The following is a 143,353-nucleotide window of genomic DNA, read 5'->3' on the forward strand; positions in this document are numbered from 1 at the left end:
TACTGCCCTGCCCACTTCACTGTTGCGCCAAGCAGAAGAAACTGCAGTTCTGAAATACATCAAAAAGCGTGTAGACTTCTGCCTGTAGCCCATACACGCCGCAGCATACATGTGGTCCTTCTGTAGCTCAGTTGGTAGAGCATGGCGCTTGTAACGCTAGGGTAGTGGGTTCAATCCCCGGGACCACCCATACGTAGAATGTATGCACACATGACTGTAAGTCGCTTTGGATAAAAGCGTCTGCTAAATGGCATATATTATTATTATTATTATATATATATTATTATATTATTATTATTATATTATTATAATGTGGGACCCCATGTATGCTGACAAGAGCATCCTGTCTGATGCAGATATTAACAAGGCCTATGGTGTCATCACTACTGTCTCGTCACCTTCACATGTATGAGGGCAAGGATCTTGGCAGTCTGGCCAACTACACTTCCAAGCAAGGGCTTTGGGATGGAGATGCAATATGGCAGTCGTGCCAACATATCTCATCAGCCACCTGGTGGAAGGGACTTTGTGGATCTGAGGCTCTTTCCCCTGTTGCCTCCATCATCCTCCAAATCCAACCAACATCTGCCGTCTCAGAGAGCAACTGGTCCTTCTTTGGGAACACACACACACACACCAAAGCACGCAACAGGCTGACCAAAACATGGGTTGAAAAATTGGTGGCAATCTTGGCAAATTTTGGGCTTTTTGAGCCGGACAACGAGCCATCCTCAACAAGGTTGGAAAGTGACAGTGAAGATGAGGCGTCAGAGTCTGATGTTCAAGAGGTGGACATTGAGGAAGTCCAGGGAGAAGACATGGAAGCCTGAGAGGAAGACAACCAAAGCTTTAGTTTCTAGACTGTCATTTTACAAATGTGTTGAAAACATTTTTTTGGGAGATGTGATGGATCATTCCAATATTACCTTTATATTGTTGTTAAGTGAAAACATCCCATGTGAAGAGTCAACTCATTTAATTAAAGTTCAATTCGTAACAAATTATTATTATTATTATTATTAATATTTATTGCAATAAATATATATATATATATATAGGAAGGATTTAATCATTTGCAATCATGTCTACTTATGATAAAAGGTTTATGTTTATCTCCATATGATATAGTAAATATATCCAATGCAAAAAACATTACATTTAAACAGTATTAATATTAATTTGCATATATTTCCATTAATTCCCACGTAAAGTTTCCATCTCTGAATATTCCCCAAACTGTGCAGTCCTAGTGAAGACGTTGACAAGGTTATGAATAATGATTTTTAAATGAAATAATAAGTGTGTCCTTCAAACTTTGCTTTCATCAAAGAATCCTCCATTTGCAGCAATTACAGCCTTGCAGACCTTTGGCATTCTAGTTGTCAATTTGTTGAGGTAATCTGAAGAGATTTCACTCCATGCTTCCTGAAGCACCTCCCACAAGATGGATTGGCTTGATGGGCTCTTCTTACGTACCATACGGTCAAGCTGCTCCCACAACAGCTCCATAGGATTGAAATCTGATGAATGTTCTGGCCAATCCATTATAGACAGAATACCAGCTGACTGATTCTTCCCTAAATAGTTATTGCATAGTTTGGAGCTATGCTTTGGGTCATTGTCTTGTTGTAGGAGGAAATTAGCTCCAATTAAGCTCTGTCCACAGGGTATGGCATGGTGTTGCAAAATGGATTGATAGCCTTCCTTCTTCAAGATCCCTTTTACCCTGTACAAATCTCCCACTTTACCACCACCAAAGCACCCCCAGACCATCACATTGCCTCCACCATGCTTGACAGATGGCGTCAAGCACTCCTCCGGTATCTTTTCGTTTTTTCTGCGTCTCACGAATGTTCTTTGTGATCCGAACACCTCAAACTTAGATTTGTCTGTCCATAACACTTTTTTCCAATCTTCCTCTGTCCAGTGTCTGTGATCTTTTGCCCATCTTAATCTTTTCTTTTTATTGGCCAGTCTGAGACATGTCTTTTTCTTTACAACTCTGCCTAGAAGGCCAGCATCCCGGAGTCGCCTCTTCACTGTTGATGTTGAGACGGGTGTTTTAAGGGTACTATTTAATGAAGCTGCCAGTTGAGGACCTGTGAGCCGTCTGTTTCTCAAACTAGACACTCTAATGTACTTGTCCTCTTGCTCAGTTGTGCATCGGGGCCTCCCACTCCTGTTTCTATTCTGGTTAGAGCCAGTTTGTGCTGTTCTGTGAACGGAGTAGTACACAGCGTTGTACGAGATCTTCAGTTTCTTGGCAATTTCTCGCATGGAATAGCCTTCATTTCTCAGAACAAGAATAGACTGACGAGTTTCAGAAGAAAGTTCTTTGTTTCTGGCCATTTTGGGCCTGTAATCAAACCCACAAATGCTGATGCTCCAGATACTCAACTAATCTAAAGAAGGCCAGTTTTATTGCTTCTTTAAAATCACCACAACAGTTTTTAGCAGTGCTAACATAATTGCAAAAGGGTATTTTAATGATAAATTAGCCTTTTAAAATTATAAACTTGGATTAACTAGCACAACGTGCCATTGGAACACAGGAGTGATGGTTGCTGATAATGGGCCTCTGTACGCCCATTTAGATATTCCATTAAAAATCTGCCGTGTCCAGCTACAATAGTCATTCACAACATTAACAATGTCTACACTGATCAATTTTATGTTATTTTAATGGACAAAAAAAAAGTGCTTTTCTTAAAAAAACATTTCTAAGTGACCCCAAACGTTTGAACGGTAGTGTAGGTAGGTGGGTGAAAACTCTGGGGGAGGAGAAAGTAGAAACTCGTTTTTTGTTTTGCTATCAATACTGTGAGAACAGAGATAATGTTATCAAACAAGTTTGTCCTAAGATAGGCCTAATAAATGTGTCACAAGTTACATAACAGCTAAATGCCTACTCCTAACTGGAGAAAAGTGCTGTCATAGATTCATAAATGAAGTGTGATTTGTTTGACATTACAATAGTATCTGTTAAAAATAATGACTACACACTTTTGCAATCCGTCTGAGTCAGTTGAACAATAGCTTTTCTTAGTAAAGGGTATCTAGGATAGCCATGAGCTAATCGACGTTATGTTCATCACATCTCATTAGGCAGGAGGGGTCCAAGAACCAGGCAGTAAAAGAGCAGATATTCATCCACAAAATATCATCAGACTGCCACATGCCTCCTCAATCTCTGGCTAGCTTGCTCAAAGTGGGACACAAACAAGAGTTAGCCCTAGTTTCTGGGTAGTTCCTTCATAATGTAGCTAATTAACGTTAGGTAAATCAAATTATTTACAGCTAGCCTTAACGTTAGATAGCTAACTAGATTGAACTAACGTAGAAAGCTACCTATAACTCAAGTTATCCATAAAACTAGATAACTGTTGTTTATTAGCACGTAACTTGCCATCTAATGAGGAGTGCTCTAACTTACATAAATTGAAATGACTATTTTTGCCGACAGGTATCCGAGTCTGAAGCTGCTGTAAATATCTGTTAGTTAGCATCGTTCATTAGCATCGTTCGTTAGCATCGTTCGTTAGCATCGTTCGTTAGCATCGTTCGTTAGCATCGTTCGTTAGCATCGTTCGTTAGCAACGTTCGTTAGCATCGTTAGTTAGCATCGTTAGTTAGCATGATTAGTTAGCATCGTTAGTTAGCACAGACATCAGGTGAGGAAGATAAACACCCCCCCCCAGACAACGAATTGGAGAACCGTGTCAACAAAATGTGCCTTTTTAATTCCACCACGAGTTTATACATTAACGTAGTCCCCTTGAAACGGAAAATAATACATTCTCACTTGTTTAGCTGGCTGTAGCAAACATCCGTTTTGCACCTTCGTCAAAAAGACACCGTCCCAACACCAACGATGTGTATAAACCCTGGAAAACAGACAGCAAGACGTTGGATCCACTGACAAGATAAATGACTCTCCGCCCCTAACAACGGCTGTCTAGCTCCCGCCTTTCCTTTCTTCTGATTGGTGGATACGTCTCACCCATTTTTTTAAATAATTGTTGACGTCACCCGCCTGTATTCAATATATTTCTAGCCTCATGTCTCATGAATATGCATATAGCCATCTTGAGACAACGCCCATGTGCTTTTTCTCAAAAATTGCCGGATGTGTCACGTATCATACTTGATCAGTTCACTTGTAGTAATGTACGCGTTACTAAATTTATAATCGAGCAAATAAATCTCACGTAGGAAATAAGCCATTATTTTGTTTACCAAATAGGTGAGACTGAAGAAAAAAAATAGCCACCTGCTAGAGGGAGACAGATTTCCTCCGAGTTGAATCCTCTCTCTTCTCTGCTGACAGGGAACGCTTAATTAAAGACACCGCGTAGCCATCTTTTTATTTATTTAACTAGGCAAGTCAGTTAAGAACAAACTCTTATTCACAATGACCCCGGCCATACCCGGAGGACGCTGGGCCAATTGTGCACCGCCCTATAGGACTCCCAATCACGGCCGGTTGTGATACAGCCTGGAATCGAACCACAAATGCAGTGCCTTAGACCGCTGCGCCGCTAGGGAGCCCCAAAATATGTTTGGTACTCCATTGTAAAACATTTTGTAAGCTATAGAAATGCATTTATATCTACATTGGTTTATTTAACATTTATTTAACTAGTCTTTTTTTTATCATTCAAATATTTTTGTTGTTGAGAATGCTAAATGTTAATGTCCCCACTACCAAAAAATGTTAAAATACATGTAATTTTGTCCTTGAAACATTTAATTGAAATACAGTAGAATTCCATTAATGCCTATGGAGGACTTCTTCCACTGGAGAGTGCCAAAATGGCCGACCTGTGTCGTCAACGCCTCTCAACTGCCAATACATAGCTTCAACAATCCAGTGTTTAATGCCGAATTCAAGTGCCGGTCGGAACTAGGAAATGTACGACTTGCTATCTGGTTGTAGTTCTACACATCCACCCAGTTACCAAGGTAGATATTTCCTAGTTCTGACTAGCACATGAACACTGCATTATATACATCATTGTCCAAAACTGTCATCTGTCATTGCATACAGGCCTTGGTTGTGAGTGAAGCATATGGTAATGACGTGGATAGTCAATCAAATCAGTTCATAAAAAGGGCTTTAAAAAGGTATCATTTTGATAAAAAACCATATGTACATAGATAAGTCAAATAAGAGGAATAAGTCTCACAACTGCAGAAGATGATTACAAAAAGGAATTCAAAAAAAAAAAAACACAAACTCAGAGTATATCTAGTCATGCAAAATAATCTCAAATCCTATCCACCATGCGATTCATTCAATGGAGGTCCCTCTGGCTATGGCAGCCCATGCCTCCTCCTTCAGTCACCGCGAACCTTGCGACTGTCATGTGGTGTGCTGTTGATTGAACCGGCCATGCGGAACCCTCTCACTCAATAGAGGCCGGGGCACATTAAGCAGTGTACAATGTTTTTGCAACGTTGAGATAGAAACAAAATATAGAACAATCACCTCAGTCAGCTCTGTGACATGTAGACTCAGCACTGTGGCATGTAGAAGGAAATCACCTCAGCTCTGTGGCATGTAGAAGGAAATCACCTCAGCTCTGTGACATGTAGAAGGAAATCACCTCAGCTCTGTGACATGTAGAAGGAAATCACCTCAGCTCTGTGACATGTAGAAGGAAATCACCTCAGCTCTGTGACATGTAGAAGGAAATCACCTCAGCTCTGACATGTAGAAGGAAATCACCTCAGCTCTGTGACATGTAGAAGGAAATCACCTCAGCTCTGTGACATGTAGAAGGAAATCACCTCAGCTCCGTGACATGTAGACTCAGCACTGTGGCATGTAGAAGGAAATCACCTCAGCTCTGTGACATGTCATTTCTATCTGCAGCCGTTCCACAACATTGTATGTTTGCTAAACTCTATGTGACTGGAAACAACTGTCATTTTGGTTGGGACATTCTATAGGACATTTCTACCTGGCAACATGACACATATGTTTATTCTTACTTGACAAACAACATATGGAAACAGACAGAAGGCAGTGTAACACTGCAGATTACTCAATCACTTACTCCTCAATTGAGAAGAGAAACGACATTAATTTAAAAACAATTTAAAACACTGAAATGGCCCTCAAATTCCCCAGTCAATCACGGACTACAAGATGAAATCCAGCCCAGTCACGGACCAGGATGTCTTGCTCCCAGGCAGACTAAATAACTTTTTTGCCCGCTTTGAGGACAATACAGTGCCACTGACACGGCCTGCAACGGAAACATGCAGTCTCTCCTTCACTGCAGCCGAGGTGATTAAGACATTTAAACGTGTTAACCCTCGCAAGGCTGCAGGCCCAGACGGCATCCCCAGCCGCGCCCTCCGAGCATGCGCAGACCAGCTGGCCGGTGTGTTTACGGACATATTCAATCAATCCCTATACCAGTCTGCTGTTCCCACATGCTTCAAGAGGGCCACCATTGTTCCTGTTCCCAAGAAAGCTAAGGTAACTGAGCTAAACGACTACCGCCCCGTAGCACTCACTTCCGTCATCATGAAGTGCTTTGAGAGACTAGTCAAGGACCATATCACCTCCACCCTACCTGACACCCTAGACCCACTCCAATTTGCTTACCGCCCAAATAGGTCCACAGACGATGCAATCTCAACCACACTGCACACTGCCCTAACCCACCTGGACAAGAGGAATACCTATGTGAGAATGCTGTTCATCGACTACAGCTCGGCATTCAACACCATAGTACCCTCCAAGCTCGTCATCAAGCTCGAGACCCTGGGTCTCGACCCCGCCCTGTGCAACTGGGTACTGGACTTCCTGACGGGCCGCCCCAGGTGGTGAGGGTAGGCAACAACATCTCCTCCCCGCTGATCCTCAACACGGGGCCCCACAAGGGTGCGTTCTGAGCCCTCTCCTGTACTCCCTGTTCACCCACGACTGCGTGGCCACGCACGCCTCCAACTCAATCATCAAGTTTGCGGACGACACAACAGTGGTAGGCTTGATTACCAACAACGACGAGACGGCCTACAGGGAGGAGGTGAGGGCCCTTGGAGTGTGGTGTCAGGAAAATAACCTCACACTCAACGTCAACAAAACTAAGGAGATGATTGTGGACTTCAGGAAACAGCAGAGGGAACACCCCCTATCCACATCGATGGAACAGTAGTGGAGAGGGTAGCTAGTTTTAAGTTCCTCGGCATACACATCACAGACAAACTGAATTGGTCCACTCACACTGACAGCGTCGTGAAGAAGGCGCAGCAGCGCCTATTCAACCTCAGGAGGCTGAAGAAATTCGGCTTGTCACCAAAAGCACTCACAAACTTCTACAGATGCACAATCGAGCATCCTGGCGGGCTGTATCACCGCCTGGTACGGCAACTGCTCCGCCCTCAACCGTAAGGCTCTCCAGAGGGTAGTGAGGACTGCACAACGCATCACCGGGGGCAAACTACCTGCCCTCCAGGACACCTACACCACCCGTTGTTACAGGAAGGCCATAAAGATCATCAAGGACATCAACCACCCGAACCACTGCCTGTTCACCCCGCTATCATCCAGAAGGCGAGGTCAGTACAGGTGCATCAAAGCTGGGACCGAGAGACTGAAAAACAGCTTCTATCTCAAGGCCATCAGACTGTTAAATAGCCACCACTAACATTGAGTGGCTGCTGCCAACACACTGTCATTGACACTGACCCAACTCCAGCCATTTTAATAATGGGAATTGATGGGAAATGATGTAAATATATCACTAGCCACTTTAAACAATGCTACCTTATATAATGTTACTTACCCTACATTATTCATCTCATATACATATGTATATACTGTACTCTACAACATCGACTGCATCCTTATGTAACACATGTATCACTAGCCACTTTAACTATGCCACTTTGTTTACTTTGTCTACACACTCATCTCATATGTATATACTGTACTCGATACCATCTACTGTATGCTGCTCTGTACCATCACTCATTCATATATCCTTATGTACATGTTCCTTATCCCCTTACACTGTGTATAAGACTGTAGTTTTGGAATTGTTAGTTAGATTACTTGTTGGTTATCACTGCATTGTCGGAACTAGAAGCACAAGCATTTCGCTACACTCGCATTAACATCTGCTAACCATGTGTATGTGACAAATAAAATTTGATTTGATTTATTTGATTTGATTTATATAGTGCACTACTTTTGACCAGTGACCTTCGGGCCCTGGAAAAAAAGCTATGCTGCACTTAAGTGCGGTTTAGCAAAGCATAAGACATGAAAATGGGAAGCTATTCTTAGGTACAGGATGAGCCACGTGTCCAGTTTATTTGTTGTTTTAAAAAAAACAAAGAAAAAAAAGAGATGTCAATAGATGCACAAAATAAATATTTTTTTTGTTGATTAACAAACAAACATTTGTAAGTAAATGGCAGTTATTGTCAAGGACTGGGGATGTCTTTAGCCTACAGAAAATAATATGAAAGGCCAAATAACATAGCAAGAGGATATTGCCTCAACAGTAGACAGGTTCTAGAAGGGTACTCGTGGTTCCAAAGGTTTGTTCCGAGGATTCCAAGGGTTGCCAGTGGCACTGGATAAGGGCATCATACAGTTCCTCACTGTGTTCCATAAACTTCCTGTTGGCTTCCACCACATCCAGCTCTGGGTTAGGATCTACAATAGAGGGAAAGGTTGCCACAGTGATTATTTGATCCCTGCTGTTGTCACAGGTGGGATCTGAACCCCAGTTTCTCTAACGGAGAAACCAATGCCTTTAACCATTAGATCTAGGAGGAAATTCCCCCTTGGGCCGAGGGAGACAAATGATTCTGAAGTTGCAGGCAGGTCTACCTCATCACAAAAACACGAGTCCACTAAATGACATATACTGTTAAATCCTCTGAACGTGCAGGATATCAATCCATCGTCATTATGAACCACCTAAACTTCCTCAAGAAGGTTTTAGCTCATCGTTCACACTAGTCTGGTGAAAAACAACAACAAAAAACACCAACCTTCCAGACCATCATCTTCAAAAGCTTCATATTCCTGAAATGTTAAATGAGTTTAATAAAATGACAGTGTATATTGAAAAGTCATAACTACATGAAGGATACAACAAGGCATGAAGGTGTTAATGTTGCATGTCTAACAACAAAGTGACGTTGAGCTACGTAAACACATCACCAGTAAAGGGGATGCCAGGCAGCAAATCTTACCTGTGCAGGATTCTGTGTGTAATCATACTGGTTGTAGTTGTAGCCGCCATAGTTGCCCCCATTCTGGTCGTAGCCCCAAGAGCCCCATCCACTACCGTACGGCTGTTGATTGTGCTGATTGTATTGGTTGTGGTTGTGTCTGTAGCCTCCTCCGTGGGACCCCCATCCCCTGTTGTCTGATTGATTATGTCGAGTTCTAAAAAGGAGAGGGAGAGAGTGACACAGCAGCACGATGTGTGACCTGTTGCCACAAGAAAAGGGCAACCAGTGAAGAACAAACGCCACTGTAAATACAACCCATATTTATGGTTATTTATTTTCCCTTTTGTACTTTAACTATTTGCGCATAATGACATGTGTAATGTCTTTATACTTTTGTGAATGTAATGTTTACTGTTCATTTTTATTGTTTATTATCTACTTCACTTGCTTTGGCAATGTTAACATATGTTTCCCATGACAATAAAGCCCTTAAATTGAATTGAGAGAGAGAGCACATTATGGGTAACCTGAGGAATTGGACAATGATTAAACCTACATCTTTGAGTTGAAAAAATAAGATATTCTACTCAGGTCTTCTTGAGAGCTTTGCAAAAGACTGACGAGGGGAATAGACAAACAATACGTTGGATATAGAGACACAGCCTAGCGACAGGGTAGCCTAGTGGTTAGAGTGTAGAGGCGGCAGGGTAGCCTAGTGGTTAGAGTGTAGAGGCGGCAGGGTAGCCTAGTGGTTAGAGCGTTGGACTAGTAACCGGAAGGTTGCAAGTTCAAACCCCCGAGCTGATAAGGTACAAATCTGTCGTTCTGCCCCTGAACAGGCAGTTAACCCACTGTTCCTAGGCCATCATTGAAAATAAGAATTTGTTCTTAACTGACTTGCCTGGTTAAATAAAGGTAAAATAAAAAATACACTATACACACAAGTATGTGGACACCCCTTCAAATTAGTGGATTCTTCTATTTCAGCCACACCCGTTGTTGACAGGTGTATAAAATCTCCATAGACAAACATTGGTAGTAAAAATGGCCTTACTGAAGAGCTCAGTGACTTTCAACGTGGCACCGTCATAGGATGCCACCTTTCCAACAAGTCAGTTTGTCAGATTTCTGCCCTGATAGAGCTGCACCGGTCAAATGTAAGGGCTGTTATTGTGAAGTGGAAGCATCTTGGAGCAACAAAGCCCCGGTCAAATGTAAGGGCTGTTATTGTGAAGTGGAAACATCTTGGAGCAACAAAGCCCCAGTCAAATGTAAGGGCTGTTATTGTGAAGTGGAAACATCTTGGAGCAACAAAAGCTCAGCATCGAAGTGTTGCAAAACTCACTCCCAAGTTCCAAACTGCCTCTGGATCAACTTCAGCACAATAACTGTTCGTTGGGAACTTGGTGAAAATGGGTTTCCATGGCAGAGCAGCCGTACACAAACCTAAGATCACCATGTGCAAATGCCAAGCATCTGCTGGAGCGGTGTAAAGCTCGCCACCATTGGACTCTGGAGCAGTGGAAACGTGTTCTCTGGAGTGATGAATCACGCTTCACCATCTGGCAGTCCGACAGATGACTCTGGGTTTGGCGGATGCCAGGAGAACACTACCTGCCCCAATACATAGTGCCAACAGTAAAGTTCTGTAGAGGAGGAATAATGGTCTGGGGCTGTTTTTCATGGTCCGGGCCCCTTAGTTCCAGTGAATGGAATATTGATGCTAGAGCAAACAATGACATTCTAGAGGATTCTGTGCTTCCAACTTTGTGGCAACAGTTTGGGGAAGACCCTTTCCTGTTCCAGCATGACAATGACCCAGTGCACAAAGCGAGGTCCATACATAAATGGTTTGTCAAGATCAGTGTGGAAGAACTTGATTGGTCTGCACAGAGCCCTGACCTCAACCCCATCGAGCACCTTTGAGAAGTAATTGGAACGCCGACTGCGAGCCAGGCTTAATCGCCCAACATCAGTGCCTGACCTTACTAATGCTCTTGTGGCTGAATGGAAGCAAGTCCCTGCAGCAATGTTCCAACATCAAGTGGAAAGCCTTTCCCAGAAGAGTGGAGGCTGTTATAGCATCAAAGGGACCAACTCCATATTAATACTAATGATTTTGGAATGAGATGTTTTGACGAGAAGGTGTCTTATGGTCATGTAAAGGTGGTTTGTAAAACTAATGGGTTATGCTACAACCCTGGTTTTACAAATGCAGAAGGCAAGTTCTTGCTACGCAACGGAATATAAACCATGTCTGGAGACAACTTATAGGATTTTAACACAGTAAAAACTGAAGTATAACTCACTTGTTAGCAGCTAGGCTCAGTCGTAGGGGCTTGCTCCCGAGCCCCACCGCTCCCTGACACTCCTCCAGTGCCAGCTTCTGAAGCCTCTGGTCTGGGAACTGGACAAACCCACAACCCCTGGAAACAAGAGAAAACATTCAAACAAAGTATGTAAATAACTAGAAAGCTTCAGCTGTGAAGACTTTTTTTTGGTACATGTAGTGGAAGAAGTTTAGACATTTAAAAAAAAAAAATTATCACATAAATCCAGATGTATGGAAACCCAGCATAGTGATTATAACATCCTGCTGGACTCACTTGGAGTTCCCCGTGCCATCCAGCACCACCTTCCCCCCACGACAGGAAGGGTAGCGGTTGTAAAAGAACTCGTAGAGCATCCCGTCATCCACTTCAGGTGTGAGATCCCCAACAAATAGGGAATAGAGTGGACTGTAGCAGAGAGAAATGGGGGAAGGGGAGTTCTGCCGTTAATTTACAATGCTTCTGTAAGGCATCTCATGACATACAGTTTGACTTACAATCGAGCTTGTTGATATACCCGCTTTCTCCTTGCTTCCCAAAAGTGGCCCGGTTTAACTTGAATCTTCGAGGCTGTTAAGTACAAAAAAGGCTTCCTTTAAAAAAATATATAATTTACAATATGCATTAACCTATACAAACGCCACAATGTGGCTAATGGCATAGAGATCTTCTGTTTGGCTCAAGTCACCAAAAGGGAGCATGTATAAACTGCTACAATTTAGGTCTGCATCCCATTGGTTTCTGGTCAAAAGTAGTGAACTATATAGGGGATAGGGTGCCATAGGGCTCTGGTCAAAAGTAGTGAACTATATAGGGGATAGGGTGCCATAGGGCTCTGGTCAAAAGTAGTGAACTATATAGGGGATAGGGTGCTATAGGGCTCTGGTCAAAAGTAGTGAACTATATAGGGGATAGGGTGCCATAGGGCTCTGGTCAAAAATAGTGAACTATATAGGGGATAGGGTGCCATTCGGCATGCTTCCTAGAATCCATAACATCCAAGTAGCCTTGTTAACTGGTATATTTACCGGTGTGGCTCCTGGCAGTGCTTTTCCATTGACTTTACGAAGACACCTCTCAGCTGTGGCTTCATCCGTCAGCTCCACGAAGCAGTAGCCTGCTGCACCCCTACTGAAGAGCAACACAGAGAAGGCATAACGGTCCAATGTTGCATTCAAAAGGATGGCTTCTTTTAGCTGTGTATTGTGTGTAGCTATAGCCTGGGTACCAGTCAGGTTTGTGCCATCATACCACTCCTTGTAGGGAGGTCAAAGTTCCTGCTGCAGAGACCCGGTGGACGCTCTAGTCTAGAGTGCCTGGTTAAATTATGGTTAGGAGCATTTTTTTTAAACTCTTAAAGTACGAAGAATTAGATGTGTGAGTGTGTTAATTTAAATTACGTTATAGTACGCTAATTTCCCTACGGTGGACAGAACATGCAACTACATCACACAGACTAAAGTTTTCACTCCACAAAAATTACAGGATATACAAATCCTTTTTACCTCAGATCAGTGATGTTAGCATAAAAGTTCATAGTGATCACAATCTCACAAAATCGATTGGGACTAAAGCAAAGATATTGATCTGTTTATTTTGATCAGTGTTTTTTTTTCTTCCCATACACAATCCAGTCCGTAGTGGAACTTAAGCCTTGTTCATATTACCCATAAAACACTCAGTTACACGCAAATGTCATTACCATCACAAAGTAAAACAGGAATGGTACTCACTTAAAAGGAATGAGTCACTGTTTACAAATTACTAGCAATCCCATAAACCCATTGTCAAAAACCACATCTTCTGTAGTTTGGTAACTTCCTGTTCTTTGACAGACAGACCGGTCTGAAGAAGTATGCCACGCTAGTCTCGCAACAGGGGGCCTTCAATCGCAACAGGGGGCCTTCAATTGCAACAGGGGGCCTTCAATCGCAACGGGAGCACTTACGGTAAGTGTAAGTGATGCGTTAGACATTTTATAGGGGGGAGGGGCTGCTCCTATAAAAAAAAGGTCTCTGGTCTCACATGACTTAATGGATTTGAGAGTTAAACTATCATTTAAAAGAAACCCAACCCCTGCCTCTATTTAGAAACCGATGTGAGGTGGTTATTCGTTTAAATTATCCAGTCAAAACAAATGTTTGCGTTTCCTTCTCCGTGTTGGCCATCTACCAAAAATAATCTTCCCGGATATAGAACTTGATAAATGGCTATTACAGGTCGTCATCTATAAACAGATAGATGTACTATACCCAAGTTCATTACATTTAGGTCATTTAGCAGAAGCTCTTATCTAGAGAGTCTTACAGCCGACATATAATCAGGGTTAAGTGCCTTGCTCAAGGGCACAGAAAGATTTTTAACCTAGTCGGCTCTGGGATTTGAACCAGTTTAGAAGGTACTAGTTTAGCAAAATACAAGTAACCTGAACAAAAGTGTGACGTCTGTAGGGAGGAATTTATGTATTGGTCTTCAAAATATCACAATTTATTTCAGCATACTGATTGTGAATTTGTTCAGCTAAACCGGTGTTTTGACACTCCGACCATATATCAAAAAGCCATGACAGCAGGAAGCAACTAAATTATAATTTTCAATGTATATTTAGCAATATAAACTGTACATTTTTCAACAGGAATCTACTTTATCAGGGGGAAAAAAATTACTGAATGAGCCCAAAACCTGCTATCGACTATATCAGTGAAAATGTTTAAAAAGGTTTGTCCTGGCTAATTACGCATTGTCATAGCTGCAATAAATAGCCACACAAATGTTGACAACGTTACCAGATCTACACTTTCAGGTCACACGCACCAACGTTACCGGATCTACACTTTCAGGTCACACGCACCAACGTTACCGGATCTACACTTTCAGGTCACACGCACCAACGTTACCGGATCTACACTTTCAGGTCACACGCACCAACGTTACCGGATCTACACTTTCAGGTCACACGCACCAACGTTACCGGATCTACACTTTCAGGTCACACGCACCAACGTTACCGGATCTACACTTTCAGGTCACACGCACTAACGTTACCGGATCTACACTTTCAGGTCACACGCACTAACGTTAGGCGGACAAAGTTCCAGTGAAACTTTCTGCTTTTCATCGGCAGGTTTTCTTGTCATGGTCCTTAATTTATAAACACAATTTTTCTCCACACAGATATTATATATGGAATAATCGGGATATATTGTATAAAAATACCTCTCTGTTTTTAGAATATTAGTTCAGAAATAATATCCTATTGGTGAGCCAACTGGTAAATGCAGAGGGTCTTTTACTCAGTTATAAAGAATTCTTATCACTTTACAAGGTCCCTGTAACACCTAAAGATTTTGCAATTGTTTTAGATGCCATTCCCTCAGGTGTTGCTATGTTATTCAGGAACATGTCAAGACCTGACCCTCAGAGCCTACCTTCTATTGACCCTGTTGACTCATCAGTAGGAAAGATTTGTTTCTCTTTTGGTCCATTCAACAACAGAGCGATACGATCCTTGTTTCAGCAGGATGTTGTATCTATACCTTATGTCATGCCTTATTGGAATGGATTTATTGATAATATCTGTTGGAAAAAATGTTGCCACAAACATACCTACTTGTTAACAAAATTAAGGAAGTTTCCTTTAAAATTATTCATAAATATTATCCTGCCAACCACTATATGAAGAAGTTTAAGGAAAACATCAACTCAAATTGCTCCTTTTGTAATGACCACCCAGAAACAGTTGTGCATCTTTTTTGGCATTGTATGCATGTAAGAAAACTGTGGCAAGACATCAGTAGGTTTATAATTGAACACATTTATGAAGATTTTACACTATTGTGGAGAGATGTACTGTTTGGATTCTTTACATACAATAGAAATAAGCGGAATCATTTTTATGTAATTAATTTCATTATTCTTTTGGCCAAATTTCATATACACAAATGTAAATTTACAAACAGAAAACCACATTTTCGTATCCTACAAAAAGAAATTGAACTGTATTTTAAGACGGTTAAATGCTCTACTAACAAAAAAGCTGTTAGAATTGTAAGTATATGCATGTCCCTTAAGGTCCTTGTGTAATTGTGATGTGATATTTTACCCCCTAGCTCGATTGTCCATTGTTTGTAATCTATGTATGCTTGTGTTCCCTCATGTGCTTTATGTATTGATTTGTTGTTAATAAAAAAATAAAAAATAAAAAAAAACATTATTTTTTTTAACTAACGTTAGGCGGAAAAACCACTCACCCAGTCATCTTGTTGCGTATAATCCGTACACTCACCACCAACTCCCCCATGGTGCCGAAGGCTCGGGTAATGAACTTCTCGTCCATGTAGGGCTCCAACTACCAAAACAAACACAGTAAAACGTTATCATAACATGTTAACGTAGATATAAATTAACTACCACACGTCACCTGCAACTATTATAAAGACTGCGTTTCGCTACTTAACTAGGTGTCAAAATGCAGTACCATCTGCATCAAGTTAGCACTAATAAACCAAGTCAGTTAGCTAACGTTCTGTATGTAGCCGCCTAACGTTCTGTACGTAGCCGCCTAACGTTCTGTACGTAGCCGCCTAACGTTCTGTAATGTAGCCGCCTAACGTTCTGTACGTAGCCGCCTAACGTTCTGTACGTAGCCGCCTAACGTTCTGTAATGTAGCCGCCTAACGTTCTGTACGTAGCCGCCTAACGTTCTGTACGTAGCCGCCTAACGTTCTGTACGTAGCCGCCTAACGTTCTGTACGTAGCCGCCTAACGTTCTGTACGTAGCCGCTTAACGTTCTGTACGTAGCCGCTTAACGTTCTGTAAGTAGCCGCCTAACGTTCTGTATGTAGCCGCTTAACGTTCTGTACGTAGCCGCTTAACGTTCTGTAAGTAGCCGCCTAACGTTCTGTACGTAGCCGCTTAACGTTCTGTACGTAGCCGCCTAACGTTCTGTACGTAGCCGCCTAACGTTCTGTACGTAGCCGCCTAACGTTCTGTACGTAGCCGCCTAACGTTCTGTACGTAGCCGCCTAACGTTCTGTACGTAGCCGCCTAACGTTCTGTACGTAGCCGCTTAACGTTCTGTACGTAGCCGCTTAACGTTCTGTAAGTAGCCGCCTAACGTTCTGTATGTAGCCGCTTAACGTTCTGTACGTAGCCGCTTAACGTTCTGTAAGTAGCCGCCTAACGTTCTGTACGTAGCCGCTTAACGTTCTGTACGTAGCCGCCTAACGTTCTGTACGTAGCTGCCTAACGTTCTGTACGTAGCCGCCTAACGTTCTGTATGTAGCTGCTTAACGTTCTGTATGTAACTGCCTAACGTTCTGTATGTAACTGCCTAACGTTCTGTACGTAGCTGCCTAACGTTCTGTATGTAGCTGCTTAACGTTCTGTATGTAACTGCCCAACGTTCTGTATGTAACTGCCCAACGTTCTGTATGTAGCCGCCTAACGTTCTGTAATGTAGCCGCTTAACGTTCTGTACGTAGCCGCTTAACGTTCTGTATGTAACTGCCTAACGTTCTGTATGTAGCTGCTTAACGTTCTGTATGTAACTGCCTAACGTTCTGTATGTAACTGCCTAACGTTCTGTACGTAGCTGCCTAACGTTCTGTATGTAGCCGCCTAACGTTCTGTATGTAGCCGCCTAACGTTCTGTAATGTAGCCGCTTAACGTTCTGTACGTAGCCGCTTAACGTTCTGTATGTAGCTGCTTAACGTTCTGTATGTAGCTGCTTAACGTTCTGTATGTAACTGCCTAACGTTCTGTATGTAACTGCCTAACGTTCTGTACGTAGCTGCCTAACGTTCTGTATGTAGCCGCTTAACGTTCTGTATGTAACTGCCTAACGTTCTGTACGTAGCTGCCTAACGTTCTGTATGTAACTGCCTAACGTTCTGTACGTAGCTGCCTAACGTTCTGTATGTAACTGCTTAACGTTAACTAGCTAACCAAATAACGTCAGTATGCTGGCAAATAAGCAGAAAGTATTAAAAAAAATATATCGACTGAAATGGTTCGATACTCACGTTTCCCATCCATAGTGTGCTCATGTTTTGGGACCTGAATTCGTAAAATAAATTTAAAAAAAGCTTTTCTTTACATACAAGTGAGCTGTGAACCCTTTAAATGACAACAAACCTCTTTGTACGCGTCGGAAGCGACTAGAGAAATTACGCATGCGCAAAACTCATCTCTCATCCATAAACCTCTTACGTGGAATCAAATAAATAGGGAATAATGTGTCAGTTAACAGTTTAATTTACAGCAAGGTCATTACCTAGTTCTAGGCCATTGGGGGAAATGTTGCTCTTAAATCGTGACTCAGTTCAATTACACAAGGTTTATTGGGCAAAGGAGTTATCTGTGTGTGTGTGTGTGTGTGTGTGTGTGTGTGTGTGTGTGTGTGTGTGTGTGTGTGTGTGTGTGTGTGTGTGTGGGTGTGTGGGGGGGGGGGGGGTTGTTAACAACCGCGATGCCCGGTCTGAACATTAACATGGATCGCATGCAATATGATTTTGGAAGCGTAAGGACCTTATCTTTCATATCAGCGAGAAATAATTGTCAAAAAACTAAAGGTTGAATTGATACCTTTACACGATTAGGGTTCTTACTGGCCATGTTACAGATGGAAGACAGAGTGGACTACCTGTGCTAATTAGCTATCTGCGTCTCCGAACACCTGTGTGTAAATGGAAGACAGACGCCACAAGCTCATAACTGAAACTGTTGGCTGCAACCGGTTAAAAACAGTCTACAGTACATGTGTATTTTGCATTTGTTGAAATTATTTTGAAGAGATTTGTTTCTAGAACCGTACCGCAATTGTGAATCGAGTCAGGTTTAGAGGGAGTATTTGGCTGTTTGGCACCATAGCAAATTCGCCCTTTAAACAGAACATGTAAGGTGCTTGAACTAAGCCTAAGGAGTAATGTTAAGCTCATGTAGTCCAGCATTGGGCTAGGGATAGGTAGGATGACCTATTCGAGTATATTCAAGATTCATGATGAAATAGCACAGTTAGATCTCACATCGTTCACTATAGTGTTGTTTGCTTTATTCCATCTGATTGGATATAAGTATAATCATGTAAAATTTTACCATCAAATTACTGTAGCAAGCTACTGATCCTGTCATACCCCTGATCCACTCAGTAACATGTCCTTGCCAGTGGCAGTACTTGGATATTTTTATTCAATAGTCATGTCTATGATCTTTTAGCGCACCTACTGGGAACATGGCCTTTCTGGTAAACCAATCAAGATCGAGTTTCATAGTAAACAGCCCACCACTTACAAAATTGTTTTTTTTTTGTTTTGTTTAAAGTCTACAACTAACCTCAGTCAGTTGATATACTGGCCAGGTTCTTCGTGGCTATCCTGGGTTCCAGTCTCTTTGTGCTATCATGCCAACTCCATGTCACTCATTGATTTGTCATGACAAGGAATGGCATGATGACACAAACACATCTGGGACCAGGCTACATCACAGCCCAGTTACATGTATTATGGTCATCTGGGACCAGGCTACATCACAGCCCAGTTACATGTATTATGGTCATCTGGGACCAGGCTACATCACAGCCCAGTTACATGTATTATGGTCATCTGGGACCAGGCTACATCACAGCCCAGTTACATGTCTACATCACAGCCCAGTTACATGTATTATGGTCATATGGGACCAGGCTACATCACAGCCCAATTACATGTATTATGGTCATCTGGGACCAGGCTACATCACAGCCCAGTTACATGTATTATGGTCATCTGGGAACAGGCTACATCACAGCCCTGTTACATGTATTATGGTCATCTGGGACCAGGCTACATCACAGCCCAGTTACATGTATTATGGTCATATGGGACCAGGCTACATCACAGCCCAGTTACATGTATTATGGTCATATGGGACCAGGCTACATCACAGCCCAGTTACATGTATTATGGTCCAGTTACATGTATTATGGTCATATGGGACCAGGCTACATCACAGCCCAGTTACATGTATTATGGTCCAGTTACATGTATTATGGTCATATGGGACCAGGCTACATCACAGCCCAGTTACATGTATTGTGGTCCAGTTACATGTATTATGGTCATATGGGACCAGGCTACATCACAGCCCAGTTACATGTATTATGGTCCAGTTACATGTATTATGGTCATATGGGACCAGGCTACATCACAGCCCAGTTACATGTATTGTGGTCCAGTTACATGTATTATGGTCATCTGGGACCGTTCAGGGTTTTGAATACTAACAAAGGAATGGTGACGGAGGGAAAGAAAATCATCCACTATTAATGCATTCATAAAACAACCATGTTCCAAAATGCATTCATATTCTGAGAACAGTGGAGGCTGGCTCATCATAATGGGTGGAACGGCATCAAGTACCATTACCCTCATTACAACAAGCCCGTCCTCCCGAATTAATAAAGGTGCTACCAACCTCCAGTGTCTGAGATAAATATTCAAAACATAAGCCCAAGATTCTTTCCAATCCCCATATAAGCAAAAATATTCACCATGCAAATCATACACATTTAAAATGTGGTTGTTGACTCACAAAAGATAATTAAATTCTCATCCAGATAAAAAAATTAATAAATACATCACTGTGTGATCTTTAGATTTAGTATAGACTCTGCAAATAAGTGCTCAGCATATAATCTCATTGTAAAATATACAGTATATATAATTACAAGGATATGTTCATGGACACACAACAGTAGACAAGCTTGAGTTGGTCCTCCCTCCTTAGTAGTTACCACTGCCTAGCTAGAAGAAGTATTAGTTAAAGTATATTAACTAATACATTCTAAGTTTGATTTACTGCAACATTTTAAAGCTCTGGCAGATTGGATTATTTTATTCTAAAAGGAACAAGGGAATTGTACTGATGTTGTAAAATATTTTACGCCCTGTGACCTCTACTTCTGTATTTAGAATAAGTGCTCAACACTGTATATGCAAGATGGAAATAATCCAAACAGGAAAGTAGACAAAGGCATTGCAACAAACTGTCCACAAAACAAATCTATTGAAGAGAGGAAAATCCCAAAACCCATTAAGAGGAGAAATCATATTCACGATAACCATTCCTTGTTATGTCCACCCCCTCAAATCATGGAGGGGGCCAAGCTTGTAAGGCAGGTCTAAAGTGTAGTTTTAAATTCAATTCTTTATCTGGAGCATAACAATCCCTAAATACTGTGAGAAGTAAACTAGAAAACAATGACTAGTCAAGGTTATGGCAGAACTATGTTATAGTGACTACCCTAATTACCAACAATGAATAAACAACATCTCCCTCCGCTCAGATCACATACCATGTGCAACTTATTTCATGTTTACCCAGAATGCAACAGAAAAATATGGTAAGCTAAGCAAGAACCCTTTTACTTAAAAATAGAATTCATAAATATTTTGCATGATTCATGTACATAGTAGGAATACACCCCCCCCCCCCACCCCACATCATTCGTCTCTAGGATAACTAGCTCGTTTAGATATATACACACACGTGTGTTCTTTAAACTAGTATAGCAAAGGCATATTACATTCAAGAGAACAACCAAAACATGTTCTTTCCAAACAAAGTACCCCAGTCATTATAGTGCATGTTATAGTGCCAACAGTTTCTCTGTAGTTTAAAAATACATTGCATTTGAATTACAGTAAACAGAAAAGTTAAACCAAAGAAACCATTCATTAATGTTTAACAAGAATATTGAATATTGTCTTGTTATTAAAAGTTGCTTTCATGAAAAATGAAGAATTACACTGCAATTCACTAAAGTGCCATCAAAACGTTTGAGAGACCTCTGTAATAGCCATTACTGTGTGGTGCCTTCAAAGTGGTTAAACCATCCCCCAGGTTGACCGACTGTACACCAGCCCTTGTCCAACAGAGAAATTAAACATCATAACAAAACAAAAAAAGAAGGTCAGTACACACCATGATCTAAGGAATGTGGGATAGGAAGGAAGTGAAGGAGGAGACTGATGGGAGACTGTAGAGTTCAGAGCGGCTTCAGTAGGTATGCTGCCTGATAAACAGGAGTTCTGGGTCAGAGTAGAAACCCCTATAGAAACCATAGGGCGATGTGCCAAATGGAACCCTATTCCAGTGCACTTTATAGGGAATAGGGTGCCATTTGGGGCGCATCCTAGGAGGATAGTGTAGAGAGCAGGTCAGTACAGTGTCCGAGCCTCAAGCAGCCAGGAGGAAGAAGAGTTGGATGAAGATGAAGAGGTATTAGGAGTCCGCTGGGCCGAGCTGTTTTCCCACACACACACACACGCGTTCAGTCCATCTTCTCTTTCTGCACCAGTTTGGGGGCGTCCACAAAGTCCCGGCCGTTGAAGACGATGACAGCAGCGGTGACAGTGGCAGCAGTGCCCCAGAACAACACATAGGCCAGGGTCTCAGTCCACGTGTCACCTGGGAATGAGAGAGGGACACCACTCGTCAGAGAAGGGACAAATATCAAGGATACAAAGATGGAGAGTGAGAGAGGGGGAAACTTGTCAGAGACTATAAATATATACATTTGTGTGACCGGAGATCACAGCAAATTGTTAAGGACACAAACTAAACTAGCATGCCCCCTGTGTCCTGAGGTTAACAGAGCTAAAAGTTAAGTCTAGAATGTTCCTTTAGACAAGTGGTTGTCAGGTGGGTGTTTTCTTACCAGCCATGAGGAGGCAGATGATACACATGGAGAATGCTACCACCATGATGATGGGAAGCTGCAAGACAAAAGACAACAAAAATACATTACTCATAGTTTGGGGTGGAAAGCAGAACTCAATATTTAAATAAAATAAAAATAAATGGAGGAGAGAAGACCAGAGACAACGTCATGTACCGTGAATCACAAAACATGACGCTCAGTCTGGACATTCTGACTGGTGCCAGGACATCCCAAAAAGGCCTCTCTCCTCACTTCTGACCATGATACATCCCCATTACTACTGTGAGTTGGAGAGAGGCAACTGACCGTGAGGAACTTCCAGTCCTTTTGAATGCGGAGTGGAGTTGGTCTGTCCGTTTCATCAACAGCGTAGTTTCCAAGGAACAAATCAATGGAATCCTGGAGACAACACAGTCCTTTTTAAGCAATAAAGGGGTGACAACAAAAACACAGCGAAATAACGTCACGTCTCGCTAAAACACATGGATGAACAATGATGATGTTTTTCTAAAATTATGATTTTGGAGGAAAACAATATTGCTCTTAAGCAGGAAATTGGTCAAACTACACAGCAAATATCTGACAGTAATACATTTTGACCTACATAAGGTAGGAATAATGTATCCTTTTTCTAGGCCTTTTAAAATTGAAAAAAAATCAGACATACTTGTCTGAAGCCGTCCGAGAAGTTATTCTTGTAGTAACGGATGGCAGAGTTCACACCGTCCATCACCAGACCCATCTGGGTCCTCTTCCCTGTCCTGACGAAGGACAGGAAATAACACACTGTCAACTCTCCCAACACGGACAGGAAATAACACAGTCAACTCTCCCAACGCGGACAAGAAATAACACACTGTCAACTCTCCCAACAAGGACAAGAAATAACACACTGTCAACTCTCCCAACAAGGACAAGAAATAACACACTGTCAACTCTCCCAACAAGGACAGGAAATAACACACTGTCAACTCTCCCAACAAGGACAGGAAATAACACACTGTCAACTCTCCCAACAAGGACAAGAAATAACACACTGTCAACTCTCCCAACAAGGACAGGAAATAACAACCATCAATAACACACACTGTCAACTCTCCCAACAAGGACAGGAAATAACAACCATCAATAACACACACTGTCAACTCTCCCAACGAGGACAGGAAATAACACTGTCAACTCTCCCAACGAGGACAGGAAATAACACACTGTCAACTCTCCCAACAAGGACAGGAAATAACAACCATCAATAACACACACTGTCAACTCTCCCAACAAGGACAGGAAATAACACACTGTCAACTCTCCCAACAAGGACAGGAAATAACACACTGTCAACTCTCCCAACAAGGACAAGAAATAACACACTGTCAACTCTCCCAACAAGGACAGGAAATAACACACTGTCAACTCTCCCAACAAGGACAGGAAATAACACACTGTCAACTCTCCCAACAAGGACAAGAAATAACACACTGTCAACTCTCCCAACAAGGACAGGAAATAACAACCATCAATAACACACACTGTCAACTCTCCCAACAAGGACAGGAAATAACAACCATCAATAACACACACTGTCAACTCTCCCAACGAGGACAGGAAATAACACTGTCAACTCTCCCAACGAGGACAGGAAATAACACACTGTCAACTCTCCCAACAAGGACAGGAAATAACAACCATCAATAACACACACTGTCAACTCTCCCAACAAGGACAGGAAATAACACCCATCAATAACAGACACTGTCAAGTCACCAACAAGCAAGTAGTCAGGCTGTCTACCATAATGTCCACGTAGCAAAACTAATGACAGGGGAAGGAGAAATAACCATCCACATCTCATGGCCATACAGACATGATCTACCAACCAGATAGTACCTAGACAGTTTGCATAGAAATGAAAGAAAAGGTGACCTCAAATTGAAGCCACACAACCAACAGTTGACCTCCAAACTACACAAGCATAGTCTCTGTAGACATCCAGGCCTGATATATATATATATATATTTCAGATGTCAGCAGCACATCTACATCCAGGCCTGTATATATATATATATATATTTCAGATGTCAGCGCGCACCGCTAACTAAGCTAGCCGTTTCACATCTGTTACACCAGCACCACCGCTAACTAAGCTAGCCGTTTCACATCTGTTACACCAGCACCACCGCTAACTAAGCTAGCCGTTTCACATCTGTTACACCAGCACCACCGCTAACTAAGCTAGCCGTTTCACATCTGTTACACCAGCACCACCGCTAACTAAGCTAGCCGTTTCACATCTGTTACACCAGCACCACCGCTAACTAAGCTAGCCGTTTCACATCTGTTACACCAGCACCACCGCTAACTAAGCTAGCCGTTTCACATCTGTTACACCAGCACCACCGCTAACTAAGCTAGCCGTTTCACATACAGTGCCTTCAGAAAGTATTCATACCCCTTGACTTATTACACATTTTGTTGTGTTACAGCCTGAATTCTGAAAGGATTAAATATGTCTTTATCTCACCCATCGGCACACAACAGCCCATTCAATACTCACCCGATTCAATACTTTGTAGAATCATCTGTGAGTGTTTCTGGGTAAGTTTCTAAGAGTTTCCCACACCTAGATTGTGTAACATTTTCCCATTATTCTTTTCAAAATTCTTCAAGCTCTGTCAAAATTGGTTGTTGATCGTTGCTAGACAGCCATTTTCAGGTCTTGCCATAGATTTTCAAGTAGATTTAAGTCAAAACTGTAACTCGGACACTCAGGAACATTCACTGTCTTGGTAAGCAACTCCAGTGTAGATTTGGCTTTGTGTTTTAGGTTACTGACGTGCTGAAAGGTGAAGTCATCTCCCAGTGTCTGGTGGAAAGCAGACAACCAGATTTTGCCTGTGGTTAGCTCCATTCCGTTAATTTTTTCTATCCTGAAAACGATTACAAGCATACCCATAACATGATGCAGCCACCAATATGAATTAAAATATGGAGAGTGGTACTCTGTGTTTTATTAAATTTGCCCCAAACATAATACTTTGTATTCAGGTCATAGTTAATTTCTTTGCCATTATTTTTGCAGTATTACTTTAGTGCCTAGTTGCAAACAGGATGCATGTTTTGGAATATATTTTTTCTGTACAGGCTTCCTTTTCACTGTCAATTAGGTTATTATTGTGGAATAACTACAATGTTGATCCCTCCTCAGTTCTCTCACATCACAACCATTAAACTTTGTAAGTGTTTTAAATACACCATTGGCCATTGAAATCCCTGAGCAGTTTCCTTCCTCTCCAGCAACTGAGTTAGGAAGGACTCCTGTATCTTTGTGACTGGGTGTATTGATATTTCATCCAAAATGTCATTAATAACTTCACCGCTCAAAAGGGATTTTCAGTGTCTGCTTTTTTATTGTTTTTACACATCTACCAATAGGTGCCCTTCTTTGTGAGGCATTGGAAAACATCCCTGGTCTTTGGTTGAATCTGTGTTTGAAATTCATTGCTCGACTGAGGGACCTTATAGATAATTGTATGTGTGGGGTAAAGAGATGAGGTAGTCATTAAAATAATCATGTTAAAAACACTTATTTCACACAGAATGAATCCATGCAAAATATTATGTGACTTGTTAAGCACATTTTTACTCCTGAACTTATTTAGGCTTGCCATAACAAATACTTGACATTTCAATTTTTTATTTTTTTTTATTTGTAAAAATGTCAAAAAACATAATTCCACCTAGACATTATGGGTTATTGTGTGTAGGCTAGTAACACAACATCTCAATTTAAACCATTTGAAATTCAGGCTGTAACACAACAAAGAGTTGAAAAAGTCTAAGGGGTTATAGAAAATATCTCAAGGCACTGTATAGTTCAAAGGTCAGCAGCACACCCACACGCATTTCTATACCTGGTGAAGTCAGTCTTCAAGGCTCCCGTACCAGCGTACTGTTTGGCGCATGCATTGGCGTTGTCAGCCCAAGCTATCACAGAAAACAGACAAGACATTGTTAGTGAGCAGAGCAGTGTGACAGACTAGACAGATCAACCTCATATGACACTTAAAAGCTGAGCTTAACCCAGGGTTAGCAGTAGCCCTGGGCTGAGCTTAACCCAGGGTTAGCAGTAGCCCTGGGCTGAGCTTAACCCAGGGTTAGCAGTAGCCCTGGGCTGAGTTTAACCCAGGGTTAGCGGTAGCCCTGGGCTGAGTTTAACCCAGGATTAGCGGTAGCCCTGGGATAAAATGCTGCAGCGTGATGGGTTGTAGAGGGGCGGGACCCACTTACCATTCTTGTAGATCTTCTCAAAATCGGCCTGTTCCTCAATCCGCTGGGCCACATGCAGGACACCCATCCTCTGTGGACAACCACCAAACAAGCATACATAAGTCAATTTAGAAGGGGATAGGGTAGGGAACAAGGGTCAGGGCACAGTCATTCATATTTTTCTCTAAAATAATACGGTCAATAGTAAGTTATTCAACTGTGGGAAACAGTAGCTAGTTGTCTTTGTTCAACCTTTTGTTCAACTCTGCCTCTCACCTCTAACTTTCTTAAGTTGCTTCTCTTCTTTAACTGTCAGAATGATAACTCCCACAGTGTGTGAAACAAAGGGGTTTGAGGTACTCTGCCTGGTCGCGGAGTATCTGTCAAGTGATAATGAGTTGTGAAAACTACTGCAGAGCGGTGGGCAGGTTTTTATTTTTTCAAGTGATGATGAGTGCAACCCTCCTAGCTCCTACCTGTAGCTGGGAATGTACAAGTTACAGTCGGCAGTAAAGGATCCCTCTGAGTTTAAGTGTAACACCCACACACCAGTAGCTGGGACTGTATGGAGTGGCGGACCAGCTCTGGGGGACTTCCTACCTGTAGCTGGGACTGTATGGAGTGGCGGGTCAGCTCTGGGAGACTTCCTACCTGTAGCTGGGACTGTATGGAACGACGGGCCAGCTCGGGAGGACTTCCTACCTGTAGCTGGGACTGTATGGAACGGCGGGCCAGCTCGGGAGGACTTCCTACCTGTAGCTGGGACTGTATGGAGTGGCGGGTCAGCTCTGGGGGACTTCCTACCTGTAGCTGGGACTGTATGGAACGGCGGGCCAGCTCGGGGGGACTTCCTACCTGTAGCTGGGACTGTATGGAACGGCGGGCCAGCTCGGGGGGACTTCCTACCTGTAGCTGGGACTGTATGGAACGGCGGGCCAGCTCGGGAGGACTTCCTACCTGTAGCTGGGACTGTATGGAACGGCGGGCCAGCTCGGGAGGACTTCCTACCTGTAGCTGGGACTGTATGGAACGGTGGGCCAGCTCGGGAGGACTTCCTACCTGTAGCTGGGACTGTATGGAGTGGCGGGTCAGCTCTGGGGGACTTCCTACCTGTAGCTGGGACTGTATGGAGTGGCGGGTCAGCTCTGGGGGACTTCCTACCTGTAGCTGGGACTGTATGGAACGGCGGGCCAGCTCGGGAGGACTTCCTACCTGTAGCTGGGACTGTATGGAACGGCGGGCCAGCTCGGGAGGACTTCCTACCTGTAGCTGGGACTGTATGGAACAGCGGGCCAGCTCGGGAGGACTTCCTACCTGTAGCTGGGACTGTATGGAACAGCGGGCCAGCTCGGGAGGACTTCCTACCTGTAGCTGGGACTGTATGTAGTGGCGGGCCAGCTCGGGAGGACTTCCTACCTGTAGCTGGGACTGTATGGAACGGCGGGCCAGCATGCTCTGGATGACGTTGGTGCGGTCCAGACAGTCCATGCAGTTACTGCGGAATGTCCCCCTCTGCTGGGACAACACCTTCCCCTCCGTGTCGACCAGGAAGTAGCTGCACAGACAGACAACAGAGGAGTCAGGAGAACACATATCCACAGAGCCAGTAACAGCACTGTAATGTTGGGACACCAACTACCCCTCCGCTGCAGGGAGACAGAGGGTTAATAATCACAAGACAAGGTTAGGGGTGAATCACAAAATGTACTAGACCGGCTCCGACGCTCGTCGAAAGGGGCAGAGCTTGCAAACTATTACAGACTACAAAAAGGGAAGCACAGCCACAAGCTAAATTATTTCTATGCTCACTTCGAGGCAAGTAACACTGAAACATGCAGGAGAGCATCAGCTGTTCCGGATGACTGTGTGATCACACTCTCCGTAGCCGATGTGAGTAAGTCCTTTAAACAGGTCAACATTCACAGGGCCGCGGGGCCAGATGGATTACCAGGATGTGTACCCCGAGCATGCGCTTCCCAACTGGCAAGTGTCTTCACTAACATTTTCAACCTCTCCCGGTCTGAGTCTAATACCAACATGTTTCAAGCAGACCACCATAGTCCCTGTGCCCAAGAACACTAAGGTAACCTGCCTAAATGACTACCGACCCATTGCACTCACTTCTGTAGCCATGACATGCTTTGAAAGGTTGGTCATGGCTCACAACACCTAAACCCACTCCAATTTGCATTCCGCCCCAACAGATCCACAGACGATGCGATCTCTATTGCACTCGACACTGCCCTTTCCCACCAGGACAAAAGGAACTCCTGCGTGAGAATTCTATGCATTGACTACAGCTCAGCGTTCCAACACCCTAGTGACCTCAAAGCTCATCACTAAGCTAAGGACCCTGGGAGTAAACAACTCCCTCTGCAACTGGATCCTGGACTTCCTGACGGGCCGCCCCCTAGTGGTAAGGGTAGGTAACAACATGTCTGCCACGCTGATCCTCAACACAGAGGCCCCTCAGGGGTGCATGCTCAGTCCCCTCCTGTACTCCCTGTTCACTCATGACTGCACTGTCAGGCACGACTCCAACACCATCATTAAGTTTGATGATGACACAGTGGAGACCTGGCCGTGAGGTGCAAGGACAACAACCTCTTCCTCAACGTGATCTAGAAAAAGGAGGTTATTGTGGACTACAGGAAGACTGAGCACACCCCCCATTCTCATCGACGGGGCTGTAGTGGAGCAGGTTGAGAGCTTCAAGTTCATTGGTGTCCACATCAACAACAAACTAACATGGTCCAAGCACACCAAGACAGTCATGAAGAGGGCACAACAAAACCTATTGCCCTCAGGAGACATGGGTCCTCAGATCCTCAAAAGGTTCAACATCTGCACCATCGAGAGCATCCTGACTGGTTGCATCACTGCCTGGTATGGCAACTGCTCGGCCTCCAACCACAAGGCACTACAGAGGGTAGCGTGTACGGCCTAGTACATCACTTGTGCCAAGCTTCCAGCCATCCAGAACCTCAGTACCAGGCGGTGTCAGAGGAAGGCCCTAAAAATGGTCAAAGACTCCAGCCACCCTAGTCATAGACTGTTCTCTCTGCTACTGCATGGAATGCGGTACCAATGCGCCAAGTCTAGGTCCAAGAGGCTTCTAAACAGCTTCTACCCCCAAGCCATAAGACTCCTGAACATCTAATCAAATGGTTACCCAGACTATTTGCATTGCACCCCCCCCCCCCTTTTACACTGCTGCTACTCTGTTATTATTGTCACTTTAATAACTCTACATGTACATATTACCTCAATACCGGTGACCCCGCACATGACTCTGTACCGGTATCCCCCTGTATATAGCCGTGCTATTGTTATTTTACTACTGCTCTTTAATTATTTGTTACATTTATTTATTTTGGGGGGTGGGGGAATTTTTCTTAAAACTGCATTGTTGGTTAGGTAAGTAAGCATTTCACTGTAAGGTGAACCTGTTGTATTCGGCGCAGGTGACAAATGCAATTTGATTTGTAATGTCACCCTATTCCCTATATAGTGGACTGTCGACTTGGGCCCCTGGTCAAAAGTAGTGCACCATGTAGGGAATAGTGTGCCATTTGGGATGCAAACCTGAACACATTTGCCCAGAGGTTAATCCAGAAGTCATTGACCGACTGCTGTAATGTACTCACTGGTATTTTACCCTGAAGACAGACCGATAAACGGATAGAAAGGAAGCTAACTAGCCTCTCGTGTATGTTCGTATGCTCATCCTCTCGCTAAGCGTTAGATTCTGCGTTAAATGTAGAACATTTGTTGTACTCAGAAGTATAGTATGTAGGGTGAAAGATACTTTTTTTTTTTTACATCTGAAGGTAATGGTTATCTGTAGGAGCCAGATGGCTTTGGAATGTGCTGGGTCGGTGGGAGGAAGTCACAGGGTTGATATAAGGGGAAACGGATGGACATCTGTGGATTAGGCGAATGAGGGGATTGAGGTCAGGTCAGATCCCCTGAAGGGAGAAATTATGGTTTATTACCCTCTTCCTGTCGAACCATAATAGATGTAAGGAGGACCCTTTGGGAATAATTAAACTTGGTTAAGCTTATCAGGGCGGCAGGGTAGCCTAGTGGTTAGAGCGTTGGACTAGTGACCGAAAGGTTGCAAGTTCAAACCCCCGAGCTGACAAGGTACAAATCTGTCGTTCTGTCCCTGAACAGGCAGTTAACCCACTGTTCCTAGGCCGTCATTGAAAATAAGAATTTGTTCTTAACCGACTTGCCTAGTTAAATAAAAAGGTTTAAATAAATATCTAGTGTCCATTGAGTTATTTAGTCTGAGAATTAGAACCTAACATAAGGAACTGAACTTGAGTCTTGTATGTTTGTGGATGTAGACTAGCAGCTATTCATAGTGGTCCTTCTGTAGCTCAGTTGGTAGAGCATGGCGCTTGTAACGCCAGGGTAGTGGGTTCAATCCCCGGGACCACCCATACGTAGAATGTATGCACACATGACTGTAAGTCGCTTTGGATAAAAGCGTCTGCTAAATGGCATATATTATTATATATAAGGAGTCTATACGGAGAGTAATACCTGTATTCATCTTGTGTCTCAGCCACATTGTCCACCAGGATATTCAGACGATCCCATCTCATCCTGCTGCACTCCTTGTGGAAGTCAAATGCTACGTACCTGCAGCCAACAGAAGAAACATGGCTGTGTGAGTGGATGTGCTAGATCTAAAAACAGGCCTGGGAAATTAGTCCTCGGTGGACCTTTTTTTCACCTTTATTTAACCAGGTAGGCCAGTTGAGAACAAGTTGATTTACAACTGCGACACAAACACAGTTACACATGGAATAAACAAACATAGTCAATAACACAATAGAGGGGCCTCCCGGGTGATGCAGTGGTTAAGGTCGCAGCACCAGCTGCGCCACCAGAGACTCTGGGTTCGCGACCGGGAGGTCCGTGGGGCGACGCACAATTGGCCTAGCGTGTCGTCCGGGTTAAGGAGGGTTTGGCCGGTAGAGAAAGCCTTGTCTCATCGCGCACCAGTGTGGCGGGCCGGGCGCAGTGCGCGCTAACCAAGGTTGCCAGGTGCACGGGTTGGATGCGCGCTGTGTTAAGAAGCAGTGCGGCTTGGTTGGGTTGTGTATCGGAGGACTTTCAACCTTAGTCTCTCCCGAGCTCGTACAGGGGTTGTAGCGATAGTAGATAGTAAAAACTAAATAGTAGATACTAAAAACAATTGGATACCACGAAATTGGGGAGAAAAAAGGGGTAAAATTCACAACAAAACATAATAAAAAAATATATATATAACACAATAGAAAAATGTATATACAGTGTGTGCAAATGGAGTAAGATTGGGAAGGTAAGGTAATAAATAGGCCATAGTGGCAAAATAATTACAATTTAGCAAATAAACACTGGAGCGATAGATGTGCAAGTAGAGACACTGAGGTACAAAAAATAATATGGGGTGTCACAATTTCCCATCATCCCGAGCAAAACACAGCCGATTAATCACATTACATTCTAAACTGAAGATCATGACTGGGTGATTATTGGAGTCAGGTGTGTTAGCTGGGGCTGGGATAAAACTGTGACACCAATCAGGACCTTGAGGACCGGAGTTGCTCAGGCCTGATCTAAAAAAAGAAGGTATAAATCACTGAAATAAGCCAGATGGGTGTTCAGGAGAGGTGTGTTTAGTTCTCACTTGATCATGCCGTTCTCCATGCCAGACACCATCTTGGCAAAGGCTTGTTCCAGTGGCTTCTCTGAACCCTTCTGGTTGACCTAGAAGAAGAACACCATCTTATTATATCCATCTCTCTAATTTTTCACTCTCACACAATGCTGTGACATTTTAGCCATCGTGAGGCTTAAATAATGGAGGGTCCTACCAGGTTCAGAATGGTTTGCTTTCCATAGATGAGGACCTGGGAGTCAAAATGCCTCTGAATACCATCCATCTAGGAAGACAATTGAGAGAAATGTTTTTTATTTTTTATTTGATTTAACTAGGCAATTGGTGATTTGGTAGACAAAAGATCCACAGAGTGGGTTTACCTGACCTTTGACCTGTTGTACTGACAATGGAATAGAAAGATAAACGGACAGAAGATTTAAAAGCCCCTTACGTGATTGGTGTTCTTACTGATCAGTGGCTTGGGCTTGTACTTCAGGTTGGGCCTCTGAGACCAGAAGAAGGGCATGGAGCCTCGTGTCTGTGGAGGGAAACAGACATTATCAGAAAATATATATATATTTTTTTAAAGGCATGCGCCTAATCAATAACTACTTCTACCCTGTCCACCGTCTCCTACTTTTCTAACTCACCTGTACGAATGAAGCCCTCCCTCCATTGTACAGGACTATTTGCTCCGTCTCCACAAAGTTAGCAGCGTGGCCCTCAGAATCAATACCTGAGGAAAAACAAATGAATGATAATGAGAGAATGACTACGCATGTCCACCGGGCCATTAATGATTCAACATGCCAGTAATGCTGCGCAGTACAGTACTAGGTCCGCATCCCAAATGGCACCCTATTCCCGATAGAGTGCACTACACAGGGAATAGGGTGCCTGTATAGTTCCCTACACAGGGAACAGGGTCCACTACACAGGGAACAGGGTCCCGTTTGGGACGCAGCCCGTGTCTTACCTCTGACGTAGTACCTGACCCCAGCCCTGAAGCAGCTCCTCCTGGAGATGAGGATCCATTCGAAGATCTTCCCGTTGACACGGCACGGCTTCATCACGATGACTGGATCAGGGTCAAGGACCTCACACTGCTACAGCACCGGGCCAAGTTGTACCTAACACCGTGTCCCAAATGGCACCCTAGTCCCAATTTAGAGCACTACTTTAGACTAGGACACATAGGGCTCTGGTCAAAAGTAGCGCACTATATGAAGGACAGGGTGCCATTTGAGATGTACTCCAAGTAGAGGATGTTATTGTACTCCAAGTAGAGGATGTTATTGTACTTGTACTCCAAGTAGAGGATGTTATTGTACTTGTACTCCAAGTAGAGGATGTTATTGTACTTGTACTCCAAGTAGAGGATGTTATTGTACTTGTACTCCAAGTAGAGGATGTTATTGTACTTGTACTCCAAGTAGAGGATGTTATTGTACTTGTACTCCAAGTAGAGGATGTTATTGTACTTGTACTCCAAGTAGAGGATGTTATTGTACTTGTACTCCAAGTAGAGGATGTTATTGTACTTGTACTCCAAGTAGAGGATGTTATTATACTTGTACTCCAAGTAGAGGATGTTATTGTACTTGTACTCTAAGTAGAGGATGTTGTGATTTCTCTCCTGGTAATGACTTTCTAAAGTGTCCCCGAGGGAATGATTTCAGTTGCATAGAGTTGAAATTGATTCTTCAGAACACTCAGACACACCATTCAAACTCTATGTAGTGATGTGGGCCCACTGATTATTGCTACACTCGGATCAGTGGGAGCAAAGCAAGGCCGTGAAAAGGATACAACCATGGACGACAGGGATCGCAAACTTGTGGAGCTGAAAAGGAATACAATTATTACATTTAAAACTGGATACAGTAGAACAACAAAGAAAGAAATAACAAATTTGGTGGTCATCTATAGCTACTGTTCAAACACAGTTCATTTGAGGGGTAAGGTTCATGGTATATTGTCCATATTCTAAATACGCTTACCTCTGGTATATTACAATAAGAAAAAAAAAAGAAAAAAAAGACTGGACAAGTGTAATGTGTTATAAGGCAAGGGGGGGGGGGGGGGGGGGTTGTGATGTCATCTTCATATCACTCACCTCTGGCTGTGCAAGGAACTCTCTCAGGAGGCTTCCATTCCACACAAACCTCTGATCTGCCTAGAAACAGGAGAACCAACCAATAAGATCAAACCCTCAATCTACAGTGCCTTCGGAAGGTATTCACAACCCTTCTGTTGTGTTACAAAGTGGGATTCAAATTTCATTTTGTCAACGATCTACAAAACAAACGAAGTAAAACTTTTGTTAAAATTTAAAACATTGTGTAATTAATGGGGGAAAATAAAATATCTTAATCAGATAAGTATTCAACTGCATGAGTCAATACATGTTAGAATCACCTTTTGCAGTGATTACAGCTGTGAGTCATTCTGGGTAAGCCTCTAAGAGCTTTACACACCTGGATTGTGCAATATTTGCCCATTATTCTTTAAAAAAAATCATATTCAAGCTCTGTCAAGTTGATTGTTGATCATTGCTAGACAGCCATTTCCAAGTTTTGCCATAGATTTTCAAATTGATTTATGTCAAAACTAACTAGGAACATTCAATGTCGTCTTGGTAAGTCATTTGTATAGAGCTGGCCTTGAGTTTTCGGTTATTGTCCTGCTGGAAGGTGAAATTGTCTCCCAGTGTCTGATGGAAAGCAGACAACCAGGGTATCCTCTAGGATTTTGCCTGTGCTTAGTTCTATTCCGTTCCTTTTATCCTAAAAAAAATAAAAAATCTTAGTCCTTGCCGATGACAAGCATACCCATAACATGATGCAGCCATAAAATATGAAGACTTTTATTCAGGAAATACAATTCATTTATTTGCCACATATTCTGCTGTATTACTTTAGTGCCTTATTGCAAACAGGATGCATGTTTTGGAATAGTTCTTATATTGTGCAGGCTTCTTTTTTATATTGTAAATAAGAATGAGTTCTTAACTGACTTGCCCAAATAAATAAAAAAAAAATGTAAATCAGCCTGCAGTAAAGAATCTCCATCAGTTTGTGCAGTGGCACCTTGTTCCCTATACAAAACAATACTTTGGACCAGGGCCAATGAAATTACAGTATGGACAGACAGTAATGCCTGTTCCATTTCAAAACTGTCACACTTTCTTCTCACCATTAAAACCAGTCAGAAAAGGTTTCAGTTATAGGAGACAGTGAAGATATACTGTACACCATGGTACTACACACATTCAGCACTACAGAGTACTGCCCCAGCTGAAACAGTAGGTGAAAAGGTCAATCTGTTTGTGTATGTTTACATGAGTAAATGCATCTGTGACGTGCATGTGTGTTTACGAGGGCAAGGTGACTAGTGTGGTTTACATGAATGGCAGGAGCCCAAACACCACACTGACACTCCTCCAATATAGATGAAGGATATCATCATCATCATCATCTAAATGGGATGATACTCTCTGAGCCGAGTCTTTATGGTTGACTAGCTCGGTGCGCAATAGGAGAAAATTATGGCCCTGTCCAAAAACAACCGTTATGCTCCTAAAATACTCACTTCAAGAATCGGTGAGTTATAAGCAATATGGTGGTAGCTCCACCCTGCTCTCTGATAGTTAGTTTGCCATACGGCTCAGATCTAATCTTTCCAGTCTACACAAGAGCCTAGAGGGTTAGGTAGAGTCTAGGATTGGTCTTTATTACAAAGAACAATAGTAATTTCTCACCCTCTCTCCCCTCCCCTATTACCACACCCCCTTTCTCCTACCCTCTTCCCCCCCCCCCCTCACCCTCTCCAGCAGGCTCATCTCCTGGAAGTCGTGGCTGACGTTGGCCAATCTCTGGAGGGTGTGGGTCAGGTCATAGTCAGTGCAGAAGTAGAATCCATCTGTAGTCAGCACGTTGTTAATCATGGACAGGAATGTTTTGTTGTCTTGCGTCTGGAGAGAGGAAGGGGAGAACATTGATTTTAGCTGGATGGGCATCAATCATGACAGTGCAGTTTTGTAGTAGGAGCTGTGTGTGAAATGTGAGGAGAGGCTGTTAAACCAGGGACTTTTCATATGAAATTCAACAGAAAATCTTACTAGGTGACCAATAAACCCCTTTTAAAAAATGTATTTAACCAGTTAAGTCGGTTAAGAACAAACTCTTATTTACAATGACGGCCAAACCCAAACCCGGACGACGCTGGGCCAATTGCGCACCACCCTATGGGACTCCCAATCACGGCCGGTTGCGATACAGCCTGGAATCGAACCAGGGTCTATAGTGACGCCACCAGCATTGAGATGCAGTGCCTTAGACCACTAACGCCACTCAGAAGCCCAACATGAAATACATCTGAATCAGATTGACAGCAACAGATGTTCTGAAGTAGTTTTTCAGCCTCGACTCCAGTGGTTTAAAAAAAAAAAAAAATGGATGAAATCATCTCTTACATATCACAATAGCCCTCTGAGTCAATGCGTTTCATTCTAAACCTTGTCCACTGCACCTCGCTCCCAGAGTTCACTGCACAGAGGTCGGGGTGCACAACTGCCAATGATCCCTTCATCCCAAATGGCAGCATCCCCTTATGATGCATTTTGAGAGAGAGACATGCAGGGCAGGGCAGAATTAGGCCAATATCCACTAATAAATAAAACCTTTTTTTTTTTATACAATTAAGTTTGGGAAAAATCTAAAATAAAGTGACCTCCTCCCATATCATTACCAAGCCCTGCAATGCCAAGAGCGGAGCAAAGAAATGAGTCCCCTCATCCAGCTGGTCCTGGGGCTGAGTTCACAAACCTGTTCTACTAACACACTGAAGCCTCAGGACCAGAACATCCAGTCAATCAGAATAAACTAAATTACAACACAGTCAAAACTACATTGCTTATTGGGAAACACAAGCACAAACACAAAGCAAAATGCAGTGCTATCTGGCCCTAAATCAACAGTACACCGTGGCTAAATATTTGACCATGGTTACTGATCAAAACCTTCGAAAAACCTTGACAAAATACAGGCTCAGTCTTGCCATTGAGAAGGGTAGACACAGGAAAACCTGGCTCCCTGTAGAGAAAAGGCTGTGCAACCACTGCACCAGAGCAGAACCTGAGACGGAGCTGCATTTTCTGACAAAATGTCAAATACATAAAACAAGAGTTTCATTTCCCCAAATTTGAAACCCTTATTCAATGTTTCAAAGACCTCTGATGAGAGTAGGCTACCCGTCCTGTTGGGGGAGGATGCAGAGAGCTGTGGGTTGGCAGCGCACTACATTGAAGACCTCTCTGATGAGAATAGGCTACCCGCCCTGTTGGGGGAGGACGCAGAGAGCTGTGGGTTGGCAGCGCACTACATTGAAGACCTCTGATGAGAGTAGGCTACCTGTCCTGTTGGGGGAGGATGCAGAGAGCTGTGGGTTGGCAGACCACTACATTGAAGACCTCTCTGATGAGAATAGGCTACCCGTCCTGTTGGGGGAGGACGCAGAGAGCTGTGGGTTGGCAGACCACTACATTGCTGCCTGCCATAGGATGAGGGACAGTGTGACAGACCAATCAACCTGCACATGTCCTCTACTGTATGCTTATTGTTAAATGTCTGGTTATTTTGAACCTTATTTATTGTTGTTACGGATGTCCCGTTGACAATTTTGATTCTTATTATTTTCATATTGTAAATATCCAACGTAAGCTTTGGCAATATGTACATTGATGCGTCATGCCAATAAAGCAAATTGATTGAGCGCGAGAGAGCGAGAAAATCTGCATTTCAAACACTTAAAGACACCCTCGTCCACTTGCCCTTGGGGGAATCCCCGTCACCATCTTGGACGTATTTCCAAACAAGGGAACTTTGAAACGCCCCTCAAGCCCTCGTTTTTGATCGAGTTCGCTAGTGTACAATTATGTTCACTCCGAGGCCTGAAACTACCCATAATTCAATTCGCAATGATTATACATCCACTAAATCAGCCGAAACGTAAAATCTCAACATGGAGAAGTCAACATACAAGTGTAAATAAAAGGAATGCAAATAAGTTAGAAATGTTACTATGTAAAAAAAAAAGTAAATATATGTTATTGTTTGATTATCTTTTGGAAATTGTACAAATAAAACATTGTCCTTCAGAAGTTCTAGCTAGGCAGGATAACATTAGCTAGCCATCACACAGTAGGCATACACAGTCGTAATAATTATATATAGTTAACATAAGTAGACATAATTGACTGTAGCGCATTTAAAGCCACCACAAGCTACCGGTGTCTGAAAACACTATCATCACGGGATGAACGAGTGACGAATTTCCTGCCAAGGGCGGTCCACGTAAAAAAAAAAAAAATCATCCCTTCCTCCCTGGCTCTGCAAGTGTATACTCAGACGTCATCAGAAGTGTCCACTTAATTTGAGGGCTGAGGGGATAGGGTGTGTGTTTGGAATACAGCCAGAGACAAGACAAACATGAATGACTCTATGGCTATTTCCACAATCTCTCTTTACTCCTGAAGTGCGCAATTCTCCATGCGTCTTTCTGCTCGTCTCTTTCTCAACAGTATTGGAGGTTAAGGTTCAAAGTCCCTCCGCTCCCATTTCAGCACTGTCTCGATGCACATTCACACGGCCCAACACACAAACTCCACTTTCTCACTCACACATAATATGCAGATACCATTTATACTGACCATCTTATATCCTGTTGCCGAGAAAACTTACCCTTATAGATACAGTGCATTCGGGAAAGTATTCAAACCTTGTCCACATTTTGTTACGTTACAGACCTATTCAAAAATGGATTCAAATAATTGATTTCCTCAATCTACCCACCCTATAAAGCGGAGAATGGTCTCAATTGTCACAAAATGTATTCAAACTTAAAAACAGAAATACCTTATATTAGTATTCAAGTGCATCCTGTTTCCATTGATCATCCTTGAGATGTACCTACAACTTGATTGGAATCCACCTGTGGTAAATTAAATTGATTGGAAATTATTTGGAAAAGGCACACAACCTGTCAAAAAGGTCACAGCCATGAGGTCAAAGAAATTGTCTGTAAGAGCTTTGAGACAGGATTATGTCAAGGCACAGATCTGGGTAAGGGTACCAACACATTTAGGTTGCATTTTTAGGTGCCCAAGAACAGAATGGCCTCCATCATTCATAAATGGAAGAAGTTTGGAACCACCAAGACACTTCCTAGTCGAGGTCGACAGATTATGATTTTTCAACACCGATACAGACTATTGGAGGACCAAAACAGCCGATACCGATTAAATCAACCGATTTTTATTTTATTTATATGTAATAATGACAATTACAACAGTACTGAATGAACACTTATTTTAACTTAATATAATACATAAAGATACATTTAGTCTCAAATAAGGAACATGTTCAATTTGGTTTAAATAATGCAAAAACAAAGTGTTTTGAGAAGTAAAAGTGCAATATGTGCCATGTAAAAAAGCTAATGTTGGAGTTCCTTGCTCAGAACATATGAAAGTTGGTGGTTCCTTTTAACATGAGACTTCAATATTCCAAGGTAAGAGGTTTTAGGTTGTAGTTAATATAGTATTTATAGGACTATTTCTCTCTAGACCATGTGTATTTCATTAACCTTTGACTATTGGATGTTCTTATAGGAACTAGAGTATTGCCAGTGTAACAGTATAGCTTCCATCCCTCTCCTCGCCCCTACCTGGGCTCAAACAGGAACACATCGACAGCAGCCGCCCTCGAAGCAGCGTTACCCATGCAGAGCAAGGGGAACTACTAGAAGTCTCAGAGCGAGTGACGTTTGAAACGCTATTAGCGCACACCCCGCTAACTAGCCAGCCATTTCACATCGGTTACACCAGCCATTGGGCTGATAGGCTTGAAGTCAGAAACGGCGCTGTGCTTGCGAAGAGCTGCTAGCAAAATGCACAAAAGTGCTGTTTGAATGAATGCTTACGAGCCTGTTGCTGCCTACCATCGCTCAGACTGCTCTATCAAATCATAGACTTAATTATAACATAACACACAGAAATACGAGTCTTAGGTCATTTATATGGTCGAATCCGGAAACTATAATTTCAAAACAAAACGTTTATTATTTCAGTGAAATACGGAACCGTTTGTTATTTTATCTAACGGGTGGCATCCATAAGTCTAAATATTCTTGTTACATTGCACAACCTTCAATATGATGTCATAATTATGTAAAATTCTGGCAAATTAGTTCGCACTGAGCCAGGCTACCCAAACTGTTGCATATACCCTGACTCTGCGTGCAATGAACGCAAGAGAAGTGACACAATTTCACCTGGTTAATATTGCCTGCTAACCTGGATTTCTTTTAGCTAAATATGCAGGTTTAAAAATATATACTTCTGGGTATTGATTTTAAGAAAGGCATGGGTTTTTATAGTTAGGTACAGTCGTCCAACGATTGTGCTTTTTTCGCAAATGCAAACTTGAAATCGGCCCTAATTAAATCTGCCATTCCGATTAATCGGTCGACATCTACTTCCTAGAGCTGGCCGCCCAGCTAAACTGAGCAATCGGGGGAGAAGGGCCTTGGTCAGAAAGGTGACCAAGAACCTGATGGCCAATCAGGTGGGATGGGAGAACCTTCCAGAAGGACAACCATCTCTGTAGCATTCCATCAATCAGGCCTTTATGGTAGAGTGGCCAGACGAAAGCCCCTCAGTAAAAGGCACAAGACAGCCCACTTGGAGTTTGTCAAAAGACACCTAAAGGACTCAGACAATGAGAAACAAGATTCTCTGGTCTGATGAAACCAAGATTGAACTATTTGGCCTGAATGCCTTCCCTACGGTGAAGCATGGTGGTAGAAGCATCATGCTGTGGGGATGTTTCTCAGCAGCAGGGACTGGGAGACTAGCCAGGATCGAGAGAAAGATTAACAGAACAATGTACAGACAGATCCTTGATGAAAACCTGCTCCAGAGTGCTCAGGACCTCAGACTGGGGCGAAGGTTCACCTTCCAACAGGACAACGACCCTAAGCACACAGCCAAGACAATGCAGTGTCTGAATGTCCTTGAGTGACACAGCCAGAGGTCGGACTTGAACCCAATTGATCATCTCTGGAGAGACCAGAAAATAGCTGTGCAGTCACACTCCCCATCCAACTTGACAGAGCTTGAGCGGATCTACAGAGAAGAATGGGAGAAACTCCCTAGAAACAGGTGTGCCAAGCTTGTAGTGTCATACCCAAGAAGACTCAATGCTGTAATCGCTGTCAAAGGAGTCTCAACAAAGTACTGAGTAAAGGGTCTGAAAGTAAATGTCATTTAAAACAATTATAAATAAAGAAGTTGCTTTGTCATTATGGGCTATTGTGTGTACATTGAGGAGGAAAAAAAGTGAAATCATTTTTTAGAATAAGGCTGTAACGTAAAATGTAGAATAAGGGTTCTGAATACTTTCCCGAAAGCACTGCATCTACCTCCATCACTCCAGTATCCCTGTCCCCTTCTCCCTATACATATCTACCTCCATCACTCCAGTATCCCGTCTCCTTCCCCCTATACATATCTACCTCCATCACTCCAGTATCCCTGTCTCCTTCCCCCTATACATATCTACCTCCATCACTCCAGTATCCCTGTCTCATTCCCCCTATACACATCTACCTCCATCACTCCAGTATCCCTGTCTCCTTCCCCCTATACATATCTACCTCCATTACCATCACTCCAGTATCCCCGTCCAGTATCCCCTGTCCCCTTCCCCCTATACATATCTACCTCCATCACTCCAGTATCCCTGTCTCCTTCCCCCTATACATATCTACCTCCATCACTCCAGTATCCCCGTCTCCTTCCCCCTATACATATCTACCTCCATCACTCCAGTATCCCTGTCTCCTTCCCCCTATACATATCTACCTCCATCACTCCAGTATCCCTGCATATGTAAATATGATATTGGAACTGACTTTTTAAATATGTCATATATATATATTATTATGCTTTCTTACTTTGTAGAGTTCATATTTCTTATTCCTCATGTAATTTAATTTTTTCTAGTAATACATTGTTATTAATTATTGCATTATTGTGTTTTGAGTTTGCGATTAAGGCCTTTCACTGTACTCGCGACATTACACCTTGAAACTCACGTCTTCCCCAATGTGTTCTGAAGACAAGGAGAGAGAGGATGCAAGGAATTAAAAGGAGGGGGGGAAACAAACCAGATTGACCCTTGACCTCCTCGCCCCCCCCTCCCTACGAGGCTACAGCTGCTTCCCTGCATTTTGTCAGCACTTTATTTCCCTGTTTTTGCCAATGAATGTCGTCTCTCTGGGTGACTGACGGCCAAATACATTCCATTCAAGCCTCGTGTCCCAAACAGTTCCCTACTCCCTTTATAGTGCACTACCTTTGGGCTGGTCACTGTGTAGGAACTAGGGAGCCATTTGAAATGATACATGGTTTCTAACACCAAGTGAATTTCCGCTGAACCACGAACAGTATTAAACACTTGAAGCATTTAGACCAACAAAATTGTCACTGCTAATTCTAATAAAGAAAATGTCTTTCTTTTTTACGTATCAAATAAAGAGTGTCAACTTCTGTTTTCCACAATAAAAGGCAATTCACTGTGACCTTTAGTCAGCCGGGCTGTAAGCCAGCGTTGTTCTGACTGTGGTGAATCTCTAAACTCCCTGGGGTCAGTTACAATGAGTTTGTCTGAGTCCCAAATGGCACCCTAATCCCCTTTATAGTGCACTACTTTTGCGCATTTCCCAGTTACAGTAAAGCACTTAGTATCAAACATTTGACTAGAGGATTTGTTTTTAAATAATTTTAACAATTGGTATATTTCAAGTTTTGGGGATAATATCGAATTGGGAATTGATTTCACCTAACATTGGATTTGACACTACTGTAGCTAGGTCCCCTCTAGTTCAACACTACTGTCTGTTACCATAGTTACTGTAGCTAGGTCCCCTCTAGTTCAACACTACTGTCTGTTAGCTGTACCATAGTTACTGTAGCTAGGTCCTCTAGTTCAACACTACTGTCTGTTAGCTGCACCATAGTTACTGTAACTAGGAAGAGGTTGAACCAGAACCAGCAGACTGGGTTGAGTATTAGAATAGGGAGTGTAAAACTTCTAAGAATACCCCACCCAATAGCTAACCTGTTGTCGAGTGGCAACGCTCCCTGCTGGTCACATTCCCCGCCAGAGACTGGGTTTAATCCCCACATCCACTCTTCCTACTGTTCTCTCATCACATTCCCCACCAGAGACTGGGTTTAAACCCCACATCCACTCTTCCTACTGTTCTCTCATCACATTCCCCACCAGAGACTGGGTTTAAACCCCACATCCACTCTTCCTACTGTTCTCTCATCACATTCCCCACCAGAGACTGGGTTTAAACCCCACATCCACTCTTCCTACTGTTCTCTCATCACATTCCCCACCAGAGACTGGGTTTAAACCCCACATCCACTCTTCCTACTGTTCTCTCATCACATTCCCCACCAGAGACTGGGTTTAAACCCCACATCCACTCTTCCTACTGTTCTCTCATCACATTCCCCACCAGAGACTGGGTTTAAACCCCACATCCACTCTTCCTACTGTTCTCTCATCACATTCCCCACCAGAGACTGGGTTTAAACCCCACATCCACTCTTCCTACTGTTCTCTCATCACATTCCCCACCAGAGACTGGGTTTAAACCCCACATCCACTCTTCCTACTGTTCTCTCATCACATTCCCCACCAGAGACTGGGTTTAAACCCCACATCCACTCTTCCTACTGTTCTCTCATCACATTCCCCACCAGAGACTGGGTTTAAACCCCACATCCACTCTTCCTACTGTTCTCTCATCACATTCCCCACCAGAGACTGGGTTTAAACCCCACATCCACTCTTCCTACTGTTCTCTCATCACATTCCCCACCAGAGACTGGGTTTAAACCCCACATCCACTCTTCCTACTGTTCTCTCATCACATTCCCCACCAGAGACTGGGTTTAAACCCCACATCCACTCTTCCTACTGTTCTCTCATCACATTCCCCACCAGAGACTGGGTTTAAACCCCACATCCACTCTTCCTACTGTTCTCTCATCACATTCCCCACCAGAGACTGGGTTTAAACCCCACATCCACTCTTCCTACTGTTCTCTCATCACATTCCCCACCAGAGACTGGGTTTAAACCCCACATCCACTCTTCCTACTGTTCTCTCATCACATTCCCCACCAGAGACTGGGTTTAAACCCCACATCCACTCTTCCTACTGTTCTCTCATCACATTCCCCACCAGAGACTGGGTTTAAACCCCACATCCACTTTTCGTAATGTTCTCACATTTGCCTGTCTCCACCTCTGTTTCCAACTGTAGTCTGTAGTGTAAAACACATACTTTTTTTAAATATACCAAAAGTGTATGAGTGTTTGTTACCTGGTCCTCAGTGAGGTGAATCACAGTCTTTTTGTAGGAAATTACATCAAAATCCACTGCCTTCCACACAGCGTGACCCAGCAGGCTGCCCACATTCCTCTTCTTGGTAATGACAATCAGGTACATCCCTGTGAAAAGGGGAAACCACAGTCAGTCAGCCAGCACAACATATAAAACAGTAACGCGTGTTAGTTACAGGGGTACATCCTGAAGGACAAGATAGGCGTTATCCTTTCTCCCCAAGTGTGACCTTGTTCAATTCCCTTCACGGATCTGAAAGTCACTCGGGCTCTAGTACTGTTGGTCTTTGATGCTCCCTGACTGTCTAGCTTTCATGTGTTGTGATTATTAGCGAGATAGATAATGAAGTCAATAAACTGTATGAATGTAGGTTTGTTATCATTTATACACAGCTAATTTTTTACTCAAACCTCCCACAGACTATGTTTGACACCCCTTCTCTAGCCCGTGCATAAACCAATCCCAAGGCTTTTAGATTTGCGGGAATCAGTGAACGCTTCCACACTTCAGGAGAAAGGAGATATTGTTGGGATGCACCGAGTGGTAGGCCTACATCCTGTGACAAGGACCAGTCCAGTGTTGGGTCAGGCTGTGGACCTACCTGCCACCAAGCGGACGGTCCCCATGATGCCACAGATGGGTCTGGTGTTGGCTGACGGAGGAACATCTTTCTTCCCTAAAGAAACAAGGTGGAGGACAAACACTCTATAAATCACAATGGTTAACACACAGCCAGCTCCTGCACCGACCCACACACAGCCAGCTCCTGCACCGACCCACACACAGCCAGCTCCTGCACCGACCCACACACAGCCAGCTCCTGCACCGACCCACACAGCCAGCTCCTGCACCGACCCACACAGCCAGCTCCTGCACCGACCCACACAGCCAGCTCATGCACCGACCCACACAGCCAGCTCATGCACCGACCCACACAGCCAGCTCATGCACCGACCCACACAGCCAGCTCATGCACCGACCCACACAGTCAGTTGACCTAGATATTTTTTTCTGCACTCCAGAGTGGTGGGCAGAAACTTTGCCAGCATTTTATGCAGATGTAAGTTTTAAAACCACATTAATTATTCACAACATACTTCAGTTACTCCATCAGGAAGCTATAAAGCCTCTCTGGGAACCTACACGAATTCATCCAATAACAAATGCTTGTTTTTGTTTCCCCAGTTACAAAACTTTTCGCAACGGTGTGCACGGAGTCTTACCAGTCAGGGTCATCTCATTGGACACCCTGTCAATGGCCAGGACTGCGTCGGCCCCATCATCACAGGCCTCAATGTAGAACTTCTCTGGGCTGGTGTGCCTGTTGAGGGAGAAACATAATGGAGAGGTTCAGGTATGTTGTGGAGTAGGGTGAGGTTTCCCTAAGATGGCTGATCTTGTGTCACCCCGGAGCCATGTCACAGAGAACGTCCAGTGACATGAAAAGCAAGTCAGGGAAAAGGCTCTGCCACCTGAGATGCAGCACATCACAGCGATGAGACAATAATCCTGAGGTTTATTGCAGGCAGACAATAAAATGTAAATAAATGACAACTGTGCCATTGTGGACTTGAGCAATGCACTTAACCACCCACAACGTAAGATCAACTGCACTGATAGGCTACGGTATAAAAACATGTGTTCCGTCAGCACCTGGAGAGCTACTGGGCCTGCAGGCTTTTGATCCACAGTCAGTTTATCAAGGTCCTGTTGAGCAGCTGATTTTTTAACAATGTGGTGTGTTAGAGCAGGGCTGGAGTAAAAGCCTGCACCCCCCTCCCCAGTACCTCTCGTGGACTCTCCAGGAGGAGGGTTGGCCACCCTTCAACATTACAATTACCACCAAATACTTTCAATGTCTTTATAAGATAAATTCACCCTACTCTATGAACCAGGGATTAAATGTGCAAAAGTGGGCGAGTTAGATAACTTAGATGGTGATCTATTTGTAAGGTTAAAATAGTCCGTGCTCAAGTCAGGGATATATTGACAGCATATTAGTTAGGCTACTTGTCTAATTAGGCTATTTTGTTGTCAGAATTTCATGGCCAGTATAGAATAGAGGAGAGTCCTAGCCAATTAGGAGCGCTTGAGAGACGGTTTTTCCCCTGGAGTATTCATCATCAGTATCTTCAACTGCACACCTGTATCAACTGTGTGTCAGCCAATCAAATCACATTCTATTGGTTGCATACACGTTTTTTTTATTTTTAAATCAGACGTTATTGAGGTCGTAGCGAAATGCGATTACAGCCTACACAAGAGGGAGCGGAAAGTTATTTTAGGACATGAGATTAATACATGCTAATAACTGAATACTGTAGTTAACTAGCGAGTTAGCCAATTCAATACATATTGTGTAGGTTGGATGGTTATCTAGTTAGTCATGTAGACTATATCAGTACTTTACCTGTTGAGCAAAATGTCTCTTCTCTATCTTTCACGCTCTCCCCTCTCAATTCAATTGACATACCAAGTTAAAATGACTTACATTGTCAAAGTATACATATAATGAAAATGGTGGGACCAATAGCAAGTAATTACACACCCAATGGGCTGTGAGATCTGTCAAAGCAGGCCAACAATAATTATACTCCCAATGGGCTGTGAGATCTGTCAAAGCAGGCCAACAATAATTACACTCCAATGGGCTGTGAGATCTGTCAGAGCTGGCCAACAATAATTACACTCCAATGGGCTGTGAGATCTGTCAGAGCTGGCCAACAATAATTACACTCCAATGGGCTGTGAGATCTGTCAAAGCTGGCCAACTATAATTACACTCCCAATGGGCTGTGAGATCTGTCAAAGCTGGCCAACAATAATTATACTCCCAATGGGCTGTGAGATCTGTCAAAGCAGGCCAACAATAATTACACTCCAATGGGCTGTGAGATCTGTCAAAGCTGGCCAACTATAATTACACTCCCAATGGGCTGTGAGATCTGTCAAAGCTGGCCAACAATAATTACACTCCAATGGGCTGTGAGATCTGTCAAAGCTGGCCAACAATAATTATACTCCAATGGGCTGTGAGATCTGTCAAAGCAGGCCAACTATAATTATACTCCCAATGGGCTGTGAGATCTGTCAAAGCAGGCCAACTATATTTATACTCCAATGGGCTGTGAGATCTGTCAAAGCTGGCCAACTATATTTATACTCCAATGGGCTGTGAGATCTGTCAAAGCTGGCCAACTATATTTATACTCCAATGGGCTGTGAGATCTGTCAAAGCTGGCCAACTATATTTATACTCCAATGGGCTGTGAGATCTGTCAAAGCTGGCCAACTATATTTATACTCCAATGGGCTGTGAGATCTGTCAAAGCAGGCCAACTATATTTATACTCCAATGGGCTGTGAGATCTGTCAAAGCAGGCCAACTATATTTATACTCCAATGGGCTGTGAGATCTGTCAAAGCAGGCCAACTATATTTATACTCCAATGGGCTCTGCAGAGATTGGGAGGTAAGTGCATAAGCCATCACATCCTTAGAAAAACAGGTACAATTCTGATGGGAATTTCTTAATTGTCTGACAGTGTAATTTTTGGTATTTTTTTGTCCATTGGGACAACTTAATCTATAATCTGCTTGTCCGGCAATACGTTTGATTTGCCCCGGGCAAGTGGACAAGCTTCACTACGGAGCCAGAGAGTGCCATTATACACTATTCTGGCCGAGCAGCTTCAGGTGAAGACAAAACGGCTGCCTGACTAAATCCTTATTGTTAGACGCCTATGGTAGTCACAACATGTCAACAAATTCTCATGCCACAGGAAAGTCAGGGGACAACAGGACATACTGCTGGCATAACAACAACGCCATAGTGTGTTTTCATTTGAATTACACCTACCGACTCAGACGTGATCTAGAAGCCCGCCAAACCCAGACGTGATCTAGAAGCCCTCCAAACCCAGACGTGATCTAGAAGCCATCCAAACCCAGACGTGATCTAGATGCCCTCCAAACCCAGACGTGATCTAGATGCCCTCCAAACCCAGACGTGATCTAGATGCCCTCCAAACCCAGACGTGATCTAGATGCCCTCCAAACCCAGACGTGATCTAGATGCCCTCCAAACCCAGACGTGATCTAGATGCCCTCCAAACCCAGACGTGATCTAGATGCCCTCCAAACCAGACGTGATCTAAATGATGATGCAGGCTATTGTTTATTTTGCTTAACAAGTACTTTGAGATTCTGTCTAATGAAAAGTGTTATAAAAAAGTTGAATTATTAAAATATATTGGACTGTTTGCAGGACTTGATGTGAAGTTGTGGCGAAAGTCAACAACCAAAAAAATTAAATAGGTTAAGACCATGTTCATGGCTCATTGTATTGGCACATAGGCTTGCTTATTGTCAACAAGCTACAGGCGCCATCTCTGATTCATCAGCAGTACTTTATGAGCGCCATTGTTTTGTTAATACAGCAACTACGGACTTGCCCCTTCTACATCGTTTGAGAACACGACAACTCGGTCAGGTCGTCACAGTTGCCCAATAGTTTGTGCAAAGCATCACACTCAGCTACAGCGGAGACGGAGTAGAAAAATTGAGCTTACAGGAGAAAATGTCAAGAAAATGCAGAACTTGGGGCTGATAAAACCATAGGTCTGTATGCCTACCCTGTAGTCTATGTACTGTACATCATGCAAGGATAGGTCTCTGATCAAATCGTTATAGTCTTCTGTCGATCCATAGGACTTAGTTGTCTGGTTGGCTTGTTTGCTGCTAAAGGTTTTTGCAACGAGACGAGCTAATTAGCTGCCTACTAAAACTGAAATTGTCATGTTTTTTTATGTTTTATTTTTTTTAACCTTTATTTAACTAGGCAAGTCAGTTAACAAATTCTTATTTTCAATGATGGCCTAGGAACAGTGGGTTAAATGCCTGTTCAGGGGCAGAACGACAGATTTTTACCTTGTCAGCTCAGGGATTTGAACTTGCAACCTTCCGGTTACTAGTCCAATGCTTTCGGTTACTAGTCCAATGCTCTAACCACTAAGGCTACCCTGCCCGTGATTCAACTCTACCATTAAAATCGCAATGTTTTATTTTTTTTATTTATCCGTTATTTTACCAGGTAAGTTGACTGAGAACACGTTCTCATTTGCAGCAACGACCTGGGGAATAGTTACAGGGGAGAGGAGGGGGATGAATGAGCCAATTGTAAAGGCACAAAGTAATTCCAAGGGAGAGGTTCAGTATGAAATAAACTTGGAAAAGGTCTTGGTAAGTGGAGCGTACCAATATATTTTTGCATGAGTGTTCCTTGACTAGACTATTGATGCTACAGAAAATTCAAAAGGCATTAAGGCACATTAGCAATGTTTTCTGCTTACCGTTTCATACAAAGAACAAAAACATTTGAGGATGATACATTTATAAATCATAGCTATAAATCAATCGTAAAAAAGAAATAGATGACAATGGTGGTCATGTCAACACGTATTTTCCCCCAAACCGCTATGATTGATTTGGGGCGCTGTCAGCTCAAAGCAGTTGCCAATTCTCATCCAAAATCGGGCAGCAGCCTGGTCTCATAAACTAGACGTAACTGCCTTGCCTGGTTCACCAACTACTTCTCAGATAGAGTTCAGTGTGTCAAATCAGAGGGCCTGTTGTCCGGACCTCTGGCAGTCTATGGGGGTGCCACAGGGTTCAATTCTCGGGCCGACTCTTTTCTCTGTATACATCAGTGATATCGCTCTTGCTGCTGGTGATTCTCTGATCCACCTCTTAGCAGATGACACTATTGTGTATACTTCTGGCCCTTCTTTGGACACTGTTAACTAACCTCCAGACGAGCTTCAATGCCATACATTGTAATAATGACAATTACAACAATACTGAATTTACACTTATTTTAACTTAATATAATACATCAATAAAATCAATTTTGCCTCAAGTACATTATGAAACATTTTCATTTTGGTTTAAATAATGCAAAAACAAAGTGTTGGTGAAGTAAAATGTGCAATATGTCCCATGTAAAAAAGCTAACGTTTGAGTTCCTTGCTCAGAACATATGAAAGTTGGTGGTTCCTTTTAACACGAGACTTCAATATTCCAAGGTAAGATGTTTTAGGTTGTAGTTAATATAGTATTTATATAACTATTTCTCTCTGTACCATTTGTATTTCATTAACCTTTGAATATTGGATGTTCTTATAGGCACTTTAGTATTGCCAGTGTAACAGTATAGCTTCCGTCCCTCTCCTCGCCCCTACCTGGGCTCGGACCAGCAACACGTATACAACAACCACAATCGAAGCAGCGTTAGCCATGCAGAGCAAGGGGAACAACTACTAGAAGGCTCAGAGTGAGTGACGTTTGAAACACTATTAGCGCGCGCTAACTAGCTAGCCATTTCACTTTGGTTACACCAGCCTCATCTCGGGAGTTGATAGGCTTGAAGTCATAAACAGCGCAATGCTTGACGCACAACGAAGAGCTGCTGGCAAAACGCACGACAGTGCTGTTTGAATGAATGTTTACGCGCCTGCTTCTGCCTACCACCGCTCAGTCAAATACTTAGATACTTGTATGCTCAGTCAGATTACGCGCTAGATAATATCTAGTAATATCAACCATGTGTAGTTAACCAGTGATTATGATTGATTGATTGTTTTTTTTTAAAGATAAGTTATGCTAGCTAGCAACTTAACATGGCTTGCTGCATTCACGTAACAGGCAGTCAGTCTCCTTGGAGTGCAATGAGAGAGAGGCAGGTCGTTATTGCGTTGGACAAGTTAACGATAAGGTTGCAAGATTGAATCCCTCGAGCTGACAAGGTGAAAATCTGTCGTTCTGCCCCTGAACGAGGCAGTTAACCCACCATTTCTAGGCCATCATTTAAAATAAGAATGTGTTCTGACTTGCCTAGTTAAATAAACGTATAAAAATAAATAGGCACTTCAAAAGTACCGATTTCCGATTGTTATGAAAACTTGAAATCAGCCATTCCAATTAATCGGTCGACCTCTAGTTCCGACTTAGGTATTTGTCGTTGTCCACATATTCTAAGTGTCTGGTTAGACTGTAAACTCTCCTTCCAGACTCACATTAAGCATCTCCAATCCAAAATTAATTTTGCAACAAAGCATCCTTCACTCATGCTGCCAAACATACCCTCGTAAAACTGACTATCCTAACGATCCTTGACTTTGGCGATGTCATTTCCAAAATAGCCTCCAATACTACTCAGCAAATTGGATCACAGTGCCATCCGTTTTCTCACCAAAGCCCCATATACTACCCACCACTGAGACCTGTATGCTCTCGTTGGCTGGCTCTCGCTTCACATCCTTCACCAAAATCACTGGCTCCAGGTCATCTGTAAGTATTTTCTAGGTAACTCCCCACCTTATCTCAGCTCACTGGTCACCACAGCAGCACCCACCCGTAGTACACGCTCCAGCAGGTATATTTTACTGGTCACCCCCAAAGCCAACTCCTCCGTTGGCCGCCCTTCCCTTCCAGTTCTCTGCTGCCAATGACTGGAACAAATTGCAAAAATCAATTGTCTCCCTCACTAACTTTAAGCATCAGCTGTCAGAGCAGCTAACTGCCCCTGTACATAGCCCGTCTGTAAATAGTCCACACAACTACCTCATCCAAATACTGTATTTATTTATCTTGCTCCTTTGCACCCCAGTGTCTCAACTTGCACATTCATCTTCTGCACATCACACCAGTGTTTAATTGCTAAATTGTTATTACTTTGCTACTGTGGCCTATTTATTGCTTTACCTCATTACTCCATTTGCACAAACTGTATAAATACTTTTCTATTGCGTTATTGACTGTACGTTTATCTATCCCATGTGTAACCTTGTGTTGCACTACATTGCTCTCTTGGCCAGGTCGCAGTTGTAAATGAGAACTTGTTCTCAACTGGTCTATCTGGTTAAATAAGTGAAAAACAAAAATAGGAAACGTAAATCCAGGCCACTCGAATTAGTATGATGTGTTACATTTGGTATAATAAGAAATGCTCTGAGAACAGGTTGGGGGCAGATACATATATATTTTTTTTACCTTTATTTATAATATTTACTTCTAATTCTGAAAATTGAAAGCATACCTGTGAGAAGGGTCACCCTGATAGTAAGTTGTAGGTTTTTATACAATACCCAAGGACAATCTGAGTTAATTTGACCATTTAAGAAAGTGCTGTTGGGAAAATACTGCAATGCGGGTTGGATTGAGTCCCTAATCTTCATTTCCATGGTGATGATTGCACTTTTCTTTCTAACAGAATTACGCAATAAATTGCGAGTCCACATTTCAAAGATTTGTTTTGCGCCCAAACTTACACCGCAAATGGCAATATGTCAAGAACTTGGTGCCTTACCACTGGGAGCCATCTGTCCTGAGCATGAACGTTTACTCCACCCCCCAAAAATGTATATTTATGAGTTACTCTCCCACCCACAACTTCTCACTTGAATTGGTTTTAACATTTGGAGGGATTGGGAAAGGGCTGAACATGGGTTTGAGAGTCACCCATAAGCAAGCTAAGCGAGTTCTAGTTTACTAGACTACATTGCCAAACTGACGTTAGCTGTTGACTTAGCTAACATTCAGCCAGCTAGTTAGCTCATGACTACCCGACTTTTGACAATCATGACAAATGTCCATTGTACATCTCTGCAGCTGAAAACGTCGACTTGATATTGCTTATACTAGATCGGTGTCGTTTAAATACATTTAAAAGTAAAGCACAATACTTACAAATTGAACCTCTCGTAGGCTATCGTCATCTTCACTTCTTATAGCGGTCTGAGCTGCTGCTGCTTACTACTACACTGCTGCTGCTGCTTCTTCTTCTTCTTCTTCTTCTTCTTCTTCTTCTTCTTCTTCTTAATGGCGGTCCGGAAACAAACGTTAAAGAAGCATGCCGCCACCTATTGAGCTGGAGTGTGTGGTCAATCATGGTTTTTCAACATGAGCTCCACGTTTCTAAATCCTTCTTCTTCGATGAGATTTAACGGCGGTTGGCATCCAATAAATGTTGCATTACCGCCACCTACTAGACTGGGGTGTAACTCAAATCACAATTTTATTTGTCACATGCGCCGAAAGTATAAAGTATTTACTAAAATAAAATGGAGTAAAAAGTTTAAATAATACTTTGCTTGAAAAAAAAACAATAAATAAATCAAACAGAAAAATAAACATTAAATAAATAAATACCATACTCCGCTATTTAAATCTATGTAGTCCTACTTCAGGCCAACAGCCTGAAAGGATGGGACACCAACACTTAACACACCCTGTAACTCCTCTGACATCAAATCTCGCACAGCCAAATACCTCTCTGCAGATGCCAGCACAACCTCTATTGTCTGCGATTTAGTAGAGGAAGATGGGTGAAGGGGGAGGGATCCTGAGAGGAGTGGAGTGACTAGTAGATCTGTACCAGAACAGAGGGAGGGATCCTGCGAGGAGTGGAGTGACTAGTAGATCTGTACCAGAACAGAAAGAGGGATCCTAAGAGGAGTGGAGTGAGTAGTAGATCTGTACCAGAACAGAGGGAGGGATCCTAAGAGGAGTGGAGTGACTAGTAGATCTGTACCAGAACAGAAAGAGGGATCCTAAGAGGAGTGGAGTGAGTAGTAGATCTGTACCAGAACAGAGGGAGGGATCCTAAGAGGAGTGGAGTGACTAGTAGATCTGTACCAGAACAGAGGGAGGGATCCTAAGAGGAGTGGAGTGAGTAGTAGATCTGTACCAGAACAGAGGGAGGGATCCTAAGAGGAGTGGAGTGACTAGTAGATCTGTACCAGAACAGAGGGAGGGATCCTGAGAGGAGTGGAGTGAGTAGTAGATCTGTACCAGAACAGAGGGAGGGATCCTGAGAGGAGTGGAGTGAGTAGTAGATCTGTACCAGAACAGAGGGAGGGATCCTAAGAGGAGTGGAGTGAGTAGTAGATATGTACCAGAACAGAGGGAGGGATCCTAAGAGGAGTGGAGTGACTAGTAGATCTGTACCAGAACAGAGGGAGGGATCCTAAGAGGAGTGGAGTGACTAGTAGATCTGTACCAGAACAGAGGGAGGGATCCTAAGAGGAGTGGAGTGAGTAGTAGATCTGTACCAGAACAGAGGGAGGGATCCTAAGAGGAGTGGAGTGACTAGTAGATCTGTACCAGAACAGAGGGAGGGATCCTGAGAGGAGTGGAGTGAGTAGTAGATCTGTACCAGAACAGAGGGAGGGATCCTGAGAGGAGTGGAGTGAGTAGTAGATCTGTACCAGAACAGAGGGAGGGATCCTAAGAGGAGTGGAGTGAGTAGTAGATATGTACCAGAACAGAGGGAGGGATCCTAAGAGGAGTGGAGTGACTAGTAGATCTGTACCAGAACAGAGGGAGGGATCCTGAGAGGAGTGGAGTGAGTAGTAGATCTGTACCAGAACAGAGGGAGGGATCCTGAGAGGAGTGGAGTGACTAGTAGATCTGTACCAGAACAGAGGGAGGGATCCTGAGAGGAGTGGAGTGAGTAGTAGATCTGTACCAGAACAGAGGGTGGGATCCTGAGAGGAGTGGAGTGACTAGTAGATCTGTACCAGAACAGAGGGAGGGATCCTAAGAGGAGTGGAGTCAGTAGTAGATCTGTACCAGAACAGAGGGAGGGATCCTAAGAGGAGTGGAGTGAGTAGTAGATCTGTACCAGAACAGAGTGCAGTATTTTTTTTATTTAACTAGGCAAGTCAGTTTTTCAGTGGCAGGGGCTGGGAGACTAGTCAGGATCGAGGGAAAGATGAATGGAGCAAAGTACAGAGAGATAGTTGATGAAAGCCTGCTCCAGAGCACTCAGGACAACGACCCTAAGCATACAGCCAAGACAACGCAGGAGTGGCTTCGGAAGAAGTCTCTGAATGTCCTTGAGAAATGTAATGGTCTAAGTCTACAATGGTTAAACCACATCAATATGATTGGGTGGGCCTGTCAGGGCCTGTCAGGGCCTGGCTCCCCAGTGGGTGGGCCTCTGTCCACCCAGGCCCATCCATGTCTACGCCCCTGGTGCAAACTGAGCATGATGACAATTGCTGCATCACAAATAGCCTACTAATCAACACTTCGGACTAAACTTTTTCAATACCAAGTTTGCATTTACTGGTATATCATAAGTTGAAACGCCTTCCCTATCCTACAGGCTACCGATGTCATTCTTCTGTGAGCTGCTCCATGCCAAAACCAGTTGAACCACTGAAGGCCTTTAGGTTCACCACTGAAGGTCTATAGGTTCACCACTGAAGGTCTATAGGTTCACCACTGAAGGCCTATAGGTTCACCACTGAAGGTCTATAGGTTCACCACTGAAGGCCTTTAGGTTCACCACTGAAGGTCTATAGGTTCACCACTGAAGGCCTATAGGTTCACCACTGAAGGCCTATAGGTTCACCACTGAAGGTCTATAGGTTCACCACTGAAGGTCTATAGGTTCACCACTGAAGGTCTATAGGTTCACCACTGAAGGCCTATAGGTTCACTACTGAAGGCCTTTAGGTTCACCACTGAAGGTCTATAGATTCACCACTGCAGGTCTATAGGTTCACCACTGAAGGTCCTATAGGTTCACCACTGAAGGTCTATAGGTTCACCACTGAAGGCCTACAGGTTTGTCACTGCGCAAACATGTCTACAATAGATATAAAGGCTGTTAAGATATTCATGTTTCCAGAAAGGAGTGTATGTGGCCTGGCGAAGTGGTTTTATGCGTTGACTGACTGGAAGCTGATAATTATGATCTTTTTTTTTTACTCTGCTGGTTTTGGGAATAAATTACAAGTCGTCACTGTCCAAGACCGAGTACAAATGTATTCGAAACTCTATACGTGGTCTCGAGACCGAGTACTACAACACTGACTGATACATAATATGTTCTGCCGCAAAATTGTTTACTGCAGCAGTCATGTCTTCGGTCACATTGACGTGGGTCGAACAAATACAACCTAATGATTGGTTGACAATAGATCCTCCCACAATGCAGGGGATTGGCTGCAGGATTAAGTTTTTGAAGAGCAACTGTAGAAACTTTGCAGTTCACTGCAGTCAAAACTTCATGACATTATTTTTGAAAAGTTCATGTAAATTGACATGTAGGTACAAATTAGGACAATTGTTTTTAAATCCCCCATAATGCAACACACTTTGAAAGGCGTGAATGATAGCTTGGGAAAAATCCAAACACTTAAGAGACACACCTTATCCCCTCAGCCCTCAAATTAAGTGGACACTTCTGATGACGTCTGAGTATACACTTGCAGGGCAAGGAAGGAAGGAATGATTTTTTTACATGGACCACCCTTGGCAGGAAATTCGTCATTCGTTCATCCCGTGATGATTGTGTTTTCAGACACCGGTAGCTGGTGGTGGCGTTATATCCGCTACAGTCAATTATGAGTGCATGTCTACTTATATGAAATGTATAAATTATTAATATACGCTTACTGTATGACAGCTAGCAAATTAACGTTAGCCTGGAACTTCTGAAAGAAAATGTTATATTTCCAAAAGATAACCAAACAAAAGCATATTTCTTTTTTCGAGATGTGTTTGTGCGGTCGTGTGCGTTAGTAGCACAATTTCTAACTTATTTGTATTCGTTTTAACTTCTCCATTAATGTTGTTTTTATGTTTTCGGCAACTTATCTTAGTGGACGTACAATCGTCGCTTATTGAATTATGGGGAGTTTCAGGCCTCGGAGTGAACATAATTCTACACTCGCAAAGCCGAATAAAAACATAGCTCCACAATGAAATAGGGTGCAGGCCAGGCAGCAGAATGTTAGCCAGCCTGCCAGCATAGTGGAGTCTGCCACTAGCACAGTCAGTGTAGTTAGCTCAGCTATCACCATTGAGACCGTGTCTGTGCCTCGATCTAGGTTAGGCAAAACTAAACATGGCGGTGTTCGCCTTAGCAATCTCACTATGATAAAGACCACCTCCATTCCTGTCATTACTGAAAGAGATCATGATACCTCACATCTCAAAATAGGGCTACTTAATGTTAGATTCCTTACTTCAAAGGCAATTATAGTCAATGAACTAATCACTGATCATAATCTTGATGTGATTGGCCTGACTGAAACATGGCTTAAGCCTGAATAATTTACTGTTTTAAATGAGGCCTCACCTCCTGGCTACACTAGTGACCATATCCTCTGTGCATCCCGCAAAGGCGGAGGTGTTGCTAACATTTACGATAGTAAATTTCAATTTACAAAAAAAAAAGAGCTTCTAGTCATGAAATCTATGTAGCCTACTCAATCACTTTTTATAGCTACTGTTTACAGGCCTCCTGGGCCATATACAGCGTTTCTCACTGAGTTCCCTGAATTCCTATCGGACCTTGTAGTCATAGCAGATAATATTCTAATCTTTGGTGACTTTAATATTCACATGGAAAAGTCCACAGACCCACTCCAAAAGGCTTTCGGGGCCATCATCGACTCAGTGGGTTTTGTCCAACATGTCTCTGGACCCACTCACTGTCACAGTCATACGCTGGACCTAGTTTTGTCCCATGGAATAAATGTTGTGGATCTTAATGTTTTTCCTCATAATCCTGGACTATCGGACCACCATTTTATTATGTTTGCAATTGCAACAAATAATCTGCTCAGACCCCAACCAAGGAACATCAAAAGTCGTGCTATAAACTCACAGACAACACAAAGATTCCTTGATGCCGCTCCAGACTCCCTCTGTCTACCCAAGGACGCCATAGGACAAAAATCAGTTAACCACCTAACTGAGGATCTCAATTTAACCTTGCGCAATACCCTAGATGCAGTTGCACCCCTAAAAACTAAAAACATTTCTCATAAGAAACTAGCTCCCTGGTACACAGAAAATACCCGAGCTCTGAAGCAGGCTTCCAGAAAATTGGAACAGAAATGGCGCCAGACCAAACTGGAAGTCTTCCGACTAGCTTGGAAAGACGGTACCGTGCAGTACCGAAGAGCCCTTACTGCTGCTCGATCATCCTATTTTTCTAACTTAATTGAGGAAAATAAGAACAATCCGAAATTCCTTTTTGATACTGTCGCAAAGCTAACTAAAAAGCAGCATTCCCCAAGAGAGGATGACTTTCACTTTAGCAGTGATAAATTCATGAACGTCTTTGAGGAAAAGATGATGATTATTAGAAAGCAAATTACGGACTCCTCTTTAAACCTGCGTATTCCTCCAAACCTCAGTTGTCCTGAGTCTGCACAACTCTGCCAGGACCTAGGATAAAGAGAGACGCTCAAGTGTTTCAGTACTATATCTCTTGACACAATGATGAAAATAATCATGGCCTCTAAACCTTCAAGCTGCATACTGGACCCTATTCCAACTAAACTACTGAAAGAGCTGCTTCCTGTGCGTGGCCCTCCTATGTTGAACATAATAAATGGCTCTCTATCCACCGGATGTGTACCAAACTCACTAAAAGTGGCAGTAATAAAGCCTCTCTTGAAAAAGCCAAACCTTGACCCAGAAAATCTAAAAAACTATCGGCCTATATCGAATCTTCCATTCCTCTCAAAAATGTTAGAGAAGGCTGTTGCGCAGCAACTCACTGCCTTCCTGAAGACAAACAACGTATATGAAATGCTTCAGTCTGGTTTTAGACCCCATCATAGCACTGAGACGGCACTTGTGAAGGTGGTAAATTACATTTTAATGGCATCGGACTGAGGCTCTGCATCTGTCCTCGTGCTCCTAGACCTTAGTGCTGCTTTTGATACCATCGATCACCACATTCTTTTGGAGAGATTGGAAACCTAAATTGGTCTACACGGACATGTTCTGGCCTGGTTTAGATCTTATCTGTCGGAAATATATCAGTTTGTCTCTGTGAATGGTTTGTCCTCTGACAAATCAACTGTAAATTTCGGTGTTCCTCAAGGTTCCGTTTTAGGACCACTATTGTTTTCACTATATATTTTACCTCTTGGGGATGTTATTCGAAAACATAATGTTAACTTTCACTGCTATGCGGATGACACACAGCTGTACATTTCAATGAAACATGGTGAAGCCCCAAAATTGCCCTTGCTAGAAGCATGTGTTTCAGACATAAGGAAGTGGATGGCGACAAACTTTCTACTATTAAACTCGGACAAAACAGAGATGCTTGTTCTAGGTCCCAAGAAACAAAGAGATCTTCTGTTGAATCTGACAATTAATCTTAATGGTTGTACAGTCGTCTCAAATAAAACTGTGAAGGACCTCGGCGTTACTCTGGACCCTGATCTCTCTTTTGAAGAACATATCAAGACCATTTCAAGGACATTTTTTTTCCATCTACGTAACATTGCAAAAATCAGAAACTTTCTGCAATTAATCCATGCTTTTGTCACTTCTAGGTTAGACTACTGCAATGCTCTACTTTCCGGCTACCCGGATAAAGCACTGAATAAACTTCAGTTAGTGCTAAATACGGCTGCTAGAATCCTGACTAGAACCAAACAATTTGATCATATTACTCCAGTGCTAGCCTCTCTACATTGGCTTCCTGTCAAAGCAAGGGCTGATTTCAAGGTTTTACTGCTAACCTACATAGCATTACATGGGCTTGCTCCTACCTATCTCTCTGATTTGGTCCTGCCGTACATACCTACACGTACACTACGGTCACAAGACGCAGGCCTCCTAATTGTCCCTAGAATTTCTAAGCAAACAGCTGGAGGCAGGGCTTTCTCCTATAGAGCTCCATTTTTATGGAACGGTCTGCCTACCCATGTCAGAGACGCAAACTCGGTCTCAACCTTTAAGTCTTTACTGAAGACTCATCTCTTCAGTGGGTCATATGATTGAGTGTAGTCTGGCCCAGGAGTGTGAAGGTGAACGGAAAGGCTCTGGAGCAACGAACCACCCTTGCTGTCTCTGCCTGGCCGGTTCCCCTCTTTCCACGGGGATTCTCTGCCTCTAACCCTATTACAGGGGCTGAGTCACTGGCTTACTGGGGCTCTCTCATGCCGTCCCTGGAGGGGGTGCGTCACCTGAGTGGGTTGATTCACTGTTGTGGTCGTCCTGTCTGGGTTGGCGCCCCCCCTTGAGTTGTGCCGTGGCGGAGATCTTTGTGGGCTATACTCAGCCTAGTCTCAGGATGGTAAGTTGGTGGTTGAAGATATCCCTCTGGTGGTGTGGGGGCTGTGCTTTGGCAAAGTGGGTGGGGTTATATCCTTCCTGTTTGGCCCTGTCCGGGGGTGTCCTCGGATGGGGCCACAGTGTCTCCTGACCCCTCCTGTCTCAGCCTCCAGTATTTATGCTGCAGTAGTTTATGTGTCGGGGGGCTAGGGTCAGTTTGTTATATCTGGAGTACTTCTCCTGTCCTATTCGGTGTCCTGTGTGAATCTAAGTGTGCGTTCTCTAATTCTCTCCTTATCTCTTTCTTTCTCTCTCTCGGAGGACCTGAGCCCTAGGACCATGCCCCAGGACTACCTGACATGATGACTCCTTGCTGTCCCCAGTCCACCTGGCCATGCTGCTGCTCCAGTTTCAACTGACCTGAGTCCTAGGACCATGTCCCAGGACTACCTGACATGACGACTCCTTGCTGTCCCCAGTCCACCTGGCCATGCTGCTGCTCCAGTTTCAACTGTTCTGCCTTACTATTATTCGACGATGCTGGTCATTTATGAACATTTTAACATCTTGGCCATGTTCTGTTATAATCTCCACCCGGCACAGCCAGAAGAGGACTGGCCACCCCACATAGCCTGGTTCCTCTCTAGGTTTCTTCCTAGGTTTTGGCCTTTCTAGGGAGTTTTTCCTAGCCACCGTGCTTTTACACCTGCATTGTTTGCTGTTTGGGGTTTTAGGCTGGGTTTCTGTACAGCACTTTGAGATATCAGCTGATGTACGAAGGGCTATATAAATAAATTTGATTTGATTTGATTTGATTTGATTATCTTTTGGAAATTGTAGAAATAAAACATTTTCCTTGTACAGAAGTTCCAGCTAGGCAGGCTAACATTAGCTAGCTAATTCATTTACTAGCTATCAAACAGTAGGCATTAATCATGTTATATATTTAATATAAGTAGACATGCAATTATAATTGACCGAAGCGCATATAAAACCACCACAAGCTACCGGTGGCTGAAAACACAATCATCTCGGGATGAACGAATGGCCAATTGCCGGCCCAGCGGCGGTCCACTTAAAAATCATTCCTTCCTTGCCCTTCAAGTTTATACTCGTCAGACATATGATACTTCATCAGAAGTGTCTACTTAATTTGAGGGCGGAGGGTATAGGGTGTGTCTTTGTAGTGTTTGGACTGTAAACTAGTGCCCATAATGAGTATTTGGTCGGAGGTTGAGAAATCTCAGACAAATTGTCTATATTTTCCCGTTTCTTTCTGTCACGTTGTAAATATTTACCCCAAAACAAACCTGGAAATATAGACAATACAATATTGTGTATATAAACATAAGTATGGGATATGTATGAAAATATTAAAACAGGCATTATATATGCTAGCCATAAAGTTGTAAGGACCCAGCCGTATAAATTGAACGCACCCTCGTTCCTGAGGCCTTTCTCCCGTCAAGACGCTCGCGTGAGCAGGTGAAAAAGATGAGCGCATAATAAAGAACGGCATTAAATGTTTTTTTTTATGTCAGTAAAAGTACAACCAAGATGTGCTGGCAATACGTTAAATTCAGCGAATACGTTTGAGAGGTTGCCCAAGTCACAAGAAGTTTACAAGGTAAGTGTTGCAACTACTTAGCTACCTAGCAGAAACACCATGTGCGCATGCGGTGCCGATTGGTCTATATATATATATATATATTTTAGCTTGCATGAATCATACCAGCGCAATGCAGTGTATATATGCACATTGCTGCATGTATGGTGCTGGTACACATTTAACTGATTTGGAATTACATTAATATACCCCCCCCTCTTCTCTTCCAGGCTGCATCAGCCAACATTAAAATGCGTATCGCAAGCAGTCTAGGATCGGTATTCAAGGTGAGATTGTTAGCTAACACTGAAAGAATGACGTGCTTGGAGACGGGAGTGTATGATGATTCACTAGACTAGAGTCTCTGATTTACAGTGATGTTCTTTCACAGTGCACTGACACACACTGCTCCCAATAATGTTTAATTAACGTTACCCATTCCTTTCATTTTTATAGAAAACGAAACCTATGTAACACGTTGGGGGGGCTCTCTTTTTCAGGAAAATGGAGGGCAGTTCCAAACAGGCTCTAGCACTTGGTGAGTTCTTGTGGCATCCGGAGGGGGTCTTGGGAAGTTGGCTCCATTAGGTCAGTGGTTCCCAACCAGGGATACTAGACACATCCACGGGCTGTACTTCAGGACACGTGAGACCATAGACTTAGTGGTAAAATGCACGTGGGGGGGAAGACTGGTTAGAGCAGAGTTCAGTTTGAACAGTGACTAGATGTTTGACCCTCTGCATTAGGTGGTCATCAGTATGATTAACAATCAACTGTTGTATTGGTTAAACATGATGATTCTGAGAACGGTTTCGCAATCTATGCTGACATTTGTGATGTCATGTTTCTCTTGGCTATCTGATTTTAACTGCTGTTCACCCGAGACATTCAAGTTAGATTGTTATACATATTGTCATGTGTTAACTCGTTCCGTCTCTAACACAGCGTGCTCAGTCTCCCAGAGAAACTTGCCTCCAGTGTCCTGCCCTGAGGGACGAAGATGAGATTGCGAACTCCTGTAAGTATTCAGCTAATTGAGGGTAGAAGATTAGTACAAAGCCGTCGTGAACGTTAGTTCCATCAGTGTGCATTAATGATGATTTCCTAGACTAGAGTCTCTGAATACAACATGAAGTTAACTTCACAGTGCACTGAAAATGCATACTTGGGTATCCTCCCATTTAGGAAGTTGGAAGTTCCTATTGATTCTAATGCTTTTCATTACTTTTGTAGACTGAGAGTGATGGATGGACAATGGGTGCATTCTGTTACAAGACTAACTCTTTGATGTCAAGTGATACCTGGTAAGCGTAAGTAATTTTCAAATATTTGTCTGAATGCATCAGTGTACGTGTGGCTGTGAAGCAGCAATGTGATTATCTTCAGTGTCTATGATGATTGCGATTTCGGTTCCTGAATTAAACTGATGCTTTCTCGCAGCGCACTGAGACTATGAGATGTGATGAGTTAGCGAGTCAAGTTAATTGTATGTTTTTATTCCCGTTCTCATATTGAGAACCTCACTAATTAAAAAGGGTGGGTTTTGGTCTCTTTCAGGGCAATGGACAAAATGGCGTCCAAGTGGTGTGCATCTAAAACCGCATCCGTTGCCGGTGAGTTCTGACATCTGTGGACGGAGAATAGTTCCCAGCCATATACTTCATTAGTCAGCTGGTTACTTGTGTTGAAAACTAGATTTGTACATTGCGGCATTATGTCAATATGGTGCTGAGTGATTAACTAATGTCAGTTGTTTCTTAACTAGTTGATTAATGTCTTTGTTTAATTTCACTTGTTTTTTTTTCTGTGTTCAATGCTTACATTACACTGCAGTTTCTCTAGAGGTGCGTCAGATCAACCCGTACTGTGAGATGTAGCTGGCCAATGTTATACATAGTTTAGTGCAGAGAACGTGCTAATACCTACAATGATCATAATCCATTGCAGTTATTTGTCTGGTCTTTTTTTAAAATGTTTTTATTTTTTTTACATCTGCTATGTAAGAGACAGAAGAATGTGTGATCAGGGGGAGGGTGGCACATAGCGAGAAATTGGTGTGTTCTGCTGTCAAGTATGCTTTTACTTTGAAACAACTACTAAAATAGGACGTACCCGACCGCATGGACAACCGCTCTGTAGAGATGAGATGACTCTGACTCTAAATAGTGGTCCTCAAATAATAGACATGTGATGTACAACAGCTGGGGGGGAAATGGTATTGAAGTGATGTGAATAACTGGTTAGTAAATGATAAGCAGTCATTACCATCATGGGGCTTTGGTTTTAATCTGGTTACAACATTCAGCCCAGATGACGTGTAGTTCGTTAAATGATTTTAAAAGGACATCCTGAAGAAGCACTTAACCGCTCGGCACTAGGAATGGATGACTTCTCAGTGTCTGGCTGGCGCCCAGCTCAGTTGCATTCTAGGTGGTTGTCGGTATGACTTAATGGTCAACAGTTACATTGGTTAAACGTGATGATTCTCTGAGAACGGTTTCGCAATCAATGCTGACATTTTGTGATGTCATGTTTCTCTTGGCTATCTGATTTAACCCCTGTTCAAACTGGACACATTTTTAAGTTTGACTGTTACAGTGTTATACAAAAAGGGTGATGTTAACTCTATCCATCTCAAACACAGCATGCTCCAGAAGAGGCTTGCTTCCCACGTTCTGCCCTGTGTGAAGAAGAGATGGCGAACTCCTGTAAGTATTCAGCTAATTGAGGGTAGAAGATTAGTACAAAGCCGTCGTGGACGTTCCATCAGTGTGCATTAATGATGATTTCCTAGACTAGAGTCTCTGAATACAACATGAAGTTAACTTCACAGTGCACTGAATATGCATGCTGGGTATTCTACCATTTAGGAAGTTGGAAGTTCCTATTCTAATGCTTTTATTACTTTTGCAGACTGAGAATGATGGATACATTCTGTCGCAGGACTCCAATCCATCGATGACCAAAGTTATACATGGTAAGAATTAAAGTGTTATTCATGACAATATGCGTCAGATTACAAGTGGCTGTGATGCGATAATGCCATTAGTATCGTCAGTGTCTATGATGATTGCGATTTCGGTTCCTGAATTAAACTGATGCTTTCTCGCAGCGCACTGAGACAATGACCTGGAGGAATGTCGAGAGTAAATGAATTGAGTAGTCTTGAAGATATATTCCTGTTCTCATATTGTGAACGTCACATTCAAGATGTCAATTGGTTTCGTCTTTCAGGATAATGGACAAGATGACGTCCCAATGGTGTGCATCTGAAACTGCATCCGTTGATGGTGAGTTCAGACATCTCTGGACGGGAGAATAGTTCCCAAGCACTTGCTTTATGGTTGCTAGCTGGTTATTTGTGTTGAGAAATTCAGTATGTCAAACAGCAATTTGTCGGGATGGTATCGGGATGACATTACCATGACTAGATGACTACTGGCTCAGTTGCATTCCAGGTGGTCATCAGTATGACCTAACGATCAACAGAGTTATTGGTTAAACATGATGATTCTGAGAACGGTTTCGCAATCTATGCTGACATTTGTGATGTCATGTTTCTCTTGGCTATCTGATTTTAACTGCTGTTCACCCGAGACATTCAAGTTAGATTGTTATACATATTGTCATGTGTTAACTCGTTCCGTCTCTAACACAGCGTGCTCAGTCTCCCAGAGAAACTTGCCTCCAGTGTCCTGCCCTGAGGGACGAAGATGAGATTGCGAACTCCTGTAAGTATTCAGCTAATTGAGGGTAGAAGATTAGTACAAAGCCGTCGTGGACGTTAGTTCCATCAGTGTGCATTAATGATGATTTCCTAGACTAGAGTCTCTGAATACAACATGAAGTTAACTTCACAGTGCACTGAATATGCATGCTGCGTTGTCCTAACATGCATTAATTCAAAGTTCCTATTGATTCTGATGCTTTTTATTACTTTTGCAGACTGAGAATGATGAATACATTCTGTCGCAGGACTCCAATCCATCGATGACCAAAGTTATACATGGTAAGAATTAAAGTGTTATTTGTGACAATATGCGTCAGATTACAAGTGGCTGTGATGCGATAATGCCATTAGTATCGTCAGTGTCTATGATGATTGCGATTTCGGTTCCTGAATTAAACTGATGCTTTCTCGCAGCGCACTGAGACAATGACCTGAGAGATGTCCAGTCTCTGAATACAACATGAAGTTAACTTCACCGTGCACTGAAAATGCATGCTGCGTTGTCCTAACATGCACGAATTCAAAGTTTCTATTGATTCTAATGATTTTCATTACTTTGTAGACAGAAAGTGGGATAGAAGATGGATACATTCTGTTGCGAGGCTCCAACCCCCTTTGTATTTGGTGAGCATTAAAGGAATCTCCTTTGAGGTTTAGTGGCTCCTTGCCTCGGGAGTACCATTAGCTGTGAAGCAATAATTCCCTAAGCTGTAGATAAATGCATTTATCAAAGTACTTTAAAAAAAACAAATACTACAATATTATTTAATATATATTTTTTGCTTGTCAGTGATGTTTACCACAGTAACGTATTTGAGTTTAACGACCATGAGAATACTTTACATGCACTACCATCTGAGACATAAAGCAACCTCCTTGAATCATCTGAACCGCGGGTTGTGGCAATGGCTCTATTTGGATATGTTTCTGACCTTCCAGGTCCAGCTGCCTGGTGGCGATCTACTTGGAGGTCTTGCTGCCGTTGTGGCAATGAAAGTTCAACTGGGTGAGTGAAGGCCTATTAATTTTTTTAATCCATTAATACCAATCTTGTGACTGGTCAAGGAGTGCATAATCACTTGAGGCGTTAGATATTTAATAGGGCTGAACAATTGAATGATTTTCTTAAGGGTTTTTAAAAACCTTTTTAAGTCGGTTAAGAACAAATTCTTATTTTCAATGACTGCCTAGGAACAGTGGGTTAACTGCCTGTTTCAAGGGCAGAACGACAGATTTGTACCTTGTCAGCTCTGGGATTTGAACTTTAAACCTTCCGGTTACTAGTCCAGCGCTCTAACCACAAGGCTACCCTGCCGCCCCAACAATCAAAGTATAGTATGCCTTTATGGGACAAACACAAAATAATCGATCAGAAACCAAATGCTACCCATGTTTTAAGTAGGCCTAGTCTTATAAATGTAATTAAATATATTCTGATTTTTAGATAATGTTGCACAAACATGCTAATTTAGGCCAGGATTTGTACCAGGTTGGATTAACTAGCTACATTTGCTTTGACCAAACCAGCTAATCAGGGATTAGCATTAGCGGCTAACAATATTTATTTTAGCCAGAACATCCGAAGGGTAGACAAACTAGCTATTTGCAAATCGATATAAACTAGTGTAATTGTAAGGGGGGGGTACTGGGAATACGTGTTGCTGAGAAGCACCCTAATTGTCTAATGTAGCCCATTGTAGGGCATGGGAATGGTTCTGATCAGCGATTGTGAAAGATTAAACCACTAACTAAATCTGAACCCAAAATAACAGCCTAAACCTGCCCTGCTTTACACAACCCAAAATAACAGCCTAAACCTGCCCTGCTTTACACAACCCAAAATAACAGCCTAAACCTGCCCTGCTTTACACAACCCAAAATAACAGCCTAAACCTGCCCTGCTTTACACAACCCAAAATAACAGCCTAAACCTGCCCTGCTTTACACAACCCAAAATAACAGCCTAAACCTGCCCTGCTTTACACAACCCAAAATAACAGCCTAAACCTGCCCTGCTTTACACAACCCAAAATAACAGCCTAAACCTGCCCTGCTTTACACAACCCAAAATAACAGCCTAAACCTGCCCTGCTTTACACAACCCAAAATATTGTCTCCCAATAGAATCCATTACACATTTGGTTTGATGCGGTTACCAAAAATCTTGCCGAATGCTGCCTTGGTTTTCAAAGCGTGAGAAACAATCTGTGGTGTGAAATGAGAGTTGGTGTCACTCGGTATCCCAGACAGGCAGTGTTGCTGTGTGATGTGGGCTAGCGATAACGTTAGATTCATATTTGTGCAAAACCAGATATGAAACAAAATGGCTGAAACACTGCGGGCATCTATTTAGCTATAAATCGCAATTCACATGGCCCACTTGACTTTTGACGATTTTTATGAAATGCTCTCACGGTAGCGCGCAGTGTGAACACCTGCCAACGTGGCTGGTGAATTAGATGTTCTTACCTGACAGTCTGCCTGTTTTTTTTTTTTTTTTTTTTTTGTCCCTATCTTTATAGCTTTTGGTTAACTATTTAGCAGTCTTATGGCTTGGCGGTAGAAGCTGTTCAGCGCAGCGCGTTGTCTATGGCTGATTTCGGTTAATTATTGACTACTTTTTGTGGTACTGACATGAGATGTTAATTAAGCATATCCAGTAGTCTTACCTAAAGATTACAGTTGCCATTGATAACCTTCCCTTAATGATTTGCAATGTTTCAGGCAACTGTTTCGTAAGGGAGATGTGGAATTATTCCATATGCACTTTGTAATGGTACTAATTGCTGCAATTTTACTTGCAGGTTTGCAATGTTGAGGTATTGCCCTGCCAAGACAACAGATGACACCAGGATCACTTGCAGACATTGACAAGGTCAGTCGGTACAAAAGATAGACAGTTCTGTCTTGTAGCTATGCTGTGGCTTTCATGTGATGAATATACTAGAGTCCCTGATTTCCTATGAGTCACTGACACTGATTGTAATTGGTCATAAATTGTTCATATGCTACGTGATTGTAACGTTGTGAAAATGTTTCTTAGGACTTGAGGATGATGCTTGTTGAAGAGCTTCCGTCGTGAAGAGCTGCTCCGCCAGGAGACATTTCATTGTGTGGACTGTGTATCCATGGCTGTATTTTGTGCCAATGGCAAATTAACTTTGATTTGATCTCCCAAAGTCTCCAAGAGTCAAGTCATGTAGGTGGTATTCCTCTTGGCGTTGTCCTTGGACTCCCTTCTACTACAGTTCTCCCCCAAGTTAAAGTACTTTGATAACTGCTGATGTAAAACAATGTTTTTGATATAATGAACTTTTAAATTACCACCAATAAAAAGTTGTGATTGCAGCATTTGAATAAAGAATGAATGGTCATCCTTGCACTATGTTGTGAGGGCCTGGTTGTGTGTTACACTTACAAATTGTCAAGTGATACGTATATTTTACCAACAAGAAGTGGGGGGGGGTTACATGTACAAAGGAATACATAGAGATTTCCACCCTCAGTCCCCATCTGCCTACATCCCGTTTCCTTCATATGTGGGAGCTGCAGTTAAGTGTCTGGGGTGACATTATTAAACTTGTTTTGGTGTGCATGGAATTACATGCTTTACGTTTCTTAGTGTTCGTTGCTTGAATCTCACAAGATTAGTGCTGATAGGCAGCAATGCTGTGATTCATTTTTGTAGCAATCGCCAAAGTTTTAACGAGTCGATACAGTTCCTATTAGACGTTATAACTGACTTATCAACAGCGAGAATGAACGGTACTAGTCAAGTAACAAATGTGCTCGACTGGTCTCGAAAGTGACCGTGTGAATATACAACCCGTTTTACATTAACTAAAGGTTGCTTTCTAAGTGGTTGAGGTCAACATCTGTTTGAGCGTTTCACATAAAGACACTGCAGATATATGGAACATGTGTATTAGGTTCCTACCAGCTTTAAGGAATAGCCCTTACTATAGACTGGTTTTCACACAAGGTATCTAAGGAATAGCCCTACTATAGACTGGTTTTCACACAAGGTATTTAAGGAATAGCCCTTACTATAGACTGGTTTTCACACAAGGTATTTAAGGAATAGCCCTACTATAGACTGGTCTTCACACAAGGTATTTAAGGAATAGCCCTTACTATAGACTGGTTTTCACACAAGGTATTTAAGGAATAGCCCTTACTATAGACTGGTTTTCACACAAGGTATTTAAGGAATAGCCCTACTATAGACTGGTCTTCACACAAGGTATTTAAGGAATAGCCCTACTATAGACTGGTTTTCACACAAGGTATCTAAGGAATAGCCCTTACTATAGACTGGTTTTCACACAAGGTATCTAAGGAATAGCCCTACTATAGACTGGTTTTCACACAAGGTATCTAAGGAATAGCCCTACTATAGACTGGTCTTCACACAAGGTATCTAAGGAATAGCCCTACTATAGACTGGTTTTCACACAAGGTATTTAAGGAATAGCCCTTACTATAGACTGGTTTTCACACAAGGTATCTAAGGAATAGCCCTACTATAGACTCGTCTTCACACAAGGTATTTAAGGAATAGCCCTACTATAGACTGGTTTTCACACAAGGTATCTAAGGAATAGCCCTTACTATAGACTGGTTTTCACACAAGGTATTTAAGGAATAGCCCTACTATAGACTGGTCTTCACACAAGGTACAGTAGACACCATTTAAGCAGAGGATATAATGTGCTCGGACTAAACCATATTGTAAAAGATGAGCAATCAACTTCGCCCGTGTCTTTTGTTCCTGTCATCTCGGAAGTAGGAAAACTGTTTCCGGTTTCAGGTGCGTTCTATTGTAACTAGCTAGGTTTGCACATAACCAGTATGCGACGTATCGACGTTAAATGTTTCCTAGACACTTAACTAATGTCATATGAACACCTGTAAACTATCCCAGTCGGTTTGTTGGATGATTCCACGACGTTAAGATAAACATTTGAATTGTCAAGCGAACGAAAACGTTTTATACGTGGTGGTCTTTGCTAACTAGGCTAGCCTCCAACTGTCTAAAAGAGACCAAGGTGAGTGTCGCTTTTCCAACTCACGACTGAATAACTTGATTTAACAAGACTAGTTGTCAAACTTTTGCCAGATTTTTTTTTCTTGTGTGCGCAAAAATCTAACTCTATACCAGGCTAATGTCAGAAAAAGTAGTAAGTTATAGTAGTTAGTTGGTTAGCGGTGAATTTGTGAACTAATTTAGCTAACTAATTATCTTCGGAAGAGCTTTAACTTTTATAATTTATCGACTCATATTGTAATGTTTCCCCTCCCCAGACCAAGAAGTGGAAAAGAGACTACACACAGTTAAATTTGAAGATGAAATATATGTTCTGCTTTTCGTTAGGCTGAGGAACTCAAGAAAAACATTCATTGTCAAGAGTTGGAAGATTTGCTTGTTGCATTCCTCGACTAAAGTCTTTACCCTGCAATGTTAGCTGGCCATGTACTTCTAGAAAGAACCGTAACATATTATATATACTTGGCTAAGTATATTTCTGTAGACTAGGCCTACTAAACTAGCCATTGGCTAATGTCCGTAATTCGTCCGGATATTAGGGATTCTAGACTATTTCTATCACTTAAAAACCAAAGGTAATCTTTTGGTATGGTTTATTTGTTTGACGTTAGTGTTGATAAGAGTAAAATTAGGTGAAGAAAGGTGAAAGTCTTGGGGACGACATGTAGCTAGTGAGTACCCTCATTGGAATTTTCCCTTGGGCGTTGGTGGTTGGTTTCGATTTAACACCCATCAGGTGTGTCCTGTGGTACACACTTTCCCTCTTATCATTCCCAGTGATCTCACGGCAAGGAGAGTTAATTTGACTTATCTAATGCACTATAGCTAGGCTATAGTCTAACAAAACCTCCTACCAATCTTAAAACGGAAATAAATAATATAAAGTTAAACCCATTATTGCGTTCTCAATAACTCATTGCAGTCTCTAAGTCCTTTAGTCCTTCTAAAATCCAGACAGAATAAAGGGCGCTAAACTAAGGGAACTGACATGACAGCTGTAGTAGGAAGAGTTTGGGGGTGGGTGCGTCCAGTTATCTCCTACCGGCCCTGGGGCAGCAAAGCAGGACCTGACAAAACCACGAGGGACAAGCCAGTGACTGAAGAGCAGCAGACGAGAGGCAGCTGGGGCTTCTTGGGGGGGTTAACAACCTGGGTTTGGGGAGCCGGACAGAAAAGACAAACAAGTGAACAAACAACATTGATCGACGAGTACTGGGAAGCAAGTGAGGAGAAAATCCAGTCCAGGGAAGTTGAAGAGCTGGGTGCGGGAAAGCAGGAGGCTGAGGGGAAAGCAGAACATGGTAACTCCAGATGGTGGAATAAGATTCTGCCACCCTCACACTTATTCTGGCCGAGAACAGCTGAACCTGGTGGGCTAAGTCAGAGGAAATGTGTCGGTGCAGGATGGGACTCTGACAAAGATGGGGAGTATTCTGACTACGGAACCCCTCCACCTTCTCCCACACCTAGCTCCTCATCAGCCTTCCGGTTCTTTGCACTCGCCTGGAATGGGGTGATAGTTCCGGAACACTTTGAGATCTGTTTCAACCTCCTTCGTCACCTGTTTGACCTGTTGGTGGTGGGCTTCCTGTGGACTGTGTCCCCCCCTACCAAGTTGGTCCTGGAGGTTCTAGGGGTTCAAGGAGGACTGAAGTTGTGGCTCCATGGAATGGCCATGTTTTCTGTCTCCACTGTTGGAATGGCGGGACTGCTTTGGTTGGTCCAAGAGTATCTTCTACAGTTTGCTCTGTTGTATGGCATCGTGCAAGCACTGGTCATCTCTGTCAGCATCCAGCAGAGTGTGATCCTAGGAGAGGGGGATGAGGAGTATGAAAAGGAGGTGGAGGACGTGGAAGTGAGAGACGATGAGGAAGTTACAGAGATGTACTTGACTACAAAGGAAAGATGATCCTTGAATGAAAGTTTGTTTTGGTAAGTTCTGTCAGTCTCTTCTCCCTCTTTCTCTCTGTTGGATTTTCTGGTCTCTCTCACTGTCCTGATGTACACTGTTTTCCTGACTGTACTACAGCCTAAATGTACCTAGATTCCACTCCTAACCTCATGATTGTATTTGTCTTTTGTTGTTCATCACTCATTATATACCTGTTTGTTGTAGTTTATATTAAGCAAGGGAGAAAAAAGCTCATGCTTATACACTGAACTAAAATATAAACTCAACATGTAAAGTGTTGGTCCCATGTTTCATGAGATGAAATAAAAGATCCCAGAAATGTTGCATATGCACAAAATGCTTATTTCTCATATTTTGTGTACAGATTTGTTTACATCCCTGTTAGTGAGCCTTTCTCTTTTGCCAAGATAATCCACCTGACAGACAAGAAGCTGATTAAACAGCATGATCATTACACAGGTCCACCTTGTGCTGGGGACAATAAAAGGACACTCTAAAATGTGCTGTTTTGTAGCACAACATAATGCCACGGATGTCAAGCTTTCGGGGAGCATGCAATTGGCATGCTGACTGCAGGAATGTCCATCAGAGCTGTTGCCACAGAATTTAATGTTCATTTCTCTACCATAAGCTGCCTCCAATGTCGTTTTAGAGAATTTGGTAGTATATCCAACCAGCCTCACAACCGCAGACTATGACCTCCACATCTGGCTTCTTAACCTGCAGGATTGTCGGGGGGGGGGGGGATTTCTGTCTTTATTAAAGCCCTTTTGTGGGGAAAAACTCATTGTGATTGGCTGACCACGCCCCTTCCCAGTCATGTGAAATCCATGGATTTGGGCTTCATACATTTATTTCAATTGACTGGTTTCCTTAGATCAGCTGTAATTCAGCAACATCTTTGAAATTGTTGCATTTATATTTTTGTTCAGTATAGAACAGTGATGTAGTTTCATGACTTTATATTATTGTGGTTTTCATGGTTATTCAACTCAACTGTACAGACTATGCAGACTGTTCTTGTCTAGGTTGGCAATGTTCCCACTGCCACAAACACCTCTGCTTGGAGCTATTTTAATCTACAGCCAACCACAAACTGCTCTGCTTGGAGCTATTTTAATCTACAGCCAACCACAAACTGCTCTGCTTGGAGCTATTTTAATCTACAGCCAACCACAAACACCTCTGCTTGGAGCTATTTTAATCTACAGCCAACCACAAACTGCTCTGCTTGGAGCTATTTTAATCTACAGCCAACCACAAACACTTCTGCTTGGAGCTATTTTAATCTACAGCCAACCACAAACTGCTCTGCTTGGAGCTATTTTAATCTACAGCCAACCACAAACTGCTCTGCTTGGAGCTATTTTAATCTACAGCCAACCACAAACACTTCTGCTTGGAGCTATTTTAATCTACAGCCAACCACAAACTGCTCTGCTTGGAGCTATTTTAATCTACAGCCAAACACAAACTGCTCTGCTTGGAGCTATTTTAATCTACAGCCAACCACAAACTGCTCTGCTTGGAGCTATTTTAATCTACAGCCAACCACAAACTGCTCTGCTTGGAGCTATTTTAATCTTGAAACCAGAGGGAAAAAGAACTGACATTCTCCAAGTGGTGTTGAAACCAGCTTGAAATAATGAGAAATCAAAGGCTTTTTTTTTTTTGGAATGCATATCATTACAGTTTACATAGAGAGAGCAGTATGATGTATGAAGAAAGGATGGGATTTTATTTGCCTGAAGGGGTGCTGCAATAACAGCCACAAGCAGCAACAAGCAGGCCAAAATAACAGCAGCAACAAGCAGGCCAAAATAACAGCAGCAACAAGCAGGCCAAAATAACAGCAGCAACAAGCAGGCCAAAATAACAGCAGCAACAAGCAGGCCAAAATAACAGCAGCAACAAGCAGGCCAAAATAACAGCAGCAACAGCAGGCCAAAATAACAGCAGCAACAAGCAGGCCAAAATAACAGCAGCAACAAGCAGGCCAAAATAACAGCAGCAACAGCAGGCCACTGGTTTTTGTCCTGCTGTTGTCATCCTGACTTTCCCATGTGATTTTTGTCATGGTTAACTTGAGGCTGTTTAAAGCATTTGAACCACAAACTGTTTACTGATGAGCTTTTATTTCTTCCACAGACAATCATCTGACATGCAGGGAAGAGGGATGTTTTGAAAAGCCTGACATGCAGGGAAGAGGGATGTTTCGAAAAGCCTGACATGCAGGGAAGAGGGATGTTTTGAAAAGCCTGACATGCAGGGAAGAGGGATGTTGTTTCGAGAGCCTACCAATGCAAAGACCAAGAGCCATGAAAAGAGCTGAGCCCAGCTGATACTGCAATGAGGAACGACAGAGGCTGGAGGACTTTAGGCTAACACTTCACTACTGTGATATTCAGTGGCGCTGTAGCAAAGCACATCCACTACAATCTTTGTCATCTAGGCCCAGTGATACCACTGTTGTCATCTAGGCCCAGTGATACCACTGTTGTCATCTAGGCCCAGTGATACCACTGTTGTCATCTAGGGCCCAGTGATACCACTGTTGTCATCTAGGACCCAGTGATACCACTGTTGTCGTCTAGGGCCCAGTGATACCACTGTTGTCGTCTAGGGCCCAGTGATACCACTGTCGTCGTCTAGGGCCCAGTGATACCACTGTCGTCGTCTAGGGCCCAGTGATACCACTGTCGTCGTCTAGGGCCCAGTGATACCACTGTCGTCGTCTAGGGCCCAGTGATACCACTGTCGTCGTCTAGGGCCCAGTGATACCACTGTTGTCGTCTAGGGCCCAGTGATACCACTGTTGTCGTCTAGGGCCCAGTGATACCACTGTTGTCATCTAGGGCCCAGTGATAAAACTGTTGTCGTCTAGGGCCCAGTGATACCACTATCGTCGTCTAGGGCCCAGTGATACCACTGTCGTCGTCTCGGGCCCAGTGATACCACTGTCGTCGTCTCGGGCCCAGTGATACCACTGTCGTCGTCTAGGGCCCAGTGATACCACTGTTGTCGTCTCGGGCCCAGTGATACCACTGTTGTCGTCTCGGGCCCAGTGATACCACTGTTGTCGTCTAGGGCCCAGTGATACCACTGTTGTCGTCTAGGGCCCAGTGATACCACTTGTCGTCTACGGCCCAGTGATACCACTTGTCGTCTACGGCCCAGTGATACCACTTGTCGTCTAGGGCCCAGTGATACCACTTGTCATCTAGGGCCCAGTGATACCACTTGTCATCTAGGGCCCAGTGATACCACTTGTCATCTAGGGCCCAGTGATACCACTTGTCATCTAGGGCCCAGTGATACCACTTGTCGTCTAGGGCCCAGTGATACCACTTGTCGTCTAGGGCCCAGTGATACCACTGTTGTCGTCTACGGCCCAGTGATACCACTTGTCGTCTAGGGCCCAGTGATACCACTTGTCGTCTAGGCCCAGTGATACCACTTGTCGTCTACGGCCCAGTGATACCACTTGTCGTCTAGGGCCCAGTGATACCACTTGTCGTCTAGGGCCCAGTGATACCACTTGTCGTCTAGGGCCCAGTGATACCACTTGTCGTCTAGGGCCCAGTGATACCACTTGTCGTCTAGGGCCCAGTGATACCACTGTTGTCGTCTAGGGCCCAGTGATACCACTGTTGTCGTCTAGGGCCCAGTGATACCACTTGTCGTCTAGTGCCCTGTGATACCACTTGTCGTCTTAGCACAGTTCTATTGTTACAGAATCCTGTTTCCTTCTAGTTAGACTTCTTTTACATTCGTTTTGTTCAGACGAACTTTTGAATATCTACTTGACAGATACCAGCACCTTTTTTTCCCAGGTTTCTTTCCAATCTTATTCCAAGCAGATTGTGTTGTTGTTAGTTTTGGGACATAAGGTTTATTTGCCTTGTATTTAATTTCCTGTGCCTTAATATTTAATAGTATGCCTTTATTATATTATCCCTGTCTTTCTCCATCATAATCATCAGTGTTAATTGCATTGTAAGTAAACTACACATTGAACATGTATTTATCTGTTTTGTCACACGTATGTTCCTGTTTGAAAGGTACGCTACAGTCTTAGAAACTCAACCGTTTAAAAAATATATATTTATCTTTATAATTGACCGTACAATTGTCTAGTAGTAAGTTTTACACAATCACATACAAACCAACAGTGATGCTCAGGAACACTAATTCTACCTGCAAGATTTTTGTCTCGGGATGTCACAATCTGTAGTAGGCGTGTCTAAGAAGAGGATTCTAACCAGTGGAGTCTGGTGGGAGGAGCTGTAGGAGGGCGGGCTCATTGAAACGGAATAAATGGAACATATAGAAACCACGTTTGACTCCATTCCACAATTCCATTTCAGCCATTACAATGAGCCTGTCCTCCTAGAGCTCCTCCCACTGGTTCTCACCCACAATGCCCCTGTAATTCTAAAAGCTTTGAAGAACATTTCCAGTTTCTACGATGGCCTTTCCCAGATATTTTTGTATTTGTAGCATAACATACAGCTATCACATCTTCACAGTGATGCAGAAAGTTCTATGATATATATATACTCGTTGTGTGCTGATAATGGGACCTGTAAACAGTGATACCACATCAGTGATTCCTCTCTGCCTTTTATCTCTTGTGTTTAAATGTCATGTTTTGACTTGTTACTCCACGTGTTGTTTACAAAGAAAGATGTCTTGTAATGAGAATATGCAATGTTCCCCCCCCCCCCACAAAAGACAAGTACTGGATCACTGTGAAAATGATAAGGCAGCAACACTTCAACATGAAAACCCCACCAGGGCCACGTTCAGTTGATCAAACGTTGCAGATAGAAATGTGACGAATAGAGCCGCCAAGGACTCCTTGTTCTACGTTTCAGAGAGGCGTGTTTGTTCTACATGTATTTGTATCGTAGAGTTCCACGAGAGGTCATTCTGAATGCATCCCATGTCAACGTTGTGTTTTGAAAAGGGAACGGATGTGTAATGTAAACCACGTGTTGAGAAAATAAACTTTGGGCCTGTTACTGTCCTAGATGTCTATACCCATTACTGTACTGTATACTGACTCAGCCTGAAATATTTCCACTGGGTAAATAAATAAAGATGTGGCATTTTTTTTTTTTTAAAGGTTGCATTGCTGAATCTCAGATTTTATTTCATTGGTTGTGCCATGTGTGTGCTAATTTAGCTTTTAATACGCATGGTACTCATTCCATAACACATTTGTAACTATAGGGATCTCCTATCTAATAACAAGGTGTACGTCCCAAAAGACACCCTATTATCTATATAGTAGTACCAGAGACCTGGTCAAAAGTAGTGCACAATAGGGAATATGGTGCTATTTGGGATACACTATAGGGAATATGGTGCTATTTGGGATACACTATAGGGAATAGGGTGCTATTTGGGATACACTAGGGAATACGGTGCTATTTGGGATACACTAGGGAATACGGTGCTATTTGGGATACACTATAGGGAATACGGTGCTATTTGGGATACACTAGGGAATACGGTGCTATTTGGGATACACTATAGGGAAAACAGTGCTATTTGGGATACACTATAGGGAAAACGGTGCTATTTGGGATACACTATAGGGAATACGGTGCTATTTGGGATACACTATAGGGAAAACGGTGCTATTTGGGATACATCCAAGGCCATGTGTCAGGTATTGGGATACATCCAAGGCCATGTGTCAGGTATTGGGATACATCCAAGGCCATGTGTCAGGTATTGGGATACATCCAAGGCCATGTGTCAGGTATTGGGATACATCCAAGGCCATGTGTCAGGTATTGGGATACATCCAAGGCCATGTGTCAGGTATTGGGATACATCCAAGGCCATGTGTCAGGTATTGGGATACATCCAAGGCCATGTGTCAGGTATTGGGATACATCCAAGGCCATGTGTCAGGTATTGGGATACATCCAAGGCCATGTGTCAGGTATTGGGATACATCCAAGGCCATGTGTCAGGTATTGGGATACATCCAAGGCCATGTGTCAGGTATTGGGAGCGCTGTGTCAATAGGATTCATACTTTTAGCAGCAGGACAGAGAAACACCAGAATAACCTCACTAATGCCATCAGAACAGGTCCCTGAATGTGACCTGATTATATTACTTATTTTTACTACTGTCTCCATGGCCACCAACCACTAATTCAGTCTTCCTCTGTGTTGACCTACTTTGTGAACGACAGTGAGATGAAGTTAACTAAGGTACAGTACTGGAAACCTGAACTATCTTGTAGGTGGGGTTGATGGGAGATTTATTCATCAGTGCTCACTGTAGCAAAACATTTTGCAATGAAAGTGAGCGTTTCTTACTGAACATGGTAGTCTCTCCTTCTTTCGGCTTGTTTGCTCCCAATTTGGTTCCTAGTGAATATACCCCTGGCCTGAAATATCTCAGGTGGGGTTGTTGGGAGATGGTCCACAACTAATAGAATAATAAACCCATGTTGACATTTCCATGCAGTCTTGAAGAATCAATAACATGCACAAACATCTCATGTTCATCTCATGTAAGACACTTGGACAAAGTGATTTCAACACAGTTCAAACCTTGTTTTTATTCACATTAAATCTGCTCTCATATGATTTATTTTATGTACAGAAAGGTGCTTCACCAATACAGTAACATTGTACGTGTGTATCTGTTATAGAAAATGGTGGCTTTGGTGGGATAGTGTGTAATGCTTTATACATAGAGGTTATGTTGTCACAGTTCAAGCACAGTAGTAGTAGTAGTATCGTGTTTGGAACAACGGAGGATGAAGCCCTACACAGTGAAATGTTGTCAGTGGAGACATGAACACAGCCTGAGTGAGCAATTCATCATGCACCTTCTCCCTCTTCATTAAAATACTCTCATCTCTCCCATGCCTTTAGTTGAACTGTCTGATCCGGATTACTGTATACACGGTTCTCCAATATGTTGTCGTTTAAGGGCATGTTTTGTTCATTGATTGCAGGAAATAGCAGTTACAGGTGTTCAAAGAAAAAAGGTATTCAGCAGCACCACTTAATCCCGGGGAGAACCTTGACTGTATACCATGTGTTGTCCGACTTACTATATTCTCAGTGTAGTACTGAATGTACGCAGCAGCACCACATAAATGTCATTTCTCTCATCTCGTTTGAAAAAATAATAATTTTCTTCTGCTGATCACAGCAGATAAAGTGCCAATAGATGCAAAAGCCTAGAATTTCCAAAGGCAACTAACATACTTTCCATAAACCAATCAGCATGCAGCTTTAGTTAGTGCCAACGTTGCCCTAGTGCATTCCTTCTCAGAGGCCAAAAAAAAGGATGTGTGATTTGTGAGCTTTTTTTCTGATTCTTATAAGTTGACATCTCTTATCTCAAACCTCATAAATACAAAATAAATGTTTTATCCTTTCAATATCTTCTCTTGAAACATTATTAGAAAGAATGTTTGACATCTCAGAATTTAAGGCGATTTGCCACCAATTCTGTTCTTATTTGAAGTGCTGAGACTGATAGTAATCCTTCTCACCCCCCCCTCCTCCCCCCCTTAAAATATGTAGATGCACTATTGTAAAGTGGCTGTTCCACTGGATGTCATAAGGTGAATGCACCAATTTGTAAGTCGCTCTGGATAAGAGCGTCTGCTAAATGACTTAAATGTAATGTAAATGTAATGTACTCAACACTCCTGAGGATTGTCTGTAAAGGATGGAGAGTATACTGCATCAACACATTTTCACTGCACTCAACTAAAATGTGATATGTAATGACTACAGCAATTTCACGTGAAAATAAGAATAACAAGACCAGCTTATCTCAAAACTTCTCCTTAAAACAGTGTCCCACAAAAAAACATATACAAAAATTAAAACGGTCCTAAATACTCCCCTAAACATCTTTAATGTTTACTGATATTTTATGTAAAACAATGTGTCCATAAAACAAGAAGTGTTTGATGTTTAAGTATTAATGGAGCTTTTTAAAAACCATTACTTTGAAACAGAGATAAAAAAATAATTAAAAGCTTGCGAAACTATTCACTCCCCTTGGCATTTTTCCTATTTTGTTGCCTTACAACCTGGAATTAAACTGGATTTTAGGGGGTTTGTATCATTTGATTTACACAACATGTCTACCACTTTAAAGATGCAAAATATTTTTGGGGGCGAAACAAACAAGAAATAAGACAAAAGAAAAACTGAAAACTTGAGCGTGCAAAACTATTCACCCCCAAAGTCAATACTTTGTAGAGACACCATTTGCAGCAACTACAGCTGCAAGTCTCTTGGGGTATGTCTCTATGAGCTTGGCACATCTATCCATTGGGAGTTTTGCACATTCTTCCCAGGCAAAACTGGTCCAGCTCCTTCAAGTTGGTTGGATTCCGCTGGTGTACAACAATCTTTAAGTCATACCACAGATTCTCAATTGGATTGAGGTCTGGGCTTTGAATAGGCCATCCAAAGACATTTAAATGTTTCCCCTTAAACCACTCGAGTGTTGCTTTAACAGTATGCTTAGGGTCATTGTCCTCCTGGATGGTGAACCTCCATCCCAGTCTCAAATCTCTGGAAGACTGAAACAGGTTTCCCTCAAGAATTTCCATGTATTTAGCGCCAACCATCATTTCTTAAATTCTGACCAGTTTCCCAGTCCCTGCCGATGAAAAACATCCCCACAGCATGATGCTGCCACCACCATGCTTCACTGCGGGGATGTTGTTCTCGGGGTGATGAGAGGTGTTGGGTTTACGCAAGACATAGCGTTTTCTTTGATGGCCAAAAAGCAACATTTTTGTCTCATCTAACCAGAGTACCTTCTTCCATATGTTTGGGGAGTCTCCCACATGACTTTTGGCAAACACCAAACGTGTTTGCTTATTTTGTCTTTGAGCAATGGCTTTTTTCTGGCCACTCTTCCTTAAAGCCAAACTCTGTGGAGAGTATGGCTTAAAGTGGTCCTATGGACAGATACTCCAAACTCCGCTGTGGAGCATTGCAGCACCTTCAGGGTTATCTTTGGTCTCTTTGTTGCCTCTTTGAATAATGGCCTCCTTGCCTGGTCTGTGAGTTTTGGCGTGCGGCCCTCTCTTGGCAGGTTTGTTGTGGTGCCATATTCTTTCCATTTTTTAAACGATTTTAATGGTGCTTCGTAGGATGTTCAAAGTTTCTGATATTAAAAAAAAAATACTTTGTACTTCTCCACAACTTTGTCCCTGCCCTGTTTGGATCGCTCCTTGGTCTTCATGGTGCCGCTTGTTTGGTGATGTTGCAGACCTTTTAGAACAGATGTATGATCTCAGTAGATATATGACAGATCATGTGACACTTAGATTGCACACAGGTGGACTTTATTTAACTAATTATGTGACTTCTGAAGGTAATTGGTTGCACAAGATCTTATTTAAGGGCTTCATAGCAAAGGGGTTCGTTACATATGCACCACTTTCACATTTTTTGTTGTTGAAACAAGTAATTTTTTTCATTTCACTTCATCAATTGGGACTATTTTGTGTCTGTCCATTACATGAAATCCAAATAAAAATACATTTAAAATGTCAGGTTGTAATGGAACAAAATAGGAAAAATGCCAAGAGGGGTGAATACTTCTGACCAGGGCCGTATATAGGGAACAGGGTGTCATTTGGGACCCAGTCCTAGTGGTAGCCTGGGTACTAGACTATTTATGCACTCTACAATGTTACATATTCATATTTCCAAATCCTTGTTTGACAAGATGGAACACTGTCTGGCACTCAGGCTAAGATACTGACACATAATTAAGTAAAATCATGTATTACGACAAATCAATAAATAAGGATAATTATTATTTATAAAAATAAGGAAAATGATTGTACCCCTTTTTCTTATCAAACAGGCAGAAATATAGGCTCTCTCCCTCCCTCAGTTTTATCTGTCTCGTCCTTTTCCTCTCAGTACTGCAGTGACTGAACTAAATGAGAGCGTGTGTGTAGCAGTATAATGTGTCATTGTCATCGACTGAATAATCCCTATGCTCCATTCCTCCCTCAGCACCATTCCTAATCATTAGTGGGCATGTGATCCCCCAGAGCTTGGAGGAACCGTTCCCCCACCCCCTCCTCTGTGTCCATGCCTGCCGTCTTTCCCATGTCCCAGAATGCAGTGTGCACTTCCACAGCCCTCGTCATCTCCCTCACTTTCAGAGGAGGACTCCCCAAACTGTTTGGGCTTCTCGTAGACGCAGCAACCTGGGGGAGGGGTCAAGAATACTCAGTCATCAGCCACCAATAACATCTAGAACTGCAGCATGCACAGGCCTGTGTAAATAACATCACCCCCAGGTATCTATCGCAGAGAGCCAGCTGGGACGATGACAGAACAGGTGACTGCATCTGAACAGTCGGGAAACAGGTGGGAAATGGACACTCACACTTGGAGGACCTCCTTCCCAGATGCTCGTTGTCCACTGTGTCACTGGACCACTCCACCTTCTTGTCAGTCTTTCTCTTCCTCAGCTTGATGGTCAGGCTACGTCCCTCCTGAGACACGCAGAGAGGAGTCTGTTTTTGAGATTCACCTTCATACACATAACAGGCATTGGGTGTTTCTCTTGTCAACAGGGCCCTGTAGCCAGTCGACATCATATTTACGTGTACTACTGGTCATGTACTAAACTTGGCAGCTAGGCTAGATCAAGTGAAGTAAGATCAATAATTTGTGGTCCTTCTGTAGCTCAGTTGGTAGAGCATGGCGCTTGTAACGCCAGGGTAGTGGGTTCGATTCCCGGGACCACCCATACGTAGAATGTATGCACACATGACTGTAAGTCGCTTTGGATAAAAGCGTCTGCTAAATGGCATATTATAATTTCGTCATGATTCTATGAGCTAGCTAACGGTTATTATGGCTGTGGTGCTAATGGTAACTAGCTAACTGGAGTTAGTTAAAATACCTAGCTAACGTTAGCTCCAATCTTTGGTGCGGCCACATGATGCATATCTACCTAGTTATTATCCTTCTTCATCATATTATTCGCTAATTATAGCAGTTTCTATAGCTAGCTTACCTGCTGGGGCGGTGGCGGTGTGTCAACTTGAACGGTCTCCGTTATCGTCTCGCTAGAAGTACCTGGCGCCTCCGCCATCCTGATATTAACCTGTCGGTTTTGAACTCGTACCAGCTGTCAACAAGCAAAATGTCAACTGACGTTATTTTATGAACAACAATCACTCTGTTTCTTCAATCCGACACGTTGAGTCGAATTAATCGTGATCAACCCTGTCGAGATACTCTGACTCCTCTTTGGACGTTCGACGAGAATATTTTTGGGGGGAAGGAATTCACAGACGGACCACTTCCGGTTGCTGGCCGCACAAACGAGTCCGGTGGGAAACATTGAGCTTGATGCACTTTTGCTATGGTTGGGACACGAAAGACATAGCTAGTCAATAAGAAACTGTAAAATCTGTTTAGGTTATCAGTTCTACATAATTCATAAAGTGTTTGATAAAGTGTCAAACACATTACAATTAAGATATAGTGAACAAATGAGTATATTCTCCGTTAGGTCGTAGTTGAAAGGTCGCAGCTAGTTTAACATGTCTGCGCCCACGAGCACGTCATCTTGAAGGTAGAGCACATATTATTTATCATTCATTGGAATAATGTAGTCAACAGCGCTCAATCAATATATATTATTATGAGGATGACTATAAAACAGCAACGTAGCAAAGTGACAGAAGTCTCTGAAGAGGTGCATTTAAAATATTATCTTGAGTCTGTTTTACCCCAATGGATCACCTAGCTTCAATTATCATTCATGCACTTATCTAGGCAGCGTAATTAGCAAACAGAAAGCAAATGCCTAGACCCATGGCATGTTTGAAATGTATTATTGGAATGTATTTGAAAATGTCTTTAAAATGTTTCCAATGAAGGGGCTCCTAGACTCATGTAGTCTATCGGATATCACTGGCTGCCTTATTTGCTTTGCTTTCATTTTTTCTTGATTTGTTTTGCAGGGGATGTGGAGGTCCGCCTGTGGCCTCTCTGTGAGGGCAGCAGAGAGGGCAATACACAGAAAATGTTCAAGTAGGCTCTATGCTCACAATGTGGAAAAACCTCCTCCTCAATCTACTCCCCGGACCCAGGCGGAGAAAGAGAGGCGGAGGAGAGATAAGGAGGAGGCCATACTGAGAAGTCAACACAACGTAGGTGACCTCACTCCTAGTTAGTGGACTCTTACACATAACAAACAAAGACAGAGACTTGTTTTGTTTTACATGAAAGTTAAATCCATTTTCAGAATGTTGAAGATCAAGGAATGAAATGGAGTGAGAAAGAGAGGATAGCGTACAGTGTTTCAACACCTCCTGGGGAGAAGAAAGGTAATGAATGTCCCAAAGACTTTAGTGATGGAGGACAAAATGGATACAGTTACATAATGGGCATATTCTTTTTGAAGATATATATTGTATCGTTCTCACAATATCGCAATAATATTTTTTACGCTAGTTGGCAATACTCCAGTATTTTTCCTTCATAGCTTGATTTCCATCTTCTTTTTAAATAGGGAGCCAATGTGTTTTCAGCACTTTTATTTCCATGACTGATTCAAAACTCGTTAACATGTCTCTGTCTTGTCCCTCTGCAGCAGACATATGGTGAGCAATATGTTTGTAACATCAAATCTCAACAGAAATCACAGTATCGAATTGCAATACATATAGAATCAGGAGAATCGCAATACATATCGTTTCGGCACCTAAGTATCGTGATAATATCGTATTGTGATAATATCGTATCGTGACGTCCCTGGCAATTCCCAGTCCTAAAAGACTTACACCCACCCTTACGTCCTGTCCTGAACGCAGAGATCAGGCTGGTTTCACTGGGATAATACAACAAGTGGTCTATTGACGCACTCGCCTTGCTCCCGTGTGGCAACACTCTCTCGCTAAATAAATTCCTCTCTTCTTATTCACCATCCCTTGTTTAGACACCACCCTGCCCTTCCCTTCGTCCTACAGCCCGGAGTATGTGGAGACCAGTTGGTACTCGTGGTGGGAGAAAGAAGGCTTCTTCACCCCAGAGATCAATGTAAGTGAATAGAGCATTATAATAAGCCATATTTCATACTGCCTGATGATGCTCCCATGTTAGGAACAATCTATCCAGATAACACAGCTCTAATAACAATCTATCCAGATAACACAGCTCTAATAACAATCTATCCAGATAACACAGCTCTAATAACAATCTATCCAGATAACACAGTTCTAATAACAATCTATCCGGATAACACAGCTCTAATAACAATCTATCCGGATAACACAGCTCTAATAACAATCTATCCGGATAACACAGCTCTAATAACAATCTATCCAGATAACACAGCTCTAATAACAATCTATCCAGATAACACAGCTCTAATAACAATCTATCCAGATAACACAGCTCTAATAACAATATATCCAGATAACACAGCTCTAATAACAATCTATCCAGATAACACAGCTCTAATAACAATCTATCCAGATAACACAGCTCTAATAACAATCTATCCAGATAACACAGCTCTAATAACAATCTATCCAGATAACACAGCTCTAATAACAATCTATCCAGATAACACAGCTCTAATAACAATCTATCCGGATAACACAGCTCTAATAACAATCTATCTGGATAACACAGCTCTAATAACAATCTATCTGGATAACACAGCTCTAATAACAATCTATCCGGATAACACAGCTCTAATAACAATCTATCCGGATAACACAGCTCTAATAACAATCTATCCGGATAACACAGCTCTAATAACAATCTATCCGGATAACACAGCTCTAATAACAATCTATCCGGATAACACAGCTCTAATAACAATCTATCCAGATAACACAGCTCTAATAACAATCTATCCAGATAACACAGCTCTAATAACAATCTATCCGGATAACACAGCTCTAATAACAATCTATCCGGATAACACAGCTCTAATAACAATCTATCCGGATAACACAGCTCTAATAACAATCTATCCAGATAACACAGCTCTAATAACAATCTATCCGGATAACACAGCTCTAATAACAATCTATCTGGATAACACAGCTCTAATAACAATCTATCTGGATAACACAGCTCTAATAACAATCTATCTGGATAACACAGCTCTAATAACAATCTATCTGGATAACACAGCTCTAATAACAATCTATCTGGATAACACAGCTCTAATAACAATCTATCCGGATAACACAGCTCTAATAACAATCTATCTGGATAACACAGCTTTAATAGTTAGATTTAGTCTAATGCCCATGTTGTTATTTTTGTTGTTGTATCAACGTTTAGGACAGACTGCCACATGCTGTGAATCGCTCCTTCTCAATGTGTATCCCTCCGCCTAATGTGACTGGCACGCTGCACCTCGGCCATGCACTCACAGTGGCCATAGAGGATGCATTGGTCCGCTGGTAACTATTTCTCACGGACAATAATAGAATCAGTCGTTTTAGAGATGTTTCCTTGTGAAATGTGTTACTTTTTGAACGGCTAATGTATTTGACATGTTTTAGGAGATGTGATGAAGTGTATTGTTGTACTGACTGAATGTGTGGTTGTATCAGGAGGAGGATGCAGGGCTACAAAGTTGTCTGGGTACCAGGCTGTGACCATGCAGGCATCGCTACGCAGGTATGTCTTCCTGACCTGGCAATCCATATTATCTTTCACATTTGCTTCTCTTTCAAGCTAAATGTAAAACCTGTGTCCAACCTTCTGGTCTTAATCTCAGACGGTGGTGGAGAGGAGGTTGTTTAGGGAACGAGGCAAGCGAAGACAGGACCTCAGCAGGGAGGAGTTTCTAAAGGAGGTGTGGACGTGGAAGAAAGAGTGAGTATGAGGTCCCTTTCTGTCCTCTTATTATTCGTCTCTCTCTCTTTCTCTCTCCCTTTTTCTGTTTCTCTCCTCTGCCTGCTGTTCTCTGACACTGCTTTCCACTGTCATTAGTAGAATCCTACAACTATCCATCTTCTTAATGAGATAAAGCAAGGTGATTCTATTTTCATGTTTGGTTCTGTCTGTGTGTTCTAGTAAGGGTTCTATCTGTGTGTTCCAGTACAGGTTCTGTCTGTCTGTGTGTTCTAGTAAGGGTTCTGTCTGTGTGTTCCAGTACAGGTTCTGTCTGTCTGTGTGTTCTAGTAAGGGTTCTGTCTGTGTGTTCCAGTACAGGTTCTGTCTGTCTGTGTGTTCTAGTAAGGGTTCTGTCTGTGTGTTCCAGTGTTCTGTCTGTAGTAGGGTTCTGTCTGTCTGTGTGTTCTAGTAAGGGTTCTGTCTGTGTGTTCCAGTACGGGTTCTGTCTGTCTGTGTGTTCTAGTAAGGGTTCTGTCTGTCTGTGTGTTCCAGTACGGGTTCTGTCTGTGTGTTCCAGTAAGGGTTCTGTCTGTCTGTGTGTTCCAGTACGGGTTCTGTCTGTCTGTGTGTTCCAGTAAGGGTTCTGTCTGTCTGTGTGTTCCAGTACAGGTTCTGTTCTGTCTGTCTGTCTGTGTGTTCCAGTACCTGTCTGTCTGTGTGTTCTGTCTGTCTGTGTGTTCCAGTACAGGTTCTGTCTGTCTGTGTGTTCTAGTAAGGGTTCTATCTGTGTGTTCCAGTACAGGTTCTGTCTGTCTGTGTGTTCTAGTAAGGGTTCTGTCTGTGTGTTCCAGTACAGGTTCTGTCTGTCTGTGTGTTCTAGTAAGGGTTCTGTCTGTGTGTTCCAGTAAGGGTTCTGTCTGTCTGTGTGTTCCAGTATGGGTTCTGTCTGTCTGTGTGTTCTAGTAAGGGTTCTGTCTGTGTGTTCCAGTACGGGTTCTGTCTGTCTGTGTGTTCTAGTAAGGGTTCTGTCTGTCTGTGTGTTCCAGTAGTAAGGGTTCTGTCTGTCTGTGTGTTCCAGTACAGGTTCTGTCTGTCTGTGTGTTCTAAGTTCTGTCTGTCTGTGTGTTCCAGTACGGGTTCTGTCTGTCTGTGTGTTCTAGTAAGGGTTCTGTCTGTCTGTGTGTTCTAGTAAGGGTTCTATCTGGTTTCTGTTCTGTCTGTCTGTGTGTTCCAGGAAGGGTTCTGTCTGTGTGTTCCAGTAAGGGTTCTGTCTGTCTGTGTGTTCCAGTACGGGTTCTGTCTGTCTGTGTGTTCCAGTAAGGGTTCTGTCTGTCTGTGTGTTCCAGTACGGGTTCTGTCTGTCTGTGTGTTCTAGTAAGGGTTCTATCTGTGTGTTCCAGTACAGGTTCTGTCTGTCTGTGTGTTCTAGTAAGGGTTCTGTCTGTGTGTTCTAGTAAGGGTTCTGCCTGTGTGTTCTAGTAAGGGTTCTGTCTGTGTGTTCTAGTAAGGGTTCTGTCTGTGTGTTCTAGTAAGGATTCTGTCTGTGTGTTCCAGTACAGGTTCTGTCTGTCTGTGTGTTCTAGTAAGGGTTCTGTCTGTGTGTTCCAGTACAGGTTCTGTCTGTCTGTGTGTTCTAGTAAGGGTTCTGTCTGTGTGTTCCAGTACAGGTTCTGTCTGTCTGTGTGTTCTAGTAAGGGTTCTGTCTGTCTGTGTGTTCTAGTAAGGGTTCTATCTGTGTGTTCCAGTACGGGTTCTGTCTGTCTGTGTGTTCCAGTAAGGGTTCTGTCTGTGTGTTCCAGTAAGGGTTCTGCCTGTCTGTGTGTTCCAGTACGGGTTCTGCCTGTCTGTGTGTTCCAGTACGGGTTCTGTCTGTCTGTGTGTTCTAGTAAGGGTTCTGTCTGTCTGTGTGTTCCAGTACGGGTTCTGTCTGTCTGTGTGTTCCAGTAAGGGTTCTGCCTGTCTGTGTGTTCCAGTACGGGTTCTGCCTGTCTGTGTGTTCCAGTACGGGTTCTGTCTGTCTGTGTGTTCCAGTACGGGTTCTGTCTGTCTGTGTGTTCTAGTAAGGGTTCTGTCTGTGTTCTAGTATGGGTTCTGTCTGTCTGTGTGTTCCAGTACGGGTTCTGTCTGTCTGTGTGTTCTAGTATGGGTTCTGTCTCTGTGTGTGTTCCAGGAAGGGAGAGGAGATCTATCACCAGCTGAGGATACTTGGTGCGTCTCTGGACTGGAGCAGATCCTGCTTCACCATGGATCCAGTAAGACAGTACTATTACACTACATCATCACAGACTCACTGGCCTTGTGGTTAGAATGTCCGCCCTGAGATTGGATGGTTGGGAGTTCGATCCCTGGGCCAAGTCCTACCAGAGACTGTAGAAATGGGAGCCTATGAGTCTCAGCATTAAGGAAATAGATTGGAGATACGGTGCTGCGATAGACTAGTGTCCTGTCCAGGGGGTGTTTATCAGAAACAGGAGATAGACTAGTGTCCTATCCAGGGGGTGTTGATCAGAAACAGGAGATAGACTAGTGTCCTATCCAGGGGGTGTTGATCAGAAACAGGCGATAGACTAGTGTCCTGTCCAGGGGGTGTTGATCAGAAACAGGCGATAGACTAGTGTCCTATCCAGGGGGTGTTGATCAGAAACAGGAGATAGACTAGTGTCCTATCCAGGGGGTGTTGATCAGAAACAGGCGATAGACTAGTGTCCTATCCAGGGGGTGTTGATCAGAAACAGGAGATAGACTAGTGTCCTATCCAGGGGGTGTTGATCAGAAACAGGCGATAGACTAGTGTCCTATCCAGGGGGTGTTGATCAGAAACAGGAGATAGACTAGTGTCCTATCCAGGGGGTGTTGATCAGAAACAGGAGATAGACTAGTGTCCTATCCAGGGGGTGTTGATCAGAAACAGGAGATAGACTAGTGTCCTGTCCAGGGGGTGTTGATAATGCTACAGAAACAGGAGATAGACTAGTGTCCTGTCCAGGGGGTGTTGATAATGCTACAGAAACAGAAAGCAAGTCTGGTCTACTACAGGTTATGTTATTGATGTCATTATTACATACAGGTTATGTTATTGATGTCATTATTACATACAGGTTATGTTATTGATGTCATTATTACATACAGGTTATGTTATTGATGTCATTATTACATACAGGTTATGTTATTGATGTCATTATTACATACAGGTTATGTTATTGATGTCATTATCACATACAGGTTATGCTATTGGTGTCATTATCACATACAGGTTATGCTATTGGTGTCATTATCACATACAGGTTATGCTTTTGGTGTCATTATCACATACAGGTTATGTTATTGGTGTCATTATCACATACAGGTTATGTTACTGGTGTCATTATCACATACAGGTTATGCTATTGGTGTCATTATCACATACAGGTTATGTTATTGATGTCATTATTACATACAGGTTATGTTATTTATGTCATTATTACATACAGGTTATGTTATTGATGTCATTATCACATACAGGTTATGTTATCAATGTCATTATCACATACAGGTTATGTTATTGATGTCATTATCACATACAGGTTATGTTTTTGGTGTCATTATCACATACAGGTTATGTTATTGGTGTCATTATTACATACAGGTTATGTTATTGGTGTCATTATTACATACAGGTTATGTTATTGATGTCATTATTACATACAGGTTATGTTATTGATGTCATTATTACATACAGGTTATGTTTTTGGTGTCATTATCACATACAGGTTATGTTATTGGTGTCATTATCACATACAGGTTATGTTATTGATGTCATTATCACATACAGGTTATGTTATTGTCCGCTCAGATCTTTCTTCCTGTGTGCGTGTGTGTACCTTTTGTGTGTGGGTATTTTCAGGGCTTCAGCAGTGCTGTGACCGAGGCCTTTGTAAGGCTGTGTGACTCTGGTCTGATCTATCGCTCTGAGGGGCTGGTCAACTGGAGCTGTGCTTTGGAGTCGGCCATCTCTGATATAGAGGTTAGTCTATCATCTCTGATATAGTCTATCACCTCTGATATAGTCTATCGTCTCTGATATAGTCTATCGTCTCTGATATAGTCTATCGTCTCTGATATAGTCTATCGTCTCTGATATAGTCTATCGTCTCTGATATAGTCTATCGTCTCTGATATAGTCTATCGTCTCTGATATAGTCTATCGTCTCTGATATAGTCTATCGTCTCTGATATAGTCTATCGTCTCTGATATAGTCTATCGTCTCTGATATAGTCTATCATCTCTGATATAGTCTATCATCTCTAATATAGTCTATCATCTCTGATATAGTCTATCATCTCTGATATAGTCTATCATCTCTGATATAGTCTATCATCTCTGATATAGTCTATCATCTCTGATATAGTCTATCATCTCTGATATAGTCTATCATCTCTGATATAGTCTATCATCTCTAATATAGTCTATCATCTCTAATATAGTCTATCATCTCTAATATAGTCTATCATCTCTGATATAGTCTATATTCTCTGATATAGTCCATCTCCGACGTAGAGGTTAGTCGACCATCTCCGACGTAGAGGTTAGTCGGCCACCTCCGACGTAGAGGTTAGTCGGCCACCTCCGACGTAGAGGTTAGTCGGCCACCTCCGACGTAGAGGTTAGTCGGCCACCTCCGACGGCCACCTCCGTAGAGGTTAGTCGGCCACCTCCGACGTAGAGGTTAGTCGGCCACCTCCGACGTAGAGGTTAGTCGGCCATCTCCGACGTAGAGGTTAGTCGGCCATCTCCGACGTAGAGGTTAGTCGGCCACCTCCGACGTAGAGGTTAGTCGGCCACCTCCGACGTAGAGGTTAGTCGGCCACCTCCGACGTAGAGGTTAGTCGGCCACCTCCGACGTAGAGGTTAGTCGGCCACCTCCGACGTAGAGGTTAGTCGGCCACCTCCGACGTAGAGGTTAGTCGGCCACCTCCGACGTAGAGGTTAGTCGGCCACCTCCGACGTAGAGGTTAGTCGGCCACCTCCGACGTAGAGGTTAGTCGGCCACCTCCGACGTAGAGGTTAGTCGGCCACCTCCGACGTAGAGGTTAGTCGGCCACCTCCGACGTAGAGGTTAGTCGGCCACCTCCGACGTAGAGGTTGGTCGGCCACCTCCGACGTAGAGGTTAGTCGGCCACCTCCGACGTAGAGGTTAGTCGGCCACCTCCGACGTAGAGGTTAGTCGGCCACCTCCGACGTAGAGGTTAGTCGGCCACCTCCGACGTAGAGGTTAGTCGGCCACCTCCGACGTAGAGGTTAGTCGGCCACCTCCGACGTAGAGGTTAGTCGGCCATCTCCGACGTTAGTCGGCCACCTCCGAGGTTAGTCGGCCATCTCCGACGTAGAGGTTAGTCGGCCATCTCCGACGTAGAGGTTAGTCGGCCATCTCCGACGTAGAGGTTAGTCTCCGGCCATCTCCGACGTAGATCTCCGGTTAGTCGGCCATCTCCGACGTAGAGGTTAGTCGGCCATCTCCGACGTAGAGGTTTAGTCGGCCATCTCCGACGTAGAGGTTAGTCGGCCACCTCCGACGTAGAGGTTAGTCGGCCACCTCCGACGTCCGAGAGGTTAGTCGGCCATCTCCGACGTAGAGGTTAGTCGGCCACCTCCGACGAGAGGTTAGTCGGCCATCTCCGACGAGGTTAGTCGGCCACCTCCGACGTAGAGGTTAGTCGGCCATCTCCGACGTTAGACCTCCGGTTAGTCGGCCACCTCCGACGTAGAGGTTAGTCGGCCATCTCCGACGTAGAGGTTAGTCGGCCACCTCCGACGTAGAGGTTAGTCGGCCACCTCCGACGTAGAGGTTAGTCGGCCACCTCCGACGTAGAGGTTAGTCGGCCACCTCCGACGTAGAGGTTAGTCGGCCACCTCCGACGTAGAGGTTAGTCGGCCACCTCCGACGTAGAGGTTAGTCGGCCACCTCCGACGTAGAGGTTAGTCGGCCACCTCCGACGTAGAGGTTAGTCGGCCACCTCCGACGTAGAGGTTAGTCGGCCATCTCCGACGTAGAGGTTAGTCGGCCACCTCCGACGTAGAGGTTAGTCTAAACCATTAGACGAGACCCTCCACTCTCATAGTGTTAGCATGTCACTTTAGCAACAACATCATCTTTGCTCTGTGCTACAGAACATGCTGTACAGCTTCAGTTTGTACGAATTGAATTGTAAACTTGAGACGATGAATCATCGTGGTGTTTTATATGAGAGATGTGTTGACGGTTCTGGCAGGTTGACTCCAAGCAGCTGTCTGGCAGAACCCTGTTGTCTGTCCCTGGCTACCAGAACAGGGTGGAGTTTGGGACCATGGTCACCTTTAGCTACCCTATAGACGGCCAGGGTGAGTGGTTGAGTTTGAGTCCCAAATGGCACCCTATTTAGGGCTCTGGACAAAAGTAGTGCATTGTGTAGGGAATAGGGTGCCATTTGAGATGTGATCTTAAATGTATAAATGTATAGATCTTAAATGTAATGTAAATGTAAATGTATCTGAGTCGTGATCTTCCTGTATGTATGCTGTTCTCTGGGATCTCTCCCATCTTTCCTGTCGTTTATACTCTCTCTTTCTCTTTATTAGATGGAGAGGTGGCAGTGTCGACCACTCGTCCTGAGACCATGTTGGGTGATGTGGCCATCGCTGTGCATCCCGAGGACCCTCGATATCAGGCTAGTATACTTCTAAATGTATCTTTATTGTACCACTGTGTATGATTAAAAGTTGTCTTTTAGCAGAGACTTCTAAATGTATCTTTATTGTACCACTGTGTATGATTAAGAGTTGTCTTTTAGCAGAGACTTCTAAATGTATCTTTATTGTACCACTGTGTATGATTACGAGTTGTCTTTTAGCAGAGACTTCTAAATGTATCTTTATTGTACCACTGTGTATGATTACGAGTTGTCTTTTAGCAGAGACTTCTAAATGGTTCACTACTATCTGTCTTGCAGGCAGTTCATGGTAAACAGTGCAGACACCCATTCGCTGACCGACTCTTACCCATCATCACTGACACTATGGTGGACATGGAGCTGGGTACAGGTACAGGAACGGTCTTGATGATCTGATGGAATTTGAACAGCAATGCATCAGGAACAAGAACAAGCTAGTTATGCTAAAGGCTGTTATGGTACAAAACAACGATTATTCTGAAAACCATTCCTTCTTTATTGTTCTGTCTGTCTGTCTGTCTCTGTGTCTGTGTCGTCTGTGTCTGTGTCTATCCTGTCCGTCTGTCTCTCTCTCTGTCTGTCTGTGTCTCTGTCTCTGTCTCTGTCTCTCTCTCTCTCTCTCTCTCTCTCTCTCTCTCTCTCTCTCTCTCTCTCTCTCTCTCTCTCTCTCTCTCTCTCTGTCCTATCCGCCTGTCTGTCTCTCTGTCTGTCTCTGTCCTGTCTGTCTGTCTCTCTGTCTCTTTCTGTCTCTCTCTCGCTCTCTTTCTCTGTCCATCTGCGTCTGTCTCTGTCTGTCCCTGTCTGTCCGTTTGTTTCTGTCTGTGTTTCTCAGGTGCTGTAAAAGTTACTCCAGCTCACGACCACACTGACTTCCTGCTTTCCCAGCGGCACTCTCTTCCTCGCCTCACTGTGATTGGAGGAGACGGCACAATGACCCCTCTCTGTGGTCAATGGCTGGAGGTACACTATCTCATCGAGAGATTGTTGTTGTCAGTTGCTGTATTCTGTCTGGCAGTTGCGTAACATCTGAGAGATATCTAATCTTTCCCTCCCATCACAGGGAGTGAAGCGTTTTGATGCCAGAGAACAAGTGATCGATGCACTGACAGAGAAGATGCTCTTCAGAGGGAAAAGGGATCATGCCATGTCTTTACCTGTCTGCAGGTAGAGGGAGACATTCACTGTCTGTTCCCTCTCTCTCTTGAGACGGAAAGGGTGTTCGAATCACATCATGTAGTGCCCTAATAATGTAGTGCCCTAATAATGTAGTGCCCTGATAATGTAGTGCCCTAATAATGTAGTGCCCTAATAATGTAGTGCCCTGACAATGTAGTGCCCTGATAATGTAGTGCCCTGATAATGTAGTGCCCTAATAATGTAGTGCCCTAATAATGTAGTGCCCTGATAATGTAGTGCCCTAATAATGTAGTGCCCTAATAATGTAGTGCCCTAATAATGTAGTGCCCTGATAATGTAGTGCCCTGACAATGTAGTGCCCTGATAATGTAGTGCCCTGACAATGTAGTGCCCTGACAATGTAGTGCCCTGACAATGTAGTGCCCTGATAAATCAAACCCAGATGATGGGATAAGTTCAAAAAATGATTACTTTTGCACTGAAAGACAGTATGTTTACAAGTGACATACAGGACAGGGTTTTTTTTCACAGAGGAAAGTGAATGAATCAACACATTCAGAATTGCTGGCTAAAAGGAATCATTTCTGTCAGTTATCCCAGAACCTGTTGTGATTTAGTCAGTAATCTATATGTAACAGAAGCTGTTGTGATTTAGTCAGTAATCTATATGTAACAGAAGCTGTTGTGATTTAGTCAGTAATCTAATATGTGTACAGAACCTGTTGTGATTTAGTCAGTAATCTATATGTAACAGAAGCTGGTGTGATTTATTAGTCAGTAATCTAATATGTGTACAGAAGAGATATGGGATAGATGTGGTTACCTGCTGTTCATCCAGAATGCCCATCTCCTGCAATTTCACATAGAAATCCAATCAGTTACCCAAAATGAACTGAATAACAGAACAGGTAACGCGCCAGGGTAACACGCCAGGGTAACACGCCAGGCTAACGCGCCAGGGTAACATGTCAGGGTAACACGTCAGGGTAACGCACCAGGGTAACGCGCCAGGGTAACACATAACACGTCAGGGTAACACGTCAGGGGAACACGCCAGGGTAACGCGTCAGGGTAACACGTAACACGCCAGGGTAACACGCCAGGGTAACACGCCAGGGTAACACGCCAGGGTAACACGCCAGGGTAACACGCCAGGGTAACGCGTCAGGGTAACACGTCAGGGTAACACGTCAGGGTAACGCGCCAGGGTAACACGCCAGGGTAACACATAACACGTCAGGGTAACACGTCAGGGGAACACGCCAGGGTAACGCGTCAGGGTAACACGTAACACGCCAGGGTAACACGTCAGGGTAACACGTAACATGCCAGGGTAAAACGTCAGGGGAACACGCCAGGGTAACACGCCAGGGTAACACGCCAGGGTAACACGTAACACGCCAGGGTAACACGTCAAGGGAACACGCCAGGGGAACACGCCAGGGTAACACGCCAGGGTAACACGCCAGGGTAACACGCCAGGGTAACACGTCAGGGTAACACGCCAGGGTAACATGTCAGGGGAACACGTAACACGTCAGGGAACACGTCAGGGAACACGTCAGGGAACACGTCAGGGAACACGTCAGGGTAACGCGTAACACGTCAGGGAACACGTCAGGGAACACGTCAGGGTAACGCGTAACACGTCAGGGTAACACGCCAGGGTAACACGTAACACGTCAGGGTAACACGTAACACGCCAGGGTAACACGCCAGGGTAACACGCCAGGGTAACACGCCAGGGTAACACGCCAGGGTAACGCGCCAGGGTAACGCGTCAGGGTAACATGTCAGGGTAACACGTCAGGGTAACGCGACAGGGTAACACGCCAGGGTAACACATAACACGTCAGGGTAACACGTCAGGGGAACACGCCAGGGTAACGCGTCAGGGTAACACGTAACACGCCAGGGTAACACGTCAGGGTAACACGTAACATGCCAGGGTAACACGTCAGGGGAACACGCCAGGGTAACACGCCAGGGTAACACGCCAGGGTAACACGTAACACGCCAGGGTAACACGTCAAGGGAACACGCCAGGGGAACACGCCAGGGTAACACGCCAGGGTAACACATCAGGGTAACACGCCAGGGTAACATGTCAGGGGAACACGTAACACGTCAGGGAACACGTCAGGGAACACGTCAGGGAACACGTCAGGGAACACGTCAGGGTAACGCGTAACACGTCAGGGAACACGTCAGGGAACACGTCAGGGTAACGCGTAACACGTCAGGGTAACACGCCAGGGTAACACGTAACACGTCAGGGTAACACGTCAGGGTAACGGGTAACACGCCAGGGTAACGCGTCAGGGTAACACGTAACACGCCAGGGTAACACGTCAGGGGAACACGCCAGGGTAACACGCCAGGGTAACGCGTAACACGTCAGGGTAACACGCCAGGGTAACACGCCAGGGTAACACGTCAGGGTAACACGCCAGGGGAACACGTCAGGGTAACACGCCAGGGTAACATGTCAGGGTAACACGTAACATGTCAGGGTAACATGTCAGGGAACACGTCAGGGTAACACGTAACACGTCAGGGTAACACGTCAGGGTAACACGTAACACGTCAGGGTAACACGTCAGGGTAACGCGTAACACGTCAGGGTAACACGTCAGGGTAACGCGTAACACGTCAGGGTAACGCGTAACACGTCAGGGTAACACGTAACACGTCAGGGTAACACGTCAGGGTAACACGTCAGGGAACACGCCAGGGTAACACGTCAGGGTAACGCGCCAGGGTAACACGCCAGGGTAACACGTCAGGGTAACACGTCAGGGTAACACGCCAGGGTAACACGTCAAGGTAACACGTAACACGTCAGGGTAACACGTCAGGGTAACGCGTCAGGGTAACACGTCAGGGTAACACATCAGGGTAACACGCCAGGGTAACACGTCAGGGTAACATGTCAGGGTAACACGTCAGGGTAACACATCAGGGTAACACGTCAGGGTAACACATCAGGGTCGTCAGCATCTTGTTTACTATCCTATTGACCTCACCATAGAGTTAAGGCCACACCCAGTTGCTATGGTAAAGCTATTTTGTCTTATTCTGCTAATTATTTCTCTTGTCCTCTTTCCCCCTCCTGTGTGTCAGTCGTTCTGGGGATGTCATTGAACCTTTGTTGAAGAAGCAGTGGTTTGTGCGTTGTGGAGAGATGGCCCAGAGAGCCATACAGGTGATTGGACTGTCTCTTTGTGTTGTAGTATTTGCTGTAGGTCACCTCAGCCTGTCTGCTTCAGTGGCACCCTATTCGCTACGTAGTGCACTGCTTTTAACCACTGCCCTGTGTTGGTGAGAGGGTCTGTGTTGGTGAGAGGGTCTGTGTTGGTGAGAGGGTCTGTGTTGGTGAGAGGGTCTGTGTTGGTGAGAGGGTCTGTGTTGGTGAGAGGGTCTGTGTTGGTGAGAGGGTCTGTTTATCATTTGAACATGACAATGAAGAGGATGTAATGCATGGCACTGACTCTCTCTCCCCTCTTTCTCTTCTCTTTCCCTCTCTCTCTCTCTCCACCCTCTTTCTCTCTCTCTCTCCACCCTCTTTCTCTCTCCACCCTCTTTCTCTCTCTCTTTCTCTCTCTCTCTCTCTCCACCCTCTTTCTCTCTCCACCTCTTTCTCTCTCCACCCTCTTTCTCTCTCTCTCTCTCTCTCTCTCTCTCTCTCTCTCTCTCTCTCTCTCTCTCTCTCTCTCTCTCTCTCCACCCTCTTTCTCTCTCCACTCTCTTTCTCTCTCTCTTTCTCTCTCTCTCTCTCTCTCTACCCTCTTTCTCTCCCCCCCTTTCTCTCCTCTTTCTCTCTCTCTCTCTCTCTCTCTCTCTCTCTCTCTCTCTCTCTCTCTCTCTCTCTCTCTCTCTCTCTCTCTCTCTCTCTCTCTCTCTGTCTCTCTCCCTCTCTGTGTGTCTCTCTCCTCTCCCTCAGGCAGTAGATGAGGGACAGTTAGAGATCATTCCTCACTTCTACACCAAAACATGGAGTAGCTGGCTCTCCAACATCAGGTCAGTAAGAGTGGAGAAACTATTACTATTACTCCCCCTGGACCTAGCTGCAAGGTTCTCAGAAGGAGAGAGAAATAATCAGGATATCTGGAATCTTCCAACTAGGATGTCAGTCACATTTATATTCCGGACTGAACTGAACAATAATAGTGTGACGTGTGAGAGAATCAACAACCAGTCTGTTTGTTTTGTCTTCCTGCTGAACTAGCAACACCGGGCCCCGACATCTTCATTGTTTTATTGTTGCTCTTTGACCCCTTGGTTTTATTAAAATAGTCCTTGTTATGACTTATGTGGTTTTAACAATGTGATGCCTGTTTGTGTTTTCCACGTCAGTGATTGGTGCATATCCAGGCAGCTTTGGTGGGGTCATCAGATTCCAGCCTATCGAGTGACTCTCTCAGATTCCACTGACACTCAGGAGGTGCACTGCATGTTTACAGCTGGATTTCACACTCTCACAGTCACACTTATCAACGAATTGTCAGTCATATTTCTGTATTGTAAACAACGTTATTTATTGATGTGTGTTATTTCCCTCAGGAGCTCTGGGTCTGGGGCAGGAGTGAGGAGGAGGCCAGAGAGCGGGCTGCTGGGAAATATGGAGTGACTGCTGACGCCATTACACTGACTCAGGGTGACTGCTGACACCATTACACTGACTCAGGGTGACTGCTGACGCCATTACACTGACTCAGGGTGACTGCTGACGCCATTACACTGACTCAGGGTGACTGCTGACGCCATTACACTGACTCAGGGTGACTGCTGACACCATTACACTGACTCAGGGTGACTGCTGACACCATTACATTGACTCTGGGTGACTGCTGACGCCATTACACTGACTCAGGGTGACTGCTGACGCCATTACACTGACTCAGGGTGACTGCTGACGCCATTACACTGACTCAGGGTGACTGCTGACGCCATTACACTGACTCAGGGTGACTGCTGACGCCATTACACTGACTCAGGGTGACTGCTGACGCCATTACACTGACTCAGGGTGACTGCTGACGCCATTACACTGACTCAGGGTGACTGCTGACGCCATTACACTGACTCAGGGTGACTGCTGACCCCATTACACTGACTCAGGGTGACTGCTGACGCCATTACACTGACTCAGGGTGACTGCTGACGCCATTACACTGACTCAGGGTGACTGCTGACGCCATTACACTGACTCAGGGTGACTGCTGACCCCATTACACTGACTCAGGGTGACTGCTGACGCCATTACACTGACTCTGGGTGACTGCTGACGCCATTACACTGACTCAGGGTGACTGCTGACCCCATTACACTGACTCAGGGTGACTGCTGACCCCATTACACTGACTCGGGGTGACTGATGACACCATTACACTGACTCAGGGTGACTGCTGACACCATTACACTGACTCAGGGTGACTGCTGACGCCATTACACTGACTCTGGGTGATTGCTGACGCCATTACACTGACTCAGGGTGACTGCTGACGCCATTACACTGACTCAGGGTGACTGCTGACGCCATTACACTGACTCAGGGTGACTGCTGACACCATTACACTGACTCAGGGTGACTGCTGACGCCATTACACTGACTCGGGGTGACTGCTGACACCATTACACTGACTCGGGGTGACTGCTGACACCATTACACTGACTCGGGGTGACTGATGACACCATTACACTGACTCAGGGTGACTGCTGACACCATTACACTGACTCAGGGTGACTGCTGACACCATTACACTGACTCAGGGTGACTGCTGACACCATTACACTGACTCAGGGTGACTGCTGACACCATTACACTGACTCAGGGTGACTGCTGACCCCATTACACTGACTCAGGGTGACTGCTGACCCCATTACACTGACTCGGGGTGACTGCTGACGCCATTACACTGACTCAGGGTGACTGCTGACACCATTACACTGACTCGGGGTGACTGCTGACACCATTACACTGACTCAGGGTGACTGCTGACACCATTACACTGACTCAGGGTGACTGCTGACGCCATTACACTGACTCAGGGTGACTGCTGACACCATTACACTGACTCAGGGTGACTGCTGACGCCATTACACTGACTCAGGGTGACTGCTGACCCCATTACACTGACTCAGGGTGACTGCTGACCCCATTACACTGACTCAGGGTGACTGCTGACGCCATTACACTGACTCAGGGTGACTGCTGACGCCATTACACTGACTCAGGGTGACTCACCTTAATAAGTCTATCTGTCGGGAGATCTGCTTTACTACCGTTCCATTGAATTGTTTGTAGCACAACAATGACTCAGAGTCCCTGTGGTGCCACACTATCACAAGCCTGTTGTGTTGTCGGTTTGTTTTCGATTGGCTCGTTTACACCCTCTCTCTCTCTCTCTCTCTCTCTCTCTTTCTCCATGTCAGACCCTGATGTATTGGACACCTGGTTCTCCTCAGGGCTCTTCCCATTTGCCATGTTGGGCTGGCCACAGCAGGTACTTGACTTGCATTTCCTCCCCATATGTTTCACTTTTCACAAACAAAAGAATATCTGTGTCCCAAATGGCACCTTTTCCCCATAGGGCTATGGTCTAAAGTAGTGCACTATGTAGGGAATAGGGTGCCTTTTCAGGCATCCATTGTATTGTCTAGGACTCATGACATCAACCACTAAAAATATGCCCCATATAAGTGCCCACTCTTCCTCATGCTTACTTGACATGTTGTGTCCCCTACAAATATGCCCCCACAGACAAGTGACCTGAGGCAATTCTACCCCAACACTATCCTGGAAACAGGAAGTGACCTCATCTTCTTCTGGGTGGCCAGGATGGTGATGCTTGGCACAGAACTGACTGGGCAGCTACCCTTCAAACAGGTAGCGATACTAACGACAACGTGGTCTGATATTAACGACAACGTGGTCTGATATTAACGACAACGTGGTCTGATATTAATGACAACGTGGTCTGATACTAACGACAACGTGGTCTGATATTAATGACAACGTGGTCTGATATTAATGACAACGTGGTCTGATACTAACGACAACGTGGTCTGATATTAACGACAACGTGGTCTGATATTAATGACAACGTGGTCTGATACTAACGACAACGTGGTCTGATATTAATGACAACGTGGTCTGATATTAACGACAACGTGGTCTGATATTAATGACAACGTGGTCTGATACTAACGACAACGTGGTCTGATATTAACGACAACGTGGTCTGATATTAACGACAACGTGGTCTGATATTAACGACAACGTGGTCTGATATTAACGACAACGTGGTCTGATATTAACGACAACGGGGTCTGATATTAACGACAACGTGGTCTGATACTAACGACAACGTGGTCTGATATTAACGACAATGTGGTCTGATATTAACGACAACGTGGTCTGATACTAACGACAACGTGGTCTGATATTAACGACAACGTGGTCTGATATTAACGACAACGTGGTCTGATACTAACGACAACGTGGTCTGACATTAACAGCGCTTGATAACAACAACAGAGTATAAATTAGAGCCCCTATTCTTACTCTCTCTCTCTGTCTCCCTCCCCATCTCTCTATTTCTCTCTCCCTCCCTCTTTCTCTCTCCCAGGTGCTCCTCCACTCTCTGGTGAGGGATAAGCATGGCAGGAAGATGAGTAAATCTCTGGGAAATGTCATCGACCCTTTAGATGTTATCTCTGGCATCTCTCTGGAGGTACACACACGGTCAGACCTGTCCAGCCTGGCCGGGAGACAGAGGACCTGTTAGGAGTAACATGGTCAGACCTGTCCAGCCTGGCCGGGAGACAGAGGACCTGTTAGGCGTATCACGGTCAGACCTGTCCAGCCTGGCCGGGAGACAGAGGACCTGTTAGGAGTAACGACAGAGGACCTGTTAGGAGTAATGACAGAGGACCTGTTAGGAGTAACGACGGAGGACCTGTTAGGAGTAACACGGTCAGACCTGTCCAGCCTGGCCGGGAGACAGAGGACCTGTTAGGAGTAACACGGTCAGACCTGTCCAGCCTGGCCGGGAGACAGAGGACCTGTTAGGAGTAACGACAGAGGACCTGTTAGGAGTAACGACGGAGGACCTGTTAGGAGTAACACGGTCAGACCTGTCCAGCCTGGCCGGGAGACAGAGGACCTGTTAGGAGTAACACGGTCAGACCTGTCCAGCCTGGCCGGGAGACAGAGGACCTGTTAGGAGTAACGACGGAGGACCTGTTAGGAGTAACACTGTCAGACCTGTCCAGCCTGGCCGGGAGACAGAGGACCTGTTAGGAGTATCACGGTCAGACCTGTCCAGCCTGGCCGGGAGACAGAGGACCTGTTAGGAGTATCACGGTCAGACCTGTCCAGCCTGGCCGGGAGACAAAGGACTTGTTAGGAGTAACGGTATCTATTAGAACACTAAATCATGGTGGTGGAAGGACATTACTGCCACAGAATTGATCATCTTGTTCTGGGCTGTAAAAACAACAGAGAGAGAGAGAGGAGGGTGAGGAGAGTAGAGGATGTCTTGCTGCAGTGGAAATATGCTCTTGGCAATCTGCCCTGTAGTGGAGCTCTCCCACTCTAACATTTTACCTAGCATGATTAAAAAGTAATGACTTATTACAAAAGCTCACTGTCTCTCCCACTATTTATGTCTTCTCTCTCTTTCTCTCCCACTATTTATGTCTTCTCTCTCTTTCTCTCCCACTATTTATGTCTTCTCTCTCTTTCTCTCCCACTATTTGTCTTCTCTTGCTCTCTCTCTCTCTCTCTCCCACTATTTATGTCTTCTCTCGCGCTCTCTCAAATTCAATTCAAGGGGCTTTATTGGCATGGGAAACATATTTACATTGCCAAAGCAAGTTGAGTAAAAAAATAAACAAAAGTGAAAAACAAAATATGAACAGTAAACATTACACTCCAAAAGAATCAAGACATTTCAAATGTCATTATGTATATATACAGTGTTGTAAGGATGTGCAAATAGTTATTAAAGTACAAAAGGGAAAATAAATGAGCATAAATATGTACAATGGTGTTTGTTCTTCACTGGTTGCCCTTTTCTTGTGGGAACAGGTCACATCTTGCTGCTGTGATGCACACTGTGGTATTTCACCCAGTAGATATTGGAGTTTATCAAAATTGGATTTGTTTTCAAATTCTTTGTGGATCTGTGTAATCTGAGGGGAATATGTCTCTCTAATATGGTCATACATTGGGCAGGAGGTTAGGAAGTGCAGTTCAGTTTCCACCTCATGTTGTGGGCAGTGAGCACATAGCCTGTCTTCTCTTGAGGCCACCGTAGGCAGACATGGATCTCAATAGCAAGGCTATGCACACTGAGTCTGTACATAGTCAAAGCTTTCCTTAAGTTTGGGTCAGTCACAGTGGTCAGGTATTCTGCCAATGTGTACTCTCTGTTTAGAGACAAATAGCATCCTAGTTTGCTATGTTTTTTTGTTGATTCTTTCCAAAGTGTCAAGTAATTATCTTTTTGTTTTCTCATCATTTGATTGGGTCTAATTGTGTTGCTGTACTGGGGCTCTGTGGGGTCTGTTTGTGTTTGTGAACAGAGCCCCAGGACCAGCTTGCTTAGGGGACTCTTCTCCAGGTTCAACTCTCTGTAGGTGATGGCTTCGTTATGGAAGGTTTGGGAATCGCTTCCTTTTAGGTGGTTGTAGAATTTAATAGCTCTGTTCTTGGTTTTTATTATTAGAGGGTATCGACCTAATTCTGCTCATTATTTGGTGTTTTACGTTGTACACTGAGGATATTTTGGCAGAATTTTGGTGTTTGTCCCATTTTGTGAATTCTTGGTTGGTGAGCAGACCCCAGACCTCACAGCCATAAAGGGCAATGGGTTCTATAACTGATTGAAGTATTTTTAGCCAGATCCTAATTGGTATGACGAATTACATGTTCATATTGAGGCCATAGAAGGCCTTTCTTGCCTTGTCTCTCAGATCGTTCACAGCTTTGTGGAAGTTACCTGTGGCGCTGATGTTTAGGCCGAGGGTATGTGTAGTATTTTGTGTGCTCTAGGGCAACGGTGTCTAGATGGAATTTGTGCAGAAGATCTAGGTGCTGCTGTAGGCCCTCCTTGGTTGGTGACAGAAGCACCAGATCATCAGCAAACAGTAGACATTTGACTTCAGATTCTAGTAGGGTGAGACCAGGTGCTGCAGACTGTTCTAGTGCCCTCGCCAATTCGTTGATATATATGTTGAAGAGGTTGGGGCTCAAGCTGCATCCCTGTCTCACCCTACAACCTTGTGTTTGTGTTTTTTTTTGCCAATTTAAACCACACATTTGTTCCCCCCCCTCCTCAGAGGCTCCAAGAGAAAGTGGAGGAGGGCAACCTTGACCCCCGTGAGAGCATGGTCGCCATGGAAGCGCAGGTCAGTCAGTTGCCCGCCGCCGTCCCTCGACTCCCTCCTCTCAGTCATTTGTTCCGTCTGAGTGGGTCATGTTCATTTACTTCCTCTGTGCTCTCTCCCTGACTGTGTCCCGAATGGCACCCTATTCCACATGACCAAAGCCCTAAAGTAGTGTGCTGAATAGGGACTTAAGGGTGCCATTTTGGGATACAGCCCCTGACTCCTGTCTCTTTGTCCCCTATGGCGTCCAGAGGAAAGACTTCCCTAAGGGGATCCCAGAGTGTGGTACTGACGCACTCCGCTTCGCACTCTGCTCTTACAAGGCCCAGGGTGAGTGACTCTGTTCTTACAAGGCCCAGGGTGAGTGACTCTGTTCTTACAAGGCCCAGGGTGAGTGACTCTGCTCTTACAAGGCCCGGGGTGAGTGACTCTGTTCTTACAAGGCCCAGGGTGAGTGACTCTGCTCTTACAAGGACCAGGGTGAGTGACTCTGCTCTTACAAGGCCCAGGGTGAGTGACTCTGCTCTTACAAGGCCCAGGGTGAGTGACTCTGCTCTTACAAGGCCCAGGGTGAGTGACTCTGCTCTGACAAGGCCCAGGGTGAGTGACTCTGCTCTGACAAGGCCCAGGGTGAGTGACTCTGCTCTTACAAGGCCCAGGGTGAGTGACTCTGCTCTTACAGACTCTCTGAGTCTCCCTGATGTCAGGTGTTTTATCTGAGGAAAGAGGTCTCTTTGTAGTTTTTCTCTTGAGAATAGCCGAGGTAGTCTTCCAAAGTTCTGACAACAACAAAAAAACAACAGTTTGTTTCCATAGCAACAATATCACTGTCTCTCTCTCTCTCTCTGTCTTTCCATCAGGTGAGGACATCAGTCTGTCCGTGTCCCAGGTGCTGAGCTGTAGACACTTCTGTAACAAGATGTGGCAGACAGTGAGATTCACGCTGGGTGTCCTGGAGGACCGTGGGGCTGAACTGGGAACAGTGGAACAGGTAATGGATTAGATTTATACCGTAGCGGAACACCAACAGACATGACAATATTATATAGCTGTTGTTGTCACATTAATGTCACTGGGAGACTAAAGTGAAAATGTGACAATGGAAGTTAAGATTCTCTCTATAATAATCACTGATTTTTCCAGTCATTTAAATTCCTTAATTCCTGTTTGTTATAAACTAGGTTTCCATCCAGAGGTCGAGGGGCATAAAGATGGCGGCCAACGTGCACTTAACACAAATTCCTCGTTCCGCTCGTTCATTTCTCTCCGTTACTCTTTTCTTTTTGTCGGGTCATTAACAGAGTATATATGATCCCTATTTTTAGCTTCCAGATGCAATTTGAAGAAAAACGAAACTGTAGATTGTGCAGATTTTTTTGATTGGCACTTTGAACCATGTCGCATGCCGTAGTTTAAACAGGTAGTGCTTTTAAACAATTACGTCATATCTTTTAATTCTGACATTTGAATGCACTTCAGCCATTGGCCGACGGATTTTCATGCATATATATTCTAAAATCAGCATAAAAGCAGTGTATATCTTCCCAGCAGAGATGTTTCCATTTATTTATTGTATTTTTTTTAACCTTTATTTAACTAGGCAAGTCAGTTAAGAACAAATTCTTATTTTCAATGACGGCCTAGGAACAGAGGGTTAACTGCCTGCTCAGGGTCAGAACGACAGATTTGTACCTTGTCAGCTCTGGGGTTTTGAACTTTCAACCTTCCGGTTACTAGTCCAACGCTCTAACCACTAGGCTACCCTGCCGCCCCATTAAATGAACTGGTTGCAGATAACAGGCTGTGATGACGTAGAGCACATACAAATACCTTATGTAACGAAAGAAATAAAATACAAGTTAAATAGCTTTCCATCTCATTTATAACCCTTCTGATCATTTTGTTCCAAAACAAATGGCCCACTCTGGTCTCGGTACGTGTTCTCTAGCCAACAGCTCACAGATACAGGCTATCTACACGTTATTACGGACAAAAGACAAAGATGACTTCTATTGTCAAAAGGCAGACAAGCATCGACTCATCGTAACTCATTTCATCTGTAGCCTAGTCAACTGCATGGTTTCCCGAGTCGTAGTGGGAGGACCACACAACATATCGTTGTGTGACTACAAGTTTACTTTGATGTGATGGTTATGATATCAATATTTGCGCATAAAGGAATTTCCACCGCCATTTCCTTCATTTTACGCAAAAAGATCCCACGTTGTTTAGCGTATTTTGTTTTCTTGACATTTGGAAAGTTTACTGACAAATGTTCTGTTTCCATCAGGCCTGTTGTGACATTTTATATCAGACATTTTTACTAGCATAAATAGGTGGGATGGAAACCTGGTAATAGCTGGAAATATATATTGTAAATATGACTCTCTCCCTCCCTCTGTCTCTCTCCCTCTCTCTCCTTCCCTCCATCTCTTTCCCTCTCTCCCTCTGTCTCTCTCCCTCTGTCTCTCTCCCTCTCTTTCCCTCTCTCTCCTTCCCTCGGTCTCTCTCCCTCTCTCTCCGCCCTCTGTCTCTCTCCCCCTCCCTCCCTCTCTCTCCCTCTCTCTTTCCCTCTCTCTCCCGCCCTCTGTCTCTCTCCCTCTGTCTCTCTGCCTCTCTCTCCTTCCCTCTCTTTCTCTCCCTTTCTCTATCTCTCTTTCTGTCCAGACCTCTCCTCTGAACAGTATGGACCAGTGGGTTTGTTCTCGGCTCTATAGCACGGTGCTCCAGTGTGAGCAGGGCTTTGAGAGATATGAACTCCACTCTGTTACCGCTGCCCTTCACTCCTTCTGGCTGCACAGCCTCTGTGACATCTACCTGGTGAGGAGAATCTGTCATGGACTGTAGTTTAGTAACGGACATCAAGGACTGAGGAGAAACTCTCTGTCTTCTCTCTAACTGTGTCTTCCCCTGATCTCTACATCTCTCTCGCTCTCTCTCTCTCAGGAGTGCATCAAGCCAGTGCTGAGCCAGGACTCTGGCGGCGGGGCGTTGGGTCTGATCGACACAGTGCACACTGGGAGAGGTAGCCAGAGAGAGAAGCAGGTGGTCAGGGCTGTTCTCTACCACTGTGTGTCTGTCTCTCTGGCCCTCCTCTCTCCCTTCATGCCCTTCCTCACTGAGGAGCTGTGGCAGAGGCTCTACCTTCTCAGGGGAGAGGGTGGTGATAGCGCCGGGGCTAGCTTGTGTCTACAGCCATACCCACAGTCTTCACAACTGGTAAGAGAGTAGTAGGGGGAAAAGTTGCACAACTGAAATGTAAACTCAGCAAAAAAATAAACTTCCTCACTGTCAACTGGGTTTTATTTTCAGCAAACTGAACATGTGTAAATATTTGTATGAACATAAGATTCAATAACTGAGACATAAACTGAACAAGTTCCACAGACATGTGACTAACAGAAATTGAATAATGTGTCCCTGAACAAAGGGGGGTTCAAAATCAAAAGTAACAGTCAGTATCTGGTGTGGCCACCAGCTGCATTAAGTACTGCAGTGCATCGACTCCTCATGGACTGCACCAGATTTGCCAGTTCTTGCTGTGAGATGTTACCCCAGTCTTCCACCAAGGCACCTGCAAGTTCCCGGACATTTCTGGGGGGAATGGTCCGAGCCCTCACCCTCCGATCCAACAGGTCCCAGACGTGCTCAATGGGATTGAGATCCGGGCCCTTCGTTGGCCATGGCAGAACACTGACATTCCTGTCTTGCAGGAAATCACACACAGAACGAGCAGCATGGCTGGTGTCATTGTCATGCTGGAGGGTCATGTGAGGATGAGCCTGCAGGAAGGGTACCACATGAGGGAGGAGGATGTCTTCCCTGTAACGCACAGCGTTGAGATTGCCTGCAATGACAACAAGTTCAGTCCGATGATGCTGTGACACACCGCCCCAGACCATGATGGACCCTCCACCTGCAAATCGATCCCGCTCCAGAGTACAGGCCTTGGTGTAACGCTCATTCCTTCGGCGATAAACCCGAATCCGACCATCACCGTCCTCATGTCTCCTTGCAGCATGCCTAAGGCTCATTCACGCAGATGAGCAGGGACCCTTGGCATCTTTCTTTTGGTGTTTTTCAGAGTCAGTAGAAAGGTCTCTTTAGTGTCCTAAGTTTTCATAACTGTGACCTTAATTGCCTACCGTCTGTGAGCTGTTAGTGTCTTAACGACCGTTCCACAGGTGCATGTTCATTAATTTATGTTTCATTGAACAAGCATGGGAAACAGTGTTTAAATCCTTTAAAAGTTATTTGGATTTTTACGAATTATCTTAGAAAGACAGGGTCCTGAAAAAGGGACGTTTCTTTTTTTGCTGAGTTTATGTAGATACTAACACACACACACACACACACACACTTTATACCCATTTATGTCCATACTGGTGTGGGGTTTATAGCACTTGTATAGCTATAAAACTACTGACTAGAAAGCTATAGACTTAATGAAATCCTATTGGCTATAGAGCTGTGAGGATCATTAAACTTATGAGGCTTGGACACTTAGAGGAAAATGTGCTATTTAGAACCTAAGATGGTTCTTCGGCTGTCCCCCATAGGAGAACCTTTTGAAGAACCCAATTTTGTTTACAGGTAGAACCCCTTTTGGATTCCATGTAGAACCCTCTGTGTAAAGGGTTCTACCTGGGGAAAAAAAGGGTTCTCTTATGGGGACAGCCGGAGGTTCTAAATAGTTACATTTTTTTCTAAGAGTGTACTATGGTAATGTCATTAGTGCTGAGAAACTAACAGTCACATCTGTGGTTTTGTTTTCTCTTCTTCCTTGTTTTTTTTACCTCTATCTCTCTCCCATCTATCTCACTCCTTCTTGTTATTTCTGCTCAACTTCCTGCCAGGCACACTGGCACTTCCCCCAGGAGGAAGCAGACTTCACTCTGGTCCAGGAAGTGGTGAGAGTAGCCAGGTCCCTCAGGGCCCAGTGTGGCATGACCAAGGAGAAGCCTGACAGTACGTCACTGTCACATCAATGTCACAACCGAACTCAACTGGATAGATAAATGTTATGTCTATTGGCCTGGTATTGGATAAGTTGTTGTCTCACAGATTTAGTAGTCGACCACACAGAGATTTGACAGAGGAACTATAACGGTGCTTCAATGTGACCATTGCATGTTCTACGTGGTTATATAAACCGAGTTGTAAACTGGAGAGATCCTGATCGAAATCTGATCTATGATATGTAGCATCCCTCTGAAAAACTCATTCTGCCTTGTGAACGTTATAATCATTCCGTCTGAGCATTACAGTAGACTGTATGTGTTAGTTCTAGATGAAGCAGTGTATTCACCCTGGCAGGGCCATTTCTTTCCAACTGTACGTCATAACAGTGTCATAATATATTCATCAACATGACAAAGCCTTCTACATATAAGGATAATGTTTCCTATCTGTTCTAGTGTAGGCTGGACAAAAAAACTGATCTAAATATGTTTACGATATGGACCATCTTTCTGTCAGGCTATTTCATGGCATGATTCTCTTTTATAATGTATATGAATAATATGATAATAATGATTATTAATCATAATCATATATACTCATTAATCATGTATACTAATAAATCGCATTTCCTCTGTGTTCCAGTGTGGGCCGTGTGTTCGCCCAGCCAAGCCCAGATCCTGGTCCACTTTGGCCCTGCTGTACGGACCCTGGGCCGAATCACCAAGCTCCACCTCCACTGTCCTCAGGGGGCCGGCTCCCTGTCCTTCCCGTCGGCTCCCCTTCCCCCTAAAGGCAGTGCTGTGGGTGTGGTCGACCACTCCTGTCAGTTACACCTCAATGTTCAGGTAATCATTCGGCGCATTCAGTGTAATCTCACAGATTTCTAGAAATGATGGATTGTAAATATGGTACTGAGTTGTTTGCCTTCTTCCAGGGCGGTGTGAATGTGAGCAAACTTAGTCTCCAGCTCTCCCAACGCAGGGAGAAGCTCCTCTCTAAACTGGAACAGTCCCTCTCTCGAACCCGTGTGCCAAACTACTTCCAGAAGGTTCCAGAGCGAGTGAGGATAGAGACAGAGAACAAAGTAAGATATAAAAACTGGGAAGTGGGTGCATGAAATGTGGCAAGGGTGTGTGTTTTGTGAGATAAAACGGGCCGATGACAGAATGCCTCACACACTCACTTGCCACAGTCCCCTGTGACCAACACAACAGAATGAGCTATATGACATGTTGGGAGATCTCCCTGGACGATGGGACTTTTTAACTCTCATAGTTTGCTCGTGTTATTGATCCTTGTCTTTGTAATCATTGCTGATGTTTGTGACGATAACGTACTACTTGACTCTAGTTTATTTTTTATATTTTTTTCACCTTTATTTAACCAGGTAGGAAAGTTGAGAACAAGTTCTCATTTACAATTGCGACCTGGCCAAGATAAAGCATAGCAGTTCGACACATACAACAACACAAGAGTTACACATGGAGTAAAACAAACATACAGTCAATAATACAGTAGAAAAATAAGTATATATACAATCTGAGCAAGTGAGGTGAGATAAGGGAGGTAAAGGCAAAAAAAAGTCCCTGGTGGCGAAGTAAATACAATATAGCAAGTAAAACACTGGAATGGTAGATTTGCAGTGGAAGAAAGTGCAAAGTAGAAATAATGAGGTGATGGACCTCTCAATATTAAATGGATTTACCATTTTAATTCAGGCATGGAAATCACGAGTTCGGTAGCTGAGCAATACATTTTTAGTATGCGTAGTATTGGGACGTTAGATAGTCCAGTATTTGCATACCATAGAAGAAAAAACCATGTGCACGATCTCACAATAACAACCTTTGTATTTGTCACGTGAGCAAACTTGCTTTCATCCTGTGATCAAATGTTGTTGATGTAAACTGGAGCAAAATGGCCGACATACCAGCATGTCTACTGTTTACATCCAAAATGGCATCCTATTACCTCATAAGGCTCTGGTCAAAAGTAGTGCACTATATAGGGAATAGGGCCCTGGTCTAAAGTAGTGTACTATATAGGGAATAGGGCTCTGGTCAAAAGTAGTGCACTATATAGGGAATAGAGCTCTGGTCAAAAGTAGTGCACTATATAGAGAATAGGGCTCTGGTCAAAAGTAGTGCACTATATAGGAAATAGGGTGCCATTTGGGACGTAAACCATTGATGAAGATGTTCTTGAAAGAGACTTTGCTTTGTATTTCTGTTAAATGATTTGCCTTCATTCCCTCCCCCACAATGGAATGTATCTGTTTAGATCTCAGCCTTGGAGCAGGAGCTGAGGAACATTGAGGAGCAGCTGTCAGCACTACAGGGACCTCCAAAACACAACTCTGGTCAAAAGTAGTGTACTACGTAGGGTTTTTCACTAGTTCCCACAGTCAAAGTTAAATAAAAAATCAAAAATGCACATTTTTGTTTTCATTCATTTTTTAAAGTTTTTTAAAGTTGGGGTTAGCCAATTTATTTTAAATTGGGGTTAGGAATAAGGTTAGCAGTGTGGTTAGGTTTAAAATCAGATTTTAAGAAGAGACATTTTAGAACTAGGCGCGGTTAACTAGTGATGACCACTGTGAGGAATAGGACCCTGGTCTAAAGTAGTGCACAACGTAGGGAATACGGTGCCATTTGAAACACAATCACAGTGAGAGAGGACCTCCCTCTACATGGACAACTTGACTGTCTACAGTGTCTGTCTGCAGGGATTCAACTCTGGATCGGACATTGATTATATCAATCATGGACTACCAGGTTTTCTGCCATTGAACACCAAGAACTGCAGGCCCTGGAATAACTACAGTGGTGACCGTACCCCTAACTACAGTGGTGACCGTACCCCTAACTACAGTGGTGACCGTACCCCTAACTACAGTGGTGACCCTACCCCTAATTACAGTGGTGACCCTACCAGTGGTGACCGTACCCCCTAATTACAGTGGTGACCGTACCCCTAACTACAGTGGTGACCGTACCCTAACTACAGTGGTGACCCTACCCCTAACTACAGTGGTGACCCTACCCCTAACTACAGTGGTGACCCTACCCCTAACTACAGTGGTGACCCTACCCCTAACTACAGTGGTCACCGTACCCCTAACTACAGTGGTCACCGTACCCCTAACTACAGTGGTGACCCTACCCCTAACTACAGTGGTGACCGTACCCCTAACTACAGTGGTGACCCTACCCCTAACTACAGTGGTGACCGTACCCCTAACTACAGTGGTGACCGTACCCCTAACTACAGTGGTGACCCTACCCCTAACTACAGTGGTCACCGTACCCCTAACTACAGTGGTGACCCTACCCCTAACTACAGTGGTGACCGTACCCCTAACTACAGTGGTGACCCTACCCCTAACTACAGTGGTGACCCTACCCCTAACTACAGTGGTCACCGTACCCCTAACTACAGTGGTCACCGTACCCCTAACTACAGTGGTGACCCTTGCTTGGAGTCAAGCCATATAGGCATGAATGTAAAATAATACATCATTCAAATAACACCACTTGTCTGTCATCAAAAAACAGCTCTATCCCAGGGTTCCCCAGCCGAATTTGGCCCGCTGGTGATTTTTTTGGGCCCCCCAGATTCCAAGCAAAATTAAAAAAAAAAAAAAAAATTGACATAAAAGGCTATAAAACACCAGAAAATCAGCTGCAAGTTATTTTAATTTTGGAAATGTGTTCCAAAGTATTCCCACATATAATAGAGAGATATAGGTTAGCGTATACAAATGTAAGCAAAGGTTTGACATGATTGTTTTAGTCAAATATTACACAGAACAACAAAAAATGTATGCGACATGTAAAGTGTTGGTTTCATGAGCTGAAATAAAAGATCCCTGATATGCTCCATATGTACAGAAAGCTTATTTCTCTAGTGAGCATTTCTCCTTTGCCAAGATAATCCATCCACCTGACAGCTGTGGCATATCAAGAAGCTGATGAAACATTATGATCATTATACAGGTGCACCTTGTGCTGGGGGACAATAAAAGCGTGCAGTTTTGTCACAACACAAAGCCACAGATGTCTCACATTTTGAGGGATCTGTACAATTGCCATACTGACTGAAGGAATGTCCACCAGAGCTGTTGCCGGATAATTTAATGTTCCTTTCTCTACCAGAAGCCCCGTCCAACATCGTTTTAAAGAATTTGGTTGTACTTCCAACCGGCCTCACAACCGCAGACCACGTGTAACCACGCCAGCCCAGGACCTCCACATCCGGCTTCTTCACTTGCAGGATCATCTGAGACCAGCCACCCGGACAGCTGATGTAACTGTGGGTTTTGCGCAAATGAGCTTCCTAGTTCCGACTAGCACGTGAACGCGGGATCTCATGGCGTGGACGCGATTGGTCGACAGTCTGCTGGGAGGAGCGTTGTACGTTACTCCATACATTTTCCACTGGGATTCTTATCTCCTTTTCTAAAATCTCTGTCAAAGCTCCTTTTGAATTAAATTAAATTCAAAGTGCTTTATTGACATGTGAAACATATGTTTACATTGCCAACGCTGTATCTGTCTGTTTCCCGATTTCCACTAGTTGCACAGTCAAAATGTGACGTATAGTAAACATTCATGAAAACAAAAATGTGCCTTTGTCTTCATTTAAGGTTAGGGTAAGGCATAAACTAGCAGTGTGGTGGAGGTTAGGTTACAGCTCCCTTGTCTTAAGGGTAAAAAATTATCCACCTTCACTAAACCCCTAATATAAAGCAGCTTAAAATCACATATTAAGAAGATCAATAGTCGAAATGGGTGGGGTTTATGACCAGGAACATTTTTTTTTAGAATATATACTTTGGACAATTGGGCTAGAGGGTACAATAGCATATTACACAAGGACCTTAAGGGACATACATACACTTATAATTCTATTCTGTGGGCAGGTGTTGGCAACTCCGCTGACAGTTTCTAAACTCAGAGGCACAACATCGCGAGACTTCGGGAAATGTTTGCGAAACAGGGTTTGAGAAGAGAACAATTCTTCCTTAGTTAATTTTCTCGACATCTAAAAGGCATAATCTATAGATTCAAGCCAATGTCTTAAGTAGTTGAACATGTTATTACTCCAACTTCGTGAAAGTGTCACACGTTTCGTCAAAAACAACTTCTCTCAAATGCGTGGCTTTGATTTGACGGCATGCACAGTTTCGGCCTGAGACGACCTTCAGACCCTGCTGTGTTTGTACGCATGAGCTCAGCTAGACAATTTCGCTACGGAATCCCGAAGTGTGATAGGCGGAAACTGCTTCTCCAATAGAAATCCCCCATCTTCGAACTGTACTGTCAAGGATTTGTATAACTAAACCAAGATAGATCACAGCCTGTCGTTTCCAAAGGGAACAGATGAGTCATAGTGGGCAGATCAAGCAAGGAGGTGGGCAGAGCTTGCGAGATCCAATTGTCCCGTTCTAGAAAATATCTGCATATTTCCATTAGGAAACACTTACTCCTGAAATTCGCGTGTGCATTATTTCAATTCGACTTTGAACTCCTAAAACAACGCGCTTTTAAAAAACTTTGACAAAGGCGGAAGTTTACAAATCTTAGTCCACTAATATGCATAACAGATTCCAGTTTGGGAAACAGAAGTGTAATTGAGATCAAATGTTTCATCGATGAGAAAAATTTGCAGAGTGTAGGACAAAATCCAACTTCTCCGACTGGGCGCCAGTTGGCTTCCTCTCACTACCATATTTGGCAGTGAGTGGAAACGCCAAACGGATGCTTCATATTTATACATTCGGTGAAATCTGTCTCGTTGTTCTGTGGTACTGTCTTTGGCCTACTTGCTTGCTGACCACAGTCACAACAGGGGTGTATTCATTACGCCAATGACGTTTACAAAACGTTCCGTCTGTTCGCAAAATGTTCAAAGTGAAAACATTTTCCAACGATAAAAAAGGTAGGTCTCTCCCCCGTTTTACTTTCTTGCTGTTTGGTTCTTAAACGGTAAACGGTTTCCGTTGCAAGACGTAATGAATACACCCCAGATAGCAGAAAAATGGCCAATTTCGCCGGAGCGCCACCGCCCTTATGACGGTTGTCATGGCACTTTGTTGCTAGGGAAAATTGTACAGGGGACGAGGATGAAAGCGGAAGTTAGAAAGGATACAGCTTTTGTCAGATTAACGTCAAATTGGACTTTTCGCAGCAGGTTAGAATTTCCGCAGCAGGTAAAGGTAATTAAGGTAAGGAAAAGGGTTAGGGTTATGTACAATTAAAAACAATAAGACACTTTTACCGTTCACTTGACAAAAGCTGGATCCCTTCTAGCCGTGACCAGGGGGCGTGGCCTTGCTTAACGAGTCAATCCGGAAGTAGTATGGAGCGTGTAAAATTCGGTGGTGTCAAATGAAAAATACCGTCAAGAGCCAGTGAAACACACATACTGGCTTGGACGGATTGGTAGGAGAACAGTGGTGAAAAGGACGATGCATATCGCAAGACTCGGTGAATTCCTATGTTGATAAAATAAATCAATTGAACACATCTAGCTAAATGTCGAATCCAAGAAAGAGGGGAGGAAATGTGGACTGGACATGCAGTGAGGCACTGACACCGGTGGGCAAAACGGAGAGGAATTAAAGTGAGAGGAGTGAAGCCGATCAACTGAAACCATTCTTCGACATCCAAACTGGCTTTCCAGATAGCAAGCAACACGTCCTACCGGGGCAAATTACAAAAGGTGAGGTGGAAATTGTACTCTTGCTTAGCTAACGTTAGCTGTCTGAAGCTAGCTTGATCAAGTTGACTTGATTTACCTAGCCGTGAGCTAGGTCGTTATGGAACAAGCTCGCTAACATTTGATTTATGAAAAGGTCAATTTGCTTGCTTGGCTAGCTAGGATGTAAGCTAACTAACGTCATTGGTATGGAGATCTTCAAGTATTGCAATTTACAAACTTAAACTCAACTTGTGGTTGCAATGATGTGCAAACATTCAGTCTTGGTCATGCAACAAAATGATAAAATAGTTGTAAGTTCACAACGTTTGTTATTCAAACTATTGTAGGCATTTTCTAATATTAGATTGTTAACTTTGAAATCACGTTTGCCAAGTTTTTGCTGTGTAGTTGTCTCAAATGGCTCTTACAGGCAAAAGATAGTCGAACAACAATGTAGTTAGCTGTCAAAACAATAGTAGCGAAGCGACACAGTTCAGTTGTCTTGACTGGCTTCAGCTTGCTTTTCTTAAATACCGATGACCAGGTTTGTTTAGTAGGCAACTCTTCTCCAAGACACATATTTACTTTAATAGCAAAGCTGATTCCAGGAAGGCTAGTCTTTTTTAGTTGAACTTCGACCTTCTAATTTTAGAGTTTTAACCTACCAGGTACTTACACGTTTCAGTGAGAGGGAGGGAGGGAGGTTAGCGTTTCAAATGCCCCCCGTTGTCCTTTAAACTTTCTGATGTGTTGAAAGAGATACTGGGAGAACTAGACCGCTCTGCTTCAGGTACCGTAGAACAATACTTTTCACACCCTTTGGCACCTCCTTTCAAACCTGACTTTCTCCTTTGGCTTTTGTGTAACTTGTCTCTTACAATGCTACCATAGATTGTCAAGTTATTACCCTCTTAACTGTTTGTATACCCACAAGTCTATGCTGTCTACTCATCTGTCCCCGAACCCCAACACCTCTAGTGCAGTACCTCCTTTTTTTTCTCTTTTCGTTTTTCCCTAAACTACTTAATTCCGTCGTTCACTCACCCTATAACTGTCTACGTGTTTAAAGCCATGTGTTTCTGATGTAATGTTAACATTGTGTGTGTGTGTTCTAGTGAGGATCAACTGGATTAGATTTACTGTAGCTCTTGGTGTCCCAGGGTGAGATGGGTAGATTAGCCTCTCCAACTCTGAATTTGTTGTCGTTTTTGAGCACCCAGGAAATGAGGCTCACCAATTACCTCAACGATATACATTTCCTGAAAGTCAAAAGTAAATATAGTCCTTTTTAGCCTAGCTTTTCAACCATGAACATATGGAGTACAGTTGATGTAGGATTCAGTAGCACATTACTCAACCAGACCAGGACATCTACTCTAAATTAGTTTGTACTTAGTCCGATTGCAATGCTTACAAGATTATTGTTATCACCTGTAACTGGTTTAGACACCTTGAAAGTCTCCTGTTAGGATATACAGTGTACCCCCCCCCTACATTAGTTTGTACTTAGTCCGATTGCAATGTTTACAAGATTATTGTTATCACCTGTAACTGGTTTAGACACCTTGAAAGTCTCCTGTTAGGATATACAGTGTACTGTAGGGTGGGGGTAGGGGGGCTACCCCCACCCTACCCTGGACTCAATCGATACCCTCTTCCCTATGTCTATCCTTCTGCTTAGATGTAATGTTTTCGGTAACTGTTGCGCGTCATTTCTACCCTATGTCAAAACTTGACGGAAAACCACGCCCACGGGTAACCTAGCAACAGTCAAAGCCGCGCTGATTGGTCAGAGTTCCGGACGTTCGCTGTGAGCGAGGGAACAACGCTCGAGATAAATTCCCCACGGACCGAGCGGTTTGTTATACCGGCCGCGGTTACCTGTTTCCTGGCCTCGCTTTGAATTAAGTTCAACTAAAAAGGTCACGTACGTCTCTCTATAAGAGAGCTCCATTGACTCACTATTACTGACAATCAATGTAATGTTAGCTATATCTTTGCCCATTCAGCGAAAGCTAGTTATACAGCATCTCATTCAGTGTCCAAATACCACAAATGTCATGAAGGTAAGTATCTCAAAACACTTTAGATAACTTAGTGTGGTTAGGCTGGCTGAAATTAATTTGGTATTTTATTTAACCTTTATTTAATCAGTCACTAAAAAGCTACATAGTTTAATGCAACTTCATAACCAAATTCGGTAAAATGGCGAAGTATGGATGGCAATGTTTTTCTGTTTTTGGTGGGGATTCCCCCTCTGGCGTTCTTCCTCCTTTACTTCTCACTCTGACCAATCAGCACGGCTTTGAATGTTACTAGGTTACCCGTGGGCGTGGTTTAGCACCAAGTTTGACGTGAATAGAAAAGGACGCACCTGTTCCCCCATGTCTGTCTTCACTCCTGCTGTAGGTCTAGAGCTAGTTGTAAAATATCAGGGCATTTCAGGATGTAGCCTAGGCTAGTCTGTGTTCAGGACCAAGGCCTGTTGAAAGGATTCTCTTGGATGCATTAAATAGTCAAATGTTGTCTGTGATATTTAGGTCTTATTTGATTGGATTTGACTTTTAAGTCATTTGAAAGCTGTCCAAATATGATCCTTGACCTGGTTATGAGGCTTGGATATTATTTGACAGCTTGTTGCCATTGAAATGCTCACTCCGCGAGTATTTACAACATTCTAAAACCAAATGCAAATGTTGCCATGTTTGTTTGAGTCTCTTTAAATCTTACATTTAAGTCATTTAGCAGACGCTCTTATCCAGAGCGACTTTAAATCTTCAGCATATTGATTGTGTGCAGTGCTCTCTTCTCACATTAGGTTGATTGTCATAATTATTTGACTGAATAATAGTGAGTAATGAATCGTATAGCCTATTTCTTAACTTCAATTTATTTAACCTTTTATTAAACTAGACAAGTCAGTTGAGAACAAATTATTATTTGCAATGACAGCCTACCCCGGCCAAACCCTAACCCGGACGATGTTTGTCCAATTGTACGCCGCCCCTTGGGACTCCCAATGATGGCCGATTGTGATACAGCCTGGAATCGAACCAGGGTCTGTAGTGATGCCTCTAGCACTGAGATGCAGTACCTTAGACTACTGCGGCACTCGGGAGCCCCAATAATCTCAGTACCTTTTTTTCTCTAAGCTTTAACAGCTAGTATGTACCAGGGGTGCGACGCGTGTTCTCTGCCTATCATACCATCTGGTATGTTGGTTTATGACCTCGTGATCAGTTATTGACAACAAACCCTGTTCAAACAGAAATACTTTAAAAAATAAAATCAATCTGAATAAAACTTTAAAGCTTTTTAAATCTATGCCAATAATCAGTTATATATATATATATATATATATATATATATATATATATATACACACACACACCCAGTCATCCAGGAGCTGGGTATTGGGATTTACCATGCGGGGTATTGGGATTTACCATGCGGGGTATTGGGATTTACCATGCTGGGTATTGGGATTTACCATGATACCTAAGACTATTGAAATCTATCAAATGTATTGATGAAGCCCTTTTTACATCCGCACATGTCATACAGTGCTGTATAGAAACCCAGCCTGAAAGAGATGCACCACTGAAACGGTGCACATTCTGTCCCACTGGTCCCGAACTGGTCCCTGCAGACTGACTGCATAGGCAGGTTTAATATATTGTTAGGGGGATTCTTAGGTAGGAAACTGCTTACATAGTTTTTTTGGGGGGGGGGGGGTGGGGGGGTGCATCCCAAATTGCACCCTATTATGTGCACTACTTTAGACCAAGGCCTATAGGGTAGTCGTAAACTACTTTAACCCAAGGCTCATATATTCAATATAGGACATTTGCAGGGTTTGGCGGCAGCAGCAGCAGCAGCAGCAGCAGCAGGGTGGAGTTACAGAGGTGTCATGAATCTTAACGTATCTTAACGACGTAAACAATCTAGTTTATGTCCCTCATCTGGAGAAACCTGCTGGTTGTGGACCATAACGAGAGGTCCTCCAGTGTCCCTCATCATCTGGAGAAACCTGCTGGTTGTGGACCATAACGAGAGGTCCTCCAGTGTCCCTCATCATCTGGAGAAACCTGCTGGTTGTGGACCATAACGAGAGGTCCTCCAGTGTCCCTCATCTGGAGAAACCTGCTGGTGGTGAACCATGACGAGAGGTCCTCCAGTGTCCTTCATCTGGAGAAACCTGCTGGTGGTGAACCATAACGAGAGGTCCTCCAGTGTCCTTCATCTGGAGAAACCTGCTGGTGGTGAACCATAACGAGAGGTCCTCCAGTGTCCTTCATCTGGAGAAACCTGCTGGTGGTGAACCATAACGAGAGGTCCTCCAGTGTCCTTCATCTGGAGAAACCTGCTGGTGGTGAACCATGACGAGAGGTCCTCCAGTGTCCCTCATCTGGAGAAACCTGCTGGTGGTGAACCATAACGAGAGGTCCTCCAGTGTCCCTCATCTGGAGAAACCTGCTGGTGGTGAACCATAACGAGAGGTCCTCCAGTGTCCCTCATCTGGAGAAACCTGCTGGTGGTGAACCATAACGAGAGGTCCTCCAGTGTCCCTCATCATCTGGAGAAACCTGCTGGTGGTGAACCATAACGAGAGGTCCCCCAGTGTCCCTCATCTGGAGAAACCTGCTGGTGGTGAACCATAACGAGAGGTCCTCCAGTGTCCCTCATCTGGAGAAACCTGCTGGTGGTGAACCATAACGAGAGGTCCTCCAGTGTCCCTCATCTGGAGAAACCTGCTGGTGGTGAACCATAACGAGAGGTCCTCCAGTGTCCCTCATCTGGAGAAACCTGCTGGTGGTGAACCATAACGAGAGGTCCTCCAGTGTCCCTCATCTGGAGAAACCTGCTGGTGGTGAACCATAACGAGAGGTCCTCCAGTGTCCCTCATCTGGAGAAACCTGCTGGTGGTGAACCATAACGAGAGGTCCTCCAGTGTCCCTCATCTGGAGAAACCTGCTGGTGGTGAACCATGACGAGAGGTCCTCCAGTGTCCCTCATCTGGAGAAACCTGCTGGTTGTGAACCATGACGAGAGGTCCTCCAGTGTCCCTCATCTGGAGAAACCTGCTGGTTGTAGACCATGACGAGAGGTCCTCCAGTGTCTCTCATCTGGAGAAACCTGCTGGTGGTGAACCATGACGAGAGGTCCTCCAGTGTCCCTCATCTGGAGAAACCTGCTGGTTGTAGACCATGACGAGAGGTCCTCCAGTGTCCCTCATCTGGAGAAACCTGCTGGTGGTGAACCATGACGAGAGGTCCTCCAGTGTCCCTCCTCATCTGGAGAAACCTGCTGGTGGTGAACCATAACGAGAGGTCCTCCAGTGTCCCTCCTCATCTGGAGAAACCTGCTGGTGGTGAACCATAACGAGAGGTCCTCCAGTGTCCCTCATCTGGAGAAACCTGCTGGTGGTGAACCATGACGAGAGGTCCTCCAGTGTCCCTCCTCATCTGGAGAAACCTGCTGGTGGTGAACCATAACGAGAGGTCCTCCAGTGTCCCTCATCTGGAGAAACCTGCTGGTGGTGAACCATAACGAGAGGTCCTCCAGTGTCTCTCATCTGGAGAAACCTGCTGGTGGTGAACCATAACGAGAGGTCCTCCAGTGTCCCTCATCTGGAGAAACCTGCTGGTGGTGGACCATAACGAGAGGTCCTCCAGTGTCCCTCATCTGGAGAAACCTGCTGGTGGTGAACCATAACGAGAGGTCCTCCAGTGTCCCTCATCTGGAGAAACCTGCTGGTGGTGAACCATAACGAGAGGTCCTCCAGTGTCCCTCATCTGGAGAAACCTGCTGGTGGTGGACCATAACGAGAGGTCCTCCAGTGTCCCTCATCATCTGGAGAAACCTGCTGGTGGTGAACCATAACGAGAGGTCCTCCAGTGTCCCTCATCATCTGGAGAAACCTGCTGGTTGTGGACCATAACGAGAGGTCCTCCAGTGTCCCTCATCTCTGGAGAAACCTGCTGGTGGTGAACCATAACGAGAGGTCCTCCAGTGTCCCTCATCATCTGGAGAAACCTGCTGGTGGTGAACCATAACGAGAGGTCCTCCAGTGTCCCTCATCATCTGGAGAAACCTGCTGGTGGTGAACCATAACGAGAGGTCCTCCAGTGTCCCTCATCTGGAGAAACCTGCTGGTTGTAGACCATAACGAGAGGTCCTCCAGTGTCCCTCATCTGGAGAAACCTGCTGGTTGTAGACCATAACGAGAGGTCCTCCAGTGTCCCTCATCATCTGGAGAAACCTGCTGGTTGTGGACCATAACGAGAGGTCCTCCAGTGTCCCTCATCTGGAGAAACCTGCTGGTGGTGAACCATAACGAGAGGTCCTCCAGTGTCCCTCATCTGGAGAAACCTGCTGGTGGTGAACCATAACGAGAGGTCCTCCAGTGTCCCTCATCATCTGGAGAAACCTGCTGGTGGTGAACCATAACGAGAGGTCCTCCAGTGTCCCTCATCTGGAGAAACCTGCTGGTGGTGAACCATAACGAGAGGTCCTCCAGTGTCCCTCATCTGGAGAAACCTGCTGGTTGTGAACCATAACGAGAGGTCCTCCAGTGTCCCTCATCTGGAGAAACCTGCTGGTGGTGAACCATGACGAGAGGTCCTCCAGTGTCCCTCATCTGGAGAAACCTGCTGGTTGGTGAACCATAACGAGAGGTCCTCCAGTGTCCCTCATCTGGAGAAACCTGCTGGTGGTGAACCATAACGAGAGGTCCTCCAGTGTCCCTCATCTGGAGAAACCTGCTGGTCCTCCAGTGTCCCTCATCTGAGAAACCTGCTGGTGGTGAACCATACCTCCAGTGTCCCTCATCTGGAGAAACCTGAACCATGGTCCTCCAGTGTCCCTCATCTGGAGAAACCTGCTGGTGGTGAACCATAACGAGAGGTCCTCCAGTGTCCCTCATCTGGAGAAACCTGCTGGTGGTGAACCATGTCCCTCATCTGGAGAAACCTGGTCCTCCAGTGTCCCCCTCATCATCTGGAGAAACCTGCTGGTGGTGAACCATCCAGTGTCCCTCATCTGAGAGGTCCTCCAGTGTCCCTCATCTGGAGAAACCTGCTGGTGGTGAACCATAACGAGAGGTCCTCCAGTGTCCCTCATCTGGAGAAACCTGCTGGTGGTGATCTCTGGAGAAACCTGCTGGTGGTGAACCATAACGAGAGGTCCTCCAGTGTCCCTCATCATCTGGAGAAACCTGCTGGTGGTGAACCATAACGAGAGGTCCTCCAGTGTCCCTCATCTGGAGAAACCTGCTGGTGGTGAAACCCTGTGTCCCTCATCATCTGGAGAAACCTGCTGGTGGTGAACCATAACGAGAGGTCCTCCAGTGTCCCTCATCTGGAGAAACCTGCTGGTGGTGAACCATAACGAGAGGTCCTCCAGTGTCCCTCATCTGGAGAAACCTGCTGGTGGTGAACCATGACCTCCAGTGTCCTCATCATCTGGAGAAACCTGCTGGTGGTGGACCAGTGTCCCTCATCTGGAGAAACCTGCTGGTGGTGAACCATAACGAGAGGTCCTCCAGTGTCCCTCATCTGGAGAAACCTGCTGGTGGTGAACCATGACGAGAGGTCCTCCAGTGTCCTCATCTGGAGAAACAGTGTCCCTGGAGAAACCTGCTGGTTGTGACCATCCTCCAGTGTCCCTCATCTCTGGAGAAACCTGCTGGTGGTGAACCATAACGAGAGGTCCTCCAGTGTCCCTCATCTGGAGAAACCTGCTGGTGGTGGACCATAACGAGAGGTCCTCCAGTGTCCCTCATCATCTGGAGAAACCTGCTGGTGGTGAACCATAACGAGAGGTCCTCCAGTGTCCCTCATCATCTGGAGAAACCTGCTGGTTGTGGACCATAACGAGAGGTCCTCCAGTGTCCCTCATCATCTGGAGAAACCTGCTGGTGGTGAACCATAACGAGAGGTCCTCCAGTGTCCCTCATCTGGAGAAACCTGCTGGTTGTAGACCATAACGAGAGGTCCTCCAGTGTCCCTCATCTGGAGAAACCTGCTGGTGGTGAACCATAGTGTCCCTCATCTGGAGAAACCTGCTGGTGGTGGACCATAGAGGTCCTCCAGTGTCCCTCATCATCTGGAGAAACCTGCTGGTTGTGGACCATAACGAGAGGTCCTCCAGTGTCCCTCATCTGGAGAAACCTGCTGGTGGTGAACCATAACGAGAGGTCCTCCAGTGTCCCTCATCTGGAGAAACCTGCTGGTGGTGAACCATAACGAGAGGTCCTCCAGTGTCCCTCATCATCTGGAGAAACCTGCTGGTTGTGGACCATAACGAGAGGTCCTCCAGTGTCCCTCATCTGGAGAAACCTGCTGGTGGTGAACCATAACGAGAGGTCCTCCAGTGTCCCTCATCATCTGGAGAAACCTGCTGGTTGTGGACCATGACGAGAGGTCCTCCAGTGTCCCTCATCATCTGGAGAAACCTGCTGGTTGTAGACCATAACCTCCAGTGTCCCTCATCTGAGAAACCTGTCCTCCAGTGTCCCTCATCTGGAGAAACCTGCTGGTTGTGGACCATAACGAGAGGTCCTCCAGTGTCCCTCATCTGGAGAAACCTGCTGGTTGTAGACCAACCCTCCAGTGTCCCTCATCTGGAGAAACCTGCTGGTTGTGGACCATAACGAGAGGTCCTCCAGTGTCCCTCATCTGGAGAAACCTGCTGGTTGTGGACCATAACGAGAGGTCCTCCAGTGTCCCTCATCTGGAGAAACCTGCTGGTTGTGGACCATAACGAGAGGTCCTCCAGTGTCCCTCATCTGGAGAAACCTGCTGGTTGTGGACCATAACGAGAGGTCCTCCAGTGTCCCTCATCTGGAGAAACCTGCTGGTTGTGACCATAACGAGAGGTCCTCCAGTGTCCCTCATCTGGAGAAACCTGCTGGTGGTGAACCATAACGAGAGGTCCTCCAGTGTCCCTCATCTGGAGAAACCTGCTGGTGGTGAACCATGTCCCTCATCGGAGAAACCTGCTGGTCCTCCAGTGTCCCTCATCTGGAGAAACCTGCTGGTGGTGAACCATAACGAGAGGTCCTCCAGTGTCCCTCATCTGGAGAAACCTGCTGGTTGTGGACCATAACGAGAGGTCCTCCAGTGTCCTCATCTGGAGAAACCTGCTGGTTGTGGACCATAACGAGAGGTCCTCCAGTGTCCCTCATCTGGAGAAACCTGCTGGTTGTAGACCATGACGAGAGGTCCTCCAGTGTCCCTCATCTGGAGAAACCTGCTGGTGGTGAACCATAACGAGAGGTCCTCCAGTGTCCCTCATCATCTGGAGAAACCTGCTGGTTGTGGACCATAACGAGAGGTCCTCCAGTGTCCCTCATCATCTGGAGAAACCTGCTGGTGGTGAACCATAATGAGAGGTCCTCCAGTGTTCCTCATCATCTGGAGAAACCTGCTGGTTGTGGACCATAACGAGAGGTCCTCCAGTGTCCCTCATCTGGAGAAACCTGCTGGTTGTCAACCATAACGAGAGGTCCTCCAGTGTCCCTCATCTGGAGAAACCTGCTGGTTGTAGACCATGACGAGAGGTCCTCCAGTGTCCTTCATCTGGAGAAACCTGCTGGTTGTGAACCATAACGAGATGTCCTACAGTGTCCGATTCCCAGATTGCATCCTATTCCCTATATAATGCACTACTTTTGACCGGGGACCATAGGACTCTGCTCAAAGCAGTACCATCTGGGACACAGTGTGTTGTTTGTTTCCAGCAACAAAGACAACATGAGAGGGACCAAATTGATATTTATTAAGGGCCGTGCATTAGCTTTGACTGTGATCCAATCAAATCTTAGTTGTCACATGCGCCGAATACAACCTTACAGAGAAATGCTTACTTCAGTCAGGACTACTGTTGCTACGGATGCTGTCTGGTATACACTATATGAGTATGTGGACACCTGCCTGTGGAACGTCTCATTCTAAAATCATGGGCATTCATATGAAGTTGGTTCCCACTTTGCTGCTATAACAGCCTCCACTCTTCTGGGAAGGCTTTCCACTAGATGTTGGAACATTGCTGCGGGGACTTGCTTCCATGCAGCCACAAGAGCATTAGTGAATTTGGGTACTGATGTTGGGCAGTTAGGCCTGGCTCACAGTCTACATTCCTATTCATACCAAAGGTGTTCGATAGGGTTGACGTCAGGGCTCTGTGCAGGCCAATCAAGTTCGTCCACACCAATTTCGACAAACCATTTCTGTATGGACCTCGCTTTAAAAAAATATATTTTTTACCTTTATTTAACTAGGCAGTTAAGAACAAATTCTTATTTTCAATGACTGCCTAGGAACAGTGGTTTAACTGCCTGTTCAAGGGGAGAACGACAGATTTATACCTTGTCAGCTTGGGGATTTGAACTTGCAACCTTTACAGTTACTAGTCCAACACTCTAACCACTAGGCTACCCTGCACAGGGGCATTGTCATGCTGAAAGGGGGGTGCCTAGTCAGTTGTACAACTGAAATGGGTCTTCCGCATTTAACCCAACCCCTCAATCAGGGAGGTGTGGGGGGCTGCCTTAATCGACATCCACGTCTTCGGCACCCGGGGAACAGTGGGTTAACTGCCTTGCTCAGGAGCAGAATGACAGATTATTACCTTGTCGGGGATTCGATCCAGCAACCTTTCAGTTACTGGCCCAATGCTCTGTTGCCACGAAGTTTGAAGCTCAGAATCATCTAGAATCATTGTATGCTGTCGCGTTATTATTTCCCTTCGTTGGAACTAAGGGGTCCGAACGATGAAAAACCGCCCCAGACCATTATTCCTCCTCAACCTAACTTTACAGTTGGTGTTTTGCATTCGGGCAGGTAGAGTTCTCCTGGCATCCGCCAAACCCAGATTAGTTTGTCGGACTGCTAGATCGTGATTCATCACTCCAGAGAATGCGTTTCCACTGCTCCAGAGTCCAATAGTGGCGAGCTTTACACCACTCCAGCTGACGCTTGGCATTGCGCATGGCTGCTCGGCCATGGAAACCCAATTCATGACGCTCCCGACGAACAGTTCTTGTGCTGACTTTTCTTCCAGAGGCAGTTTGGAATTCAGTAGTGAGTGTTGCTTCAGCAATCGGCATTCCTGTTCGGTTAGTTTGTGTGGCCTACCACTTCACAGCTGAGCCGTTGTTGCTCCTAGACGTTTCCTCTTCACAATAACAGCACTTACAGTTGACCGGTGCAGCTCTAGCAGGGCAGCTATATGACGAACTGACTTGTTTGAAAGGTGGCATCCTATGACAGTGCCAAGGTGAACGTCACTGAGCTCTTCAGTAAGGCCATTCTTCTGCCAGTGTTTGTCTATGGAGATTGCATGGCGGTGTGCTTGATTTTTATTCACGTTCAGCCACACCCCGTTTCTAAATCCACTTATTTGAGGGGTGTTCACATACTTGCGTGTGTATATGTCCATCCTATATATTAGTGTGTGTGTGTGTGTGTGTTTACCCATGTTAAATGATTTGAAAGGGGATCCTCGGGTTACTGTTAACAGGCTTTTAAAATCTCCATTGAATAGAAAAGGATGGTTTTAGCCTAGTTTTCTGGACATTAGGCTAACAGTTGGGTTCAACACAGAACGCCATGACGACAGTCTGCAGAAGTACTTCAGCTTGAATTTGTGCCGACGGGATGTCCTGTTCCGCTGTGATACTCGGGCCGACGGGATGTCCTGTCCCCCTGTGATACTCGGGCCGACGGGATGTCCTGTCCCCCTGTGATACTCGGGCCGACGGGATGTCCTGTCCCCCTGTGATACTCGGGCCGACGGGATGTCCTGTCCCCCTGTGATACTCGGGCCGACGGGATGTCCTGTCCCCCTGTGATACTCGGGCCGACGGGATGTCCTGTTCCCCGACGGGTACATAACATGGTTGATACGTTCAGCTGTACAGTGATCTTAAGAAGGGTAGTGAAAATGAAGCTGTTGCCGTACTCAACCTCACAGCGTGATTCATTAGCACAGCTTGATTACAGCTTGATTCATAGGCTCAACACACAAAATAGCTTTATGGTGACACCGGTGAGCGATGATGAGGCAACGGCTGCAAGATTCGTGGTTGGACCATCCCCTAATGAACAGTTTGGGTCTTGTTCTGATTCTGCTCAATGACAGTCAGCGATTTCTAGATGATAGAACTCCAGTAATAACCTCATCTGTCCAGAAATACACTCGTTTTAGTCTAGGAGGCACTGATGTCTCGGATCATATCGTGCTTGTTTATTTCGGAAATGTACTAAATTGATGCTAACAGTTTCTCTGTCCTCTGTTTCAGGATGATGGCTGAGGGATAACGGCAAGGACTGTCAGCCCCTCCACCCCAACGTGACCCTGGTTATCTTATTCAAACACCCCTTTTCCCCTTGTTTTTCTCAATTTCCTCTTGCCCCAACTCACTCTCCTGTCCCAGTGTTTCATGGAGGAGAACCAAACCGATACAACAACACACTGGGTTAATACTCACGTCTCTGAAATAGAGGTTCTGGATCATTCTCCTGTCATGTTATCGATCAGACTCAATGATTGGATGAGCAGTAAGGATCACGTGATCAGACCACTGTTCTCTCCACCTCTATTGGACGTCTTCTCTTTCTCATCTTTGTGATCGATTTGGACCCTATTGGCTGTTGTCATTTCAACTCTGTCCCCCCCCTCCGCTGTTTTCTTTTCCTCACTGCAGTCTATCCTCTGATGTCATTGGGCCATGGTTCGCAAGAGAGGTTCCCTTATCTTGTGTGGAGCTTTCCTATTCGTCGCCTGCAATGGCTTGCTTCTACTTTTCCTTTGGGGACGGCCTCCCATTGGTAGACTTGGGGAGGGGGGAGGGGCTGAGCCGGGGGGAAGGGAAGAGTGGGGAGTGGCCAAAAGAAAAGGGGGGTGGGACTAATCTGGCTGGTGAGGTGATCCGATTGGCCGAGGAGGTAGAATCGGAACTCGAGACCCAGAAGGAACTTCTGAAGCAGATTCAGAGTCACAGGTCACTATGGGAACAGAGGAGAGGGAAGGGAAGAAGACGGATGGATGGAGGGAAGGTAGAAAATAAAGAGGAACACAAACCGCCGCCACAGTTGCCTCCAGTACCTCCGAAGGACGATTCAGAGAACAAGGACCCAAGTCAAGAAAAAACTAAACAGGAATTTATTGTTGCAGCAGTCCCAGACCTTAAAGTAGACACACAACCGGACAATGACATAAAAGAACTGAACTACACCAAATTGGAAGTAACTGTCACCAGCCCACAAGTTGTCATTCCCATATTGGTTATTGCCTGTGACAGGGTGACCGTGAAAAGGAGTCTTGACAAATTGATCCAATACCGCCCCTCTGCAGAACTCTATCCAATCATAGTTAGCCAGGACTGCGGCCATGCTGAGACGGCCCGTGTGATTGGCTCGTATGGCAGTCAGGTGACTCACATTAGCCAACCAGACCACTCGGACATCCGGGTACGGCCGGAGCACAGGAAGTTCCAGGGTTACTATAAGATTGCCAGACACTACCGCTGGGCCCTCAACCAGGTGTTCGACACACTCTCTCACTCCACCGTGGTGATCGTGGAAGATGACTTGGAGGTAAGTGAACAGAAACTGAAATCTATACACCACCTGTCTGCATGCACTGTAATTGAGGAATGGATTTAAAGTGCAGCTAGCTAGCAATAGAAGTATCTAGTAGCCTTGCATGAGCTTGTGGCTCATAGGAGTCTTTCTCCTGTTTTCTAGAGCATGAAGCACCTTGATGTACAGTACACTAGTGTGTCGCAGGGCATTGGGTCCCATTTTTACTACAGAACACTAGTGTGTCGCAGGGCATTGGGTCCCATTTTTACTACAGAACACTAGTGTGTCGCAGGGCATTGGGTCCCATTTTTACAACAACACTAGTGTATCGCAGGGCATTGGGTCCCATTTTTAAAAAACATTTTTTTTACAACCTTTTGGTATGACTCGGCTGGGAATCGAACTCTCAACCTCCGGTGTGGACACTCTAACCACAAAGCCTGTTGGTCAGTTTAGTATTCGTATAAAGCAGCACTAGATTCATCAACGAGGCCTAAGTGATGAATCCACTGCTGTATTTTAGTTGCACTGCCAACATCCAGCCCTGGTGTCATTCCCAGAACCATAATTTCTTTAAGGGAACGACGTCCCTGTGGCCTACAACAAAAACACGAAGTGCTCCGTTTGAAGCACTGAGCTTTAACACCCCCCCCCCCCCCCCCCCCCCCGCTCCCTGCAACAGGGGCAGAATATGCCTTCTGTCTGCCTGCTCAGCACATTCCATTGGGTTATATGGGAAAGTTTTTAATTCCATCTGGCTCACATTGACATTTTAAGATAATAATGATGATAAAAATTGATCCTAATATGTCCCTCATTTGCACAGCCCTTTCATTGGGAAAACCTAAAACATAGCTTTTGCATTAAACATTTCGAAACATTTCTTTTTATGGCCTCACACCACTAGTTTATTGGTCTAGGGCAATGCTGTCGGGAGGTATGCCATATAAAAATGTGATTAAATTAAAAAATATTTTTCACACTGTAGCTCAGTTGGTAGAGCATGGCGCTTGTAACGCCAGGGTAGTGGGTTCGATTCCCGGGATCACCCATACGTAGAATGTATGCACACATGACTGTAAGTCGCTTTGGATAAAAGCGTCTGCTAAATGGCATATATTATATATATATTTTCCCACGGGGGCTATACATTTTTGATGAGTTTTTTTTTTCTCGCCTGAGTAGCCTCGTTTCACTGCCAAAAATACAATTCTACCATCTAGTGTTGAGCAAAATAACAACGTCATACAGGGAGCCTAGTGAAATAATGAACATCCAATCACATTAACCGTTACTCATCCAATCGCATTAACCGTTACTCATCCAATCGCATTAACCGTTACTCATCCAATCGCATTAACCGTTACTCATCCAATCGCATTAACCGTTACTCATCCAATCGCATTAACCGTTACTCATCCAATCGCATTAACCGTTACTCATCCAATCGCATTAACCGTTACTCATCCAATCGCATTAACCGTTACTCATCCAATCGCATTAACCGTTACTCATCCAATCGCATTAACCGTTACTCATCCAATCGCATTAACCGTTACTCATCCAATCGCATTAACCGTTACTCATCCAATCGCATTAACCGTTACTCATCCAATCGCATTAACCGTTACTCATCCAATCGCATTAACCGTTACTCTCTCACAGGAAACCTTCAGTCTTATCACGTTTCGTTCCTAAAATGTCTGCACATTTGGAAAAAATAAGCCAAGGGAGTTTTTTGAGCGAGAATAAAGACAACTTTCGGGTAGCAAGACATGTATAAAAGCAACAGATGCCATTTAATAAGAAGGTGCTAGAAGCGTCTTATATGGTGAGCTACTGAGTGGTTTGGACAGGCGAGCCCCATACTATTGTGGAGGACTTCATCCTTCCTGCTGTCACGGATATGGCCGGGACATTTCTGGGGGAAAAGGCCCCAAAAACTATATACAATGACTTCATCAAACACTGTTTCACAACATATCAGTGACATGGCAGGAGATGTGTGCGAAGCAGGAATTCTTTCAAAACAAGCCAGTGAATTATATGAGTTCCAGCTGGATGAGTCAACATGCGTGGCGGGCCTGGCACAGCTCCTGGTATATGTCCGTTATGTTTATGGGGGGTCAATTAAGGAAGACATTTCTCTCCTGGAAAACAGGACAGGATATTTTTAAAGTACTGGACAGCTTTTTGACATCAAATGGACTTTGGTCAAGATGTGTTGGTATCTGTACTGATGGTGCAAAAGCCAGGACAGGGAGACAAGGTGGGGGGGTAACATGCATGGAGGCAGTTGCTCCCGACTCCACTTGGGAACACTGCAGCATCCACCGAGAGGCTCTTGGGTCCACTGCAGCATCCACCGAGAGGCTCTTGGGTCCACTGCAGCATCCACCGAGAGGCTCTTGGGAACACTGCAGCATCCACCGAGAGGCTCTTGGGAACACTGCAGCATCCACCGAGAGGCTCTTGGGAACACTGCAGCATCCACCGAGAGGCTCTTGGGTACACTGCAGCATCCACCGAGAGGCTCTTGCTGCCAAAGGAAAACCTGACCGCTTGAAAGACGTTTTGGACACTACAGTGAAAAAAAAATGGTTAACCCCTGAACTCGTGTGTTTTCTGCACTATGCAATGATTTTTTTATTTTTATTAAAAATATATATTTTACCTTTACCTGCCTAGGCAAGTCAGTTAAGAAAAAAATATTATTTTCAATGACGGCCTAGGAACAGTGGGTTAACGGCCTATTCAGGGGCAGAACGACAGATTCCCTTGTACCTTGTCAGCTCAGGGGTTTGAACATGCAACCTTCCGGTTACTAGTCCAACGCTCTAACCACTAGGCTACCCTGCCGCCCCGATACAGCGCCTTGCAAAAGTATTCACCCCCCCTTGGCGTTTTCTATTTTGTTCCATTACAACCTGTAAATTAAATGTATTTTATTTGGATTTCATGTAATGGACAGACACAAAATAGTCCATATTGGTGAAGTGAAAAAAATAAAAAATAAAACTTGTTTCAAAAAATTCAAAGCAGGAAAGTGGTGTGTGTTTATGTATTCAGCCCCTTTGCTATGAAGCCCCTCAATAAGATCTGGTGCAACCAATTACCTTCAGCAGTCACATAATTAGTTAGACTGCACACAAGTGGACTTTATTTAAGTGTCACATGATCTCAGTGTGTGTGCAATTGAGAATATGTGGGGTGACTTAGATTGCTGTTCACCAGCGGAACTCAACCAACTTGAAGGAGCTGGAACAGTTTTGCCTTGAAGAATGGGCAAAAATCCCAGTGGCTAGATGTGCCAAGCTTAGAGACATGCCCCAAGAGACTAGCAGCTGTAATTGCTGCAAAAGGTGGCTGTACAAAGTATAGATTTTTCTTTTTTGGGGGATAGTTTTGCACGCTCAAGTTCTGTTTTTTGTTGTCTTATTTCTTGTCTGTTTCACAATGAAAAATGTGTTGTATCTTCAAAGTGCAAGTTGTGTAAATCAAATGATACAAACCCCCTAAAAATCTATTTTAATTCCAGGTTGTAAGGCAACAAAATAGGAAAAATGCCATGGGGGGTGAATACTTTCGTAAGTCACTGTAAGAGCTCTTTGTCACTTCCAACGAGCCGGGTTGTGACACACTCACTCATTCTTATGTTTTAAAACATGTGTCAGTGTTTGGCAGGCTTACAATGATGGCAAAAAACAACAATTGAGAGTGCGCTGACCCTGGTGCTAGAGGGGGTACAGCTGACCCTGGTGCTAGAGGGGGTACAGCTGACCCTGGTGCTAGAGGGGGTACGCAGCTGGAGGTTGAATGTTTGAAGGGGTATTGACTATAAAAAGTTTGGGAACCACTGGTCTAGGGTAAGGACTAGTCTATTGGTCTAGGGTAAGGACTAGTCTAGGAACTAGTCTAGGGTAAGGACTGGTCTATTGGTCTAGGGTAAGTACTAGGGTAATTACTAGTCTAGTGTGACCAGTGGGTTAGCCATAGTAGGCTCTGTTCTGTTTCGGCCCAGTAAAGCCCACCCTCTATAAACATCTGTGGATTATTTTAGCAGGTGCTTTTTATCCAAAACTACTTAGTCAAGCATGAATACATTGTTTGTATGGCTGGGCCTTAGTGGGAATCCACACAATCCTGGCTGTTTAGATCACTAAACTGACCTCAAGCCAGTAGATGAATCATGATGAACCAAGATGGACAGAGAAGGGTGCACAGTAGGGACGGAGCCAGGGGACATTTGTAATCCTGGTTTGCGTTCCCCGACGAGCAGATGTTGAACTGATTTAGTGGATTAACCACGTTCACACCCGGCAGAGTGGGGTGTGAAGACAGACCCCTCCATCCTGCCCCACTCATCCCCCATTTCATTTTCAGACCAAGGTTGTGTCCCAAATGGCATCCTATATACTGCAGCCCTATCTTTTAAACAGGACCCATAGGGCTCTAGTCAAAAATAGTGCACTATATAGGGGTTAAGGTTCTATTTGAGACGCGAGTCAAATGAAACTGCCAGCTGGCTGAACAAATGCTCTAGAAACAAACCGCGTCGGCAGAATTCGTCACGAGAGATACAGGAAATGACCAAATCAACAGAATTGTTACCATAAAGGGGGAATACCTAGTCAGTTGTACAACTGAAACATCTTCTTTTAATCCAACCCCTCTGACTCAGAGAGGTGCGGGGAGGGGAGGGGGGCTGCCTTAATCAACATCCACGTCTTCAGCGCTAGGGGACACGAGTCACCAGTTAAAAGCTTCTAGGCTAAACTTTGCTCCCTTAAATCAAACATTGAGAAACGGAGGGGGGGGGGGGGGGTGTACTGGGAACTGTGTCCACTTATGTAACTGTTCCCTCAGTTGCTTTTCTACATATTGTCACCACCAATCTGAACACATTTATCATGTTTGCTTCGGTTAGTCATTTCATGTTGACACACTATTGGCATTATATTAATTGAACTTTGAACTTCTCATTCATTGAGGCTCCTATTGGTTGTTGATCAAGCCTGCTCAAGTTCTTTGTCCTTTTTGTTGTCATTAGGTTTGTATTGCATGGATTCGTACTGCAGATGCAGTTTTCACAGCCGGTTGATTGTTGACGAGCAGAAACAAACGTGTTTGGTTATCGTTTGGCATTACAATGAGTGACGCATAGTTGACACGATGGCACAAAACAGATCTGGGACCAGATTACAGCTTTCATAATTACGAATAGTGGTGCAGGATATCTACTGAATAATTCATGTTTTATAAGTGAAAGGGAAAACGTACTAAGACAAGTTATCCTGCTGTAAAACAGATGACTTATCCAAAGCTTCTCTGTCCCGTCCAGGTGGCCCCAGACTTCTTTGAGTACTTCCGTGCCCTGCACCCCATCTTGACCTCTGACCCCACCCTGTGGTGTGTGTCTGCCTGGAACGACAACGGCAGAGATGGCCTGGTGGACCCTGGGAAGGCTGACCTCCTCTACAGGACAGACTTCTTCCCGGGGCTGGGCTGGATGCTGCTGAAGGACGTCTGGGCAGAACTAGAACCCAAGTGGCCCACGGCCTTCTGGGACGACTGGATGCGTCACCCCGAGCAACGTAAAGAGCGCTCCTGCATCCGCCCGGAGATCTCCAGAACTATGACCTTCGGACGCAAGGGTGTCAGCTTGGGTCAGTTCTTTGACCAGTATCTGCGTTATATTAAACTCAACACTGACTTTGTGCCTTTCACCAAACATGATCTGTCTTACTTGATGAAGGAGAACTTTGACGTGAACTTTGTGAAGGAGGTTTACAGCGCCCCCCTAGTTAAAATAGAAGAGCTACAACAAGGGGGAGGTTTGAAGGAAATGGGTCCATACCGGGTACAATATTCCAGCCGGGAGAGTTTTAAAGTCATGGCTCGTAACTTAGGGGTTATGGATGACTTGAAATCGGGGGTTCCCCGTGCAGGGTACAGAGGCGTGGTCAGCTTCCTGTCCCGTGGACGACGGGTCTTCTTGACCCCACCTGAAGGATGGACAAAGTACGACGTCAGCTGGAGCTGAGAGGTTCGGACAGAACCCGTCAGCTGGAGCTGAGAGGTTCGGACAGAACGTAGTGTGAATGGTATCGAAGACCGACTTGAGAAACGCCCTCTCAAACCAAAGAAAACAAGGTCACATGAAGAAACGGGAGCTAAACCAAACAGACAGGCTTGGTGGGTGAAGGGATTTGACATGTGGTAGAAGTAGTTTGGGTAATGGACAGGAGGAGTAAGGCACTCCTTGTTTTATGAGTGAAACTGAATGCAGTGTAACACAGGGCACAGCCCAGGGAGTGAAACCACAGTCTTTCGCAGAAAGTAAGAAATCATTTAGTGCTTGGTTGTTCTCCTGCTAGAGCTTATCTAGGAAAGGTTTTACTGTTTGCTTCAACCCAATGTCTTAAACTGACTCTAAAGTTCTGGACAAGCACAAGTTTGATTACATTGATTGATTGGGAGGGCTCAGATGAGCTTTTTGTCTTGTTCCCTGTGTCACCAGGTCTTGTAAAGGAGAGGCCAAACCCCTCTCTGGTCACATCCCAAATCGCACCCTTTTCCCTATTTAGTGCACTACTGTTGACCAGGGCCCATAGGGATTAGGGTGCAATTTGGTACAGCCTATGTCTACATTCTACTTTAAAAGAACTTGCAGTATTCTACTCACTCAAAGTGAATGAGGTCAAAATATTAGCTAGACTGGTATTAATTGAATATTATAAATATGATTGTCAAATTTGGTTTATTCATTTAAATGTTTTTTTGGGGGCGGGAAAGGCTATTTTTGGGAAATGTTATTTAGCGATCTTGTAAATGGTTTATAAAGAGATTCTTCAGATGGTCAGAGGTTCATACATTGCCACATGCAGCGCACCAATTTAACACATCGTATGTGACATTCTGTTGATGTTGGGTTTATCCCAAACGGTACCTCGTTCCCTAGAAAGGGAAGAGGGACGCAGATGCTGACTATATACTCGAGTCCTTTCCAAACGGTGGTATTCTACAGTAAGGTTTGTTGAAAAACCAATGATTATGATTGTTTTACTTTTTTCTTTCTTTTTTCTCTTCATTTACATGATGGGTGATACATTTATGTACTGTATTTAGTTCTGGGGTGATCGATTCATATGTCCTTATGGTGGAACAAAACAAAAACACTGCCTGATGTGTTAACTTTAATACGTTGCAAATAAAACTGACTATTTTGATATTTGTCCACGTCTTGAGTCAGCAGTTACAGACTAGTCTTATTGTTCCTGGTCCTTTCCCACTTGTGTCCCAAATGGCACCCTATTCCCTATATAGTGCACTACTTTAGACCAGTTCCCTATATAGTGCACTACTTTAGACCAGTTCCCTATATAGTGCACTACTTTAGACCAGTTCCCTATATAGTGCACTACTTTAGACCAGTTCCCTATATAGTGCACTACTTTAGACCAGAGCCCTATATAGTGCACTACTTTAGGCCAGGGCCCTATTCCCTATATAGTGCACTACTTTAGGCCAGGGCCCTATTCCCTATATAGGGTGTCATTTGGAACGTAACCCAGGCTCGGTTATCCCAGTCCTCTTTATCCTGTTGACTTCCTGCCCTATCTTGCTTCCTGTTTCATAAACAGTCTGGTCTGATCACTTTCACAATCCAGATTAGAAGAGCCGAGAGATCAATTGAGGTGCCTCAGCAAGCAGATTTAGACAAACGGGCCATGGAGGACAGTATTTTATGACTATTGGCAACCTGAGAAATATTTCTCAACTCCCAAGGATTATGGCCGTCATTTCAAATCAAGCTAGAGGCTAATATGCCCAATACCTTAAGTACATTTATGAAATTATTTTTGCTTTCTTTGTCCGTTACTTATAGGTTGGCAATGGACAGAACGGTAGAATTGAGCGTCTGCTGGCCTAAAGTGCTTTAACACCACTGAGCAGAGTACCTGCCATGAATTGCAAACCAAGTTTACATCTAGAAACGATGAGGGTGATTCTTGTAACACACTGTGCTGAAAGCAAGTGTACGAACAGCCCCACACTGCACCAATCTCTCTGGTGACATTTCTGCTTTAGGCTATAAGAGCTACTGTACTTTACCTTGTGTGTATCAGTCTCCGTGACAGTCTGATCTAATGTGTAGCAGTCTCCATATCAGTCTGTGACAGTGATCGAATGTGTATCACTCTCCGTGACAGTCTGATCTAATGTGTAGCAGTCTCCATATCAGTCTCCGTGACAGTGATCTAATGTGTAGCAGTCTCCATATCAGTCTCCATGACAGTCTGATCTAATGTGTATCAGTCTCCATGACAGTCTGATCTAATGTGTAGCAGTCTCCATATCAGTCTCCGTGACAGTCTGATCTAATGTGTAGCAGTCTCCATATCAGTCTCCGTGACAGTCTGATCTAATGTGTAGCAGTCTCCATGACAGTCTGATCTAATGTGTAGCAGTCTCCATGACAGTCTGATCTAATGTGTAGCAGTCAGTGATCTGTCATGCCAGGCAGATGAGGCTGTTTCTACATTCAGGCAGTGTAAGCCTTGGCAGGTAGTTGTTTGTCCATCGGTATATTTTCCCGACTGTGGCATACACCTCAAGACAGAGCAATGACAGGACAAGATTAGCTGTTGAGACAAGAAGAAGCAGCAAGTCTGTATAGAGTCAAACATATTTATGAATCCACATTTGAGCGCAGAACGGCGCTTGTTTAGAGTCTCTCTTCAAGTCCTTCCATGTAACGTCCTTCTTGTCCTTCAACACTGGGAACTACCTCTTGGTAACTGGTTGACTATTTTCACAGGCTATAAAAATGGAGCATTCACAATCCAAATAAATAAAAATGAAAAAAATAATAATAACTCAAATATTCAGTGACAGCTACCTAGTCTAGATAAATACAAACAAACAATATTGAACATCAGTAAACAAATGGCATGGGAAAAGGCCTGACAATGTAACCCAACGTTTCTATCCACAGAAGGCGCTATTCCACAGTAGTCCTAATTTATTCATTGTAAGAGGGGGGATAGGGAATGAATGCCAGCAGATTTAAAATAAATCATTCTTACTGTATTGTACTGTTTGATTGGATAATAGTTGATTTGACCTTTAGTTATCAGTGTTAAAAAGGTCAAATATAAGGTCGCAATGTCTGCTGGGTAATAGATCTGGTCTTCTTTACCGGGTTGGTTCAACTGAGAAGACAGGAAGTAAAACAGAACAAGTTAAAGCAAAAAACAAAAAAAACAAAAAACACATCACTTGATCATCATCTATAATCCACTGATAAAAAATACAGATGTTTCCAACACAAACCATTTCCTAATAAGCAACATTACCGCGGCAGGTAGCCTAGTGGTTAGAGCGTTGGGTCAGTAACCCGAAAGGTTGCTGGATCGAATCCCCGAGCGGACAAGGTAAAAAAAAAAAAAAAAAATCTAACTTGCAGAGTAAAATACTCTAAAGTCACTGATAACCGAGGCTAATTGGAACTAAGCAGCGCTTACTGTAAGATGAGATGTCTATCTCGTCGGGCAGCTCACTGATGTTCACCTCGAATCGGTCCTGGACGTCGTTAAGAGTACGGGCATCCGTCTCATCAGACACAAATGTGATGGCCAGGCCTTTGGTGCCAAACCTGCCCGCCCTGGCAACCTGAGGAGTAAGACGCGCACAAACAACTTAAAAAAGGGCTTTATAACCAAGTAAACTTATGATGATGCTGCTACCGGTAAGACAAATGAGAGGTCTTTAACAAAACAACCTGTATTAGCGTGTTTGAAGGGGTACAGCTGAGCAAGGCGAGGCTCAGAATTACTCAACATCACGTCATGAATAGTAGACAGTCTCTAATAGTCTACGGGACAGTCTCCAATAGTCTACGGGACAGTCTCCAATAGTCTACGGGACAGTCTCCAATAGTCTACGGGACAGTCTCCAATAGTCTACGGGACAGTCTCCAATAGTCTACGGGACAGTCTCCAATAGTCGACGGGACAGTCTCCAATAGTCGACGGGACAACCTCCAATAGTCGACGGGACAACCTCCAATAGTCGACGGGACAACCTCCAATAGTCTACGGGACAACCTCATAGTCGACGGGACAACCTCCAATAGTCTACGGGACAACCTCATAGTCTACGGGACAACCTCATAGTCTACGGGACAACCTCATAGTCTACGGGACAACCTCATAGTCTACGGGACAACCTCATAGTCGACGGGACAACCTCATAGTCGACGGGACAACCTCATAGTCGACGGGACAACCTCATAGTCGACGGGACAACCTCATAGTCGACGGGACAGTCTCATAGTCGACGGACAGTCTCACCTCTCATAGTCGAGTCAGTCTCATAGTCGACGGGACAGTCTCATAGTCGACGGGACAGTCTCATAGTCGACGGGACAGTCTCATAGTCGAGTCAGTCTCATAGTCGACGGGACAGTCTCATAGTCGACGGGACAGTCTCATAGTCGACGGGACAGTCTCATAGTCGACGGGACAGTCTCATAGTCGACGGGACAGTCTCATAGTCGACGGGACAGTCTCATAGTCGACGGGACAGTCTCATAGTCGACGGGACAGTCTCATAGTCGACGGGACAGTCTCATAGTCGACGGGACAGTCTCATAGTCGACGGGACAGTCTCATAGTCGACGGGACAGTCTCATAGTCGACGGGACAGTCTCATAGTCGACGGGACAGTCTCATAGTCGACGGGACAGTCTCATAGTCGACGGGACAGTCTCATAGTCGACGGGACAGTCTCATAGTCGACGGGACAGTCTCATAGTCGACGGGACAGTCTCATAGTCGACGGGACAGTCTCATAGTCGACGGGACAGTCTCATAGTCGACGGGACAGTCTCATAGTCGACGGGACAGTCTCATAGTCGACGGGACAGTCTCATAGTCGACGGGACAGTCTCATAGTCGACGGGACAGTCTCATAGTCGACGGGACAGTCTCTAATAGTCTACGGGACAGTCTCATAGTCTACGGGACAGTCTCATAGTCTACGGGACAGTCTCATAGTCTACGGGACAGTCTCATAGTCTACGGGACAGTCTCATAGTCTACGGGACAGTCTCATAGTCGACGGGACAGTCTCATAGTCGACGGGACAGTCTCATAGTCGACGGGACAGTCTCATAGTCGACGGGACAGTCTCTAATAGTCTACGGGACAGTCTCTAATAGTCTACGGGACAGTCTCTAATAGTCTACGGGACTTGCCCTGTGCAGATACGTGTCAGAGTCCTCCGGCATGTCGTAGTTGAAGGCGATGTTGACCCTCTCGATGTCCATCCCTCTGCCAAACAGGTTGGTGGCCACCAGGATACGTCTCTGAAAATCTTTAAACTGTTGGTAACGAGAGAGACTGGGGAGAAAGTTTAGAAAAAGAGATGGGTAAATGACCAAGCCAGATCAATCACTTACTAGTATTCATGTTCAATATAATACAGACAAAAAAACAGAACCACACACACCAACTATCTACGCACCGTTCTTCCTGAGGCATCCCACGGTGGATGGCAATAGCCGGGAAGTTCTGCTCAACCAAAAGCTGGGCCAGAGCCACACAGCGCTGCACGGACTTCACAAAGATCACCACCTATAACAACACACAATATCACTACACACACTGGGCCAAACCAGAGCTGCACAGACTTCACAAAGATCCCCACCTATAATATCACTACACACATACACACACTGGGCCAGACCAACACAGCGCTGCACGGACTTCACACCAGGTGGAAACACCACCACTACAGTCATTTGCATTTCTATATTCAAAATTTGACTTTGTCTAGTCAGCGTTTTTGTTTCCCCTGAATTTCCCTGTTATGTACCACAGTGGAACATGAAACACAGTACCTGGTTGAACTAAGACATTGACTACACACTATTATTTAATTACTTTGTTCCTGTTTCTGGTGCCATGTGCCTCTGTGGAACATCATAATTAATTCCAGTACCTG

General features: G+C 44.2%; 7 protein-coding genes, 1 long non-coding RNA gene, 4 other non-coding genes and 1 pseudogene across 19 annotated transcripts in view; 8 read left to right on the forward strand and 5 right to left on the reverse strand.

Annotated features, from left to right (window-relative positions):
* The window catches only part of LOC124012134 (syntaxin-12-like), an 11,925-nt gene extending 7,996 nt beyond the window's left edge, over nt 1-3,929 (reverse strand). The window contains exon 1 of the mRNA XM_046325590.1: nt 3,803-3,929. The gene's annotated coding sequence lies outside the window, so the exon portion shown is untranslated. The remainder of the gene's footprint in view (nt 1-3,802) is intronic.
* A 4,374-nt stretch (nt 3,930-8,303) lies between these two features.
* LOC124012132 (tRNA selenocysteine 1-associated protein 1-like) lies at nt 8,304-17,714 on the reverse strand. 4 transcript variants are annotated; one of them, XM_046325586.1, is made up of 9 exons: nt 17,560-17,714; nt 15,785-15,882; nt 12,563-12,662; nt 12,052-12,104; nt 11,811-11,942; nt 11,514-11,630; nt 9,223-9,418; nt 9,019-9,052; nt 8,304-8,677 (listed from the first exon to the last, which is right to left on the reverse strand). In XM_046325586.1, the coding sequence occupies exons 1-9, from the start codon at nt 17,581-17,583 to the stop codon at nt 8,517-8,519; spliced, it is 915 nt and encodes a 304-aa protein (XP_046181542.1). In that variant the 5' UTR covers nt 17,584-17,714; the 3' UTR covers nt 8,304-8,516. The 4 variants fall into 4 exon arrangements, with proteins under 4 accessions (XP_046181542.1, XP_046181541.1, XP_046181544.1 ...); XM_046325585.1 differs by having other exon boundaries at nt 12,563-12,665; XM_046325588.1 differs by lacking the exon at nt 17,560-17,714 and adding an exon at nt 15,992-16,338.
* A 3,293-nt stretch (nt 17,715-21,007) lies between these two features.
* On the reverse strand, nt 21,008-53,531 carry sacm1la (SAC1 like phosphatidylinositide phosphatase a). Its single transcript, XM_046326446.1, has 20 exons — nt 53,383-53,531; nt 45,861-45,958; nt 45,239-45,313; nt 44,617-44,744; nt 35,978-36,127; nt 34,271-34,330; nt 33,964-33,997; nt 33,131-33,232; nt 32,805-32,890; nt 32,606-32,692; nt 32,369-32,437; nt 32,182-32,261; nt 31,050-31,148; nt 27,915-28,053; nt 26,520-26,589; nt 26,144-26,216; nt 22,903-22,996; nt 22,542-22,634; nt 22,233-22,290; nt 21,008-21,982 (listed from the first exon to the last, which is right to left on the reverse strand). The coding sequence occupies exons 1-20, from the start codon at nt 53,409-53,411 to the stop codon at nt 21,846-21,848; spliced, it is 1,761 nt and encodes a 586-aa protein (XP_046182402.1). The 5' UTR covers nt 53,412-53,531; the 3' UTR covers nt 21,008-21,845.
* An 8,636-nt stretch (nt 53,532-62,167) lies between these two features.
* On the forward strand, nt 62,168-69,450 carry LOC124013023. Of its 2 annotated transcripts, none has more exons than XR_006834805.1 (15): nt 62,168-62,359; nt 62,569-62,625; nt 62,839-62,876; nt 63,284-63,356; nt 63,572-63,648; nt 63,896-63,951; nt 64,983-65,046; nt 65,252-65,315; nt 65,573-65,628; nt 65,997-66,069; nt 66,284-66,347; nt 66,631-66,692; nt 67,008-67,074; nt 68,873-68,943; nt 69,112-69,450. It is a non-coding gene; the product is annotated as an uncharacterized LOC124013023 (long non-coding RNA). The 2 variants fall into 2 exon arrangements; XR_006834804.1 differs by having other exon boundaries at nt 62,169-62,359; nt 63,572-63,642.
* LOC124013450 lies at nt 63,125-63,204 on the forward strand. Its single transcript, XR_006834876.1, has one exon. It is a non-coding gene; the product is annotated as a small nucleolar RNA SNORD53/SNORD92 (small nucleolar RNA).
* Nucleotides 64,810-64,892, forward strand: LOC124013449. Its single transcript, XR_006834875.1, has one exon. It is a non-coding gene; the product is annotated as a small nucleolar RNA SNORD53/SNORD92 (small nucleolar RNA).
* Nucleotides 65,838-65,917, forward strand: LOC124013451. Its single transcript, XR_006834877.1, has one exon. It is a non-coding gene; the product is annotated as a small nucleolar RNA SNORD53/SNORD92 (small nucleolar RNA).
* Nucleotides 66,851-66,933, forward strand: LOC124013444. The gene has a single exon (XR_006834870.1). It is a non-coding gene; the product is annotated as a small nucleolar RNA Z195/SNORD33/SNORD32 family (small nucleolar RNA).
* A 1,427-nt stretch (nt 69,451-70,877) lies between the features above and the next one.
* LOC124012856 lies at nt 70,878-78,158 on the forward strand. Its single transcript, XM_046326861.1, has 3 exons — nt 70,878-71,116; nt 71,373-73,047; nt 75,176-78,158. Exon 2 carries the CDS (start codon nt 72,104-72,106, stop codon nt 73,022-73,024), a length of 921 nt encoding a protein of 306 aa, XP_046182817.1. The 5' UTR covers nt 70,878-71,116; nt 71,373-72,103; the 3' UTR covers nt 73,025-73,047; nt 75,176-78,158.
* Nucleotides 78,159-82,364: 4,206 nt separating this feature from the next.
* On the reverse strand, nt 82,365-84,366 carry ppp1r11 (protein phosphatase 1, regulatory (inhibitor) subunit 11). The gene is made up of 3 exons (XM_046325443.1): nt 84,079-84,366; nt 83,443-83,551; nt 82,365-83,260 (listed from the first exon to the last, which is right to left on the reverse strand). Exons 1-3 carry the CDS (start codon nt 84,154-84,156, stop codon nt 83,079-83,081), a joined length of 369 nt encoding a protein of 122 aa, XP_046181399.1. The 5' UTR covers nt 84,157-84,366; the 3' UTR covers nt 82,365-83,078.
* Nucleotides 84,367-84,391: 25 nt separating this feature from the next.
* On the forward strand, nt 84,392-113,486 carry vars2 (valyl-tRNA synthetase 2, mitochondrial). Of its 2 annotated transcripts, XM_046325441.1 has the most exons (30): nt 84,393-84,642; nt 85,034-85,222; nt 85,318-85,399; nt 86,011-86,111; nt 87,372-87,493; nt 87,647-87,713; nt 87,814-87,911; nt 90,043-90,124; nt 91,756-91,875; nt 94,122-94,230; nt 94,468-94,556; nt 94,839-94,929; nt 95,392-95,519; nt 95,620-95,723; nt 98,820-98,901; nt 99,640-99,716; nt 100,053-100,140; nt 100,260-100,353; nt 102,132-102,202; nt 102,460-102,585; nt 103,328-103,432; nt 106,044-106,112; nt 106,343-106,421; nt 106,952-107,082; nt 108,759-108,911; nt 109,038-109,310; nt 110,948-111,059; nt 111,696-111,898; nt 111,988-112,137; nt 113,334-113,486. In XM_046325441.1, exons 2-30 carry the CDS (start codon nt 85,037-85,039, stop codon nt 113,421-113,423), a joined length of 3,282 nt encoding a protein of 1,093 aa, XP_046181397.1. In that variant the 5' UTR covers nt 84,393-84,642; nt 85,034-85,036; the 3' UTR covers nt 113,424-113,486. The 2 variants fall into 2 exon arrangements, with proteins under 2 accessions (XP_046181398.1, XP_046181397.1); XM_046325442.1 differs by lacking the exon at nt 113,334-113,486 and having other exon boundaries at nt 84,392-84,642; nt 110,948-111,001; nt 111,988-112,130.
* Nucleotides 113,487-117,268: 3,782 nt separating this feature from the next.
* On the forward strand, nt 117,269-138,573 carry LOC124012793 (annotated as a pseudogene). The gene is made up of 3 exons (XR_006834773.1): nt 117,269-117,776; nt 130,060-131,356; nt 136,686-138,573. The product of XR_006834773.1 is annotated as an alpha-1,3-mannosyl-glycoprotein 2-beta-N-acetylglucosaminyltransferase-like (transcript).
* Nucleotides 138,574-140,021: 1,448 nt separating this feature from the next.
* ddx39b (DEAD (Asp-Glu-Ala-Asp) box polypeptide 39B) overlaps nt 140,022-143,353 on the reverse strand; it is a 20,208-nt gene continuing 16,876 nt past the window's right edge. Inside the window, exons 8-11 of one of the 2 annotated variants that reach the window (XM_046326304.1) lie at nt 142,874-142,983; nt 142,605-142,749; nt 140,872-141,019; nt 140,022-140,559 (exon numbers count right to left, since the gene is read on the reverse strand). In XM_046326304.1, coding sequence (XP_046182260.1) covers nt 140,543-140,559; nt 140,872-141,019; nt 142,605-142,749; nt 142,874-142,983 — 420 coding nt within the window. In that variant the 3' untranslated portion in view covers nt 140,022-140,542. Of the gene's footprint in view, nt 140,560-140,871; nt 141,020-142,604; nt 142,750-142,858; nt 142,984-143,353 lie in introns of both variants that reach the window. The other variant, XM_046326303.1, reaches the window with a different exon arrangement.

Source organism: Oncorhynchus gorbuscha, linkage group LG24, assembly GCF_021184085.1.
Source record: "Oncorhynchus gorbuscha isolate QuinsamMale2020 ecotype Even-year linkage group LG24, OgorEven_v1.0, whole genome shotgun sequence".
NCBI lineage: Eukaryota > Metazoa > Chordata > Actinopteri > Salmoniformes > Salmonidae > Oncorhynchus > Oncorhynchus gorbuscha.

Bases quoted from the DNA above. Each gene is read 5' to 3' on its own strand.
- LOC124012132 (XM_046325585.1), bottom strand. From the start codon at position 17,583: ATGAGCACACTATGGATGGGAAAC. The intron at 11,631-11,810 runs GTGAGTCCAGCA...TCTTGTTTCCAG, and splicing joins GATGGCACGGGGAACTCCAA to GGGTTGTGGGTTTGTCCAGT. The intron at 8,678-9,018 runs GTTGGTGTTTTT...CCTCTATTGTAG, and splicing joins TGAAGATGATGGTCTGGAAG to ATCCTAACCCAGAGCTGGAT.
- ppp1r11 (XM_046325443.1), bottom strand. From the start codon at position 84,156: ATGGCGGAGGCGCCAGGTACTTCTAGCGAGACGATAACGGAGACCGTT. The intron at 83,552-84,078 runs GTAAGCTAGCTA...TGCGTGTCTCAG, and splicing joins CACCGCCACCGCCCCAGCAG to GAGGGACGTAGCCTGACCAT. The intron at 83,261-83,442 runs GTGAGTGTCCAT...CCCCTCCCCCAG, and splicing joins GGGAAGGAGGTCCTCCAAGT to GTTGCTGCGTCTACGAGAAG.
- LOC124012856 (XM_046326861.1), top strand. From the start codon at position 72,104: ATGACAGCTGTAGTAGGAAGAGTTTGGGGGTGGGTGCGTCCAGTTATC.
- vars2 (XM_046325441.1), top strand. From the start codon at position 85,037: ATGTGGAGGTCCGCCTGTGGCCTCTCTGTGAGGGCAGCAGAGAGGGCA. The intron at 91,876-94,121 runs GTTAGTCTATCA...CGGTTCTGGCAG, and splicing joins CGGCCATCTCTGATATAGAG to GTTGACTCCAAGCAGCTGTC. The intron at 100,141-100,259 runs GTGCACTGCATG...TATTTCCCTCAG, and splicing joins ATTCCACTGACACTCAGGAG to GAGCTCTGGGTCTGGGGCAG.
- sacm1la (XM_046326446.1), bottom strand. From the start codon at position 53,411: ATGACGATAGCCTACGAGAGGTTCAATTT. The intron at 34,331-35,977 runs GTGAGGGGGGGG...TCCTGTTTCTAG, and splicing joins AGATGAGCCTGCTGGAGAGG to GCAGATCAGAGGTTTGTGTG. The intron at 32,438-32,605 runs GTAAGGGGCTTT...TTGTCTTCCTAG, and splicing joins TCAGTAAGAACACCAATCAC to ATGGATGGTATTCAGAGGCA.